This window comes from Dipteris shenzhenensis, chromosome 12, assembly GCF_047967505.1.
Source record: "Dipteris shenzhenensis isolate YYH24624 ecotype China chromosome 12, Dip_SZ_1.0, whole genome shotgun sequence".
In the NCBI taxonomy this organism is placed as follows: domain Eukaryota; kingdom Viridiplantae; phylum Streptophyta; class Polypodiopsida; order Gleicheniales; family Dipteridaceae; genus Dipteris; species Dipteris shenzhenensis.
The window spans coordinates 25,008,475-25,152,653 of record NC_141607.1 but is presented as its reverse complement, the minus strand read 5'-3'; the positions used below and the strand labels follow the sequence as shown (position 1 = coordinate 25,152,653).

The 144,179-nt window shown below is 41.2% G+C and overlaps 1 pseudogene; it reads right to left on the bottom strand.

Moving 5' to 3' along the window:
* Positions 1-42,827: 42,827 nt before the first annotated feature.
* Positions 42,828-43,780, bottom strand: LOC147896024 (cytochrome P450 76A1 pseudogene; annotated as a pseudogene).
* Between the last annotated feature and the right edge of the window lie 100,399 nt (positions 43,781-144,179).

Here is a 144,179-nt window from a genome sequence, read left to right as displayed (position 1 = left end):
TGGCACTTTTAGTTGCCATTTCAGACATAAAAATGGCAAAAATATATGGCACTTTTGGTTGCCATTTTGTATGTGAAAATGGCAAATATATATGGGACTTTTAGTTGCCATTTCATACATAAAAATGGCAATTCCACTTGCGATTATAAACATAAAGATAGCAAAAATATATGGCACTTTTGGTTGCCATTTCCAAAAAATGGCCCATGTGGAAATGACGGCAATAAAATGCCATTTAATAATGTACAAATGTCACTTTTGGGCTACCATTTCTACCTAGTTTTGTAGTAGTGTTGACTTCCCTCTACATATACCATTGTATGAACAATAACTATCAAAATATTTACTACAGAATTCACCTCCATTCTCAAATTTGAGAGCCTTCAACTTCTTTTAGATAAATCTTTCCATTTCTTGAAAGTTCTAAAGACATCGGATTTTCTTTAAATGCAATAAACCCAAGTTTTTCTGGTTGCAGCGTCAATAAAAGTAACATAATAGTGAGAACCACCAAGAGAGGATACATCAGTAGGACCCCATATAGCAGTATGCACAAGCTCTAACTTTTATCTCTTATTTTATTTCTTAACTCTGAGAAATCTAACTCTCTTCTATTTCCATAAACACAGTTCTCAGAAAAATCCAAATAAACCTGCTTCAAACCTGGCAGTAGCTTTCTTGAGTGAAGAATCTACATCCCCTTCTCACTCATGTGTCCAAGCCTATGATGCCATAGAGTTGTTTCTTAGAAGCTAAAGCAATAGATGAGTGAGCATTATCGGTACATTAATACAATGTACCTACCTTGGGTCCTTTCTTGATTCCCATGGACCCTTTTGTGACCTTCCACAAACTTCCTACAAATGAGGTTGTACATCCTTCATCATCTAGCTATCTTGTTGAAATCAAGTTTCATTTTAAATTAGGAACATGCCTTACCTCCTTCAATAACCATTGGTTTCCATTCTAGAATTTATCAACACCTTGCCCATTTCAACAACCTTCAATGCTTCATCATCACCTAAAGGAAAAACTCCAAAATCATTGTGAACATAGTATTGAAAGTATTTTGTATGAGGTGTAGCATGAAATGCAGCCCTTGAATCCACTATCCATGCATCAGTGATAGTATCCAATGAAAGAATTAAGGCATCTTACAACACACTACCTGCTATATTTGCTTCTTGGATATTCTCTTGCTGTCCATATCCTTCATTTTTCTTTCATGACCGGGATCTTTCCTTTGTCCGTTTGTCTTTTCATGATCTCAAGAGTCAAAGCATTACTTGATATTTCACCTATGATTTTTTGTCACATTTCCTTGCTTAGCTTAGAACACCACCAACATCATCAATCTTAAAAGTATTTGACCCAAAAATAGAGTTACTCATAACCATGACAAAGTTATCCCAACTTTCTAGCAATGAGCACAAAATTAAAAGGTCCTAAACCTCCTCATTAAAATTTACACCTATAGACCTTAGTTGGCTTGTATTTGTATTGAGCTAATTCAAATGATCAGCTATAGACCCACGTTCTAACATCTTTAGATTGAATAGATGCTTCATAATAAATACCTTGTTGTAAGCTGATGGTTATTCATACAATGTCTCCAATGTGCTCATCAAGTCATTTGTTGTCTTCTATTCAAGAACGTTGAGAGCCACTCTTGGGGCCCAAGGGGGTCACTATGTAGAAACCCTCTATATCACATGCATTTAAGGCCTATTTGTAAAATCCCTTATATGTAAATTTTTTCTTAATAAAATGTTTCCTTTTTCTATACAAATTTATATTTTTTTCCAAAATGACTTTAAGTATTCCTTTATGTAAATTAATTTTTATAACATTTAGGAATTAAAAATAACCTTCTGTTGAACTCACGTGATAGGGTTACATATGACGAGTGACCCCCCCCCCTGAGAAGCCATTGAGGTTCCCAAATAGAATCGTATCATTTCAAGAACCTTTCTATGAAAAACCTCCCAATCTTTAGCTGACATACTCGCTAGCTTCTTTCCAATCCCACCTAATAGAAAGAGAGGTTCTTTTGGTATAGATAATCCTCCATCTACATCTTCCAATGTTGGTATTTCATGCGATTGGAATTCTTGAATTATAGCTTGCCTTCTTTTGTCGTTGCTCCCACTTGGAACAAAAACCTCCTTTTGAATGAGTCAACATACATTGCTCTAACATACGCTTTGATACTAGTTAGGATCAATGTGATAATAGAGCAATAATGCAAGAAAGGAAATGCATAAAATACACATTACAGATGGCACAAAATGGAATAGACAAAGAGACACCGATTGTGGTTCACCTAGTGTGGGCTACATCCATGGAGAAACAAAATATCTTGTATCTTTATTATCCCACTAGTAAGTGAGAAGATATAAGAAAGGCAGTATATCCACTTCTTTCTTGCTATGTGAGCCACACCCTTACTTTACAATTTTGACCACAAAACTCATAAGCAACTCATAAACCAATTTTCATGTATTTTTGGCTTTGGGGGTGTTGCGCCCAAACCCTTGCCAAGGGGGTCCTAATGCATGTCTCCAGCCCCACTTGTAACCCCCTGGTGATATCCTAGAGTGGGCATTTTGTCCTCCTCTTATTCCCCCTTCATGGAATGGGTATAAACATGCATGGATCCAAAGCATAGTCAAAAACAATATCTGAAAAAATAATCAGGCTCCACATACAAACAAGCTATTTTAAGATTGCAACTAGCACGGTGTTAGCATAACATAAGATGTCTCACAATGTAGGATCGCAACCAACAAGGATTTAGTACATGATAAATGGTCACTAGCATGGTGCTTGGTTGCATGCAATATATGGGCCCTTAAGCAGTCCCCTTTAGGGGAAAGAGCCATATTGATATGCCCTATATGTCCAGTGGCATGTTGATATTTCCTTTTCCCATAAAGGAGACCCCTCAAGGGCCTTAACAATTGCATTTATACGAGCTGTTTTAGGGTCATGGTGGTTTCCTTCAAAATACAATACAAGAAAGTGCATTCTAAGGAAAATTTATTCCAAAAGTGCATTCTAAGGAAAATTTATTCCACCAATCATAGAAAAATGGACAAATATCAAACCCACTATACTTTTTATACAATCACTGTACTTGCTTTATGTAAATCCCAAATACTAAAGCCCCATTGCACTTGTTTTACAATCATTGCACTTGGTTTTTTACAATAAATCCCAAACCCACCATTCTTTTTTAGTAATCCCATATTATTGGATGTAATATAGTATTACAAAGGTATATATTAAAATAATAAAATTTATGTCACCTATCTTGTAAAACCACCAAGATGGTGACTACATTCATCTTGTAAGAATCTCCGTCGTCCTCCATCACTCTCGACCTCCTCATCCTCCTCTCCTTTCTCTCTTATCCCTCCATGTTCTCCATCTACGTTTCACCTCTCCTCTCTATCTCACCTCTTGCCACTCCCTCCTCTCTCTCTCTCTCTCTATCTCTTTCTCTATTGTACACATGTGTATGCCATTCCTCTCCCTCCCTCATCCCCTGTTTGTTAAATTACACAGTATAGTGGAATAGAAACCGAACAAAGAATAGAGGGTACACAGCAAACTGGAGATGAACAAAATTTTCCTTCAATACTGATGTAGTACAGATGATGGCTCCATCCACCCATGCACTCCCACAATGGAGCTTAGATGGCAATCTAGATAGATACTAGGTGAAGAGCTACTAGTTGGAATATCTGATGTGGTACAATGGATTGGGGTGGTCGCCTCTTTATAGCTATGAGGGCGGTAGTCAGATCAATCTAGTCGGTGGAACCGACCAGTCAACCTAGTTGGTGAAGCCAACTAGTCAATCTAGTAAGTGGAACCGACTAGTCATCCATAAAATATTGAGGGAATATTTCCAAACCCCAACAAGGGCAAGGGGCTCCTACACAATTACCTTTTTACCATTAATGGTCTCATTGATAGACCTCATCTGACATGCAAGCCAGGATCCATTGAGTGTCCCGGGCTCACACATGGCTTCTCCTCATATGGGGGCCTTACAACTTGAGCACCTTGGACCACTGGTGGATACCAGGAGGGTGGGGCATTGAGCATATCTAACACCCCCCCTCAATGTCCACCCGTAGGTGAACTACCTTCTTGGCCCAATGCCGAGTCTCTGAAGATGACCCTGAAGCTGATTCTTCTCGAGTGCCTTGGTGAAGATATATGCTCCATTAAATGCTCTGTTGGACAGTAGATCAATTCCACTATCCCATCCTTGATCAAATCACTCACATAGTGATACTAAATCTCTATATGTTTTGTGCACACATGAAACACTAGATTTTTAGCAATGGCCATGCAACTTTGATTGTCGCATCATAGCACAATTGCCTCATCCTCTTGCACTCCCATGTGCCATAAGATCCTCCTCCGCCACACTACTTCACAACAAGCAAAACATGTTGCCTTGTGCTCAGCCTCGATAGAAGACAATGCCACTGTTGGTTGTTTCTTACTGATCCAAGAGATTTACCTGAACCTAAAGAGAAACAATATCCAAAAATTGATTTCGTGGAATCAACATCTCCAGACCAACATGTGTCACAATGACCAGCCAAGGAAGTGCCCGTACCATAGATGATGCCATAATCAAGAGTGCCCTTCACATACCTGGGCACCCGCATCCCTGTATTCCAATGATTCTCTTGGGGCTTATTAGAGAACCTGCTCAAAACACCAATAGCAGCAAAACTAATGTCCGGTCTGGTGTTGCAGAGATAGATGAGATGGCCAACCAACTTCCTGTACCTCCTGATGTCTGCTAGTGGTGAGGCATCCTCCATAGACAACCTTGAATTTACCTCCATAGATGTAGCTATCTCCTTGCACTCGGACATACCAAATGCCTTCAAGATCTCCCTTGCATATTTCTACTAAGAGATGAAGATCTTGCCTGGCTCTTGCCAGACTTCAATCCCCAAACAGTAGTGCATCCATTTCAAACTCTATACTCAACGCCTTTCTAGCTTGCTGGATCATGTCTATATAGTCACCTGTAATAAGAAGATCATCCACATATAGAACAATAATAGCAGATTTTCCACCTTTCTTGTACACATACAAGTTAGCATCTGAGGCACATCTTTTGAAGTTTAATTTATGAAAGAATTTGTCTATCTGTTGGTACCATGCTCTTGGGGCCTATTTCAACCCGCTGTACAGAGCCTTCTTCAGCTTACATACCTTGTTCTTAGAATGGGGGGCCTCAAACCCAGGTGGCTAAGCCATGTACACCTCCTCCTTGAGGTCACCATTCAAGAATGTTGATTTAACATCCATTTGAGAAATTGGACACTTTTTATGAGTAGCCATCGATAGTACTGTGCAAATAGTGGTCATTCTGGTAGTCGGAGTGAAAGATTCTTGAAAATCAAACCCTTCAATTTTTGTGAAAAGCCTTTTGTGCAACCAATTTGGCTTTGTACTTTTCCAAAGTCCCATCGGCCTTGTACTTTACCTTCCAAACCCACTTGGTGCCAATAACCTTTCTGTTAGGTGGTCAATCTACTAGCTCCCAAGTTTCATTCTTCATGATGCTATCATATTCTACTTGCATAGTATTTTTCCAATCTCAGTCTACAAGTGCTTCCTCCAAACTCGCAGGCTCCCTTACTTCTGCAATAATATCAGCCATCAAGGCCATATTGACTATGTGAGCAGAAGCCCTCCTTTGCTCCTTGATTCTCTGAGACCGCCTTGGTCCATCTGCATGCTGCTCAATAGACATAGTCATCTGGTTATCATGGTCATAGAGCTACCTTACCCATTGCAACAATGGATTTTCCGGTGGTGTAACAACAAGTTGGTGACTTATACCTTCATCATCTAATATTTCCTCCTCCTTTATAGCTCTTGGGATAGGTCATAGTGAATTACCTCTTCGCTTGATGATAAAGTGGAAGAGCTCTTCTCTACCTCCACTACATGTGGCTGCTCTCTGAACACCACATTGCAGCTTGCTATGATCTTCTTTTCCTCTCAGTCATACAACTTATAGGCTTTCTTCTCATCACAATAGCTGAAGAAGATACATTTGGTGCTTTCTGGTTGTAGCTTGTTTCTCTCTTTGTCTGGTACATGCACATAGCATTCACACCCAAATGTTCTGAAGTGGGAGACAGATGGCTTCTTACTGCTGTAAGATTCATGTGGTGTTTTACCTTTGACTGCCTTTGTATAGCTATGATTAAGGATGTAAACCGCAGTATTGATATCCTCAGCCCAAAAGTGGTTTGGTGGCCGAGCACCTTTCAACATACACCTCCCCATCTCCACGGTGGTCTGCATTTGGCATTCAGCAACCAAATTTTGTTGAGGCATATGTGATGTTGTCATTTGTTGCTTGATCCCTTTGCTCTTGCAAAAATCTCTAAACGCTGTAGAAACAAATTCACCACCACCATCCGATCTAATTTTCTTCACTTTTCTCCCTGTTTCACTTTCAACAAACTGTAGCCATTCTTTCAATTTACTAAAAGCTTGAGCCTTTTCGCAAAGAAAGTACACCCACATCGTCCTACTATAGTCGTCGACAATTTAAAAAAAAGAGGCTGCATGGAATAATATAGACTCTTCTTGTAGGTCATGTGACGGGAGGCACCACTATCCAACACCCATGAATCAGTGGTTGAATCTTCTTGAACTGAGGAACACTCTTCCTCAATGGCCAGAAATAGATCCACCTCTGCTTTCACTATGTTAGCTGTCTCTTTTCCCTTATCTATCTTCTTGAGGGTACCATTCTTTTCATCTGTTCTTGACCCGGCAATTTGCAATCACATGGCCCTTCTTCTTGTAGTAGAAGCATTCTCCCTGAAGCTTCTTCTTGCCATCCTTCTTCTTTTTCTCACCACTAGTAGAGGACTCACCTTTGGTGGAGGAACCACCTTTCCTTTCGCAGTGGCCGAGAATGCAGCATCCCCATTGCCGCCTCCATCTTGAGCTTTAAGACTCAATTCCTCCTCCATAAGTAAAGCACAGAACTCCTCAAATGACAATGGTTGGGGTCTCACCTGAGTGTTAAGCACTGTTACTAGTCCATCAAACCTTGGTGGACATATCCAGAGACACTACTGAGAGCTAGCTCTTCGCTAGTCTTTTGTATCCTAGCACCAGCCATCTGGTCATGAAAATTTTTGATTTGGGTTATGAATGCCTCCGCTATCTCTCCTTAATTAAACTCCTCAGCTGTTGTGAGCTGATTCTCCAGGTTTTGGATCATTGTCTAATTCTGCGTCTCATACTGACTCTTCAATATGTTCCAGGCCACAATTGCCTTAGATGTATGGTGAATCAAGGTCAAAACACTATCAGTAGTACTTGTAACCAGGGCATATATAGCATTTGCTTTCCTACATTTCCAAGCTCATAGAAGGTCGGCATTAGGAGCTATCATACTCCCCAAATTTGCTGGGTCGGGGGTTCCTTGTGGTTGTGGGTCAGTCCCCAGTACTATCTCCAGAAGCTCATATGAACCCAAAATAGTAGTAGTTTTAAACTTTCATAGAGTGTAGTTTGTACCATCTAGCTTGCCTTTAGTGAAGGTTGGTGGGTGAATCCTCAGAGTGTAGTTTGTACCATCTAGCTGGTTCTACTCTTCGATCCTTAGAGCCGCCTGGGCCCTAATACCATGTTAAATTACACGGCGCAGTGGAACAAAAAGTGAACAAAGAATAGAGAGTACACAGCACATTGGAGATGAACAAAATTTTCCTTCAATACTGATGTAGTACAGATGATGGCTCCGTCCACCTGTGCAGTCCCAAATTGGAGCTTAGATGGTGATGTAGACAGATACGTGTGGAAGATTTGATCTAGTACAATGGATTGGGAAGGTCACCTCTTTATAGTTATGAGGTCAGTAGTTGGATCAACCTAGTTAGTGGAACTGACCAGTCAACCTATGTGGTGAAGCCGACTAGTCAACCTAGTCGGTGGAACCGACTAGTCGTCCATGGAATATTCAGGGAATATTCTCAGACTGCAGCAAGAGCAAGGGGCTCCCACACAATCACACATGGCTTCTCCTCATATGGGGGCCTTACAACTTGAGCACCAGGAGGGTGGGGAATCGAGCATATCTAACACTATCCCCTCCTATCTCACCTCCCATGTCTCTATCGGTCTCTCTCTTGCCCCCCTCTCTCTCTCTCTCTCACCTCTTTGACTCTTTCTCTTAACCTCTCTCTCCCCTCTCCTCTCCTCTCTCCCTCTCTCCCACCCTCCCCTCCTCTCATATCTCCCTCCATCCGTTCCACCCCCCCATTAGGTGAGAAATGGGGTCTCAAAATGACCTCATAAGGAATGGATTAAGAAATGGATTAGTCCTAATGAAAGGGCCAAGGTAGGTTCCAAAAAGTCCTAACCCCCCCTCACCTAGGTGGGTTAAGTGCAAAAATGTCCCCACCTCTTACACCTCTTACACAAGTCTTACTCCTAGGTGGGAACCAACAAATTCAAAATTCAAAATTCAAATTTTGAATTCCCTCCCTCCTTCTCTCTCCTCCCTCCCTCCCTCCCCCTTCTCACTCCCTCCTTCCCCTCCCTCCTCCTCCCCCTCCCCCTCCTCACTCCCTCCTTCCCCTCCCTCCCTCCTTCCCCTCCCTCCTCCTCCCCCTTCCCCTCCGTCCTCCCCCTTCCTCATCCTCCCCCTGTGGAGTGATCAAGCATCTTCACAAATAACAGTAGGCAACTAGATGTTGAATATGCCAAATATATTTTAATTACTTTGGTGGATAAAAAGAAGACAAAAAAATCAAATGTAGTGCTCTATCTATGGTATGTACAATATAGATAGAAGGGTATGGTCGTTCTCCATGGGCCTTTGGAGTTTCATAAATAGTTCACTATCTTTCTTGGAATAAGAGTTTCAACCATGGGACAAGGATTTGATATTGGGATACATGAGAAAATATTAAACGATGCAAGGAGATATTACCTCCTCCTATAATACGTAAAAATATGTGATGGAGCTATAACTCCAAGAAGCTTGCATTCTGGGTGATGATAAGTCGTTTGGAGGCCCCCCATTAGGTGAGAAATGGGGTCTCAAAAGGACGTCATAAGGAATGGATTAAGAAATGGATTACTCCTAATTAAAGGGCCAAGGTAGGTCCCAAAAAGTCCTAACCCCCCCCTCACCTAGGTGAGTTAAGCCCAAAAGTGACCCCACCTCTTACACCTCTTACACAAGTCTTACTCCTAGGTGGGAACCAACAAATTCAAAATTCAAAATTCAAATTTTGAATTCCCTCCCTCCTTCTCTCTCCTCCCTCCCTCCCTCCCCCTTCTCACTCCCTCCTTCCCCTCCCTCCTCCTCCCCCTCCCCCTCCTCACTCCCTCCTTCCCCTCCCTCCCTCCTTCCCCTCCCTCCTCCTTTCCCTTCCCCTCCACCATCCTCCCCCTTCCTCATCCTCCCCCTGTGGAGTGATCAAGCATCTTCATAAATAGTAGCAGGCAACTGGATGTTGACTATGCCAAATATATTTTAATTACTTTGATGGATCAAAAGAAGACAAAACAATCAAATGTAGTGCTTTATCTATGGTATCTACAATATAGATAGAAGGGTATGGTCGTTCTCCATGGGGCTTTAGAGTTTCATAAATAGTTCACTAGCTTTCTTGGAATAAGAGTTCCAACCATGGGACAAGGATTTGATATTGGGATACATGAGAAAATATTGAACGATGTAAGGAGATATTACCTCCTCCTATAATACATAAAAATAGGTGATGGAGCTATAACTCCAAGAACCTTGAATTTTGGGTGATGATAAGTCGTTTTGGGGCCCCCCATTAGGTGAGAAATGGGGTCTCAAAAGGACCTCATAAGGAATGGATTAGTCCTAATGAAAAGGCTAAGGTAGGTCCCAAAAAGTCCTAACCCCCCCTCACCTAGGTGGGTTAAGCCCAAAAGTGACCCCACCTTTTACACCTCTTACACAACTCTTACTCCTAGGTGGGAACCAACAAATTCAAAATTCAAAATTCAAAGTTTGAATTCCCTCCCTCCTTCTCTCTCCTCCCTGTGAAGATTGTGGGAGAGAGGGAAGGAGTCTCACTTGCGGCTTTCTCACAATCACAAATGGGGGAATACACACAAAGGTGGAGGCTGAAAACAGTTTTCCTCTTCTTAGTTGTGAAAGCCAAAAGAACTCTAGTACAAAGAAATAGAAGAACCCTATCTGTGGGTCTCAAACCAAACTCAACTAACTAAGGTGGCATACTAACTGAGCCACAAACTATAGTAGATAAGGATAGCTGTCATCCAGCTATTATTCGTGGGCGGTGTACCAACCGCATCTCCAGCTAACAAGTCGGTGACATAAGTACACAACGGTCACCCTGGAGCTCGATATCTCAACACTCCCTCTCTTCGTCCCCCTTCTCACTCCCTCCTTCCCCTCCCTCCTCCTCCCCCTCCCCCTCCTCACTCCCTCCTTCCCCTCCCTCCCTCCTTCCCCTCCCTCCTCCTCCCCCTTCCCCTTCCTCCTCCCCCTTCCTCCTCCTCCCCCTCTGGAGTGATCAAGCATCTTCACAAATAGCAATAGGCAACTGGATGTTGACAATGCCAAATATATTTTAATTACTTTGGTGGATCAAAAGAAGACAAAACAATCAAATTTAGTGCTCTATCTATGGTATCTACTGTTGAGATATCAAGCTCTACCCCCGATACATCTCCTGGATGACTATCATTTATGTCACCGCCTATGTTAGTTGTACTCGTGGTGTAGTTAGACTACCACGTATGTTTTTGGTTTGGGTTCACATATGAACCACGTATTCTAGGTTTTGACATATAGGGAATTTCCCTCTTCTATTGTATTGTTGTTGTGTGCAAAAGTGAAGAAAGGCTTCACCCTCCAACCTTGTGTCCTCTCTCTTTTGTGTGTTGTGAAGAAAGCTGAACTTGAGTCTCCTATCTCTCTCCCTCTTTCTTTACATGGTATCAGAGCCTTGTTCGTGGTAAGGAGCTCAAGAAAGCTAGCCAAGTTTGTGGTGTCTTGGTAAGAGGACCAGTGTAGCTTTCCTATTTCGAGTTTGGGAGCAAATCTCTGCAGGTAGCACAGCCAGAAGTGCAGGAGTGCACTGCTTCAGATTGAGAGGCCCTTCGCGGTGCGGCGAGAGCGCAGTATATGCTGCGGGTAAGTGACTTTATTTCTCTGATTTGAGACCGTTTCGGGGCCCGTTTTGAAGGCGGAAGTTCTTCGCAAGCACTCAGAAAAAGGCCCTGTTTTTGCTGTGCGACCACCGCGCGGCTAGTCGGTGGAAAGGTGCCACAGAAATTGCATCGTATGCCTATGTGCAGAGATATTGGGAGTTGCAGATTCATGCCTGTTGCCTGTTGATGCAAAATCGTCACGAGGAAGTGACTGTGTGGTGAAATACCACTTTCGTCAGTGTTGCAGATCTGCCCATGTGAGGCTCTTTCAGAAGTTTTGCTATTTGCCCTTCTGAGGCATTTGCTGTGTTTACAGGTTGCTGTTGCAATTCGTGATTTGTAAAATGTCTGAGAATCTGTCTACCATTGTCAGTGAGAAGCTTGACAAGAACAACTTCCAAGCATGGAAGTTCAGGATGACAAACTTCTTTATGGGAAAGGGAGTTTGGGATTACATCAGTGGTGAAACTGCAGAACCAGTTTTGGGTGCTGCTCCCACTCCTGCTGAATTGAAGGCCTTTAAAGAATGGCATGAAAAAGCCAGAAAATGCCTATATTGGCTGTCCGTTAGCATTTCAGATTCTATGATTGTGCATATACAGGATCTAGAGACGCCTAAGGAGGCATGGGATACATTGGTGAAGCTGTATAGCACAAATACCAAAGCACGAAAGATGCAGCTAAAGCAGGAGTTGCACAATGTGCAAAGGAAAAATCTGAATATAAATGAGTATTCCTTGAAGGTGAAAGGCCTTGTAGATTCTCTTGCCTCCATTGGAGCACCTGTTGATGATGAGGACTTAGTGTCCGTGACCTTGAATGGTCTTGGGAAAGATTATGCACAATTTCGGACATCCATTGGAGTCCGTGAAACATTTCCTGATTTTCAGGAACTTATTGCTCTCTTGCTGAGTGAAGAGCAAAGGAATGGTGGTTCAGCCACCTCAACTTCTCAAGAGACTGCTTTCTACTCGAATACAGGTAGAGGCAGGGGTAGAGGAAGAGGCCGTTCTGGTGGCCGTGCAGGAAATCAGAACCAACAGCAACAACAGGAAAACCAGTCCTATGGAGGAGGACGTGGTAGTTCTAGAGGCAGGGGGAGCCAAAGAGGCCGTGGTTCATGGCAAAGGAACCAGCAAGTAAATAGCAGCACAGAATGCTATTATTGTGGAAAGCCTGGACACAAGGAGAATACATGCTATAAAAAGCAGAATGACATCAAAAGTGGGAAGTTGCAGCAAAGCAACTATGCATCATCAAGTGGGCATGGTGACGACAGAAATGAGCACCTTTTTGTGATGCAGCATATGGTTAACTCCATGTCAGGAGATGCTGCAGCTTGCAATGATGTTTGGTATGTTGATTCAAGTGCCTCTAACCACATGACCAGTCATGGTGAGTGGTTTCATGATGTCAGAAATTTGGATAAGCCAGGTTATGTTGAAACAGGTGATGATACTACGCACCCAATTACGCAGGTTGGTAAAGTGCCATTGGCTATGCAGGATGGCAAAACAAAGTACTTAGCAGATGTACTTCATGTTCCAAAAATCACTAAGAACCTGGTTTCAGTTGGCCAGATGGTTGAGCAAGGTCTGCAGGTTAGATTTAATCCTGATGGATGCTTTGTTGAGGACTTGAAAAATAAATGCTGCTTGGTTGCAAAAGGCAACAAAAATGGAAGAATGTTCACCTTGGATGTTGATATGCCTGAGGTGAAAGCTGCTATGTTTGCGCATGGGAGAGGTGTCATTGCAGATATTGAGATATGGCACAAGCGCATTGGGCACGTGAATATACAAAGGCTGAAATCTATGCAAACGAAAAACATTGTTGCAGGTTTGCCTAAATTCAGAGTTGAGGGAATGCAAAAGGTATGTGAAGCATGCCAAATGGGTAAGCAGGCCAGACATGCATTTCCCAAAAATGCTAAGGTGAGCAGAAGACCTTTGGAAGTGATCCATTCAGATGTTTGGACAACCAAAGCTGCTTCTATTGGTGGATGCCATTATTATGTGACGTTTATTGATGACTACACTAGGAAGGTGTGGATTTATTTTATGAAGCACAAAAATGAAGTGTTCAGCTATTTCAAGGCTTTTAAGGCCATGGTTGAAAAAGAGAAAGGTGTGCATATTAAAGTGCTAAGATCTGATGGAGGGGGAGAGTACTTTTCAGAAGAATTTTGTGAATATCTGAAAGAACAGGGAATTCAAAGGAAGTACTCATGCAGGTCTACCCCTCAGCAGAATGGGGTTGCAGAAAGGAAGAACAGGCATATTGCAGAAGTAGGACGGGCGATCCTAAATGAGAAAAACATGCCTGATTATTTTTGGGCTGAAGCAGTAGCAACTGCTGTTTATATTATGAACAGAACCCCCACTGCAGCTGTCCATGGCATGACGCCTGAAGAAATGTATACAGGCCAAAAACCAGATATTTCTCACTTGAAGGTATTTGGTTGCATAGCTTATGTTCATGTTCCTGATGAGAAGAGAACAAAGCTGGATCCAAAGGCAGAAAAATGCATCTTTATTGGATATGCTCAGCACCAAAAAGGGTATCGCTGTTATAACCCTTCCACCCGCAAAATGCAAGTGAGCAGAGATGTTGTTTTTGATGAAATGAGCAGCTGGTATGCACCAACTGTTATGGTAGGAGATGCAGATGCAGGAAATGGGAATGCTGCAATAAATGCAGAGCAGCAATCTCAAGCCTTGAGTGGACCCAGAGAGTCCTCTACTAGTGGATCTAATGCATGGACAGGGAGATTGAGATCTAGTGAATCGTCACATGGCAGTCCTGATAGTGTTGTGCAGGTATCACATAAGGGAAAAGAAAAAGTGGACCATGCTCCAGTATTTGATGTGTCTGCTGGTAGCTCTCATGTTGATGGAGAGTCAAGCAGCTCTGAAATGAGCCTTGATGAGGAACTTGGGATTCCTTCTGTTGTTACACCTGGTGCAAGGAAAAGCAGGCATGATTTAAAGACGCCTGCAACTGATCCAGTTGTACGGAGGTCCACTCGTATTAAGTATCCAGTTGACAGGCTGAGATATGATGGGTATACAGCACATCACTATGCTTATATGGTCAAGGTTCTAGAGGAGCCAGAGCCCACATGTTTTGAGGATGCAGCAGGGCATAAAAATTGGGAAGCAGCTATGGATGAAGAGATGGCTGCCTTGGATGCAAACCACACTTGGGATCTGATGCCTTTGCCTCATGATAAGAAGGCTATTGGCTGCAAGTGGGTTTACAAAGTAAAGCACAATGCTGATGGGTTTGTTAGCAGGTACAAGGCAAGATTGGTTGCCAAAGGTTTTGCGCAGACATATGGAATTGACTATGAGGAAACTTTCAGCCCAGTTGCAAGGATGGCAACCGTGAGAGCAGTAATTGCTATGGCTGCTGCAAAGGGATGGTCTTTGCATCAGATGGATGTGAAAAATGCCTTCTTGCATGGTGACTTGCAGGAAGAGGTTTATATGATGCAGCCAGAAGGTTATGAGGATAAAGCACACCCCGATTTTGTATGCAGGTTGCGCAAAGCCTTGTATGGCTTAAAACAGGCGCCGAGGGCATGGTTAGACAAGATAGGGCAATATCTTGTCACTATTGGATTTCAGATTTCCAATTCAGATTTTTCACTTTATGTGAAAAGGACAAACAGAGGGATTGTGCTTATAGTCATCTATGTTGATGACTTGATTATTACAGGTGATAGTGATGCAGACATTAATGAAGTGAAGCTGTTGTTGAAGCAGAAATTTGAGATGAAGGATTTGGGAGAGCTGCGTTACTTCTTGGGCATTGAGGTTATTAGATCCCCGAGTGGGATATGGGTGTTGCAAAGGCAATACGGTTTGGACATGCTGTCCAAATATGGGATGACAGGCTGTAAGCCTATCTCTGTTCCATTGGAGCAGAATGTGAAGCTCAATGCAGAGTCAGGTGAGCTTCTTGAAGATATTACTATGTACAGGCGCATAGTAGGTAGCTTGATTTACATGACTATAACCCGACCAGATTTGAGCTATGCTGTGGGGCTGGTGAGTCAGTTTATGCAGGCACCGAGGAAGCCACATTTGGATGCGGCTAGGCGCATACTGCGGTATGTGAAGTCCACATTGCATTATGGACTGTTTTATGAAGCTGGGTGTGCATTACAGGTACATGGATACACAGATGCTGACTTGGCTGGTAGTGTCTCACACAGGAGATCTACTAGTGGTTTTATGTTTTCCCTTGGGAGTGGTGCCATCAGTTGGAGTAGCAAGAAGCAGCCAACAGTTGCCTTGTCGAGCACAGAGGCTGAGTACAGGGGTGCAGCAATGGCTGCATGTGAGGTAGCTTGGTTACGGAAGCTACTTGCAGATATGGGACAGTCAGTTCATGCAGCAGTTGTCATTCATTGTGACAACATTAGCAGCATCATGCTTGCTAATAACCCAGTTTATCATGCTAGAACGAAGCACATTGAGGTGCATTATCACTTTGTGAGAGAGAAGGTTCTAGCTGGTGAGATTGATCTTGTCTATGTCAGCACTGAGGAGTAGGTGGCTGATATTTTTACGAAGGCATTGGGTACCGAGAAGCTTCGCAGATTTAGGAGCTTGCTTGGTGTACGTGAGATGGATTTGAGCTTGAGGGGGAGTGTTGAGATATCAAGCTCTACCCCCGATACATCTCCTGGATGACTATCATTTATGTCACCGCCTATGTTAGTTGTACTCGTGGTGTAGTTAGACTACCACGTATGTTTTTGGTTTGGGTTCACATATGAACCACGTATTCTAGGTTTTGACATATAGGGTATTTCCCTCTTCTATTGTATTGTTGTTGTGTGCAAAAGTGAAGAAAGGCTTCACCCTCCAACCTTGTGTCCTCTCTCTTTTGTGTGTTGTGAAGAAAGCTGAACTTGAGTCTCCTATCTCTCTCCCTCTTTCTTTACATCTACAATATATATAGAAGCGTATGGTTGTTCTCCATGGGCCTTTGGAGTTTCATGAATAGTTCACTAGCTTTCTTGGAATAAGAGTTCCAACCATGGGACAAGGATTTGATATTGGGATACATGAGAAAATATTGAATTATGCAAGGAGATATTACCTCCTCCTGTAATACGTAAAAATAGGTGATGGAGCTATAACTCCAAGAACCTTGAATTCTGGGTGATGATAAGTCGTTTGGCCAAAGACTACACTAAGGCACGATGCTCAAAATGATAGATTTAGTGCGGCGGCCTCTCCAAGCCAACCTATGATTTGCATGGACTGCGGGCAAAGATGTGGCAAAAGGCTGCACAATGACAGGTTGTCAGCAAGCCAGAGGATGTGTTGCGGCGGTGTACAGAATGGTAGATTGCCTCTAATTATTATGCCAAGAACTGGCGCGGTGGTCTCTCCAAGCCAACCTTCAATTTTAATGATCTGCATGGGTGCGGTGCCCAATGACAGGTGGCAAGGATGCGGCAAAAGGGTGCACAATGATAAGTGGTTCGGTGGCTCAGGCCAAAGACTGCGCTGTACAAAGTAGTGTAAAGATGGCATGTGTCAAGCTATGCACTAATCAAAACAAATAGAATGCATCTCATTATTATGCTAGTGCGCCTTCATGACATCGAGAAAATTTTCGGCGAGAGCGCGGGTCTATGGAAAATTCAAATATTCACCTAGAAGTGCATCACGTTGCGGGCCGAAAATAGCCCCAAACATAATTTCGTGATTGGCTACACCTAAACAAACGTTGACCCAATATGTAGTAATGGTGATGATGTGGTTTAATGACTCATAAGGGAATGGAAGACACTTTCCCAATGAGTTCACATCACATATTTCTTACTCCATTGTTGGGAGGCAAAAAAACAAATCACCAACTAATTGCTTGTTAAATTGCAATCAAACAAGAAATCTTGAAATTCCAACTCAAAATTGACTAGTAGTGTAATAGAAAGGTGTAGAATTTTCACCAGCCTTCGACTAACAATCCAACCAGCCCATTTGAAATTTTATCCAGTTGGATGCAACACACTATTCAAAATTTTTGGACTTGTGTAAAGTCCAATTTGAGAAATGGACTAAAAAACAGTCCAAAAATTTTGAATATACTAGTAATGTTGTTTTTTGAACTAGATTTGACAACTCAAAACAAAAGATTTGATGATTCAATAGTAAGAACATCAATGCATAACCAAATCTCTTACAAAGGTGGTCTACATAAACATCTTCATAACTTCACAAAAATCTCTTACAAAGGTGGTCTGCATAAACATCTTCATAACTTCTTGTGAATTGAGCTACTATCACCTAAGAACATCAATAGATGACCAATAATAGATAATCAATTCTCTCAAAAAGGTGGTGTAGATAAACACCTTTATGTATAAGTGGCGTGCACACACCTTTATGACCATTTCTTTTAGAAAGGTGGTGTACATAAACCCCTTAGAAAGGTAGTGTAGATAAATCCTTTTATGTGTAAGTCATGTACATATATACCTCACTTGGTATTAAAAAACACCCTTAACTATAAAAATACATTTGACATAAAGTTTAAAAAATACACCATTAAGTATAAAATGGACCTCATAAACAATCTTTATACATAATAATGAGAGTAAAGAAATAAAAAAAGTAGTAAACTTTTTATTAGATATTCGCTTTACATAGAAGTTCAAAACTTGTGATTACAAAGCCGTCAACCATCATGTTACTCAGTACCAATGTCCTCAATGCTAGGCCCTTGACTACCAGGGTCCTAACTAATAGGCTGCTCTAAGACTGGAGTCTCAGTAGCAAGGTCCTCAATAGTTTGCTCTTCAGTTCCAAGCACCTGACTAGTAGGTTGCTCTAGAGTCTCATGACCAAGTTCTTGGTGAGTAGGGACCTGGCTACTAGGTTCTTGACTAGTCGGTTGCTCTGGAGTTTGTAAGTTCATGGTTGAAGAACCATCTATTCCTCCTCGTAACTCCTCCTGGTCATGCTTTGCCTCGTCCATACCTTCTTTGAGTAAGGCTTCCTTGCTTGATCCACTTGCATGTCCTTCACCCAAGATCAAGGGTGCCTTCCTCACTTTTAATTTCAAGGGAAGTGCTTCCACCTCTTTAGCCTTACCTTTTCCTGTGGTGTGTTGTACTACTCCTTCTTGCTGCCACGAGCCTTCCGTATGATGAGTGGAACCTCCTTGACTCTAGTTGACAATTGATCACCCTTATTCTTTGTGCGGATTTCTTCTTGGCGTAAATCATCGGATGTAGAGCTTTCATCCTCATCATCACCTAAGCTAGAATCATCACCCTCAGACTCACTACCCTCATCTTCGACAATTTTCTCACTAGAGCGGAGGGAGGAAGGGAGGGGGCCGACGGGAGGGGAGCAGGGAAGGGGGAGGGGGCGACGGGAGGGCAGGAGGAGAGGAGGGAGGGGGGGTTAATGGCTGGGGAAGGGGGAGGGGAGGCGGGGAAGGGAGGGTGGGGAGGGGGCAATAGGGTGGGAGGAGAGGAGGGAGGGGGGGTTTACCCCCACCTATTGTGCATGCAACAGTTGGGGTGGGGGGTATTATTACCCCCACCCCACCTGTTGCATGCGTAACAAGGGGGTTTAACCCTCCCCCTCCCTACTCTCATCCCCCCTCCCCCTGCCCTCCTGCCTCCCCTTCCCTTTCCCTGCCTGGCCCCCCCCACCCCACCTATTACGCACGCAACAGATGGGATGGGGGGGTATTATTAACCCCCCCACCCCACCTGTTGCATGCGGTGGGGTGGGGGGGGTTAACCCCCCTTCCTCCTCTCCTCCGTCAGCCCCCTCCCCGCCCCGGTGCCCTCCCGCCTCCCCTCCCCCTTCCCTGCCTCCCCCTCTCATCGGCCCCCTCCCCCTTCCCTGCCTCCCCTCCCCCTCCCCTTTGCCTGTGCCCTCCCTACCTCCCCTCCCTCTTCCCTGCCCTCCTGTCTGCCCACTCCCCTCCCCCTTCCCCGCCTCCCCCTCCCGTCAGCCCCTTCCCCTCCCTCCATCCCTTCTGCCTATGACAGGGAGGGGATGCAGAGGGGGAGGCGAGGAAGGGAGGGGGAGGGGGAGGGCAACGGAGGGACGGCGGGGAAGGGAAGGAAGGGACGGTGAGGAGGGAGGGGCTGGCGAGGAGGGGGAGGTGGGGAAGGGAGGGGTCCGCAGGGAGGGGGAGGGGGAGGGAGAGGAGGGGAAGGGAGGAGGAGGGGCTAACGGGGAGGGGGACAGGGAGGGAGAGGAGGGGATAAAATTATGTAGATTATATACTAATAACCTTTCAATTTTAAAAAGTAGTCAATCAATGAATTGAATTAATTAAAAAAATAAGAAAATATTAAAATTTACACACTTACTTTTAGCATTTATGCTTTTCTTCCATGTGTATAATACTCGTTAGTTAGTCGAAGAATGAAAAAATAGATAATGTATTTGTAAGGTAGGTATTTAAAACCATAGAATCTAGAAGAGGTTTAGCATACTTAGTTATCTTTGTTACTATGTGTAATACTTTGCAAAAGCCTTAAACTTTGTTTAAGGCTTTGCACAAAACTACAGTATCATTGCATCCATATTATTTTTTTACTTTAGCAACCACCAGATATCCATGGTATCCATGATATGGAATACATATTTCTTCTGAATATTTCTTATCACATACTTTTTCATTTCGTCTGATACACCATGCAGCATGAATGTAAGAAAATATGAATCGGTATGCTTTTAGCCTATGTACTTGTCCCTAATCAATAGGATACTTTGACTAGGTAGACTTATAATTACTTAAAGTAAAGCCTTTGCAAAGGATCGTACCTTCTGATACACCATGCAGCATGAATGTAAGAAAATATAAATCGGTATGCTTTTAGGCTATGTGCTTATCCCTAATCAGTAGGATACTTTAACTAGGTAGACTTATAATTACTTAAAGTAAAGCCTTTGCAAAGGATCGTACCTATAAACAAAACACTTTGGAAAGCATATAACATATAGTCTATATATATCTAAACTAAATACTTTGGAATGCATATTTTATATAGTCTATTTACCTTAAATCTTACACCCTAAATCTTAAATCCTAAAGTTTCCTAAATCTTAGGTTATACAATCTAAGCTCTTAAACTGAGATAAGAGTTATACTCCCTAGATCCTAAACCTTAAACCCTAACCCCTATAACTTAAATTCTAAAACCTAATTTTCAATTCTAAACCCTAGATTCTAGACTCTAAGCTCATGATCTTATATACTAAACCCTAAACCCTAAAACCTAAAACCTAAATCCTAAATCCTAAACCCTAAAATAATAATCATAAACCCTAAATGCTAAATCCTAAACCTTAAACCCTAGATTCTAAACCTTAAACCCTAAACCCTAAACCCTAGACCTTAAACCCTAAATCCTAAATCCTAAACCCTAAACCCTAAAAACATAATCATAAACCCAAAACCCTAAACACTAAATCTTAAATCCTAAGCCCTAAATCCTTAACCCTCAATAGTAAACCCTAAGCCCTAACCCTAAAATACAATCAAAATTTAATGATTTTTTTCAATTTGTGCAATAGGTTTGATATATCCCCTAAACTGTTGCAAGTGGAATAGGTTAATGGTGCACTCAACCTATTGCAAAAGTCAAGGAATTTTCTTGATTTGTGCAACAGGTTGGGCGGGTATATCTAACCCATTGCACAAATCAAGAATTTTCTTGATTTGTGCAAGAGATTGGATATACCCCCCAACCTGTTGCCCAAGCAACAGGTTGGGGGATATATCCAACAACAGGCATCGGTTGGGATGACCCCAAGCTATTGCTCGAGCAACAGGTTGGGGGATCTGTCACACAAATCAAGAAAATTCTTGATTTGTGCAATAGGTTGGATGTACCCCCCAACCTGTTGCTCGAGCAACAGTTTGGGGAGAAGTTTTAGCAATTGGCAACTTTAAGGGCTATGCTCAGAGTTTTCTTTGTATAGTGGAGATAATTAAGTTAACTAGTGCAGGTGTCATTCAAAATGCAATGGATAGTACTTCACATTTAGACGTCCATAATACTATGTGTCAACTACAAGTTCATAGTACTTGTAAATGGGGGTTAGCTTTCTTGAAATCAAGTTCGCCCAAGACAGTTTCCTTCAACGTCATGGAAGACACAACAAAATATTATTAGAAGAAAAAGACTATAACACAAATGGGATCCAAATTGATAAGAAGCTATGGTAGTAATCAAGAGTATCATAGTGGCATGCTCATAGGTATTGAGGACATTATAGTAATAGATGTTGATGTAGAAAAGGTTTCTTATGTTGCAAGTGACTCAAATATACTCACTGGTATAGAAGACTTGTCTTGTGTTACAAGTGACTCAAACAGGCTCACTGGTATAGAAGACTTGTTATGTGTTGCAAGTGACTCGAATAGGCTCACTGGTATAGACCTGTGTTGCAAGTGACTCAAATAGGCTCAGTGGTATAGAAGACTTGTCTTGTGTTGCAAGTGACTCAAACATGCTTATTGATATAGAAGACTTGTCTTGTGTTGAGAATAATAAGATGGGACCACAAAGAAAAATACATGCAAAGATCGATGGGATAAGTGATGCAATAATAGGAATTGATGATATTAGTGACAATGATCATGATGTTACCACTCGAACACAAGGCAAAAGGGGCAGAGAATCTGAGACTTGTCATGTTGTTCATAATATTGTTGCTAGCATGCTAGAGAATATAGATGGGAGAATCTTGAGTTATGAAGGAGAAACAGTTCAACCACAAAATTCAAGAGGCATTGTCAACAAATTGACATCAATGAACATGTCTACCAGATTGCCATTTCCAAGATATTATAAGGTATCAAATAATTCTCAAGCCCACATAGCATTTGATTATAAAGATGAAGATTCAAGGGAAATGGATTCGAGGTTTGATGTCTTACAACTAGAAAACGCAAGACACTATTTGCAAAAAGAAAGTACGTGAGTGTGAAGAGGCGAAGAATCATTGCATCAATTCCAGGACCAAAGAGACATGTAATACTATTCGAGGAGAATATGGAAAGGATGCTTATGCAAGTTTGTTGCAAGAGACTTTGCATTAGAAAAGTTGGGAAAGATGATTGTGTAGCCATACACCTTGGTATTTGGAGTAAGATAGTGCCTAATAGACATAACTATCTTCTTCAAGAGTTTTCATGCTTTCTTCATGAAGGCACTAATCAAGATTTGAGCATAAGACACTGTAAACCTAGATTGAAACCCATGGTTGATAGGAGACCCATTTGCAATTGAGGATAGCAATGGTTAAGTGGACTATCACATGGCACATACTTGACCATCTAGGCAGAGGTGAAAGAAAAAGTGGTTCATACAATTCATGGGAATACCTACAAGCTTAAATGCCATGGAAGCACTATAAATGCAACCGCAACATTAAAGCAAGTTCTCGAAGACCATGCATTACCACAGCCTCATCTTCAACAAACAATGCTAGATGGACGTGTTGAATGCCAACAACATCTTCCTTTGGGAATGATATAAGGAGCATTATTTCCTGCAACAGCTTTGTGCACAATAGTTTTTTGGAAATTTCCTACAACAGCTTTGTGCACAATAGTGTAGCCCATGACACCTTCTCCCCTTGCTCTACTGCTACTAGGTAGACATAATTTTCCTTTGCCATACAGTCATTTCAAACTAATAGAACCACTCGCTCTACGAACCAAGCTAATTGTTGTTTCTTGGACAGGATCCCATACTTTGCTTTTATCATATAGGAATTCTTAGATGAATAATGATTCCCAAACTCTGCCATCATCACATCATCCGAACACTTGTCTAGCTGAATCTCTTCCTCATAGTATGGTAGACAAAAACTGCAGCTACCAACTCTGGTGTGATTCTAACCCCCAAAGAAATCTCTTCCGCTGTGCACTGCAATATATGGAACTGACTCAAGACTTTGGGGTTATCCCTCCATAGCTCCCACGGCAAGCATGCAAACTCGTACAACTTGATCTTCTTCAACCATGCTTTGTTCAACATCAAATTCAAAAATACCTTGGATTGTTGAAAAACCGGCGGACTCTCAACCATCTGCTCCTTCTTTGACGTTTGCTTTTTCGATGGTTCATCCGACTCTGTTTTTGAATCTTCTAAAACATCTCACAATTCCTCCTCTGGTAGCTTCACCTCCATTTTTACCCTCTTGTTGTGTCGCACAAGTGCTACTTTCAATTTCAGGGCCAAATGTTCACTTGTTGTGGCTGACAGCAAATCAAGCTCTAGAAAAGACCTTGGGAGCTCTCCTTCATTATGAAGATCAACACTCACAATAGACATCCTCCAGTAAATACTAGCTTGAACACAACTTTGAATAGAAGTCAGAGCAAATTGATACTGGAAGGGACAAAAATAGCTGAACCCCACACACATCAACTCACATTGAAGACAATTCTTATAATGATGAGATGTTACCGATAGTAATCGGATTGGACGAACCAACCATGCCGACCGTCGCATCAATCTCTCGCCTTGGGCATGCAAAATCACCACCGACATGCTTGAAACGTCGCTAAGAGTATGAACATTACTACTAATGCATTCAAAACTTCAGAACTTCAAAACCTGAATCACAACTTTGCATTCGGATCTCACATCACTTTGAAACTTTGGATCTTCAAATCTGTAAGCAGTCACTGAATACAAATTTGCCACCATGCACTACACCACCAACACCTCTACCACAACCTCCATAGAAAGTGTTGGAGCATGATACAGTTTTAATCGATATCCATTGACGAGTTTTGGAATTGCATTCCCATACATATCCTCCAATTTAAATGCTCCCTCACCCAAGACCTCAACAATCTTGTAGGGACCATTATATCTCAACTTTAGCTTACCAAGATGAGGGCCTAGTTTAGAATTAAACATTAACATCACATCCCCCTTTCAGAACACCTTAAATTTGATATTCCTACTGACCCATGGTTGTCTTCGCTTCTGGATCACATCTAAAATGTATGAACTAACAACCCAATCTTCTTCCAACTTCAGCAACTGCTGGATCCTATGATGAACTGACTCTTCTAGAGATAATCTACATTCAGCTGCTATTCGAAGGCTTGGTACAATGAACTCCATCGGAACCATAGCTTCACACCCATACACCAAACAAAACGGTGTCATTCTAGTAGTTACCTTGTATGCTGTCTGGAATGCCCATAATGCCAAATGTAACTTCTGGTCCCAATCAGTTCTATTCTCTGAAATTGTTCTCCTAAGGATTTTCTTGAATGTCTTATTTGAATTTTGAGCTTGACCATTAGCTTGTGGATAATACGTAGTTGATTTCTTATGCATAATCATATGTAAACTTGTTAGCTTTTTCATTACTTTGTTTAGAAAATGAACTCCCTGATCAGATCCCTGATCAGATACTATCTCAATTGGACACCCAAATCTAGTCATGATATTATAATATAGAAACTTAGGTGTGCTTGCAGCTGTATTATCCCTCAAAGCAATTGCTTCCACCCACTTTGTATAGTAATCTGTAGCCACTAGGATATACTTGTTCCCAGTATACTTGGCAGGAGGTTTGATAGGACCCATAAAATCAAGGCCCCATTTCTAGAAAAGACCTAGATGTAGTACAGGTTGGTGTGGCATTTTGTCTACATCTATTGGTCTTCCATCTTGCTGAAAAGGTAAACAAGTCTTGGCAAATTCATGAGCATCCTTCAAGACTGTGGGCCACCACAAACCGGCCTGGAGTATCTTTTTCCCAGTGATGTCACGTGAATAGTGACCTCCCAAATCTGGGACACACCTTTGGATCACCTGATCAATGCCTCTCCTGTACAATAGTCCACCTATGACCAAAAATGGTTTATTTTGTATAACAAATTCTTTTCTCTAATCTCGGGACAATGACTGAGGTACCACCCCATCTGTCGAAAATAGAAACATCTGATCATACCAATCCTGCCCTTCCTCCGTACTAACAGAAATAAATGAGCATCAGGTAAATCATCTTGAGCCCCCAAAGGTTCTTCACCACTCAACAATCTTGTAGCTAGTCGGTCAGACAATTGTGGTTTATTCACCAAATAAATAAGCTTCTAATGATGCACATGTAGTACCACTTTATTTCCTAACAAATAATGTCAATGGAGAGCATACACCATCCCCAATGCTTTTCTCTGAGTCACACTATAATTTTGTTCTACTTTTGTCATTCTCTTGCTTGCATAGTATATGGGCTGAAACCAACCTTTGACAAATTGTTGCATCAACACTGCTCCAATAGCCACATTTGAGGCATCCACAAAAATATGGAATGGCAACTTCCAATTAGGTGGTTTAAAGATGGGTGCTACCACTAACATTTTCTTTAACAGAATGAAAGCCTTCTGTTGTGGTTCTTCCCATGTAAACAATTCTCCCTTCTTGGTAAGCTTTGTCAGCGGTACACAAACATGAGATAGATATCGTAAAAATGTGCTGTGCCACTTGATCTGTCCAACAAAGCATGATAACTGCTTCAATCAAAGTTCTGGGTGTAGGGGCTTCTGAATGACTTCCACTTTTCGTGGGTTAATTATCCCTTCTTTTGAAATTATATGTCCCAGAAAGACGGCGGCACATTTCTCCGGGTCTAAGCTTAGTCATGCAATTCTGCATCTCTCAAGGCATAGCCTCAGATGCTACAAATGATAATTCTTTTTTCCAAACACAAAAAATCATCCAGAAAATCTCTGATAAAAGTAGTCAAGTAAGGAGCAAAAACTTCCTAGATCCATTTCTGAAATGTGGAAGGTGCATTCTTAAGACCAAAAGTCATAACATAACTAGCAAAACTCCCCACTCTATGATGAAAGATGTATTATCTCTATCCTCCGAAGCCATCCTTATTTGATTGTAGCCACTAAAACCATCCAGGAAATTATATATTTTGTGACCAGCTACAACATCAAGCATTGTGTCACAAAAAGTTAATGGAAAAGGATATGTTATTGTTGCTACATTTAATTTTCTATAATCAACTCTCAGCTGAAATAAGCTTGTTGATGAGGATAAATACGCCCTTGAATAAAAGCACAGTTGGTAATAATGCAAAATGCCCTGTTGAGGGTACAGGTATGGTTTCATTTGTTTTTGTAAATGGAGATGTTAAGAAACTATCTAATGTGCTGTATGTTCCACAAATCAAGAGAATTTTTCTATTAGTTGCTTCCATACTCGGGGGGGTCACTATGTATAAACCCTCTATATCACGTGCGTTCAGAGCTTATATTTAAAATCCCTTATCTGGAAATTTTTTCATTAATAAAATGTACCCCTTTTCTATACAAATCTTTAAATTTTTTCCAAAACTTCTTTAAATAGTCCCTTATGTATATTTATTTCTGTAAATTTTAGGAATAAAAAATATCCTTTTGTTGAACTCACGTGATAAGGTTACATATGATGAGTGACCACCCTGAGCTTCCATATCTGACCTTGACCATGAGGTGAGGTTCAACAAGATAGGAGCAAAAATTCTGGATAGTGCAGGCAATCTTGTTGTTGGCACATGAGTAAGGAGGAACAACTTGTATGAGCTAAGTGCTCTTACAGCCATCGTTAGAGTGGGCACAAGTAGACTTTTGCACGAAAGATTCAGCCACATCGGATTTGTAGTGTCAAAGGAGATGCAGAAGTAAGATATGGTTGCTCACTTACCTGCAATCACAGAAATCAAAGAACCGTGTGAAACTTGCATGATGGGCAAGAAATAGAGAAAGGCATTCCCACAAGAAATCAAGAATAGAGAAAATGCTCCTCTAGAGTTGGTGCATGTTGACTTGTGTGGTAAGATGCCTACACAGGCCTTGGGGGAAAATGATCCCGCTCTCCAACTAAGCAAGATTGAACAAGTCCGTTGAGAAGATGTACGCGTGTATCTGAGCAAGATGAAAATATTAATTACCAAATGTGACCCACTCCCCGATGCAAAGTACCCCATGGCATGGTTCATTGCATGCCTAAGGAAGAAAATCTAGAAGGACATGAAAAAGATTAGGAGTTATGAAATGCTCAGTGCTGCTCATGTAGCAACCATTGACATCGAGGATGGCATGACTGACTTTGACACCAACAGTGATGATGGAAGATCCAACGCATGGGATAAGCACTCTAAAAAGGAAAAACCCAAGTCCATTGCCGAAATGTCAAATAAGGATCGCCATGAGCATGAAGCTAAAAAATGAAATGATGCATCCCATGGAAGAAAAGCTTCATTTTGTCTCAGTCGCCACCACCTCAGACTTATCCATGACAATAAAATGTCTGGTGTCCACACTGCATGGCCAATCCTATAGCAAATGAATGCCTAGTCCTAAGAGATAGGATCACTACACAAGCAAATCCACCACCAAGGTTGTGGTGCCATATCTGTGTAGTCGGTGGCCATGATATAGTTGCATTTTCAATATGTGCAACAACCCGCCTCGACCTCAACAATACCAACTGGCACCCATGCTAGTGTACAGGCAACCGGCACTTGCACAAGCACCTCCAGCTCTGAGGCTGAATCTTGTTCCCGTTCAGACACAAGTCCTACAACTACTCAGGAATCCAAATCCACGACCATATCGATGAGCACCAAATCCATCTCCTCAAGCATTTTCAATACATCAACTACAAACCGAGGAAGTAGACTACCATTCAAGTATGAAGCAAAGTACCCAGTGTACTATGTAAAAGGCGTAGAGGATCTAATACTAGTCTATGCAAATCAAGTTCAACCCAATACATATCGAGCACCAATCAAGTGCTACGGGTGTGGAGAAAATCACTGGATCATAGAGTACCGTCATCATGGTAGCCCCACTACTTTCCAACCACTCTATAGAGATTGTGGCATAAGAATTGCCTGTATGGATTGTCCCATGGAAAATAATGTCCCACAACAAAGAGAGGTTAATCTTCACGTCCCAATCGGCATCATTGGGGTGGACCATCAAAGTCAGGGGCCCTGGAAAGCACAATATCACAACCTGTGACTGTAATTACCTCAGGGAGGTCATTATGTATAAACCCTATATATCGTGTGCGTTCAAGGCCTATTTGTAAAACTCCTTATCTGTGAATTTATCATTAATAAAAGACACCCTTTTTCTATTCAATCTATGAATACCCCTTTAAATGATACCCTTATGTATGTGAGAAATGTGTAAAAAGTGGCTTCAAAAAACTCCTTTTGTTGAACCCATGTGCAGTGCTTACATATTTAGGACCCCCCTGAGGTAATTACACGCCAGTAGAAAGAGACACCAAGGACCCTAACATTCCAATCCAACCTAGACAACTTTTTAAAAAGAAAGCATGAGTGCCTCCACCTTCGCCAAGCAATGAGCAGCTGAACTCATCCACATCAACTTCCGAGGAACTCCATACTCAAATGCAGAGGTGGAGAAGGCTCGTTTTCAGGCACTTCAACAATGGGTACAAAAGGAACAAGCTCGATTTGAGATTAAGAAACAAGCTCAATTTGAGGCTGAGAAGCAAGCAGCAGATCCAATCCATGACTTGGCCTCACAAAGTATTGATATTTTACTCGAGCCTCTGTTCCAACAACAGACTCCACAACATAATGTACCACCACATCAACTTGAAGGAGTTGCACTCTCTAGCATCCTAAGTTGCCCTATGTTAATTCCCATCGGAATCCTCCTAGGGAATTGTCCCAATCTTTGGGAGAGTTTCAAAGGTTGGATTGAACTCTCAAATCCCCCCCAACCTATGGACAACATCAAAGATATCCCTCTGTAGATGGGTGAGAGAGATGACATGCGCAACATTACTGTGCCTTTGATCCACAAGGCATATAATGAAGTCCAAGCCATAGTGGATGGTGGAGTAAGTGTAAATGTCCTATCAAAGGAGCTCTATGATGAATGGGGTCTCCCACCAATGCAAAAGGCTAATTTTATCATATGCCTTACTGATGATTCACGGGCTAAACCATTGGAAATAGTGAATGGCATGTCAACAAAGGTTAGAGAAGTCTGCTTTTCCCTTCAATTCACAATCTTGGATCTCCCCCAAAAATCCTATGAAATCTTACTAGGACGTCCTTGGTTCTGAGAAGCATTATTCCTCCATGACTGGGGAACTGATAGACTGACAATCCACAATCGTGACACCGCAGTTAGGGTGAATGTGGGGATAGGAGCTATAACACCAATTGTGCCTAGAGCATTGGATGACACATCTTCAATGACAATCTCAAGCAAATCAACTCCCCTGCAATAGCATGCCATAACGGGCGATTCACAAAGCAATGTCAATAACTAGATACAAACATTGGCAACCATTGACAACTACCATTCATTAGACCCCATCTTCTCGCATATAGATGCTAAGGTGCTACAAGTAGATCCTCCACTCACACATGAAGAACCAATCAATCTAGAGGTGCCATTCTTTATGGCTGACCTCGAGCAGTGGATAATGAACCTGAAGAAGGTACTCATACCAATGATGACTCAGATTTCCCTTGGGACCTTGAAACTGAGGCTGAGAATGCTGAAATTCAAGATCAAGTCTATGACAATGACTTAGCCATTGTGCATGCTCTAATGGGCAATCGAGCTTCCAAAAATTGAACCTCCAAAGTTGAATAACAGCAAAAGATCCCACAAGAAAGCTGAAGGAGGAAATCATAGGAAAGCCAAGGCCAGACACTTCAATGAATATGAACGAGTCCAAACAAGGATCGTCGAATTGTATCTTGCAAAGCCAGCTCACTCAAAATTAGAACCACCGCCTCTTGAATGGCCCCCGAAGGAAGAAGTATGCGTAGCAAATGGACCCTTACTTGGGAACACCTTACGAGTGGAAAAGTTACCCCACAGTTCCCAATGTAAGAAGTTTTGGAAGTATAAGCCACATGTGTGGATGAAGCTCGATCAAGAGACTTCAGAAAAAGAAATTCAAAAAGAGCCCAACAAATAGGTAAATGAAACTATGCCACCTAGTACACATGGCACATGTTAGCTTAGTTCAACACCATCAAAGGCCGATCTTTGAGAAGTGTCGGAGTACTTCAATAATTACACAAGTGGTAGTGTCCCCATAGCAATGCCAAGGCTCTAGAAGAATGTAAAGTTTAAGAAACCGATAGCATTGGAGAAACTCCAATCTATGAGGGACCGGCAAAAACTCACACAATAAACCTCACCCTTGAAGGGGAGGAAAAAAATATGGTTTTCATTGGGAAATAGGTTCAACAAGGAGATGAAACCAAACTCAAAGCACTCCTAATGGAATACCGTGACTGCCTAGCATGGTCATACAAGGAAATGAAAGGAATTTCACCAGACATGGCAGTACACACGATACCTATAAGGGAAGGTGCCCACCCTAAGGTATGTGGACCTTATCACACAAATCCTAAGTATGGCACCATGGTTTATGAGATGAGTTGGAAAAACTCTTAGATGTCGGATTCATATACGAGATAGAGCACACTGCGCAAAGGTGCCCAACACTACATTGCTGATCACATGTCTCATGTCAAGCCAAGAGAAGCAGCCACTAGAGTAGAAGATGACTTGCCAGATGCCACACTATTTCAAATAGATGATGTTCTAGATTGGTGTGGAGATATCATTGGGTACTTAATGGCAGGAAGACCACCCCCTAAAATGAAAGCAGTGGATGCCAGAAAACTAATTTTAAAGGCTACACCATATAAACTCATTGCAGGACAATTGTACAAGATGGGCAAGGACCAAGTATTAAGAAGATGTGTAATGCCTCATGAGATCATGCCAATCCTGAGTGAAGTCCATGAAGGCATTGCAAGAGGACACTTCCATGGGGGAAGCCATAGCAAAAGAAAAGTCCTCCTCGCAGGCTAATGGTGGCCAACATGATGGGCAGATGCCTATGAATATGTCAAAGGTTGTAATGTATGCCAACAGACCACTAAGCCACAACACAAAGACTTCAATCCCCTAACAATAGTTGTTGCACAAAAACCATTTGAAAAATTAAGGATTGACTATGTGGGTCCCATCCATCTAGCAGCAAAGGGAACAAAAGCACGCTACATCATTGTGGCCACTGATTACTTTACAAAATGGGCTGAAGCTAAACCAATTAGAAAGGTAGACTCCAGAAGCACAACAAGATTCTTATATGAGAATGTGATCACCCGATTCAGATGCCCCATTGAAATTGTGTGGGATAGAGGCATACATTTAGGTAATCCAATAACTCTTGTCTAGCTTTATGGTAATCCATAGAAAAAGCACACCCTACTACCCGCAAGGGAATGGACAGGCCAATTCCACCAACAAAATATCATGCATTATCCTCACCAAGGTAGTAGGACCACAACATTCTGATTGGGCAGAAAAACTAAATGCAGCCTTATGGGCATACCGAACCACACTCAAGGTCAGTATAGGGAACACACCTTTTCAATTGGTGTATGACATTAAAGCTATGGTCCCACTAGAATTTGTAATACCAAGCCTACGCACAGCAGTATAAGAACGCATGGGAGATCATGAATCCTTGAAAGAAAGACTCTATCAATTGCAGAAGCATACAAAGACAAGACTAGTCGCCTACCATGCCATGACAATAGAAAAACACAAAAGAAAGGCATGGTTTGATAGAAATCTTAAGGCTAAAGACATCAAGGAAGGTGACTTGGTCTTGCTATAAAATGCCAAAGTACACAAGGGGAAACTGAAGTATCTAGGTCAAGGACCCTACCGAGTAAGAAAGATGAATCCCATCGGAGCTATCCCATCGGAGCTGTGTTGCTAGAAACATTGGATGGAGTCCAATTCAACACAACAATAAACGGGAGCCGTGACTGAGGTTCAACACGCAAGCCATCCCCGACAAAAACAAAGATTTGGGAAACCCAAGTCTTCCTTAGTTAGGATTAGATTGTATCACAAGCACTCACTTGCACAGTGTACGTTTTCGTACATATAGGTAGCATCAATTCTTTTCAACCTATGGGTCAGAAGTGATGCCTAAGTTCTAGCTTCCCTATGAAATCCCAGCAACAATAAAAAGGATATAGTTAGTCCCTACCTAGCTATACTAGGTCACGTGCACTCACATGCTTTTGCTTCGACACATACATGATTGCATGATCGCTTTCATTCAATAGGTATGCCTCCCCTCAAGGTTATTGCTGGTTTGTTGCCATTGCTACAAAAGCCATCACTATTATTTGCAAGGCATGACATAACCACCATCCCACCCATGCAACTGATGATCCCATTGCACCCGTAAAAAGAAGTGTCGGAAGATGGCAGTGCATATCTCACATCCAACTTCCCATATCCAACCACTCTCTCTGCGAACCTCATAACCTCACTTACCCTTGCTGCTACCGCCCTCTTAACCTTCCTTGAGATCCATCCTAACATCTATTCCCTCCATCGTCTCTTTGCTCATGCCTCTCACCATTTTCAACTAACCCAATAGTCACAGACTTACGAGCCTCTCACACCTAGCTTCTTCCCTTCTCTTGCTAATCCTACCCTGGAGGATTACCAATCTGCTCAAACCATTTGCCCAGTTCTTCCCCCCCTCCCCTTTGCTCCCCCTTCCACAACTAATACTCTTCCATATTTCTCCCCCATGTCCCCAAATTATCTCCCTGCCCTGTCATCACCTCCGACACTACTTATGTTGCCATCATCAGAAAATGACATAGTATTTGATTTCAATATTACGATCCGGATAATCCAATTTGTATTCCCATGCCAAGTTCCAATGATGCGTATGATTTTGATGAGATACCACTTCCCAATAACCCCATCAAGGAATTTCGAATCAAATATCTTGATATGAAAACTCAAGGTGGATGGACCCTAGACAACTTCCCTACCAACCTTCATTAGCATCAAATTAGTGAAGATTGGATAAGCAAGCTAGATCCACAAGTTGATTGGTGCCGTCCCAAGATCTTTGATGTAATCTTCTTGAAAGAGTACCTACATGCACCTCCATGTCTCAGAACTCATCCCAAGCTCTATGTAGTTACACGACGTAAAAGATGGGAAGCAACATACACACTTTGGATGAAGATCACACCATTAATTAGACAATGATCAAACCACACTCTGGTGTAGAATGGAATATCCCAGGCACAATGATCTGAGTACTTCAGCATCATGAGAAAATAATGCGCGGCAACATTGATCGCTTCCTTTGCCTAAGTGCTATCTTCTACAAAACATTGGAATACATTTTGAAGGTCCCATGTCACCTCGATAGCCATTTGCCTCCACTCAATTTCAATCCCAATGAATGGGTCGATGATCATATTACAAGCCGACTCTATCAAAGAGTCATCTTCTTAGAAGCCTGCCACATATCCCAATTTGAACAAATGGTGGATACAGGCTACCTGGAAACTAAGCAAAAATTGTATGGTGCCCAAGCTTTACAACATGATCGACTAGAACAACACAAGTTCCACATCCACTAGACGACATGCATGGCAACCTAGCTACATGCACACAATAAGCCATAACTCGATGACAAGTAATAAAATGGATCCAAGACTATGTTGTCTCTGTGTCAACATGGACTTAGGTAGTACAGAATGTGTGTGTAGAGTAGTAGCAAAGCTCTGCTTGTACTTGCATAAGGCTAGGAATAATCTCTTAGGAATCCTCAACATGCAAGTTCTACTTGTGATTCCTACATGCGAGTTCTACATGCAACTCCTACATGAGATTCCTACATGCAAGTTCTACAGGCAACTCCTACATGCAAGTCCTACATGCAATTCCTACATGCATGTTCTACTTGCAACTTCTACTTGCAACTCCTACATGCAAGTCCTACATGTGATTCCTACATGCATGTTCTACGTGCGAGTTCTACATGCAACTCCTACATGCAACTTCTATATGCAAGTTCTAGAGAGAGAATGTCTTACATTTCCTACATGCAAAGAGAGAAGCTCTCCAACTTGTATAAATTCCCCATAATGGAATGAAGCCCACACTCTTTGGGGTATTGTGTTTAGTTCTTCTTTGGTATTCCAAGCAATTTTCTCAAGTGTCCATGCCTCCTTGCACTCCATGTCCAAAAGCATGTCCTAACCTTGCAACTCCTCCTCCCCTCTCCTCTAAACCTTGCAACCCATCCTCTCCCTCTCCTCCTCCTTCCTCCTCCTCCTCCTCCATCTTCCTCCTCCCTTCTCCTCCTCCCTCCTCCTCCTCCCTCCTCTCTCTTCTTTCCCCCATGCTCTTACACCTTCTTTCTCTCCCACTCCTATGCTCCCCCTAAACCCTTAGCTCCTCAACCATTAACCTCCATGAACTATGAGGGAGACGAGATCTGCACCATGTACTCTACGCTGAACCTTGGATCCTCCTTCTAACCATTGAACCTCTTCTAAACTTTGAAACCTCTTTCTACACCGTGGAACCTTTCTAAATCTTAGAACCTCTTTCTAAACCCGGAACCTCCCCCTAACCCTTAAACTCCTTCTAAACCCTTCAACCCCCAATGAAGGAGAAAGCCTTCATGACCCCAATCATGATGATGCACGTTCCTTATGCACATGCATGCACTATGTTTGCTTACCACACTTAAGCCTATGTCTCTCACCAGAATATGACTCGAGGTCCTAAGCTACACGTATACTACAAATGACAACCCGGATATATCTGTAGGTGACAAAAAGCCTCAAAACCCTACATACTGAGAAAACCTTGTGAATCCTGTGAAAGCCATGGGAAAGATCCAACATACAAGTTGCGTGCACCAAATTCCAAAGAAAAAAATACACCTCTACCCCACATGCAAGTGTGGTTTAGTTCCAAATCTAGGAATAGAGAATGCAAACGTTCCTTTAGTGGAACGTATGCTCACATTGATGGAAGATATGACCAAGATCTACCAAGTATCAACACATTTGGCTATTACACATAAAATTTGAAATGTCTTGCTCAAGATGCAAGTTGTTGTTCTCCCCTCTCGGGATGGGGTGAAGGAGGACTAAAGAATCCAATTTACTTACCTTGATTTGCTTATTACCTAAAGATGCATGCTGTTGTGCCTCCCCTCTACAATCTAGCTTACTTGCCCTAGCTACATTCGCCTTAACCCTTGTTTTGCTCCTTTGAAAGGAGATTTACATAAAATGAAGTATTTTTTATTCTACAATAAAATAGCCCTCTTTTTTGTTCAGAAAATTATTGAACTTTCTATTGGCCATCTTCTAGAGTGGAGATCTGTGTATTAAAACTTTAAATTGTGGTGTTAGGGAATATGATATGCTCTCAATATGCTTTAATACATCTTGGGAATGGTGGGGAGTATTGTGGTTTGTTTTTTTTTTCTAAATGGGGAATGAATACGTATAATGATCTTAGAACAAATCCTTAGAATGAAAGACTCTCTTTGCTCCCACAATTGACTGGTATCCAAATTTTGAAATGATGCACACATAGATATGAGTGTAGCGACTCTATGATGGTTAAATGCAAGGATTGCAACTTCCTCAACATCAAGGATAGACATTGTTATGACTTGATCAATTCCTCTTTTGTAGAAAAAACTAGTAATCAATTGTAAACTCATACTAAATGAGTACTAAATCATGACAAAATACAGAGAGAGAGAGACAGAGGGAGGGAGAGAGAGAGATTATAATTTTGAGTTGTTATGTTTTTGAATTATTTGAGGCATTCTTTGAAGGAGTATACAAAGAAAGGGTGTTCCATCATTTTTGTTTCTTTCTCTGTGTTATTGGAGTATAGAGAATCAACTTCAAAAGAAACGACACATAGTTTCAAGGTAATGAAATTATTTCACTTTGAAAGTTGTCTCTTTGTCTTAGAAGTAGTCTATATGTTTGTTGCAAAAGGTAGAGAGGGAAAGGAGATAGAGGTTGATGATGTTTAGAGCCATCAGTATATTTCGACATTTGTTTCATCTCCAGTATAAGAGGGATAGAGAGAGAGAGAGAGAGAAAGAGAGAAAGAGAGAGAGAGAGAGATTATAATTTCAAGCTGCTATGTTTTTGAATTATTTGAAGGTATCTAGATACTAAGGAGAGAGAGAGGGGTGGGGAGAGGGATAATATTTTGAGCTACTATATTTTTGAATAATTTGAGGCAGATACTAGGGGGGGAGAGAGAGAGAGAGAGAGAGAGAGAGAGAGAGAGAGATGGTCCTAATAATGTTTTGTTTGTTTATGTGATCATTCTCATGCCTTAGCAGACCAAATTTACCCAATTTTTTGCAAGCCATGACTCGATCTCGAATATCACACTTGAGATCTTTCCTTCCTACCAATAATCCCTCTCTTAAGTTTATAGATAGACTCTCCATGGGCAATTTGTCATGATGGCTACCTCCCCTCACCAATGGGTCCCATTGAACATTCTGAGGTCTCTTGATGAAAGCCCTAACTTCAGGAAGAATCTTGCTAGGGCCATGGAGAATGTCCCTCTCTCTCTCTATGAGCATGCTATTCCCCTCAAGGATGCTTTAGATTCTCCCATTGATTTGATAGAGAGAGATGTAGCCATTACCATTCTCCTCACAACTTGCAAGTTTATGAGGATGTCGAACAACAGCCCGAGGGTCCTTATGCATCCACAAGTGGTGGAGCAGGTCCATTCACAAGTGGTGGAGTGGATGAGGTGAACTTAGACATAGAACCTAAGGACCATGCAATAGACCTAGTCGAAGAGCCAGGTCATACTATCAGCTTATCCACCCAGCCTCCACATATAATCCTGATGAGGTAGCAACTAAGCCACACCTCGCATCGGTCGATCCAATCTCTATTGAGGGTGAGGAATACCTTACCCTCTTATAATTGATGGAAGAAACCGGTCTTTGTGAGGATGAGGTGCTATGCCAACTTGCAAATAATGCCTCCGATGATTCCATTGACTTCATTGCTCCCATCGATCCAAGGGTCAATGAGATAGCACGCTATGACGACTCCAGCCTTAGCGATTTAGAGGCAATCTGCTTCACACAAAAAGCAATTGAGGATGCCGAGCTAGAGTACCAAATGTTCGACGAAGAATTCCTAGATTTGCAGAGAAAGTTGTTCGGGGACAAAAAGAATTTGGCACCTCAAGTCAATATGAAATGCAAAACAAACCACAAAAGGGATTCTAGCTCGACACTGTTGGCTAATACCCTTCGCGATGAGGTAGAAAAGGTATGTACTTTTAATAGCTTGAAGTTAGGGTTTATTTTCATTATTTGATTCATATCACTTATTCTCTTCTAGTTTTCCACAATAATATTCTTCCAGCATATAGAATGCATGAGTGTTTAGGGTATTTGTGCAATATTGATTAAAAACATGCAAAAAAATCAATGTTCATCAGGGAATCAAACAAGGGTTTAGAGTTTAGGGTTTAACAAAAATTAATTCTATTAAATCTATGTGATCATTCAAAACATCTAAAGCATATTGTGAGTTTTTAGGTCCAAAAATACAAGATAATATTCCCACGTGAAAATTTTAGGGTTTGAATAGATCATTTCTTTTTTGGATTTTATGGGACCCCATGTACTTCAAAAGATGGCCTTGGTCGCACGATGTCAAATTTTGTGCTTCCAAGGTCCTTGTGGGCATGTTCAGTCATATGGTGAAGTTTGGGGTCATTTGGAGTACATGGGATCCCCTAAAATCCAAAAAAGAAATGATCTGTTCAAACCCTATAATTTTCAGGTGATTTTCAGACTAGGATTTATCCTTGCTTTCATGTAATCACAAATTAAGGTTTAGGTATTGATGTGATATGTTTATTCCAGGATACTTTGTGGGTTGATGAATATGCAGGGCACAAGGGCAAAAGCAGAGGACCTTCTACAAGAGGATTGACTTCAATTGGTCACTATATTGACCAAGTTCAAAAGCACATTTTGATCTTTCATCGATAATTATCACCCAAAGGAAAATTGAATATTATGAAGTTTAGGGTCCTTAGTATGATGGTGAAGATGAAGCCTATCCATCACACAGCAGATCGTGTTGTTTTGATAAAGCATAGCATTGCTTTGTTTTTGTTCTCGGACACACCATCCGGACCACTCCATAGCATCATAGCCATTGCAGGAGTAACAGATGTCAGTGATCCCCAAGATATTGATAAAGAAATCGTTCAACTCACTCTTCTTAAGCAAGCCAAAGAGGGTGCAGAACCTAGCAAAAAGAAGCATAGGCTAGAGTGAAGGATGCCCTAAAGGGCTAATCCTTGTAAACTCTTTATGAATTAATAAAGACTACAATTTTTAATTGATTTCTCTCTTTGTTCTCATTTCCTTTTTTTGAATTGTATGTAAGTTAAATAGAGAAAGACAAAATATTATTATTATTTTCATATTGCATGTAAAGAAATTGGAGATTGTAATGAAAAATACATAGACTACAAAGAATATAAAAAAGGACACTTTATTATATTCATAGGAGCAAAATACAACATTGAGAATCTAATCGCCCAAGGCGCAATACATACAACATCTCTAGCCATCACCCAAGGTGTAGTAAATAAAACAACCCTAAGTACCCTTGGGTTTCCTAAGATGTATGATGAACTGCATATCTTTGTCAAGCATGGTGACCCTCTTCGTATGGATGGCAGCCAGCTGAGTATCATCCATGAGGTCTGTCAAGTAGGCCTCAGCTGCATGTTGTAAACTAAGAAGGGCATCTGTCGAAATACGCGAAGGGGCCTCCACTATCCCTACCCTATACCACCTAGAGATTGTGCTCTAGTTGAGGTCCTGTATGACCTCGTGCATTACCCTTGCAAAGCTCGCCTTTGGGATGAGGAGATCCATAGACTTTTGGTACTTCTATATCTCCCAAAGTGCAATGGTGCCTAGTTTTAAACCTATACCTCTTCACTCGAGGAGGACCTCTTTGGCTGGATGTACTGGTGGAAGTTGTCCTCTCCTTGGGGCTAGACAGTGCTGTGGCTATTGTGCTCTCCCTGGGACTGGACGGGCTGCTGCTCCACGTGCTTCTTCAACCTTTGCTCCTCATGTCTTTTTGGGGTCTCTTCATTCTCTGATTCTATCTCCTTTGTATCTTCTTGGGGCTTCTATGGCTTCCGCACTGGAAGCTTCTGACGGGGGTGTTCTAAGGGGGGGGTCGAATCGTCATTACTGGAGGAGATCTAATCAGAAGAGAAAACTACTGGAGTAGTGAGCTTCTTCACCTTCTGCTTTCTTCTACTTTGTCTTGGCCATGGGGGATGGACAAAGAGGGAGAGAGGGTGCGAGAGTGAGAGAGGGGGATGGGGGATCAGGGGCAAGTGGGAGGGGGTGTTGGAGTGTGGGAGGGGAGAACTCTTAAAACAATGAAATGAAAATGAGACCCGATTCCTTTATATAGGGCCCAAAACCTTGATTTTTGAAAATACTTGTTTTCAACATAAACTCATCGAACATGAACTTGGCGCAACCTTGAGCTTAACATAACCTCCAAAAGCATAGAATTGATGCAACCCAGATCTGATGCAACCTAGATTTGGAAACCTATAATTAACATCGAGCAACTTAAAATTTTTCTTTTTTTTTGCATTGATATGCTCGCTTTATTGCATATCACCTAACTAAAATTACAAATAAATAGAAGACGAAATAGTGAAGGGAATGGAGTAGTGGAGGCTTAAGTTTGTAGCCCTACTGCAACTAAGAAAGAAATGATTGAGATGGATATCCGATGAAACAATGAAGAAAATGGAATTGTCAAGGTGGGAGCGACCGCGATGGTTGGCTCGAATTTTGATTAATTCAAGGCGACAATACTACCTTTCATGGTGGTAATCAGTGATTAGGGGTGATTAAGCTTTGTGAATTCTATTTATGGTAATTACTACCACCTTCCATCACTAGTGGGGTCTGCCTTCATGATTACCAGCCATGTCTCTGGTGGCAGCTAAGATTCCACTAAGCTAGCCATTAATTACCAACCACCGTAGTGGCCTGCAATTACTCACCTACCAGTTACTACCACCAAGCTAGTTACCACCACTGGTCTTGCAAGATTATTAGATACTAGAGTGTAATTAATTACCAGTCATTGGGGTTGCATGCTCAATAGAGTGCAATTAATTACCAGGTCAGTGGCCTCTACTTCATGATTACTAGCCATGTCAGTGGTGGGTAATTAATTTCCCCATCCATTGATGGCGGCTAAGATTCCACCAAGGTGGTGGTGCCTAAGATTCCACCGAGGTCGTGGTGCCTAAGATTCCACTGGGCTAGTAGTTAGTTACTAGCCACCATGGTGGCTTGTAATTAAAATGGCTCATGATTATTTGGAATATGGCACCACTAGAAAGCCCCTTCCTTGTAAGATAGTGGTTTAAAATGGCTCATGATTATTCGGGCAGCACACATGTCTCTTTTCCTTTGGTTCTCCAATCACTGCGGTGGATTTAACTTTGATTAATATAACGTATGTGGAATTTTGCATTTGGCTACTTTGATCTCATCTACCCCTGCTCTGCTACTTTTCTCCATGCACCCTCCTCCAGCTCTCTTTTTTCCCTATTGTACTTTGCTCCATGCTCTCTTCTCTAACTCTCATCCACTCATCTGCTTCCCTGCTCATCCGCTCCACTACTCACTTACTCTTTTTGCCATGCCTGTTACTACTATCACCCCTTGATGCAATGTCATTCCAATCTTGTCTGCCTTCTCGTATAAGATCATTGTGTTGCACTCGTTGAGACTTGAAATGCTCGAACTTGTGCAATCTCTTTGTTCCCTCGATCAATTCCCCCCACATCTACAAATCACCACCTTGGATGGCATGCACACCTCTAGTCTCTATATGGTTGTGCTCAATGGATTCCCTGGAGATGTTGACCAAGGGCTAAGGATTTTTAGATCAGAGTTCTCTCATTTAACAGAGGGGCATATTCTTAGTCCTGCATTTGTGCAATGTGAATGGTCTTTAGCCTCTCCATCGTCTCCTCCATCGGCTCCCCAAAAAATTCGAATGCAACAAGTTGGAATGGCCTTTGTTAGTATCAGCAATTGACAATACTGAGTTGTATAAATATCCTCTTACTATCAACAATTGGCAATACTGAGTTGTAAAGATATATATCCTCTTGCTCAAGGAGGCTCATAACCACTTAGCAATGGTTGGATATAATCTTTTGGCTCGCTGGATGTAATCTTTTGGTGTCAACGAGGCCCATAACCACTCAACAATGGTTGGATGTAATCTTTTTGCCTCTAAGGCTCTCAACAATTAATGGGTTTTTATAAATGTAATCTCTTTTGTTCAATTTTTACTCCATGAGGCTCTTAGTACAAACTGTTGTTAGTTTTTATATAAACCACTCCGGCAATGGCTGAGTGGCTATCCTCACTGGATATAATCTTTTGGCCTCTAAGGCTCTTAGCAGTTGATGAGTTTTTATAAAAGTAATCTCTTTTGTTCTATTTTTTCTCCATGAGGCTCTCAGTACAAATCAATGGTGGGGAAAATCATCCAAATACAACTCACTGCCATGACTCATATGCTTGGGTTGCCCACCTCATTGTTGATTGTTCTAGACTGGTGTATGGTAATACATATAGAAATAAAGTCATTACAAAATTCTTTCTTGAGGCTACTAATGTGGTAGCCATGACAAGCTTCCTTGTCTTGGATGCCCCATGTGTCTTGCATCCACTCCTCCATGTCATGGTACGATTCTAGCCTAGCTTTAAGGAAAAACTTCTAGCTGGTCTTCACCCCGATTGGAATTGAAAGCATTTGAAGGGCCTTGCCCTATCCCTATTCCTTTGTTACAACTTTCTTTGTTGTAGAGAGGATCTAAGGATTTTTTAAGTATTTGTCGATCTCAATCATTCCTAATGATACGGTTGATCTCTAGTATTTCTCATAGACATGTTTACAAATAGCGTTATAGGGTGGAGAAGGTTGAGGGATGGCCTCCTCCAGTGATGGGTTGTCACCATCTACTCCCCCAAAGGTGCTGCTATTGTTTTCAAGTGGCAAAAGAATAATATATCTCTATGATGTAAACTAGTTGTGTTTGTAAAAGAAATACTACATGTGATATAATCAAAAAATATTTCTTAAGCCCACTATGATGATAGGATTCCTAAGAATATCTCTTAAGCCCACTATGATTGTGGATTGTACTTTCCATCTTTCCACACTATATATAGAGTGTAACTAGGCATAATAGTTATTTGTCTTTTTCGCCTTTAATTTTATACCTAGAGCAACGATCATGTAATGACCGTTATGGTCTTATCTTGCTTGAGGCACATTTGGGCCTTGGAAATTGTTCGCAAGCAACAAGAAGACCAAAGTCCTTGAAATCACAAATTGAGCATTAAGCGCATATGGTACAATAATGCAACATAAGCTACACAATCTCTTATGTATTCCACCCGATACCACGGGTAGATGATAAGATGGTTGAGATCGATGAGGGGAGCAGGATGCATAACGTTTTGTGGTGGTTGTTAGGAGGGGCGTATTGGTAGCGGTGATGGTGAAACTCAAGAGATGAGAGAGGGCGTGGGAGTGTCGAAAGGATGAGCACTCGAGAGATCAAAGAGGGCGTCGGAGTGTCGGGACGGGCTCGAAAGAATGTGCGAGTGTGACAGAAACACCAAGGTTCTCGTCCATCAGCACAGGCACAGACAAATTCCAGTCGAAGGTATGGACGAGGTTGGCGACTGCGAGGAAGGCGAGCGTCGCGCCGAGCTGGATGCCAGGGCACCCGCGGCGGCCACTGCCGAAGGGCAGCAACTCATAGTTACGGCCAATAAATCCCATGGGATTGTCAAGGAACCGTTCGGGGGTGAACTCGTTGGGATTAAACCAGGCCTGCTCATCCCTGCCGATTGCCCAGACATTAACCAGGAGGCGCGTGTTCTTGGGTATCTTGTATCCCGCCACCTCTGTCTCTCGCTTCGTGAAGTGCGGCAGCAGCAGGGGCAATGGCGGATGCATCCTCCAATTCTCCTTCATCACTGCTTGGAGATAGGGTAGCTTAGGGAAATCCGTCTCCTCCACTTGCCTGTCCCCTACCTCTCGATCCAGCTCCTCCCGCAGCTTCTGCATGGCCTTGGGATTGCGCATTAGCTCCGCCATCATGAACTCCACCGTTCCCGACGTCGTGTCCGTCCCTCCCGACAACAGTTCCTGCACAGAAATTCCAATGGGTGAGCTGCTTTTTAATCCTTCGAAGTCTCTATCATGAGAACACAAATCGGCAAAGACGAGTTGATCAGCGGATCGGAGTTTTTACTATAAGCTTTGATCTTTTCGTTGAATTCCAAGAGCCCTGAAAGCACATCCTGGTGCGCCTTTCCTTGCTTCGTCTCCTCTATTCTCTCATTCACAATTTTGTTCAAAAGCGTATCCCAGTTATTGGACAATGTATCCATTCTTTTGCGGTATCCGGCGGGATCGAACCACTTGAGATAAGGAAATAGATCGCCTACGATCTGTAGCACTAACAACTCGGACAACTCCCCGAGCAAGTTTAAGACCGCCATAAGGCGTCCGTCTGACTGTTGACTAAAGAGAACCCGCGACAGAATGCTTTGCCGCCAGCGTGAACATTATATTTCGGATTCTCACAGGTGTGCCCGACCGCTTTCCGATATCTCGAAGGAAAACCGAGACCTCTTCGTCTCTGGCTTGCTTGTACTGTTGAACGCTCTTTACCGAAAGGACACCTTGCGTATAGAGCTTGCGCATGTCACGCCAGCGAGAGTTGGCTTCCATCAGAGCGGCACCAGAGTTATTATACAAAACACGATCGGCGGCTTCGAGGTGAGGGCGATCGGAGAAGGATTCATCGTGGACGTTAAGAAAGAGCCGAGCAGAGGCAGGGGAGGAGATGACGACGGTTTTGACGCTGCCCATACGGAAGAACAAGATGGGGCCGTAGCGTTTGGAGAGGTCGAAGAACAAGCCATGGGGAGGGAGTTGTGGAGGAGGTGGAGGTGACCGATGAGGGGCAAGGAGGGAGGGCCGGGGGGGAGACGACGGTTCAAGAAGGAAGAGCAGAGGTAGAACCAGGCAATGGCTGCGAGCAATGCCAGAGGAAAAATTTGCAACGACGTAAACTGGGAGGAAGAGCTTGTGATAATCCATGCAGGATGGAAGAAGGAGGCCCAAGAAGAAGAAGCAAGCTTCGCTTCAATTGAAGAAGAAAGGTTTGCTTCAATTGAAGTATCCATGCAGCTCTTCCCTCGGAGCTCTCTTCTTCAACCTGATGGAGCTTGCATTCATTTGCTTGCCCATCAGCCCTCCCTTTATCCCAAGCTGGTTTTGAACCCCCCATTTTGGCCTCCATCTTCATAGTCAACGCCCTAAATAACTTCAAACAAGAAAGGTTAGATCAAAAATATATCGTTGCTTCCTAATTCGGATCTCGCTCCTCACCATCTTCCCACGTCTTCATCTTCTAATTGACTTTTGGGCTTAATTTCTTATCATTATAGAGGGGAATATGCCACCGTTGTGTTGCTTTTTGTTTTAGTATGCAAACAAACACATGAATAGACCAACACACATGCATGCACACGCATAATTTGTCTTAGTGTGCAAAGAAACAACATCAATAGACCAACACACACACCTTTTTTAGAAAAAAGGACCAAAACACACACACACATACACACAAAGCTACATACATGCATACATATAGTGAATAATTAAAATGCACAAATAATAGACATGTTATTATCATAACGTGTAAGAGAATGTAGCACTAGTAACATGAAACATGGATGTCTATGAGACACAATAACACAAAGCACCGCACCCACAGACGTGCACACAGACACGTCTCTTTAATTGAAAAAAAACTTACGGGCACATCTATTTGTGCGTCTATATGCACGTCTACAAACTCGCATCTATCAGTGCGTCTATATAACAGACAGATGCACCTATAGACATGCCTATAGATGCGCTTTTAGATGTTCTGTAGAAATTTTAAAAAAATAGATAGACACATACATAGACGCGGTTATAGACGCTCTACAGAATCTTTTTTTTAATAAAAGCAGAAATTTGTGTGGTTGAACAGAATGCTATGTATGTTGTGTATGCTATGTGGTTACAAGAATCCCATTTCCACATTGTGCAATTCAATTCTTATAGCCAACTGCATTTTAATTAGCACAACGATTCCAAGCACGTCTATAGCCGACGATTACAATTCCGAATAAAACGTTACAACTCCAAAACGTTTAGTTCACAAGGCATTTATTGATAGAACATTGCACAAGGAAATTGAAAGCTTAAAAAAATAAAAGGAGTGTATACTAATTCATAGCCCAAAAAGTGCCTATATGTACATATAGCACACGAAGCCAAGCCACATCCTGTGGCTTCAAGTACAAAAATAAGAGGAGTATATATACAAGAGAGGCACGAAGCCAAGCCAATGGCTTCAAGTACAAAAAAGAGTAGCTAGCACTACTTCTGTGACTAATCTAAGTTCTCTCCTTCTTCACTCCCTTCTTCCTCATCTTCTTCCTCCTCACCTAGGTTGAGGTATAGGAAAGGTATTGTGCCCATTGGATATGCTTTGCATGGTTGATCGAGCATTGAATACCATTTTTGCCTTGGTGTCATGCACATCTATTAAAAAACATACTGCTAGGTATGTTCTCCGATCAAGTACTTATGGGATGGGCATGCCACTTTGCATGTAAGTCAATTCCACCTCGTTTAAGGTGTGTGCAAAGTATTATGCCCATCGGATACGCTTTGCACTGTCGATGAAGCATAAAACACCATTTTTGCTCTAGTGTAATGCACAACCATTAAAAAACACAATCCTAGGTGTGTTATTCAAATAAGTACTTATCAGATGGGGGCTCCACTTTGCACGCAAGTATCTTTCAACTAGGTTGATATGCGTGCAAAGTATTGTCACCATCGGATATGCTCTGCATGGTCGATTACGCATTATACAACGTTTTTCCGGTAGTGATATGCACATCTGCAAAAAAACATGCCCTTAGGTATGTTATCTGACCAAGTACTTATCGGATGGGTGTGCCTCTTTGAGAACATTTCGATACCACCTAGGTTAAGGCGTAGGAAAAGTATTACGCTCATCGGATGTGCTTTGCATGGTCGATCAAGCATTAAATACCATTTTTGCCTTAGTGTCATGCACATTCGTAAAGAACACGCTACTAGGTGTGTTATCCGATCAAGTACTTATGCGATGGGAATGCCACTTTGCATGTAAGCTAACTCCACCTAGTTAAAGGTGTGTGCAAATTATTGTGCCCATCGGATATGCTTTGCATTGTCGATCAAGCATAAAACACTATTTTTGCCTTAGTGTCATGCACAACCATAAAAAAACATGGTCCTAGGTGTGTTAATCAAACAAGTACTTATCGGATGGGGGCTCCACTTTGCACGCAAGTCTCTTTCAACTAGGTTGAGATGCATGCAAAGTATTGTCATCATCGGATATGCTCTGCATGGTTGATTACGCATTATACAATGTGTTTCCCGTAGTGATATGCACATCCGCAAAAAAACACGCCCTTATGTATGTTATCTGACCAAGTACTTATCGGATGGGTGTGCCTCTTTGAGAACATACCAATACCACCTAGGTGAGACCTAGGTTAAGGCATAGGCAAAGTATTGTGCCCATCGGATATGCTTTTCAAGGTCAATCAAGCATTAAATACCATTTTTGCCTTAGTGTCAAGCACATCCGTAAAAAAACATACTGCTAGGTGTGTTATCCGATCAAGTACTTATGCGATGGGAATGGCACTTTGTATGTAATTCAATTCCACCTAGTTGAAGGTGTTGCAAAGTATTGTGCCCATCGGATATGCTTTGCATCGTGGATCAAGCATAAAACACCATTTTTGCCTTAGTGTAATGCACAACCATAAAAAAACGCGGTCCTAGTTGTGTTATTCAAACAAGTACTTATCAAATGGGGGCTCCACTTTGCATGCAGGTATCTTTCAACTAGGTTGAGGTGTGTGCAAAGTATTGTGACCATAGGATATTCTTTGCATGGCCAATCATGCATTATACACCGCTTTTCCCCTAGTGATATGCACATCCGTAAAAAAACACGCCCTTAGGTGTGTTATTTGACCAAGCACTTATCGTATGGGTGTGGCTCTTTGAGAGTGTTTTAATACCACCTAGATTGAGGCGTAGGAAAATTGTTGTGCCCATCGAATATCCTTTGCATGGTCGATCGAGCATTTAATACCATTTTCTCCTTAGTGTCATGCACATCCGTAAAAAAACACGCTGCTAGGTATGTTATCCGATCAAGCACTTATGGGATGGGCGTGCCACTTTGCATGTAAGTCAATTCCACCTAGTTGAAGGTGTGTGCAAAGTATTGTGTCCATCAAATATGCTTGCATTGTCGATCAGGCATAAAACACCATTTTTGCCTTTATGTGATGCACAACCATAAAAAAACACGGTCCTAGGTGTGTTATTCAAACAAGTACTTATCGGATCGGGGCTCCAATTTGTATGCAAGTCCTTTTCAAATAGGTTGAGGTGCGTGCAAATTATTATCACCATCAAATATGCTTTGTATTTTCGATCACGCATTATACAACGTTTTTCCTGTAGTGATATGCACATCCGCAAAAAAACATGCCCTTATGTATGTTATTTGACCAAGTACTTATTCGATGGGTGTGGCCCTTTGAGAACATTTCAATACCATCTAGGTTAGGGCGTAGGAAAAGTATTGTGCCCATCGGATATCCTTTGCATGGTCGATCGAGCATTAAATACCATTTTTGCCTTAGTGTCATGCACATCCATAAAAAAACACACTGCTAGGTGTGTTATCCGAACAAGTACTTATGCGATGGGAATGCCACTTTGCATGTAATTCAATTCCACCTAGTTGAAGGTGTGTGCAAAGTATTGTGCCCATCAGATATGCTTTGCATTGTCGATCAAGCATAAAACACCGTTTTTGCTTTAGTGTCATGCACAACCATAAAAAAACACGGTCCTAGGTGTGTTAATCAAACAAGTACTTATCGGATGGGGGCTCCACTTTGCACGCAAGTATGTTTCAACTAGGTTGAGATGCGTGCAAAGTATTGTCACCATTAGATATGCTTTGCATGGCCGATCACGCATTATACACCGTTTTTCCCCTAGTGATATGCACATCTGTAAAAAACATGCCCTTAGGTGTGTTATCTGACCAAGTACTTATCGGATGGGTGTGCCTCTTTGAGAACATTTCAATACCACCTAGGTTGAGGCGTAGGAAAAGTGTTGTGCCCATCGGATATCCTTTGCATGGTCGATCGAGCATTAAATACTATTTTTGCTCTAGTGTCTTGCACATCCGTAAAAAAACATGCTGCTAGGTATGTTATCTGATCGAACACTTATGGGATGGGAGTGCCACTTTGCATGTAAGTCAATTCCACCTAGTTGAAGGTGTGTGCAAATTATTGTTCCCATCGGATATGCTTTGCATTGTCGATCAAGCATAAAACACCATTTTTGCCTTAGTGTCATGCACAACCATAAAAAAACATGGTCCTAGGTGTGTTAATCAAACAAATACTTATCGCAACGGTGTTTTATGCTTGGTCCACAATGCAAAGCATATTCAATGGGCACGATACTTTGCACACACCTTCAACTAGGTGGAATTTAATTACATGAAAAGTGGCATTCCCATTGCACAAGTACTTGATCGAATAACACACCTAGCGGCATGCACAACCATAAAAAAACGGGTCCTAGGTGTGTTAATCAAACAAGTACTTATCGGATGGGGGCTCCACTTTGCACACAAGTCTCTTTCAACTAGATTGAGATGCGTGCAAAGTATTTTCACCATCGGATATGCTTTGCATGGTCAATCACGCATTATACAACGTTTTTCCCGTAGTGATATGCACATCCGCAAAGAAACACGCCCTTAGGTATGTTATTTGATGAAGTACTTATCGGGTGGGTGTGCCTCTATGAAAACATTTCAATACCACCTAGGTTAAGGCGTAGGAAAAGTATTGTGCCCATTGGATATGCTTTGCATGGTCGATAGAGCAATAAATACCATTTTTGCCTTAGTGTCATGCACATCAATAAAAAAACACACTGCTAGGTGTGTTATCCGATCAAGTACTTATGGGATGGGAATGCCACTTTGCATGTAATTCCATTCCACCTAGTTGAAGGTGTGTGCAAAGTATTGTGCCCATCGGATATGCTTTGAATTGTGGATCAAGCATAAAAGGCTGTTTTTGCCTTAGTGTAATGCACAACCATAAAAAAACTCGGTCCTAGGTGTGTTATTCAAACAGGTACTTATCAAATGGGGGATCCACTTTGCACGCAAGTATCTTTCAACTAGGTTGAGGTGCGTGCAAAGTATTATGACCATCAGATATTCTTTGCATGGCCAATCATGCATTATACATCGTTTTTCCCCTAGTGATATGCACATCCGCAAAAAAACACGCCGTTAGGTGTGTTATCTGACCAAGTACTTATCGGATGGGTGTGCCTCTTTGAGAACATTTCAATACCACCTAGGTTGACGCATAAGAAAAGTTTTGTGCCCATCGGATATCCTTTGCATGGTCGATCGAGCATTAAATACTATTTTTGCTCTAGTGCCATGCATATCCCTAAAAAAACACGCTGCTAGGTATGTTATCCGATCAAGCACTTATGGGATGGGCGTGCCACTTTGCATGTAAGTCAATTGCACCTAGTTGAAGGTGTGTGCAAAGTATTGTGCCCATCCGATATGCTTTGCATTGTCGATCAAGCATAAAAGGCTGTTTTTGCCTTAGTGCCATGCACAACCATGAAAAAACACGGTCCTAGGTGTGTTAATCAAACAAGTACTTATCAGATGGGGGCTCCAGTTTGCATGCAAGTCCATTTCAACTAAGTTGAGATGTGTACAAAGTATTTTCACCATCGGATATGCTCTACATGGTTGATTACGCATTATACAACATTTTTCCAGTAGTGATATGCACATCGGCAAAAAAACATGTCCTTAGGTATGTCATCTGACCAAGTACTTATCGGATGGGTGTGCCTCTTTGATAACATTTCAATACCACCTAGGTTAAAGTGTAGGAAAAGTATTATGCCCATCGGATATGCTTTGCATGGTCAATCGAGCATTAATTACCATTTTTGCCTTCGTGTCATGCAGATCCGTAAAAAAACACATTGCTAGGTGTGTTATCCGATCAAGTACTTATGCGATGGGAATGCCACTTTGCATGTAAGTCAATTCCACTTAGTTGAAGGTATGTGCAAAGTATTGTGCCCATTGAATATGCTTTGCATTGTCGATCAAGCATAAAACACCGTTTTTGCCTTAGTGTCATGCACAACCATATAAAAACACGGTCCTAGGTGTGTTGTTCAAACAAGTACTTATCGGATGGGGGTTATACTTTGCACGCAAGTATCTTTCAACTAGGTTGAGGTGTGTGCAAAGTATTATGACCATCGGATATGCTTTGCATGGCCAATCACGCATTATACATTGTTTTTCCCCTAGTGATATGCACATCCGCAAAAAAACACGCCCTTAGGTGTGTTATCTGACCAAGTACTCTAGAGGCTGCTCTACATGGTCCAAGCTCTCCGTATCATAATTTTTTGGAGAATCTATTTTCTACTGCTCCATCCTGTCCTGTACAATATCTTGGTGCTGCTCCATTGTCTCCTCTACTACCCCTGGAGCGTCTGTTTGTTGTTGCTCCATCTTCTCCTCAACAACATCAGTAGCAGGTCCTTATTCCTATGTCTTCTCCTCATCAGCACTAGGTCCTTGTTCTTGTGGCACCACATTAGCTTCATCTGTGTCATCAAGGTGTATGACACCTTCTCCGATTTTAGAGCTCTCACCCAACTCGACAGTAGCTGATACAATATGTTTGGGGGAGGCATAGCTCAAAAACTTCCAATATCAGCTCTGAAATTATATACATAATTTGAGCTGAAGCTATCTTCTCTCATCTGCAATGGCATATGATGATTTAGAACACTTTGTACCACTATCAATTATCTTGAAGCTAAATGAAAATTATTTTTTCTTACAAGTTCTGGCTGTCTATCAAAATAGCTTGAAAGTAGATATTTGGCACTGATCAACACTCTCCATACACAGCTACTTGAATCATCTTGTTGTGGTGTCTATACAGTTGGAAAGATATGTTAGAAACTGTTTACATCTGAACAAAACAAAATTATTCAATAAGTTCAAAGGCATAGCATGAAATAGACATCAGTAAAGGGAATGACTTTTTACCTCTAGATTTATTGGCTCTATTGAATCCAAAAGAGAGACATTAGGAGGACAGTGATCCAATGCATCTAGAAGCCTTCTAATACAACTGCAATACATATAATTTAGTTAGTATGAAATCAAAATAATGAAGTTTGAAGTTAAAAAAATCACACACACCACTTACAATTTCAACTCTTTGTGTGTGTTTTTAAGAGAGTTGAATATAAATCATTGCTTATGCTAGATGTCAATAGAAACAAAACTCCAGTGGTCATTGCATAAGGAAAAAAGCATTAAGAAATCAAAGCTATAAGAGTTCTCAATCTTAAAGAAGAATCCCAAAAGAAGCAGTCACCCACATACCTATTATGATATGGAAGTAGCAAACATCAATAACTTCAAAATTGTAGTGTCTGAACCAGTTGGAAATACTGATGGGAGTTTCCTTTGCATCTCTTAACTTGGAAGAAATGGCAGGATCAATAATATGAACTGTATGCTATACAGAGTGGTGAAGCCAGCTTCTCATCATGCTGCATGGGACCAAAAAATAATTAGGGTAGGGTATAAAGGAGGTACAAGGAGGATTGTTTTGCAGCCAAATGTAAAATAATAGACACTTACTAGAGCATTGGAAGAATAATAGTATCTGAGCAATACTTATTCTTATGATCCAATGCTGCCAAGCATGGTTTTGTCAAGTCAAAATCATTCACTGAAGTTTCATCCTCAATATGGACAACTATATTAGGGCCCAGATCCTGCAACCTTCTTTGTATCTACAGCTCCCTCTTTCCAGTCTCCACATCTATAATAGATTTTGATTCTTTTATTTGCTCCTTCAGTGACTCCTCATAAGCAGCCTTCCCTCTGGTGTTCTTTGAGTGGGTTACTTCAACAACCTGAACCTCATCTACCTTCGACTTCCTTGTAGGTGTAATTAATAATATGTCTCTCATCTTTATGTCCTGCCATTCCACAGGATGAACAAGCTTGTCATACCTCCATCTCACTCTGGACAAAGTGTTGAAGTCTTTGGCCATCAGAGTCACCCTGTGAGCATGGGTTGCTACCAGCATTGCATCTTCAAAACATTTTTCCAAGTAATCCTCTGCCATTTCTTGTAAGGAAAGAATGGCAGTCCTGTTCCACCTGAACCCAAGGTGCCAACTATCATATATGTCTTTCACCAGTCTTTGAAAAGGTGCCTTGGGGATTGCAAAGCCTATAGCTTTCTATTGCTTCCTCATCTCCCTTAGCACACCTGCACCATGTTTCAATCTCTTGGCCTTTTGTTGGAGCAGGCTCATTGGCTTACCCTTCCTGCCATGTGCACCTTTTCCCTTTGGAGGCACACTAAATTTCTTGGTACCTGCCCCAGCTGCTGTTGCTGCAAGCCCTGGCCCTTTGCCAGCTTTCCTTACAGTTGACTTGGTTCTTGCCATCACTTTGACAAAATGCATACAAAGCAATGGAAAGAGATTACAACCATGGAGAACATGGTATGACACAAAAAGACAATGATAGGGTTGATGAAGCGACATTGACAATTTTGCAATAAAACGCGATATGGACAATTTGAAATTTCTAACAGCTCGAAATCACGTTTTCCTGTAAATACCTGAAGTGACATGCTGGAGCATTCCTACAGTGATTTCTCTGTCTTTACAACTAAATACAATATGAATTGATTCTATGCAAGGAGAGTACAGCCATGGACAACTATGAAAGTCAGAAAACCAGAATGACAGGGGTGGATGAAGCAACAGTTCAATATTTGCAACAAAATGCGATTTCGGCTGTTTGAAATTCCTAAAGCCTTCTCCTTGCATTTTCCTACAAATTCATGAGGCAGCATGCTGGAATATGCCTTCAGTCATTTCAAAGTGTTTGCATGTCCATGCAGGATGGATTGAGTCTATAGAAGGCAAGAAGTGTGCATAGACTGAAGGAAGAACCCATAAGTACAGTTTTACCCTCACATGCAATTATCACACCTGAAGATCTGGATTCCTACAATGATTTCTCTGTCTTTACAACTAAATAAAATATGGATTAAGTCTATGCAAAGAGAGTACAGCCATGATGCAAAACCACAATGACAGGGGTGGATGAAGCAACAGTTCAATATTTGCAACAAAATGCGATTTCGGCTGTTTGAAATTCCTAAAGCCTTCTCCTCGCATTTTCCTGCAAATTCATGAGGCAGCATGCTGGAACATGTCTTCAGTCATTTCAATGTGTTTGCATGTCCATGTAGGATGGATTGTTTCTATGGAAGGCAAGAAGATTGTAGAGACTGAGGGAAGAACCCATAAATACTGACCTGAAAGCTATCTGCGGGTGTGTTGTGCTGCTGGTGAGTAACCTGTGCTGGGGATGAACCTGTGCTGCTAGTCAAGATGCTGATGTTGCAGAGTAGGGAGGTAGGGAGGCAAGAGAGTTGAGACTGGAGGGCCGAGACAGGATAGATTAAACAGGAGGGAAAAGATTAGTGAGAGCAAACATACCTTTTCCTTTTGTTGGACATTTTGCATCATTGCCGATTGCTACCATGCTGTCATTCCCTACCGACTGTAGAGAGGTATACCAATCCTTCTGACTCGTGATGTGGCACGATGCACCACTATCAATGATCCAAGGTTCATTCGCACGTACATGAACTGCCTCCATGCAAATCTCCTCAATTGCGACAAACAACTCTATTGGTACTGCTCGCGCACCGTTGTTGGACTCTTTCTTTACTCCGTTCTTCTCATCTACAATCTTCTTTCGACACTCATTCTGCTTGTGCCCTACCTTGTTGCAATAGAAGCACTTAATCTTCTTCTTTCTCCTTTTATCAATAGAAGAAGATGGGTTAGCAGAGTCCTTACCCTTACCTTTCTTTGATCCGGTCCAGAAAGCTGAATCATTCTCCAGTCCTCATCTTTTGACGCATCTCCTCCTCGAGAAGCATCGCACTGAAATCCTCAAAATTGAGGGGCAGATTTTTGTTCTGTGTATTTAGAACCATAACAAGACCGTCGTACTTTGGTGGGAGAATCCATATGCACCTTCGTGCTAGATTCTCGCTGGTGATGGTGATGCCAATCGCAGTCATCTGATCACGTAGATTCTTCACCCTGGTGATGAACTTCTCTGCTACTTCAGACTCGGACAACTTCTCGTTTGCAAGTTGAGTCTCCAGATTCTGATTCCGCATCTGATTCGTGGTCTCGTATTGAATTTTTCAAGACCGTCCATGCCTCCTTCGTTGTGGTGACATGTTGAATTAATGCCATGATGGAATCACTAACACTGCAGACAATAGAACACAGTGCATCTGCATTTCTTCTTGTCCATGTGAGAATCTCATCCGCAGTTGGTACTATCTATTCTCTTGCATTAGCTGGATCTGGCCTCGGAACCGGCCTCACGTCTACCCCATTAGCAGTGTCCCAAAGCTCATATGCACTTAGTATGGTCTTCATCTTGAACTTCTAGAGAGGATAGTTAGAGCCATCCAACTTTCTACTTTCACCGAACGGTGGGATTTGTAGTCTTGTGGGCTAGGCCATCTCTCACAATCTACTCGCAAACAAAAACACACTACCAAATCTTCTTGCTAGAGTCCAGGCTCTGATACCATGTAAGAAAATAATACGTCTATGCTCAACAGATAATAGGATCTTGTACGCAAGAGAGAAAACAAGATAGTATGGAGAATCAAAAATTTGATTATTGTAGAACTAATACAATAGATGGCGGTGCCTCCCAACCGTGCGCTCTTGTGAAAGAAGCTTCGATGGCATGCTGAAAATAGTAGAAGACGGAGGCTGGATGCTAAAGGAATCAGGGTTGCTGTAGCCAGTGATGAAATGGGCTTCATGGGCTTGCTCTTATATAGCCACCAGTCATAGTCGATTAGGCTCAATTAGGTGGCCGACCCAGTCTGCCCAAAACGGTCGACTGGGCGGTCTCAAAATAGGCCACCAACCATATGATAGAACCGGTGCACAAAACAGAGCAACCATTCGATATCATCTGAGGTTCATAGCCATCTGGGATCATCTAAGGCTGCTCCAAACGGGCCCCGCAACCCGAGAGTGGGCTGCCTCGGGAAATGCTCCATCTACCCTCAGTGCAGTCAGTCAAGGGATGCCTTCCCACACTTGCATGTAGCCTAGTTGGTGGTGTGCCAACTCTATCTAAAGCCGTCCAGCCATCAAGCCACACATGGCCCCCATCTGGTGTCCAAACCAGGACCTACCAGATAACCGAGCTACTCAAATGCCTTCTGCTCATATGGGGGGCTTACAAGTAGAGTTAGCTGGTTCCCGCATAGTTATGTGAGAGTGGAGCATTGATATCTAACAACACGCACACACCTTTTTTTTAAAAAGTGAAATCTTATATTTCTCTATGGGAAACCTCAAAAGAGGTGAAAACCCACCATGAAGTACAAAAGTTAAAAGATTACAAGTAGGCTGAGATGCTCCGAACCTTGAAATCAAGATTGATTCTATAGAGAGAAGGAGAAAACTGAAATAGAAGGAAACTTTCTGTTGAATCAAAATCATTCACAATCAATCCTAGAGTCACAATACTCCATGTACGGCACCCGACTACCCCCGAGCTATTCTCACTCTCACTCTCACTCGCATCAGATTTCTCATGACTCTCACTCACACCAAGGTGTTTCAATGAATCTCACTCTCACTCAAGATGATACAATCATAGATGAAAGAAGAATCTCACTCTCACTCGCACTCTCACTCTTAATTTCGGATCTTCTAAAATATGCTGCCTTGCTGCCTCTGTGTATTCTGAGTTTTTGACTTAATATATCATAGAATTAGTTCTCGACCTCTTCTGTAAAGTCGTACATCACGATCTCAGCTTTCCAAGACAAAACGATCTCCTCAATCCGAGTTCGGAATCAAAAGTCATGGTCAAAATAGTGACTGCTGGTCTTATCCAAGAAAGGTGTGACCTGTTTTTTTCCACTTTTAGATGGATTTTCCACTTTATCCTGCTTTTCTTGCCCTTCACAACCAATTTTCTCCATCCTTGGACCATTCTAGCAATAAATTTAGTTCCTTTTACATCAATCACTCCTTTCCAAGTTCACCTTTCGAATCAGCAAAGCTGGACCCTCCTTTAAACCTGCAAACTCTCGATACAACTCCTATGCATATATATATATATATATATATATATTTGGATTTGTTAAATCTCAAATCACTTATTAGTATTTCCAAAACTTAAATTGACATGAAAATAAATTTCACAAATAACTACTACTAATAAAACTAAAAAGAAAATTATACACAAAATATGGAGCATTACACAAGAATGTGAAGCGTCACAATCGCCACCTCTTTGAAAAACTCTATCCTCAGAGTTTAAAAGAATGAAACTCAACAATAAGTGAATCTAAATCTACCCAAGTAGCATCCTCTATAGGATATACATCCCATTTTACCAAAACTTCTACTATTGTTCTGCTTCTAAGTTACTTGGTTTGTCTTTCCAAAATAAGCTGGGGTTCAACCTTCAACATTGCATCTTGTTGAATTCTAGATGTGTCCTGCAAAACATAAGAAGGATTAGCAACATAACTTTTCAATAAGCTCACACGAAAAATAGAATGTACTTTGATATTCTGAGGCAATTCAAGTTGGTAAGCGAATGTTACCACTCACTTTAATATTTTGAAAGGTCCTGCGAAACGAGGTGAGAGCCTTCTATCTCTGCCAAGCATTTAATTACTTTTCTTAGGAATGATTTTCAAAAATACCATGTCACCCAACTTGAATTCTTGAAAACTATGGTTCTTGTCATAATAACATTTTTGTCTATCCTGTGCTCTTTTAATACAATGTCAGATGTGTTTGACTTCCTCATCCATCCTCTCAAGCATTTGTTTTGAAATCTCAACTTTGTTCTCAGAATCAGAGAAATTAACTGGTGAATGACAATTTTGGCCATATATAGCTTCAAAGGGAGTCATTTAAATTGAGCTTTGCCATGAACTATTATAAGCAAAATCAGCCAAAGATAAGAATTCAATCCAATTAGTTTGCTTCTCATTAACATACATTCTAAGAATGTCTTCCAGAAAATGATTTACTATTTCAGTTTCCCCGTTTGTTTGCGGATGAAATGTTGTGCTCATTTTAAGTTTAGTTCCTATGGCTTTAAATTTAGTGCGCCAAAAATTAGATTTGAACTTTGAATCCCTGTCAGAAACAATACTCTTCAGCAGACCGTGCAAGCGAAAGATTTCTCTTACAAATAATTTTGCTACCTCAAGAGCACCATCAGTCTTTTTCATTGGAAAGAAATGGGCCATTTTGGTCAAACAATCAACAACAACAATAATAGTATCATACCCCCCTCTAGTAGTAGGAAATTTAGTGATGAAGTCCATTGAAATAGATTCCCACTTTCGAAGAGGAATGTCTAGGGGTTCCATTAGACCTGGCATTATATGTTGTTCAATTTTGACTCGTTGACAATGTAAACATTCCCTAACATAGCAATGGGCATCATTCTTCAAATTAGGCCAAAATAAAGACTTTCTAACTTTGCTATATGTTTTGTTATATCCTGCATGTCCAGAGAATGGTGCATCATGACATTCATGCAAAATTTTAGCTTTAAAAAGAAGATTGTTTAGGCACACAAAGTCTATCATTACAATACAAATTTCCATTTACTAAGTGAAATCTTCCCTTGACTCTCTCATAATGATTCTTGACAAGCTTGTCAAGGATAGAAACATAAAAATGATCTTGTTCAATTTCAGCCTTAATGTTTTCCATTAAATCAGAATGAACAATGGTTAGGGCATTCACAAGATGACATCTACTCAAAGCATCAGCCACCTTATTCTCTTTGCCCTCAATGTATTTAATCTCAAAATCATATTCAAAAAGAAGATCCATTCATGACCTCTATCTAGTATTCAACAAAGATTGAGTAAGAATATATTTCAAACTTTGATGATCCATTCGAATTTCAAATTTCACACCAAGTAGAAAATGTCTCCAATGTTTCAATGCATGAACAACAACAAGCAATTTCACAATCATGGGTGGGGTATTTCACTTCATGTTTTCTAAGTTTTCTAGACTCGTATACCACTACTCTACCATCTTGAGAAAGAACACATCCAATTTGTGTCCCACTCGCATCACAAATCACAATAAAAGGTTTTCCTAACTCAGGTATCTTCAAGATGCAATTTTTTGCCACCTTTGCATTTAATGTATCAAAAGCTTCTTGACATTTCTCATTCCATACAAATTTGTTTTCTTGCTTTATCAGGTTTGTCAAAGGCGATTTTATTTTAGGAAAATCCTTGATATGTTTTCTATCATATTGTGCCAAACCAATAAAACTCCTCACATCTTGCACTGTTTTAAGCTTGGCCATTCTTGAATCACTTTTGCTTTGTCAGAATCTATATGGATGCATTATTTGGAAATAACTCATCCCAAATAAACAATTTTATCTTTAGCAAAGAAGCATTTACTCCTTTTTCCATATAATTTATATTCTATTAATTTTTCAAATGTTTTCCTAAGATGCATCTCATGCTCTTTCACCTTCTTTGAATATACCCAAATATCATCTAGGAAAACCAAATTAAAATCATCTAGAAATTCATGAAACACATGATTCATCAGAGACATTAAAGTTGTAGGTGCATTGGTGAGTCCAAAAGCAAGAACTGCGAATTCATTAATGACCATATCGAGTTCTAAAGGTAGTGTTTGGGATGTCCTCTTTCTTAATACATATTTGATGATATCCCAATCTTAAATCAAGCTTGGGGAAGATTTTTCTTCCACTCAATTGAGACAACAACTCATCTATGTGAGGTAGAGGATATTTATTCTTGATGGTCTGCCTATTTAATCCTTTATAGTCAATGCATAACCTATATGTTCCATCCTTTTTCTTTTGAAATAAAACTGGAGCACCCCAAGGAGAAACACTATGTTGAATAAACCCCTTCTTTTGTAAATCCTCTAATCTGTGGGCCAAACGATAACCGTAGGTTAGTTGCTCTATTTTGCACACCGGTTCTATCGTATGGTCGGTGGCCTATTTTGGGACTGACCCCCAGTCGACCGTTTTGGGTAGACTGGGTCGGCCACCCAATTGAGCCTAACTGACTATGACTGGTGGCTATATAAGAGCAAGCCCGTGAAGCCCATTTCATCATTGGCTATAGCAACCCTGATTCCTTAGCATCTAGCCTCTATCTTCTACTGTTTCTGGCATGCCATCGAAGCTTCTTTCACAGGAGCGCACGGTTGGGAGGTAGCACCATCTATTGTATCAGTTCTACAGTAATCAAATTTTTGATTCTCCATACTATCTTGTTTTCTCTCTTGCGTACGAGATCCTGTTATCTATTGAGCATAGACGTATTATTTTCTTACATGTGTGTGTTGTGATTTTAAAATGATTAGATCATATTTTTATAATAAAAAAACTCTTTAAAAAACCTTGGAATTCTCCACTTTTTTTGTATCAATAATTTTTTTGTTATAAATTTAGAAATCTTTTATTTATTCTATTTGCTTTGTATTTAAATCGTAGCTCCTTAAAATACACATCATTATGAATTATATAAAAACTGACATATCACCCTTATCCTACCTATTGCCTACCATGGGGACCCTACTTTAACATGGAAGTACATTCTCAAATGGAAAGGAATTTTTTACGTACTAGGAATGGCCGAATTTGTTTACTTTTAAACTAGTAAGATGAAAAGCCAAAATGTTCCACATAAAGAGCTGCAAGATAAAGTTTATAGAAATATAGGAACTGATTTGATAAAATCTAGAAAACAACATAAAATTTATTCCTCTTTGTTTGACCCTATTAGCAATGGAACTACTGATATAAATTTATCAATGGTTACTTTGATAGAATTTACACAAAATATTTCCAAGAAAGAACTACAAGATAAAGTTTGCACAAATATAGGGACTGAAGGAGAGAAAATCTAGAGAAACAACATCAACTTGATTCCTTATTGTTTAACACCATTACTAATGCTCTATCAATGGAATTAAAAATAAAAATATCTATAGGCCCTTTGCATAAATTTTTAATGCTTGCATAGTCATTTTCCCCTCACAATGTAAGATGAGAACCTGAAATGAACTCAACAAAGAACTACAATATAAAGTTTACCCAAATATCGAGACAATTGAGTTAGAATGTAGGCATTTTTCCAAAAGAGCATCAGAAAATCTCCACATATGTTACTAGTGTAGGATTTCAAAGAAAGATTTTAATGGATTTCAATGATCATATTATGAGACATACACAACATGTGCATTGGGAACCATACAACACCTAGTCAATGATAGGAGGCACCGCAGCTACTATCAAGCCATTGCAAACACTATGCATACGTTCATGCGGTTGGCTATTTGGATGAGTTAAACTATGGCCCCTTGTGATCGCTAGCTTACACATTTCTTCGTTAACATGTCACAATTTAGCACATGGATTCTTGGTGTATTCTTCCTTTCCATCAATCCGTCAAAGGTATCATTTAGCGGACTGATGTGCTAGCACAACCGTGCGAAGATGACTACATCCAAGTTTTAATGATCACACAACGAGTCAATGGACCACTTCTAAGGGCCACTAACCGATTCCTATGTCTCACCTCACTATCGTTCATGCGTTTTGCATGCAATCATATTCGATTCTAAAAGACTTTTTCAAAGCATTAGTGGCATGCGTGAGATAGCCCATCGAAACTTTCATCATCTTGCTGATAGGGAATTAGGTACCAAATACAATACCCACAAAGAAGTTCCATCTCCTCTTTTAGTGAATTCGGTCAAAGAGAAGGGTTTTGTTGCCTAAGTGTACAAACATTTTACATCATACAAGGAAATTTTAGATTTTTATGTATATGGAAAGATGGACTTGTTTAAAAGGCTATTTATACATAAAGGGGCTTTAATAGCACCCTATGAGTACACATGGTCCATAGGGTTTTCTATGGTGGACTCTTTGACTCTCATACAGTTTGCCTTTTGTTGATGAGCATCGTGACATTTTGGGCATTAAAAGGTATACCTTCCCTTATCCCTAAAAGCGCAATTATAAATAGAAGGACATCATGTATTTAAGGCATGACACTAGGATGTTGACATTAAATTCTTAACATCCAATTAAACATATAGGGTTAATATCTTGTATGGTTATTAGCAACTAGAGTAAGAATCACAATTGAATGGCATCAACAACAAATTCAAGCTACAAGACACAACGGCAAAGACTGTTGGTTATCTCATTAATGACATGTTACAAGCAATGAAAGCATATTTACAAAACAATTAAACCATTATAGTATCAACTTGCATAGCATCATGGCATTAAAAGTCTAAATGACATGAATAATAAAAAAGCATGCAAGCCACCTAGAATGAACAACAAATTCAAACTAGAGCCACATGATATCATCACTTTAGAGAATCCTAGGATCCTCTAGGAGTAAATGAATGTGATTCAAATTGGAAAACCATAGAAGGATGTTCTTTTCATAAATTAAGAAATGTAACCTAATAATGTACACTCATATCATATGTTTTTTTTTTCCCATGCAATTAATTTTTCTAATGCACTTACCCCTTTAACAAGAGAGAGAGAGAGAGAGAGAGAGAGAGAGAGAGAGAGAGAGAGAGAAAGAGAGAGAGAGAGAAAAGAGTAGGTCAGCATCTTGGGTGAGGTGTTTCATATAACAAGCAAAAATGTCCAATGTTCCTTGAAAGCAACCTCAAACAAATTGAAGAAAAGTGACTTAAAGTATTGAAACACCATAGTATAGCATCCTCATGTATGTCTTTACCTTCCCTTATATTTTTTTAATTGCAAAGACAATGTATCTCAAGTACCAAAATGATGAAAAAATAGTGATCTAGCAGGCTACAACAATGACCTACTATCTAAACTTCATTGGTTCTAATCATTTATGGACCTCAATGCTATTGCATATCTTCATGGTCTATCTTGACAATCATAATCTACCAATATATAGATGTCTTTAAGGCATAATGGCAATGTTCAACAAGAATGAAGCTTCAATGTTATGAATTTTATAGTAATCTTCATCATTGTAAAGCCAATCCTTAAATCTAATGTGATAATGTATCCACCTATATAATGGTATGATAAATTACACTTAATAATCTATGTTTTATTGACCAAAAGCTAAACTGAGACTTACTGGTATGCTACACTACACTTAATCAGCATTAAAGCGACAACAATATACACTAATGCTTACTTGGTACTTCTAATATAGATCTTTGCAATTTTTAATGGTGCTAATTTTAATAAATATAGAATCATGTACTAGACAAGATTAAGCTCTTAACTATTAATTGTTTCTACAAAATGAACTCTTGCATTTCATCTAAGGCATTAAAAACAATAATATCATAGTTTTATTTAACACATTGAACTTCCTCAAGTTTATGTCTGGGTCCAAATCTGGGTTAATTTTGTATAATTACCTATATATGGATGCAAGTACAAACCTATCAAAATTAAGTTGGCCTTCCATGCCCTACATGTAAAAGAATAAATGCTATGATGGTAAAGTGCACCGTGATAGCCCACTGCACTAGCTCCACCACATATGCTACTTGGATCACTTTTTCACTAATGTATGTGGGGCTACAATGTCTTAGTACTTTGTGGTTAATCATGCATCAGTATCAAAAAATGCACATTAGTGTGCTTCTATCCCACGTGCATGTCTTTGATGGGTATGATACTTTGCATGGGACATAATATTATCCAGTAATTTTGAGGTTCATGCAAAGTATTACATGCATGGAATATAATTTTCATGGCTCAATATGCATATTTTCTTATTTCTAATGATGCATCATGTATGAGTGTCAAATAATATGCATCGGAGTACTTCTACCCTATGTGGGTCATTGTTTGCTTGGGTGTAGCCACTTTTGGTTAGGTCAGGGACTTTTCTATGTATAGGTACCTTGCAAGTGTGATTTTTTGGTGAGCTTTTTGTCACAAGCTTTTTCTCAAATTTCATGGATATTGCGAGCTTTTCATTCACTTGAGAGAGAGAGAGGGGGGGGGTCATGGAGTGGGGTGGGTTGAAAGTTTGGGTTGTGGTTGTGGTTAAGAGGAGAGAGGGGGGGAAGGGGCGATAAAGGAAAGGGGGTGGGATGGGTGCATGGGTAAGGTGGCATGGAGAAGGGAGGCGAGGGGAGTTGAAACATATATTCATTATCATAGTGGAGAACGCGAGGTCAAAAGTTTCAAATTATACACTTTTAAAATGAACATATCTCCCATAGTTCCTCCCTTCTACTTTGAATATGGACATATCTTCCACACATGCTATGAAAATGAACATATTCTATATCCTCTCCCCCTCTTTCTCACCTCCCCATCTTTCTTATAACAAAAACACGTATGGATTTCTAAAAAAAGCTCGCAAAAACAAAGGAAATGGTAAAAAAGCTCACATTAAAAAGCTCGCCAAAAGATTTTCCCCATACCTTGCATGACCCATAACTTATGCATTGCTCAATGGAATTTGGCATAATTTGTCTTTAAGGTATAGTACACATTCCAAATTGAACATAAGAGTAAAAATTTATGAAATAAGTATTTGGAATGAGACTGTTAAAGCATTACAAGTGCTATGTTGCATTTGAAGCATGCATCCTAAAGAATATAGGGTATAGAAATTTATTCAAAAAAATCAAAATTTTATTCTATACATACATGCAACCAAGTAATCATTCAAAAGTACACTACACGAGCTTCTCGTTGCACCTAAATGAGAACATTAGGCATGGGTTAACGGGCCTCCAATGTTGTGCTAAAGTAATGCATACCCATTTGAGAGCACGCTCCATAAATTTTTTTTTATTTGTTGAAAACCAAAATGGATTAAAAATTTGGAATCCAAACTAGTGGGAGTACTACATGGTGGTCTCAAAACATTGATAGTTGTTTGTATTGGTATCTAGATTCACCCTAAAATGGAAGAAGTTGGAAAAGTGTAATTTGTGCATGTGAAAACGTATTTTACTAAATCCAACACTATTTACAATTCTTTTTCCATCCACTTGCTTGCTATATGGCTCATAAGCATGCCAAAGGTTATTGCATTTAATAATACACAGCATCAAACCCGATAGTGTTCCCTTTGGTCTATTTGTGTTTTCAAGCATTTTAGGCCACATTGCACTTGTTTGAGACACTTGTTTGAGATATCCAATTCTGTTGACGTGTATTGCTAGAGGGGGGAAAACCGTCGGCTAAAATTTTGGTACACAACAAGATAAAGAAACTATAGACGTGCTTGATAGATGCGCAAAATAGCGAGCGCGTCTATAGGCGCTACTAGAATAGCAAAAATACGGGCATGTTTAACAGTGCATCTATTTGCGTGTCTATTAGCACGTCTGCACTTTGAGTTAGATGTGGATTTAGATGCAAAACAAAGAATACAAAAAGTGAGATTTTGGTGCAGGCTGATAAATGTACATCACTACTTTCTAAACACAGCCCATGATTACCAAAGCACGTAATCTTAATTAAAATATCAATGGTTTTTGGCAAACTCACATATACAAAAATTAAGTGAGGTGAGGAGAATGAGACAATATGTAGAATAGTTTTACCAATATCAATGATGGGCTATGGTTCAATCTCATCCTCAATGAGATCAACCCTTGCCAAACTATCTACCTCAAAATCCAAACCAATGTTCAGATCTACAAATACATTCAACCCACTACTACTTGTGCTACTCATGTGCTCATCGAAATCAACATCACCAATGGTAGGCTCGTCCTCATGGGTAGTGGCCTCAATATCTATATCTCCTATCTCATGATCATCCTCCTCTCTTGTATCATGATCATCATCACCTCCATGGCCATGATCATCCTCCATACGCTCCATATTAGTAAATGTACTATACATTACTCTGGAACGTGGCATAATAGGTATGACATGCCACCACCTATTATTACCCACCATTGGTTGATAGAAAACCTAATTCAAACACAAATACAATCACGTTATTTTCCTTGCATCGAAGGTATCAAATATTTAAATGTGAGTATTTTTATATGTGTGTACAATACCTATTCACATTGTTGTGGTAGTACTAGTGTATCCTTCTTACTTTGCCAAAACTAATTTGTGGAGTCAATAGGTACAAAGCCACTTGCATGGCATTTGATTATTACATTAGGGCCTCTTTCCACCATGTCCTTAAGCCATTTTACATCCAAAACATACACAAAGAAGCGTCAAAAGTCAAGCTTATAATATCTTGGATTATGCCACAATAATCATCCATGGCTCCATTGGCTCCCTCAAAGATAGCAATGACGCCACAATCTTGTGTGTTTCTCTTATCATCAATCCGTTTTGTTCGAAAATTCTTGCCCTCACACCGTATAGTATTGAACATAGTATACTACACCAAGACAAAATCAATTAAATAAGCAATCTAAATTGTTAAAAGCTCCTAACTTATGCATAACATTCTATATACCGACCTTGCTCATGGATCCGCTAGCATACTCCCATTCTTCCATTGTGATATGCATCCCCTGGTCTCTCTCTACTCTTTCCATTTCATCAAGTAGCCAATCCATATGAATATCCTTTGGAAGTGCTCTTAGATGCTACACCAAGACAAAATCAATTAAATAAGCAATCTAAATTGTTAAAAGCTCCTAACTTATGCATAACATTCTATATACTGACCTTGCTCATGCATCCCCTAGCATACTCCCATTCTTCCATTGTGATATGCATCCCCTCGTCTCTCTCTGCTCTTTCCATTTCATCAAGTAGCCAATCCATATGAATATCCTTTGGAAGTGATCTTAGATGCTGAGGGTATGGCACATGAGATCCGTGGTGTGTATGAAAGAGGGCCCTTTCTCCTTGTCTTCTTGCCTTTGCATCCTCGTATCTTATCACCCATCTTTTCATCACACTACTATTAAGCATGCAATAGAGGTTGATATTATTAAGCAACTCCGTGTCTATTAGTTTGCTACATCCTTTCCCTTGAGGCACAATAGAGGTCATCCTTAGGTCTTCATCATCTCTCCATAGTCATGGGAGAGAGCTATTCATATCAACAAGAAACTCAAAAATATATACAAGTGACTCTTGTACCAACCAACCCTTGGCCATGCTACCTTCAAGTCTTGCATTTTGTCTCACGAAACCCTTCAAGGTCTTCATGAAGTTCTCGAGGAAGAACAACCATCGTGCATGTATAGTACCGCATATAGCAATCTCATCCACCAAATTCACTATGAGATGTAGTTGGCTTGTGAGAATAGAACATGAAAATGTCTCCTCCACCAAACAAACCACCTCCACTGACATAACTTGAGCATTCTCAAGCATGGTGTGATATATTTCCTTTGAAATATTTGCAATATGAACACCTTGCATCCTGTAAAGTACCTCACAAGCTCGCCCATCTTGTAAATATAATCTTTCACGTCCTTCGATGCACTACGAGAAATGCTAGTAGGTAGTATGAACTAAACACATGAGGGATGGTTGATTAGTTGCTTCTAATTCACTCACAAATTTGGAAGGAAAAAGATTTTATACACATAAAATACTTACTTGGAGCATCTTGTGTCAACCATGAGATTTCAAGCTATATAATTGCTCTACACCTCTTTTCTTGCTCTTTATGAAGGCCCCCTTCAAACACCTCATGCATCCAGTGGGAGTACAAATTGTAGTAGTGATAGCTCGCTTCACCACCACCATCTCTAGCTTTGATGACCTCCACAGTGCACGAGGTAAAAAGACATGCCCATTTGGCCTCTCTTGTGGCCAAGCTTCACGCCTCCTCCCTATGGTGCATAGATCCTCCCTTATGCCTATAAAATCTCGTGTCCCATTCAAATGTTTCCAAATGGTAGATGGCACATTCTTGAAGATATGCATGGGATCAAGCAAGTGATTGATCTTGAGGTGGGACCAATATGGTAAACGATAAAAGATGGAGCATCTAAATAAAAGCTGTTGCTAACAGGCAATCTTTATTTCCAACCAATATAGCATACAATAGTTACAAGGCTCATGCCAAGTGGTGGAGGAGTCGTGGATCTGTCCCAAATTCTCATCCAATCTCCCCTAGTGACTGTGGGGGGACTTCATTCCAAGGGGTGACATATCTAGGATGATTAGGTGGGAGAAATCGATGGTGATTCTCATAGATGACCTTATTCAATGCGGTTGCCCCCATGAGGCAACTAACAAAGGACCACAAATAGGACATGCATGGTAACCCGATGTAGTGAGACCTAAACAATAGATGCAATTAAGAGTTGAAGGTGGGTTTAAAGTGCACATGAATTGCCTACTCATAATTAAAAATACAATGCTTACCTGAACACTCACCATAGCCTGGGAAGTCATGCATCATCCACATCGAGACTGCTTTGCAGTTGAAGTCTCATGAGAGATGAGGGAGGCCTGCTCACATGATGCACCTCGATACCTCTCCAAAGTATCTCTAGCTCATCAATCAAAGGCTCCAAATAAACATCAGGATTTTTGACTTTATGTTTCCCTGGAATTAGAAGGGATAACATAATATGTCCTTTCTTAATCGCCATAGAGGGTGGAAGATTATAATTCACTAATATCATTGGCCATAGACTATAAGAGATGCTTTTGAGACCAAATGGGTTCACACCATCCATACCCAATCCAATTCTCAAGTTCCTAGGTTCTTCCTTGAAGCTTGGCCATGTGTCTTCAATATACTTCCATGTAGGAGTGTTTGCGGGAGTTCTCTGCTTGCCATTGGTTGATCGATGGGAGGACACTACTACACACGCATCCTATTGCGATGTTTACGTACCGACGATTAGCGCCCGCTTAGCGTTAATCGTACGTATAAAAATCGGGTTTCGTAAATCGTCGCTATATAGCGACTTTTGGCAAAAGTCGCTATATAGCGACGTTATTAAAAGTCGCTATATAGCGACACTGAGACAAAATATTATAGCGACGTTTTACAGAGAGGTTTTTTTTTTTTTTAGGCCTTAAAAATTAATTTTTTCCAATGACAAAATTTTTTAAATTTTCATACATGTTTGAGCTCATAGAGAATTAAAAAATGAGAGCATGTACATCAAGCCTTTGAAGCTCATATATTCATGTCCAAGTTTGAGATGAGAAAAATCAAATAAGAGCATTTACATCAACTGTTTCATCTTGAGCCAAGTCTAAGGCACCAAGCAAGTCTATCTCCAACTCTATACCAAGTTGATCTCCTATATCATCATCGTACTCTAGTATCGTACGTTCACCTAAATGTATTTGATCATCTTCTTCAATAAAGCTTAAGTGTGGTGATTGATCTTGATGATTGTTGTCTTCCTCATCAATATCGTGATCTCCATCCTCCTCCCGTGCGATGTCATTATGCGCATCTTCCTCTTGCCTCATATGGCGATCTACATCTTCTTCGCTAGATTCATCAATTGGATCCGGCATTGGTAGTGGCATCTCCATATCCACATCTCGATCTTCAAAAATCTGCTTACTTTGTGGTGCAACTTGGATCACGTACCACCATCTTGGATCAGAACGATCCGGATGAAAAACCACCTATATTGAAGATGAAAAATCACGTGCCAAATGTCATCAATTATATATATATCAATGGACTTTAAAAACGAAAGCTTCGACTAATTAAATCATTAGTATGCACCTACTCACAGTGCTCGGGAAGAACAAAAGTATCACTTTCATCGGTCCAATGTTTGGTGGAGTCTATTGCAAAGAGACCGCTACTATCTTTTCTCACTGTCGCATGGGGACCGTTGTAAGTAGTTCTAAACCATTTTACATCAAGAATGAAAATAGTAAATCGTCTGAAATCAATTTCATAGATGTCGCGTATGGTTCCACAATAATCCAACTGTGAGGAGAGAAGATTGGTATCCGAAGCACTTGCTCGGCTATCTTGTGTGAAGTTAGCCATGACTCCATAATCATACGTGACTCTCTTTGAATCGATGCGTTCCACGTGAAAATGTCGTCCATATGACCATAATGCACTGTACTTTTTGTACTGTAAAAGAGCATCATTAAAACAATGAAGATGCACCTATTTTATAGCATATATTGCCACAAATAATTACTTAATTACGTCAAGAGATAAGAAACTTACATGCACCATACATCCAGATGATAACTCCCGCTCGCGCTCGTTTATTGTCTCTCCATCACGTTCGGCTTTACGTACAGCCAGTTGTAGCCAATCAAGTGACATGTGAGTAGGGAGAAGAGCCAGATCTCGTGGATATGGTTGTGATCGCCTGTACATTACTCTGAATATCGTCCTTGCATTTAATCTTTCTACTTTGGCCACTTCATATCTCTCAATCCACTTCTGCATCTCAGGGCTATTGAGGATACAAAATTTATTGAATTTCTCCATTTTCTCTTCGCTCATCTTTCTTTCAATCCCTTTTCCTTGGGGGACCTCGCCAATGATGCGATCATCATCCTTGTTGTGCCAAGCTTGCGGCATATCAAGATCCGTGGATGCAAGAAACTATGTGATATATACTAATGACTCTTGCACAAGCCATCCCTCTGCCATGCTTGCTTCTAGTCTTGCTCTTTGTCTTACAAACCCCTTTAAAGTTTTCATAAACCGCTCGAGAAAAAACATCCATCGATTATGAACGGTACCTGCTATAGCCACCTCATCAACTATGTGCACAAGCAAGTGGACTTGAGTTGTCATAATGCTTGAGGGAAAGTGCTTCTCAAGCAAGCATACGGCTTCGATGGATTCCACCCTAGCCTTCTCGATGCTCGATATAGAGATCTCTTTTTGAGATATCCACCTATTTCACATGTCCATGCATATGTAAGATATTTGAGATATCCACCTATTTCACATGTCCATGAAGAATATACATAATGCGAATTGATAGTAAGCATACCTCAAAATACCACAGATCTTGAATATAGCATTTCTAACATCTTCTTTTAAGCACCCTTTTATTGTAATTGGAAGGATGAACTATCAAAGCAACAATGAAATCATGTCAACAATATAACATAATAATAATTACGCTAATGCATCACTATTATCGGTACACTAATTCTACTTAGAATACCTGTAAGACCTTGTGCCAATCATGGGACTTGAGGCCACTAAGCTTATTGTCCTTTGAAAATGCTTCTTTCAAGCAACGCATGTACCCTGTCGGTGTTTGAAAAGAGGCAATGTCTGCCTTGATCGCTGCCTCCTCCCTCGTAGAGAGGATCCACGTTGCTTTCGGGAGGACAACTTTTCTTGAAGCATGCACTTGGGGCCACAAACGAGACATCCTATTCATAGCACGCAAGTCTTCTCGTACTCCTCTCAAGTCCTTGGAACCAACCAAGTGTGCCCAAATGGTAGCCCCCACATTCTTAAAGATATGCATGGGATCCAAGAGATGATTGAGTTGTAATTGACCCCAATAAGGAAGCTCGTGAAAGATCGATAGCCTCTTCATACCAGGAGGAGGTTCCTCTCCATTCTCCCTCCAAGCTTGAATCCAATCACTTGCTTTCAAATATGATGGTGGTGGATCAAGCTGACCTCCACGTGCGAGATGGTCAAGCGGAAGGTATCGAGCATGACCTTCATAAACATTTTTCCTCATATGTTTGGAGTAGCGTGCAAGCGATTTCAGAGCGGGTCCACAAACAGGACAAGCATGGTACCCACTTGTAACAAGTCCTACACGCGTGCATGAATATGTTAGTACAAGACATGCGTGCAAAAGAGAGTAAAAAAATCATAATCCCTCATTGTACATGTAAAGACATATCCACGTACCTGCGCACTCTCCATATCCTGGGTAGTCATGCATGGTCCACATCAAGATACCCCTGACCAAAATATCATTGGTATGCCTAGGAGCTCTAGAAATATCAAAGACCTGCACTCCTCTCCATAATATCTGTAACTCCTCTATCAAAGGTGCCATGTACACGTCCATGTTTTTTGCCTTGTACTTTCCTGGCACAAGTAGTGCAAGCATGAGGTGTCCCTTTTTTATTGTTAGCCATGGTGGGATATTGTAATTCACCATGACTATGGGCCATGTCGACCAAGATGTCGAGCGTAACCCGAAAGGATTCACGCCGTCCATGGCTAGCCCAAGATGTAAGTTGCGTGGCTCTCTCGCAAAGTCCGGCCACTGATTATCTATGTGCTTCCAAGCTACACAATCTGCGGGAATCCTCAATGTGTGATCAGTGGACCGATGAGATGCATGCCATGTCATCAACTCCGCTATGGATTTGCATCGAAACATGTGTTGTATTCTTGCAATGATGGGAAAATGTCTTAAGACCTTTACCGGTATCCTCTCACCCTGCAAGTCATCTCTATATCGTTGTTCCCCACACTTTGGACAACTAGCCAAATCTCCATGCTCACGACGAAAGAGAATACAATCATTACGGCAAGCATGGATGGTATCATAATCCATACCCACCATTGTTAGCATCTTTTTTGCTTCATCTCTTGATGCGGGCATGGTATTTGGTGCAGGCAACATCTTCTGGAGCAACCTATGACAAAGACACTATCCAAATGATGATTCTCAAAACAAATAATATCCAAATAATGAGTCAAATTAATGCAAGGGCTAACCTCATTAAGGCCGAGACACTTGTATCCGACCACCCATACTATACTTGTAGATTCAAGATTGAGAGACAAGCACGTAGTTTAGACATCCTAGCACCCTCGTACAATTGTGTTGATTGCAACTCTCGCATTTTGACCTCAGACTCTGACATCACGTGTACGTGGGATGTAGTGCCCCTAAAAATGGAATCCATCATGTCGACCATACCCTCGTCGTCATCCGGGAGACTATAGTCTTGTTGAAAGTGAGAAGGTATATGTGTACCCTCGTCACCCTCCTCATCCTGTCATAAGCTCATTCGTGTAAATATAAGATCTTCTATTTCCGGGTATACAATAAGATTGCGAACTTAAATAGCTTTGACTTACCGATGATCCATCAACATGTGCAACACCAACGGGGGGTATTGGTTCCGGCTCCTCCCCATACATACGCAAGTGGCGCATGATAATATGACGTTGATGTCGTACTTCTCGCTTGTAATGAGTGCAATGATAATATAACCTCTCCGTAATCCACTTCGTGCTCCCGGGCGTTGGCACATCATCGGATGAGCTTCCACTCGTCCCTTCCAACTACACTTATAAAACCACAACATAAGCACGAAGAGGAGATATTGACAATTATAAGCATAGCATGTTTAATTTGAGATTCTCTTGAGGCCATATAAAAAGAATGATGTCGCTATATAGTAAGGATTGAAACAAAAAATCCTATATAGTAAGGCTATATAGTAAGAGGAGATATTGACAATTATAAGCATAGCATGTTTGAGCTTCATTGGAGGCCATATTAAAAAAATAAACAGTAAGCGTCGCTATATAGCGACGCTCTCTTCCGTCGCTCATCGCTATATAGCGACGTTTTTAATTTAAAACATCGCTATATAGCGACGTTTTAAATTAAAAACGTCGCTATATAGTGACGAATAAGCGTCGCTATATAGCGACGCTGTGGGTTAAAACCCGAAACGCCGAAACGCGCGGCGTTTTGCTCAATCCATTCCTAATCTCTCAAGTAAGCAACCCAAAATCTCCTCCCACCTATTTTCGACGACCTCCCATCTATTCCAAGCAACCTCCCACTCTATTTTCCACTCCTCACCCTTCTCTACCTCTTGTACTCCCTCTCTCTCCTTTTTCGCTCTTTGGTTTCCAAAAAGAAAGTTCTTTAAGAGGTGAGTTTGTTTCAACAATGTAGGTTGTTTGTTTGTTAGCTTTGGTTTTGTGAGTGTTTCTACTTGTATTGTTAAAGCTGTAAACTAGTTTTCATGCTTGATTTGAAAGGATTGAAACAAAAAACGAGATTTCAAGAAAGAAAGAAAGAAAACTCACCTCTTCTTTCTGTATTTCTCTTCCTTCTCTTTCTCCTTGTCTCCTCAATCTCCTCCTTTCCTTGTCTCCTCAATCTTCTCTTTCCTTGTCTCCTGTCAAGAAGTTGCTTTTGTAATCTCCTCTTTCCACTAACATCTTATTTGAAAAAATGGGTTGTTTTCTCTCTTTCGTAGGGCCAGTCCACTACACCGAGCGGGACATACTCTCTCTTTTGTGGGGCCAGTCCACTACACCGAGCGGGACATACTTTTATAGGTAAGTGCTTCCTCTTCTTTCCATTTAATATTTTTGTTATTTGCATTGGCCTACAGCTAGCGCCTTAAGCGCTAGCTGCAGTGATGGGCATAGGAACCCTCTCTTCCCCTCTCTCTCTTTCCTTCTTCCCCCTTCTCTTTTTCTCCTTTTTCCCCCTTCTCTTTTTCCCCTCTTCTCTTATTCTCTCTTTCCCCCTTCTCTCTTTCCCCCTCTCTCTTTTCCCTTCTCTCTTTCCTTTCCCTCTTATTCTCTATTTCCTTTCCCTCTTATTCTCTTATGCATGAGCATAAGCTCCTTCTCTATTTCCGCATGAGCATAAGCAGGAAGAGTAGGATGGGCGGCTCATGTTGTGCTGACTCAGGAGATGTAGACGAGTCAGCACACTCACGCTCCTTTAGGTCTCCACTTGGTCCGGAGACACAATATCAGTCAGGTCCCTTTCCCTCTCCTACTCCCACTGCTACTCCTCGATTCGGAAGCGGTCGCATAGCTTTCACTCCTTCAGACTCTGCTACCGTCAGTCCCCCTTACTCATCAGGGGATCTCTCCTATCAAATCACATCTGCCGGAGAGATAATAGAAGACAAAAAGGGCAAAGCAGTGATGGCCGCCATGAGGAGGTTGATGAGTCATCACTTCAAGAGCGGCATAAATATCGATTGGCGGTATCAAGATGCCCAAAAGAAGCAGGCGGTGATCGATGAGTTAAAACAAAGATACCCTAATCCGCCAAATGTGGAGTTTAATAACAATTATATGCTCGAGCGCATGGGTTTGGTCCTAAAGCATCGCAGATCAACCTTGCATACTTCCATTACAAAGGGGTTGGCTAAACCCAGCTGGGCAGACAAAGCTGATTGGAAGTACTTCAAGAAGCAACATAGGGACCATTCCGAAATGTTCGAGGGTTAGAGGAGGGCTGCGAAGAGACGACTGGACGTCGTAGGTACTTCGCACTTTGGTGCAGGCGGACGGTATCATGCGTTCGAGGCAACCTGGTAAGTCTACTTCTTCCCATTTAATGTATTGTTCTATTTGTTTTACTTACATATTACATGCACTTTAGCTAACTCTAACTCTCGTAAATTGGATCCACAGCAAGATGCGATGGGTCGTCTTCGTACGGATGTAGAGACACGGCGCACATTTCAGATAGGAACAAAGCCGTGGTTCATTGAGCAAGAGGCAATGGGAGCGACAGTCGATTAGGCTGAGGTGGCTGCTCGCACGGTATAAGTTTACTCCTACTTGTAATCTCACTTTTTAATTTAAGTTCCAATCTAATTTTCAATTTATATGGTTCACTCTTAGGGTCAAAGCTCAAGCGTCCCATCATCGGAGACGAGCGATCAACAGGGGCAAGGATCGGACGCAAATGCCGAGGACAAGGGAGAAGACGCAGGTGTCGGGGACGAGGGAGAAGACACAGGTGTCGAGGACCAAGGAACAGGCCAACAAGACGAAGATGATTCGGATTCGGATGAGTAGTGGTAGTAGCATTTTGTATATCCGCTCATTTGAGAAATTTTGTATCGCCCTTTCACAGGGTAATTTTGTTACAAACATAGTTGTATATGTATATGCATTTCTTCCTCATCGTTCACAAGAACAATTTTGTATCACCCTGCAAGCAAGGGAAATTTTGTTATAAAAAACCTTTCTTTTGTAATTACAAAAAAAAAAAAGGATTAGTGGGGCTAAACAGGGCCAAAAGGAAGCCCTGTTTAGCCCCACTAACCCTTTTTTTTTACTTCTGTTAATCATCGCTATATAGCGACGTTTACCAGTGTCGCTATATAGCGACGATTAACAGAGTCGCTATATAGCGACATTTTAATCGTCGCTATATAGCGACGATTATCAACGTTGCTATATAGCGACGGTTTATAGCGACGCTTCTTTTCCGACGATTTTGAAGACTTTTATAGCGACCTTTGCGCCCGTGAAAAAAAAAAATTTTAATGTAAAAAGCGTCGGTTTTTCCGTCGAAAAATGGTCTATGCCTTGTAGTGGGAATGCCATGACATGAGCTCCTTCGTCGATTTGCACTTGAACATATGTTGGATGCAAGGGATTATGGGAAAATATCATAGAACCTTACGAGGCACATCCAAAGTTTTGAGATATGCTCTATATCTTGCCTCTCGACAAGTAGGACACTCTCTTGTATCCTTATGTGGTCCACAAAACAGAACACAGTCGTTGACGCATGCATGGATGCGCTTGTAATCTAATCCTCCAAGAGAGGTCACATGTTGCTTTGCCATATCTCTTGGGGTCGATAATTTATTCTCCCTTGGAAGAATTTTACACAATAGCTTGCATGTGAAGACCATAAATGAGGAAAAGCATTCGAGTAATTGACCCACTAGCATAATTCACCATGTTTGCAAAATAGACTTTAAAGCTTACTTGAGTAATGCATTCAAACTTGCACTGCTCCATCCATAGATGGTCTGCAAGTTTAGTAAGTCGAGGGAGGCACGTAGAATAGAGAATGTGCACCCCTCAAATAGTGGAGTCGATGCTGCAGTAAAAAGATTGTCCTGCTCCATGCTATCATCCCTACCTGAGAGTTAATGGACATATAAATCCTACACCATATCATTAAACACCTCCTCCTCCATGGCCTCGTGAGGTAATGATGGAGGGCTACTATCACCACCACTCCATGCATCCGTATCAGTCCCTCTTGAAGATCCCACCTCATATCGCCGATGCTTTGCCTCCTCATGACGAGCATAGGGCAACATATGTAGGTGTGGCACTGCATCCTGTATCAAACTAAAATGGGATCATAACTCAAACACATGAACACCCATAGGTATCTCAATCAGCCTTAACTTTTTAACAATTACCATGTTTATAGTCACATCCCATTCTCCATACTTTGAGACATGATTGAGTGTAATTCTACATGCATGATGCATGTTTCCTCGACATCAATCACACATACATTTGATTTTTTGCTCCAACCACATTTCGCGATGGTCGATACAGAGGGATTCATCCTCACCGGAGCTACTTGTTGAAGATGAAGACATCCTACATATAAACAACACAAAATATTTATTCTTGCATGAATTGTAAATGCCAAAACTCTATGGAGCATCTAAAAGTGCATCTAACACTGCGTCTATACTGTGGAATGCATCTATAGGTGCATCTAAAACGTACTTTAGATGCATTGATAGATGCGCTTTTAGACGCAAAGATAGACGTGTAGATAGATGCGCAGACTGCGAGCTGATTTTTGAACCTACTTTTAGCACGCTTGCTTTTCTTCACATACTTTTAGCATCGTGCGGCTTGCTTTCCTATTAACAAACATAGCTTTGGGCATCCACACTTATCTCAAAGCACCCATACTCATCTCCAAGCTTACACAATCATCCCCAAGAACACAAGAGAAGAGGGTGTTCAAACAAGGAAGAGAAGAAAGAGAAGTAGCTTTGGGAAAGGACAAGAAGCTTCCATACCTCTATCCAAGGTAATTCTCTCGATGGTTGATCTTCTTTGAAAGTTGCTCTCTTTGTCCTTTGTTGTATGCAGGGAGTGAATGCTTTTGGTACTAGTGTTCTTCTTTTCGGGGTTGGGTGCATGTCCTTTTCAATTTCTTAGAAGAAGGCATCTATTGGAGCGCGCCTAACAGTGCATCTATAGACACGTCTATCTTTTGGGAAAATAGATAGCCATGCCTATAGATGTGTTGTTAGATGCATCTATAGATGCGCTCTGACAGTCTTATATCTTCTTCCCTTTCCCCTTCCTTTTCCTTCTCTTTTCCTTTCCCTTTCCCTTCCCCTTTCCCTTCCCCTTCCACTTCCACTTCCAAGAAACGGATTACATATTGAATGATGGAAATAAGTGATTGCATGAATGAAGAAAGGGATTTCATGATTGAATAAAGGGATTGCATGAATGATGGAAAGAGAAAGCATGATTGAACAAAGGGATTGCGTTCTCTTTTTTTGTCCTTTCTCCTCTCTTTCCTTCTCTTTTCTCCTCTCTTTTTTTCTCTTATCTCCTTTCTTTATTCTTGTCTCTTTTCCTCTGTTTTTGTCTCTTTTATCATCTCTTTCCTTCTCTCTATTTTCCTCTCTTTTCTCCTCTCTTTCCTTCACCTTGTCTCTCTTTTTCCTTCTCTCTTTTATCCTCTCTTTCCTTCTCTTTTCATCTCTTATTTTTTCTCTTATCTCCTCTCTTTCCTTCTCTTTTCGTCTCTTTTCTCATCTCTTTCCTTCTCTCTTTTTATCTCTTTTCCTCCTCTCTTTTCTCCTCTCTTTCCTTCTCTCTTTTTCTCTCTTTTATCCTCACCTTTTCTCTCTTTTTCCTTCTCTCTTTTATCATCTCTTTCCTTCTCTTTTCGTGGTAATTTTCCTCTCTTATCTCCTCTCTTTTTCTCTCTTTTTTTCTCCTCTCTTTTCCTCTATTTTCCTCTCCTTTCTCCTCTTTTTCCTTCTCTCTTTTTCTCTCTTTTTCTCCTCTCTTTTCCTCTCCTTTACTTCTCTCTTTTCTCCTCTCTTTCCTTCTCTCTTTTTCTCTCTTTTCTCCCCACTTTTTCTCTCTTTTTCTCCTCTCTTTTCCTCCTTTCTCCTCTCTTTCCTTCTCTTTTCTCCTCTCTTTTTCCCTCTTATCTCCTTTCTTTTCCTCTCTTTTCCTTTCTTTCCTTCTCTCTTTTTCCCCATGTGAAGCTTCAATAGCTTGACATTGAGCAAGTAGATACAGACTTCTATCACTCTAATTCAAATAATGTAGGAGTCTATAAATGCTTACTCAATGTCAGGTTGTCACTCTATTTTTTCTTTTGCATCTCGTGACAAGGGCATGCTCGATGGTAATCTTCTTCTTTTCTTTTCTTCAGTTCATCATGTGGCCAAGAAGCTCTTTAGCCTCACCTGATCTTCGGGATGCCATCTTTTGGGAGTTATATAACATTTTGGGACACGCTCCCACTCTTGCAGAGTTATACACATACATGATGGGTACTACAAACACCCCCCAGGAGTTGGCAGTACACAGACTCCAAACCACCCCAATCCCACACCAGCTGAGATTACCCCAGGAGAGTCGAGATTGCCTAGCCGGATATAGAGCCGATCCCCTTCTCCCCCCCGTGGTCAGGAGGTCCTTCTACTTACAGAGCCGTCGGCATACTCCTATGCCATCAAGAGCTGCTTCTCTAGCTACGAGTGGCCAGCATACTCCCACACAGTCAAGAGTCACTTCTCTAGCTACTACGAGCGGCCAACACACTAGATCAACACGACAGGGCAGCAAGTGTAGTACCAGGGAGAGTAATGGGGGATGCATGGCACAGTGCTTTTGGGGGGGTAGTGGTGGGGACGGGGATGATTCAGATGATGTAGACATGCTAGAGGGTGATGGTATGATTTTCTATGACATCACTCAGACAGGAGACATCTTGATGGATGCACGAGGGAAGGACATCATGGCCTTCATGCGCTCTGTAATTGCTAACAACTATAGAGATTGCTTTATTCACTACAAAGACCATCCAAAAAAGTTGGGTGATGAGACCATCGCTGTTGTTTGCTCTAGGTATCCCAATCCCCCCAATGTTCAGTTCACATATAAATGGGCCAAGTCAAAGATTGTTACGATACTTGGCAATAAAAGATCTTCGCTTAAGAGGCAGTCACTAGTCGAGATTGCCAGGCTCGAGGGAGGTCAACCACCAAAGGGCCAACCCCACACCACTCACAAGCATGAGTGGAAGAAAGCAATGAAGGCAGTGAAGATGGACCCCAGTCTGCAGCACGTGGAGGCATGAAGGATCCAAATGGAGCAATATGAAAGCGTGCATTTTGGAGTAGGGGGTGTTGAATCATGGGAGGCCCAATTTGTAAGTATCGATCTCAAATTATATTGTTTATGTAGTTTACTAGGAGGTTTTTTCTTTGTACTAACCCCTCCACAAATTGTGTCATCTTGTAGCTTGATACCGTGGGTAGGTACCCTACTCTTGTTGAGACAGCCTACCACTGCCACCATCACAGAGAAGATACATGGAGGCACTTCTATGATGATGGGTTGATTACTGAGGAGCAGTATATCCAGGCTACTAGAGCACCCCCCCCAAGTATTTGAAAGTAATTAAGTAATGTCAATATCCTAAGTAACGATTTGATTTTTCATGCATTGATACATGTGCCTCATTTACAAGGCCTTGCAGTTGATTAGGAGGAAGAAGGGGGCGAAGAAGGGAGCAAGGACACGGAGAACTTAGATTAGTCATAGAAGTAGTGCTAGCTACTCTTTTTTGTACTTAAAGATATTGGCTTGGCTTCGTGCCTCTCTTGTATATACACTCCTCTTAGTTTTTGTACTTGAAGCCATGAGATGTGGCTTGGCTTCGTGCTATATGTACATACAAGCACTTTTTGAGCTATAAATTAATATACACTCCTTTTATTTTTTTGGCTTTCAATTTCCTTGTGCAACATTCTATCAATTAATGCCTTGTGAACTAAACGTTTTGGAGTTGTAATGTTTTATTCGGAATCGTAATCGTCGGCTATAGATGTGCTTGCAATCATGCTAATTAAAATGCAGTTGGCTGTAAGAATTGAATTACACAATGTGGAACTGGGATTCTTGTAACTACATAGCCTACATAACATACACAACATTTTGTTCAACCACACAAAATTTTGCTTTTATTAACAAAAAATATTGTGCAAAGCATCTATAAGCATGTCTATAAGTGCGTCTATGTACGTGTCTCTCTATTTTTTTTAAATTTCTAGAAGGGTGTCTATTTGCATGTCCATAGGCACATTTATAAACGCTTCTATGTACGCATCTATCTATTTTTCTAAATTTCTAGCAGGGCGTCTATTTGCACGTCTATAGGCACATCTGTCTATTATATAGATGTGCCTTTAGATGTGGGTCTATAGACGTGCCAATAGACACGCCTGTAAGTTTCTTTTTAAGGTAATGTATCTGTGTGCATATCTGTAGGTGCTTTGTTTTGTTGTGGTACTCTTGCAAATTTTGAATTTTAACACCTCTTTCCCATCAAATCTTGGAAGATTAAGTACCTGCAACCTGGCCCCATCTTGCAAATGCCCTACAACCTACATGCATCTCGATGTGACCTTGTGCGGTGGACTTTGGTTTGCCATTGTCTTCTTTTGCATAAGTTGTCTTCTATTCTTTGCTTGCCTCACCACTCGGGGGGTTCACCTAAGAAATTTTAGTGTACCACGTGCATTCAAAAGGAGGAGTATTTTTATTCAACATTTGGAAAAAATTTAATAGGATTACAATAACAGAAGGGGTTTTTTAATTCAAATTTAGAAAAAAATATGTTAGTTCATAAGTAAGGAGGGGTGGTTTTATTTTAAGAAAAAATTTTAGTAGAGGGGTTTTGTAAATACCCTTTGAACGCATGTGATACATAGAGTTTGTTAGTAGTGCACCCCCCAAGCCTCACCAGTTAGGTTCTCTAGGTCTATTCTGGACTGATCGTGGCCATGGCATCAATGGAATTATGCAGCTCGCCATATCTTATAAGAGAAGCAAACAGAGGCTGCGAGACAAGAAAGCTGAAAAGCCAGGTCAAGGCACAAGGAATAGAGTGCGGGTCGAGGAAAGTGCTGGCATGGTATTGAATCGGCAACAAAAGACAATTTTGCAACATATGTGAAGGGAGAAACAATGAGAGAAAAGAAGACTCCTTGCAAAGTACCAGCAAGAAGCAGTTTTTGCAGATGCATGCATTTGATCATTGCCATCGGAGCGAAGAACATGAGTTGTGGTGTCACAATTGGTGGGAGCATTCGAGGTAGCAACATTAGGCCATTTAGGTGATTACCAATCTCCAGTCTTCACCCTAAAGTTTTTAGAGTAACAACCCTACCAACACCTCAGGAGATGCACGCCCAAGAGGCGATGCTCTCTAACCTAAGAAATGGCCGACAGAAAGTGAAAGGGATACACAACTTAGATCAACTGGCTGCAAAGAGGGTGGCATTAGCTATGTTGGTGTTCCCTGAAATAAAGGAGAAATGGCTTGGTGCACAATGTTGAAGATGTTTTCAATGAGAAGGACCAACGTGGCTGCAACGGTTGAGCATAGAGCAACCGTAGGCTGGTGCAGCTCAATCACTAGTTATGTAATTGTCATGAACCAACGTGGTTGAATAGACATTAGTTGTTGTCTAGCCTCGTGGCTTGGTTGAGCCAAAATTAACAGCAATATATTTTGCAATATAGTGTTATTTTACTAAACCAGCCCAGTGGTTGGAACATCATGCGACCATGGCTGCTTCAACTCAATCACCAGTTATGTGATTGTCTTGAATCAACTTGGTGATTGAATAAACATTAGTTATTGACCAGCCCCATGGTTGAAATTATTGTGTTTCTTAGTAGTTAAATTCGTTAAATTTAATTTCCCGCTATTCGGGTCATATACCACTATTTCTAGACCGGGATGGCTTGGACTTAAGATGATTGTCCTAAACCAACCCAATGCTGGTTCACAACAAACAGCAAGCAAATTGTGATTGAAATTGTAAAATTTAGAAATGAAAAGCAATACATTGTTATTTTCTAATGGTGAAATTCAGAAATGAAAAGCAATATAAATGGTATTGTCTAATATGTGAAGTTTAGACCATCATGATAAACCAGCCCAGTGGTTGAAATTGTAACAGTGTCCTAAACCATCCCGATGGTTGAAATTGTGACTCTCCTAAACCAACCTGGTGGTTGACTGTCCTAAACATGTCCTAAACATGTCGTAAACCAGCCCAGTGGTTGATTGTCCTAAACATGTCCTAAACTAGCCCAATCATTGAAATTGTGATTGCCCTAATCCAGCGCGGTGGTTGAAATTTGTTTTGCTTTATTATATACTTTAATTAGATTGTGTTTTATCTTCTTTTAGTAGCAAAAAGGGGGCTCACTGTTCTATTGCTCCCACATGTTGGGTCACCAAACGGAGTTGTATCTCAAGTTTATGGACCAGACAGAGTCGTATCTCAAGTTTATGGATCAGAATCTAGACATTTTAATTGGGCAGAGGAGCTTTGAGCATTGTACGCCTTGGTACGTCAGGAAAACAAAAGACAGGAACATTTGTTGTTGCAAAAAACACATAGACTTTGACCTGGCCCGCCACCGGCAAGCTGTGAATGACTTGAGATCTGGTTGTGTTGGAGCATTGCTCCATGGGGATCTATGCCCATGTATCCCTGATGAATGCGCAGTCTGTAGGCCACTTGGATCCTCATCGTGTAATGCAAGGGAGGGCAGGTTTTGTAGCCTAAGGTCTCTGTGGGAGCCAGTGGTTTGTCCAAAGGGAGACCATGAGTGGCACAAGATTGAATGCATTTGTGGCACATGCAAGCATTGTAGTTTGAAGCTGAAGAAGAAGACATTCAATGTTTGTGCAAATGAAATGAGGGAAGACAACCATGTTGTTCTAAAATGGAGGAGATTTGAAAATGTCAATGTTGAAGGATCCGATAAAAAGAGATGGCTACTGTCATATAAGAGCACCCAGCCAAGGGAGCTTGTAGGTCACGTGGTTCATTCAATCCCAAAATATGTGCTTCATAATTTCTCTACTAGTTGGTAGGATAAGCAATTCAAGACATGCCTTGCCAATTTTCCCCGTGACACTATTGTATCTATCATAGATTTTGCTGAAAATTATTCATTTCAAGAACAAGATGAGATACAAAGTGCTCACTAGTGCAACAAGAAGGTAACAATTCTTGTGCATATCACGTATAGTCATTTGCTTGATTCTTCCATGCCTGATGCCAATCTGCTTGTTGACTCACAAGAGTCTAGCTCAGTGCAACACACGTAGCATTTCTACATTTTAGATGGTAGGGAACATCACACCTTATTTGCGCAACATGCTTTTCTATTGCATTGAGAATGGTTGAAAAAGGAAAATCCCCAAAGGTTGTAATCCCTGATCGGTCTAGACATGATGTAGAATTTCTTTGGGTCTAGCCACGGCAAGGGTGGGAGTGGGTTCAAGTTTTCCCTCTACATTCAAATGGAGTGACAAACTATGGAGAGACAAACGACACACCACAGTTTGGGGAGATTTTTGATGACCTCACTGACTATTTGGAAGAGGGGGATAACTTTGCAGTTGTCGCAGCATCTAGGGGGAATGAGGAAGATGACCCATACTATCTGTTGTAGTGCACAAAATCTAAGCACAAGGTTGAGGAAACATTTAAGGATAATTAGGGAACAAATACATCACACTTGTCCATGTCTTATATGGCATAAAAAGTTCCCTTACACTTTCTATGTGCTAAGGTAAACTATAAATTTTCAATAAGACCTTGGGTATAGTGTATTTTCCCATTAGCTAAGTGGACAGGTTTTCTTGTCTTATTCCCAACTTCTAAGTGTTGTATTCGTATGAGTTTAGGAGAGATAAAATAATTTGTTCTACCTGAATCAATTAGGAAATTTATGTCATGAGCACCAATCCTCAAATTTCTCACTCTCACTCACATCAAGGTGTTTCAATGAATCTCACTCTCACTCAAGATGATACAATCATAGATGAAAGAAGAATCTCACTCTCGCTTGCACTGTCACTCAATCTCGGAGCTTTTGAAATATGCTACATTGCTGCCTCGCATATTCTGCATTTTTGACTTAATAGATTATAGAATTAGATCTTCACCTCTTCTCTAAAGTTGTAGATTGCAATCTCAGCTTTCCAACAAAAAAGAGCTCTTCAATGCAAGTTTGGAATCAAAAGTTATGGTCAAAATAGTGACTGTTGTTTTTTATCCAACAAAGGTGTGACCTGCTTTTCCCCACTTTTAGCTAGCTTTTCCACTTTATCTTGCCTTTCTTGCCCTTCACGACCAATTTGCTCCATCCCTAGACCATTCTAGCAATAAATTTAGTTCTTTGTACATCAATCACTCCTTTCCAAGTTCACCTTTAAAATCCACAAAGCTGGGCCCTCCTTTAAACCTGCAAACTCTTGATACAACTCCCATGCACATATATATATATATATGGATTTGTTAAATCTCAAATCACTTATCAGTATTTTCAAAACTTAAAATTGACATGAAAATATATTTCACAAATAACTACTACTAATAAAACTAAAAGAAATTTATACACAAAATATGGAGCATCACACAAAAATGTGGAGCGTCACAATGGCCCCTGGAAAAAGCCAGGAGGCTAAGTGAAAACTAGAAAATGGAAAAATATCACAAGTCACCAAGGGATTATCAAAAAGGATATCCTCCACGATGAGATTGTTTGCATGCAAAAACTGTTGTAAAGGAACCACACCACCATCAATAAAGTGAAGGTACTATTTGCCCTTGTGATTCTTCTTGAGATAAGGGGGCACCTGAAATTGATGAAAGGGTCAAAAACCTGCTTCAATCAGGGATGGAAAGTGTCTAGTGAAAAAGGAGAGGCAGACCTTGCAAGATTTGGCTCAGCATTCAGTCCAGTAAAAGCATCCATAATCTCAACCCTAGTCTGAGTATCCTTGTCTACATTTATTGCCAGTACACTACTAAGAACTGTATCCAAAGGAAAAAGATCCACTTGTAGCTCAATAGAATGTGTCTCAATAACTGGAGAAGCCCGCTGAATGTCAATTCTAGCCAAAGAGGGCTGTTGAGTTGAAGAAGGCTCTTGAAAATCAGAAGCAGTGACACCAGAAGATTGAGAAGTTTCAAGGATAGGTGTATCCGACATTGACAAGACCTGAAAAGGATTTGACAAGGAAACCGAAGGACAAGGTGAGATGATCTCTTTTTCCGAAGGGTGTACCCATATCCATTCTTTTCTTGTGGTCTTCAACTGTTGCATCTTGTCTAACTAAAGGGTCATAGAAGCATGAGGAACAGAGAACGAGCAGTTTACATTAGCAGATTGACCTAATTGCAAAGGGTAGCTCCGAGCAAAATGACCAATTAATCTACACCTGTAGCACGCATTTGCGAAGGAAGAAAAAGATAAGGGAATGCAAAGTGGATGTGCAAGACCATAACCTATATCCAAGCATGAAGGAACCGGCTGCTCCATATCCCATAAAATGCAAATTCGGATAAATAACTCTTCCAAGAAGAGCTGCAAGAGATGAAATAAGTGGGAGAAGAGGTACCGGCAAGGCCTTCAAAGTGACCCAAATAGAACAAAAGTGAAGGAGATTTTTGGTAGGGTCAAAAAGAGGATCCCATGGCATAATCTATTCTATCTCTTAAGGAGGGAGGGATTGCCACGTGTCGTGCCATCACGTTGCCACATGGCGATGAGCTGGGAGGCGAGGTCACATTGCCATGTCTCATGCTATCATGCCTTCAATCAAGGATTGCGTTGTCATACCTTCAATCAAGAAGAATGCCGTCATGCCTTCAATCGATGCTGCTCCATCACTCTATCACCACCCTCTAGCTCCACCTCTTGCGGCTCGACCTCCTCGGCTCCCGTCGCCACCTCCAAATCCCAGCTCCTGTGGCTCCTCCAACCTCCACCACCCTCCATCACTCCACCTCCAACTCCACCTCCTGTGCCACCTCCACCACCCTCCATCGCTCCACCTCCAGCTCCACCTCCTGCACCACCTCTAACTCCATCCAGCGCCACCTCTAGCTCCCAGCTCCTATGGCTCCTCCAGCCTCCACCACCCTCCATCGCTCCACCTCCAGCTCCACCTCCTGCACCACCTCTAGCTCCATCCAGTGCCACCTCCAGCTCCCAGCTCTCGCGGCTCCTCCAGCCTCCACCACCCTCCATTGCTCCACCTCCAGCTCCACCTCCTACGCCACCTCTAGCTCCATCTAGCACCACCTCCAGCTCCACCTCCTATGGCTGGCGTCTGTTCCTCAAGCCTCCACCAGCCTTGATTCTCCTCCTCAATCCTCGGCTCCCATTGCCACCTCCAGCTCTAGCCAGCTGTGTTGCTGTCTGCTCCTCTAGCCTCCATCACTCCACCTCCTCCTCCTGTTGTTTCAGTGAGATATGCACAGACAAAGCAAGCATTGACGTATGAGACTCTACACGTAGAGCAGCACAACAAGATCCACATAATGATCACTTCAACGTGAGGTATGAGACTCTAAAAGTCCACAATAGAAGAGATCATGCTGCTAGACAATACATGTTGAGCCAATAGAAAAGGATTGTAGGAAAGAGATCGTTTTGTTTATGAAGGCTGGTAGTTTAGCATGCAACTATGTTGTAGGTTGGGCTACTGTAGGTTGGGCGAGAGAGAGAGAGAGAGAGAGAGAGAGAGAGAGATGTACAGTTCGCTTAGCTTTACTTTTTTTTTTGGTTGTTTTTCTTACAGGTGCTTCATTTTATTGTTGGACTAGCACTAGCTTCTCTCCACAACTTTTGTTTATCTAGGTAGGTGATTACTTTTTTTCCAATTGACATTGTGTGTGTGTGTGTTTGCATCTTAAACATTTTCAAAATCATTGAAACCATTCCGATCTGATAATTCATGAATTCTTTGCTACATTCATTGAAACCATTCTGATCGTAATTCGTGGATGCTTAGATTCTTGGGAGGGGAAAAGTGAACTAAGAACCATCTTTTTTCAAAAAGGTAATGGAGGCGAGAGAGAGAGAGAGAGAGAGAGAGAGAGAGAGAGAGAGTATTGATGGATTTATCTGTCCATATGTTAAAACTAAGCTATATTTACATCGTTTTAAGACAAGCTACATTTTTAAAATCATGCAAACCATTATGATCTTATGGTTTCTAGATGATTATATTATTGAGACAGAAGAACTAAAAGATAATGGAGGCGAGAGAGAGAGAGAGAGAGAGAGAGAGAGAGAGAGAGAGAGAGAGAGAGGGGGAACAGATGCAGCATGGGGCAACTCTTAGGTTGGCAGGATCTGGGGAAGAGATGCCCTATAGGTCGGGGAAAGGAGTTGAGAAAGCTTGGGCCAATGGCACAATTCCACATGGCCATGCGAGCAAAAAGAGGTAGCAAAAAGGCTACCTATTGGTGTGCTAGATAGACCAACAAGGTTAGCCAAGTAGGCCTCCTGGGTCGGCCAGTAGGGCTTCGGCCAACCAACCCAATGGGTCAGCTAGCAAGAGGGGGCATCCTGCCCTATAAAGAGGGAGCCCCTTGGGCTCAATACTCAGTTAGATTGGGGCTTAGACCCTAGCCCATAGCAGCAGGAGAAGCACCAAGGAATCCAAAGTAGATTGGAGCTGATGTTGCATGCCTCGAAGTCTCTTCAGGAGCACAGCAGGTGCAGTAAGGGAGCTGGCTAACAAAGAGCTCACAAGGGTGTCATTTTTGCTGTCTTTTAAGGGCAGCAAGGTGACCGGTACATATCCTAATAAATGAACATACTGGAGCAGCTTTTGGGCAGCAAAGAGAGTGCTCACAAGAGATCACCTCAGGAATAGATTGAAGTTGTAGGACAGCATGAGTGGGGCCATACTTCAGGCAGTTTGGGTGCTGTAGACATATCTCAGAGGGTGATTGGATCCTAGGCCGACATTCAGAGCAGTAAGGATCAGGGATCATCAGGAGAAGCTTGGGCCTCACCATTTGCTACACATCAGGGCAGCAAGGAGGTCCAGATTAAAGGTCAGACACTGCCTTACCTATGCTTTCTGAAAGGATAGCTTAAAGGTGTGTTTGTAGGGCACAACAAAAGGGAGCACACAAGCTGAGTTTTTGGAGAGTGCCACGGATGTAGGAGGCCAACACTGTTTTGTGTATTCATGAGACACATCTAGCCAAGCATTTTACTAGTAGAGGGTGGCACATTGAAGACATCCATTTTGATATTGTATCTATCTTTGGATGAAAATATAAAGCTTTGTTGGTTCTATATCTCCCCTGTGCATCTGCTCATTCACTCACTACACATGTATATTAAATACACAAAGTAAAGAAGTTTTAGATTCCACTTACACAACCTCTTTTGTGTGAATTTCCTAGGCTCTATAAGTCTTTCTACTGCATATCTTTTTATTAACATGGTATCAGAGCTCTGATGATAAAAACTAAGAACCATCTTGGAGTTATCCAAGTGCTTAGCTGGTATTGCTAACATAGAGGAGGATTCTTCGGCAGGACCTATAGATTTAGAGTCATATGAATACTTTCAATTAGAAGGGGGCATGACAAGACACTCAGTGGGAGCTCATGGTCCAAGTAATCTAGATTTATTCCTCGGATTTGATTTCTCAAGTATGTTGTTTAGTTGTAGACCCTACCAGAACGATGAGTTGAAACAAACCCTGATAGCATGGTGTCTTAATAACCTCAGGTGGTTCACCTTTTATGAGGGGAACATCTGGTCGGTGCTTGGGGTGCTCAAGCTTGGATGTGGGTATGCGTTTGAAGGAGGGGGTGCAATCTGGTGCTACCAAAGATGGACTTGTGTACCAAGGTGGTGTGCTCGCACGAGACTGGACATGGTGGAGCAGGAGCCACTGGTTGAATGACCTGGAAGTGACATAGACAACCGCATTATTCTAGGTGGCTACAACACAAGAGCTGCTTGAGAATCTTCATCGATGAGTTGGGATCAAGACGAGATGTGTCGGTGAGAGGGTGTCACCTCTCCATCTGTAAGCCCCCATATGAGGAGAGCTTAAGGGAGGTGGACTCAAGGTTAGGGCTACCACATGAGCAGCTTATTGGCTCCCATGTGGGTAGCAAACTCAGAGAAAACAAAGAAGAGGGGGCTGCCACATGGGCAATATCATCACTACCATAGGGGCAGCATACAAGCAATCAATAACAGTAACATGGGGCTGCCCAATGGGTAGCACATAGGCTGCCATGTGGACAGCACAATTAGAGACTTACCTAGCCATGAGTGGAGGTCCTAGTGGAGAGATTGTGTACGGAGTAGATGTGTGACAACGGTGGAATAGTTTGCAGTAGTTTTGGGCAGGATCTAGAGCTTGGAACATGTCGACTAGAACATGGAGACCTATGCAAGACTGTGTAGACATCGTGGAGCCGTTAGGTTGAGATTGGATGCCTTGGAAGAGCTAGTACACCCTAGAAGTGCATGTATCTGGAGGCACCTTCATGATAGAGGTCTGAAGCAACATATATGAGGCTGGTATGATAGATCTAAGGCTGGTCCAGATGCAAAGCAATAGGCAGAGTGGAGCTCCTGATGGAGAGATTTTATACGGAGCACACACATGACAAGGTGGAACAATTCAGAATAGTTCTAGGTGATTTGGAGCCTGGAACATGTCGATTGGAGCATGGAGGCCTATGCAAGACTGCATGGACATCTGATACCAATCAGGCTGAGATTGGATGGATTGGAAGAGCTGGTACAGCCCAGGAGTGCATGGTTCTATAGGTACCTGTAGCAACATGTGTGAGGCTGGTATGTTGGATCTAGGGCAAGATCTAGGGCTGGTATAGATACGAAACAGTAGGCAAAAGGTTGGAGTTGATTGGCGCCTGGTAGGAGAATACCATGGGGCATAGAGCAGGGCTACAACAGGCCTAAGCAAATGGCGCATATATTAAATACACAAAGTAAATAAGTTTTAGATTCCACTTACACAACCTCTTTTGTGTGAATTTCCTAGGCTTTATAAGTTTTTTTGCTGAATATCTTTTTACTAACATGGTATCAGAGCTCTGATGACAGAAGCTCACAAGAAGTGAAGCTTGAAGGCAATGACCTTGCTGAAGCACGACCTTGATTCAAAGTTTGGGGGAATCTACTTTGATATTTGAAGGATGGTACCCTTTGAAGGGAGGCCGAGGTTTAGACAAGTGTACAACTTTGTACTCTTATCTCATGGCTAATGTGGTGGTCATAGCTGAACTCTTCTTGGTGACATCAGGAGATGTTGTTGAGGAGAGATATGTAGACCCTGGTGTCTTGGTAAGGATGTCTGATATTGAGATGTGATCGGATGAGGAGTCAAACACTTTTGTAAAAGTGAAGGAGAGTGATGAGAGCTTGGAGTTATCCAAGTGCTTAGCTGGTATTGCTAACATAGAGGAGGATTCTTCGGTAGGACATATAGATTCAGAGTCATATGAATGCTTTCAGTTAGAAGGGGGCATGACAAGATGCTCAGTGGGAGCTCATGGTCCAAGTAATCTGGATTTATTCCTCGGATTTGATTTCTCGAGTATGTTGTTTAGTTGTAGACCCTGCCAGAACGACAAGTTGAAACAAACCTTGATAGCATGGTGTCTTAATAACCTCAGGTGGTTCACCTTTTATGAGGGGAACATCTGGTCGGTGCTCGAGGTGCTCAAGCTTGGAGGTGGGTATGTGTTTGAAGGAGGGGGTGCAATCTGGCGCTACCAAAGATGGACCTGTGTACCAAGGTGGTGTGCTCGCACGAGACCAGACATGGTGGAGTAGGAGCCACTGGTTGAATGACTAGGAACTGACATAGACACCGCATTATTCCAGGTGGCTATGACACAGGAGCTGCTTGAGAATCTTCATCGATGAGTTGGGATCAAGACAAGATGTGTCGGTGAGAGGGTGTCGCCTCTCAATCTATAATCCCCCATATGAGGAGAGCTTGGGGGAGGTGGACTCAAGGTTAGGGCTACCACATGACCTCGGGGGGGTCACTATGTATAAACCCTCTATACCACATGCGTTCAAGGCATATTTCTAAAATCCCTTATCTGTGTAAATTTTTCATTAATAAAATGTACCCCTTTTCTATACAAATCTGTAAATTTTTTCCAAAACTGTTTTAAATATTCCCTTATGTATATTTATTTCTGTAAATTTTAGAAATATAAAATATCCTTTTGTTGAACTCACGTGATAGGGTTACATATGATGAGTGACCCCCCCGAGCACATGACCAGCTTATTGATTTATTCCTTGGATTTGATTTCTCGAGTATGTTGTTTAGTTGTAGAGCCTGCCAGAATGACGAGTTGAAACAAACTCTGATAGCATGGTGTCTTAATAACCTCAGGTGGTTCACCTTTTATGAGGGGAACATATGGTCTGTGCTTGGGGCGCTCAAGATTGGAGGTGGGTATGTGTTTGAAGGAGGGGGTGCAATCTAGTGCTACCAGAGATGGACCTGTGTACCAAGATGGTGTGCTCGCGCGAGACCAGACATGGTGGAGTAGGAGCCACTGGTTGAATGACCAGGAAGTGACATAGACACCGCATTATTCTAGGCGGCTACGACACAGGAGCTACTTGAGAATCTTCATCGATGAGTTGGGATCAAGATGAGATGTGTCGGTGAGAGGGTGTCACCTCTCCATCTATAAGCCCCCATATGAGGAGAGCTTGGGGGAGGTGGACTCAAGGTTAGGGCTGCCACATGAGGAGCTCATTGGCTCCCATGTGGGTAGCAAACTCAGGGAAAACAAAGAAGAGTGGGCTACCACATGGGCAATATTGTCACTACCATATGGGCAGCATACAAGCAATCAAGAAAAGTAACATGGGGTTGCCCCATGGGTAGCACATAGGCTGCCATGTGGACAGCACAATTCTCAAGGGGGTCACTATGTATAAACCCTCTATATCACGTGCGTTCAAGGCCTATATTTAAAATCCCTTATCTGTAAATTTTTTCACTAATAAAATGTACCCCTTTTTTATACAAATCTGTAAATTTTTTCCAAAACTAATTTAAATAGTCCCTTATGTATATTTATTTCTGTAAATTTTAGAAATAAAAAATATCCTTTTGTTGAACTCACATGATAGGGTTACATATGATGAGTGACCCCCCCGAGGCACAATTAGAGAATTACCTGGCCATGAGTGGAGGTCCTAGTGGAGAGATTGCGTATGGAGTAGATGTGTGACAACAGTGGAATACTTTGAAGTAGTTTTGGGTAGGATTTGGATCTTGGAACATGTCGACTAGAACATGGAGGCCTGTGCAAGACTGCATAGACATCTTGGAGCAGTCAGGTTGAGATTGGATGCCTTGGAGCAGTCAGGTTGAGATTGGATGCCTTGGAAGAGCTGGTACACCCTAGGAGTGCATGTATCTAGAGGCACCTTCATGATAGAGGTCTGCAGCAACATGTATGAGGCTGGTACGATAGATCTAGGGCTGGTCCAGATGCAAAACAATAGGCAGAGCGGAGCTCCTGATGGAGAGATTTTATACAGAGCAGACACATGACAAGGTGGAACAGTTCAGAATAGTTCTGGGCAATTTGGAGCCTGGAACATGTTGACTGGAGCATGGATGCCTGTGCAAGACTGCGTGGACATCACATAGCAGTCAGGCTGAGATTGGATGGCTTGGAAGAGCTGGTACAGCCCAGGAGTGCATGGTTCTATAGGTACCTATAGCAACATGTATGAGGCTAGTATCTTGGATCTAGGGCAAGATCTAGGGCTGGTATAGATGCAAAAGAGTAGACAGAAGGTTGGAGTTGATTGGCGCCTGGTAGGAGAAGACCAAGGGCCATAGATCAGGGCTACAACAGGCCGAGTTAGATGGCAAATAGGATGGGGGTAACTATCAAGTCGGTAGGATGCAGCATGGGGGTAACTATCAAGTCGGTAGGATGTGGGGCAAAAATGCCCTACAATAGGTCATTGGTAATTATAGATAGACGTGCAAGAAAGTAATTGTGGTAAAGTAGAACTTTAGTTCAATTATACTGTATAGATGGTCTTACAGACAAAGAACGAGTACTGCATGGTCATAGGTGAATACATGGTTTATTTTCTATGTCCCTTTGCCATAGGTAGTCTTTCTCTGTATACATTTGAGGGTTGCCTCATGGGTAGCACATAGGCTGCCATGTGGACAGCACAATTAGAGACTTAACTGGCCATGAGTGGAGTTCATGGTGGAGAGATTGTGTACAGAGCAAATGTGTGATGTCCAAAAACAATAGGCAGAGCGGAGCTCCTGATGGATAGATTTTATACAGAGCAGACACATGACATGGTGGAACAATTCAGAATAGTTCTGGGAGATTTGGAGCCTGGAACATGTTGACTGGAGCATGGAGGCCTGTTCAAGACTGCGTGAACATCCGTTACCAGTCAGGCTGAGACTGGATGGCTTGGAAGAGTTGGTATAGCCCAGGAGTGCATGGTTCTATAGGTACTTGCAGCAACATGTATGAGGCTGGTATGGTGGATCTAGGGCAAGATCTAGGGCTGGTATGGATGCGAAACAGTAGAAGAAGGTTGGAGCTGATTGGCACCTAGCAAGAGAAGACCATGGGCCATAGATCAGGGCTACAACAGGCCCAGACAGATGGCGAATAGATGCAGCATGGGGGTAACTATCAGGTCGGTAAGATGTGGGGCAAAAATGCCCTACAACAGGTCATTGGTGAATTATAGATAGACGTGCAAGAAAGTAATTGTGGTAAAGTAGAACTTCAAGTCAATTATATTGTATAGATGGTCTTACAAACAAAGAACCAGTACTGCATGGTCATAGGTGAATACATGGTTTATTTTCTATGTGCCTTTGCCATAGGTAGTCTTTCTCTGTATACATTTGAGGGTTGAATAAGACTGCATTATAATATTGTTAATGGTGTATAGTTTTACATTTGTAGCTTCTACACCTTGACGTTATCTCCTCTCCCTTTAAGGTCACATTAAACGTATGGGCCTAGGAGTATATTCACTCTAGAGCTAGGACTACATACCAATTTTGTATAGACCCCCACGAGTTTATTGACTTTGTATAGACCCAGGAGCTAAGGGTTTATATGCTGTGTAGACTGGGGAGTATATTCATTTTGTACAGCCTTTGGAGTAAATTTGTTTTGTATAGACTCAAAGCCAGTTTTTCTTTTTTGTATGGAGTCAAGAGCTAGAAGTATACTCCTTTTTTATAGACCTAAGACAGGGAGTATATTCATTCCAAGAGGCTCATTTTTTTGTATAGATTCATGAGGATATTATTTTCATATAGATCCATAGTATGTTTTATTTGGTTCAGCAAGTCAGTCATTGGAGTAGCCTGACCAGCTTGGTCAGACAAATTTGGCCAGTGGGTCGGTCCATAGACTACCCTGGTTGGTCATTTCTAGGGTCCAAGGGGGCCTATAAAAGGCAGCCTCCCTTGCCTCATTTCTCATTCACATCAAGGGCTGAACAGTGCAGCCAATAGCAATGTTTGGTAGCTGAGGTCAGGCTAGATTAGGATAGCAAATCCACTTCATCCTTGGCACCTACAGGACAGCTTCCAAGCCCGGCAAGCAGCCCTCTTCTACTCATGTAGGGTGAGGGTTTATCCCTTCATACAATACTTATTCTTTCAGTTGTATTCAGCCCTATTGGGCATACATTTATGTTGGAAATGGGCAGGTCACATCCCCATCTGTAAACCCTCAAATGAGGAGAGCATGGGGGATGTGGACCTAGGGCTAGGGATGCCACATGGGCATCTGATTGGATGCCATGTGGGCAGCATGCCCAAAGAGAAAAGGAAAGAGAGGGGGTTGTCACATGGGCAGCACCTCACAGCAACGGGGCTACCACATGGGCAGCACATGGGCTACCATGTGGGCAGCATAAGAAATGAGTACCTAGCACCAAGGTGGATAGCAATATGGCTATGCAAAGGGACTAAAGAAGACCACAATGATGTCAGCATGGGTACGGCTTGGTACAGATGCTTGGAGAAGACTACACGGAGGTCCACATGGCATGAAAAAAGATGATCCAAGGCAAAATGGAGGAGTAGATGTGGTACAGATCTACAAGTGTTTGGCAAAGGCTTAGGGCTTTCCATTGGACCAAGGTTCAGGGCATGAAAAGACTTGGACAAATGGCAGGGAAAATGGAGCAGATAGGTGAGGGCTATGGGTTGGTGGTAGGCCTGCCATAGGCCCTGGGATAGGGCAGATATACAGGGCACCCAGGTTGCAAGGAGTAGCAGTAAAAGGGCTAACTTTAGGGCCTTAAATAGAGCCCTACTAGATTGGCCAGTAGGGGTTGCGGTCAGTAGGGGGGCAGCTCAGTGGGCCCCTTCTAGGGCTCATAAGGCATCACTTGGAGCAACAATCCAAGTGCAGGAAGTAGCAGCAGTAGTCCTTGGGCCTATACACAAGAGGTGAAGGAGACCTACATGGACTGTAGACTTAGCTCAAGGTGTTGCCCATGTAGGCTAACTACTTGGACAGCAAGGTGGAAGGGATCACAGATAGAGAATCTACATAAGCTCAGTGGAGCACACAGTCTTAAGAATCTGGAGGTGATAGTCAGATAATAGTACAACATTTTGGTAACGTCAGAGGACCACATATTAGTGGGGCTCTGAGCCTCATTTCTCATTCACTTCAAGGGCTGAACAGTACAGCCAACAACAATGTTTGGTAGTCGAGGTCAGGCTAGGATTAGGAGTAACAAATCCACTTCATCCTTGGTACCTATAGGATAGCTTTCAGGCCCAGTTCATTTTCGACAGTAGTAGCATTAGGGTCTGCATCAAAGCAGCCCTCTTCTGCTCATCTAGGGTGAGGGTTTATCCCTTCTTACAATACTTATTCTTTCAGTTGTATTCAGCCCTATTGGGCATACATTTATGTTGGAAATGGGCAGGTCACATCCCCATCTATAAACCCCCAAATGAGGAGAGCATGGGGGAGGTGGACCTAGGGCTAGGGATGCCACATGGGTATCTGATTGGATGCCATGTGGGCAGCATGCCCAAAGAGAAAAGGAAAGAGAGGGGGTTGTCACATGGGCAGCACCTCATAGCAAGGGGGCTAGCACATGGGCAGCACATGGGCTACCATGTGGGCAGCATAAGAAATGAGTACCTGGCACCAAGGTGGATAGCAATAGGTTGTGCAAAGGGACTGAAGAAGACCACAATGATGTCAGCATGGGTACGGCTTGGTATGGTTGCTTGGAGCAGACTGTATGGAGGTCCATGTGGCATGACAAAAGATGATCCAAGGTAAAATGGAGGTGTAGATGTGGTACAGATCTACAGGTGTTTGGCAAAGGCTTAGGGCTTTCCATTAGACCAAGGTTCGGGGCATGAAAAGACCTGGACAAATGGCACAGAAGATGGAGCAGATAGGTGAGGGCTATGGGTTGGTGGTAGGCCTGCCATAGGCCCTGGGATAGGGTAGATATGCAGAGCACCCAAGTTGCCAAGAGTAGCAGTAAAAGGGCTGGCTTTAGGGCCTTAAACAGAGCCCTACTAGATCGGCCAGTAGGGGTTGCGGTCAGTAGGGGGCTGCTAGGTGGGCCCCTTTTGGGGCTCATAAGGCATCACTTGGAGCAACAATCCAAGTGCAGGAAGCAGCAGCAGTAGTCCTTGGGCCTATACACAGGACGTGAAGGACACCTACAAGGACTGTAGACTTAGCTCAAGGTGCTGCCCATCTAGGCTGACTACCTGGACAGCAAGGTGGAAGGGATCATGGACATAGAGTCTACAGAAGCTCAGTGGAGCATACGGTCTCAGGAATCTGGAGGTGATAGTTAGATAATAGTACAACATTTTGGTAAGGTCAGAGGACCACATATTAGTGAAATAAGTTAGTGTATTAGTTAGAGACAAGACCATGATGTGCTTGGACCAGTAATCATTAAATGTAATTATCTCTTTCCTAAGAGCATCTTGATGAGCTGCCAAGCCAGAAGTGAAATAAGTTAGTGTACTGTTAGAGATAAGGCCATGATGTGCTTGGACCACCAGTAATCATTAAATGTAATTGTATCTTTCCTAAGAGCATGTTGATGAGCTGACTATATGTTTAGAGATAAGCCAACACCTCTACCCTAAGTGATCTAATCTAACCTTCGTTTTGAGAAGCTAGCCTTGCTTCTCAATGAGAGTAAAGCATCAAGTATGTTTCATGTCATGTGAATTATAGCCATGAGAACTAAGCTCGAGACATGAGGCAATTGGATGATAGGTGGGGCTACACACACAAAGAGAGAGAGAGAGAGAGAGAGAAAGAGAGAGAGAGAGAGAGAGAGAGAGAGAGAGAGAGAGAGAGAGAGAGAGAGAGAGGGGATGAAAAAATATAATGGTAGGCCAAAAGTGAAATAAGACAAGGCCATGATGTGTTTGGACCAGTAATCATTAAAGGTATTTGTATTTTTCTTTGGAGCATCAAGCTGACAGTATGTCTAGAGATAAGCCAGCATCCTCTACCCTAAGTGATCTAATGTAACCTCTTTGAGAAGTTAGCCTTGCTTCTCAAGGAGAGTAAAGGATTAAGTGTGTTTCATGTCATGTGCACTATAGCCATGAGAACTAATCTCGAGAGGTGAGGCGATTGGATGATAGATGAGACTACACACACACACACACACACACACACACACACACACAGCAAGAGAGAGAGAGAGAGAGAGCAAAATATAATGGTGGACAAAAGTGAAATAAGTTTAGAGACAAGCCTGCACCCTTTCCCTAAGTGATCTAATCAACCTCTCAATGAGAGTAAAGGATTATGTACGTTTCATGTCATTGAGCTGGCAGTATGTGCACTATAGCCATGAGAACTAAGCTCGAGAGGTGAGGCGACTGGATGATAGATGGGACTACACACACACACACACAGCGAGAGAGAGAGAGAGAGAGAGAGAGAGAGAGAGAGAGAGAGAGAGAGAGAAATATAATGGTGGATAGAAGTGAAATAAGTCCATGATGTGGTTGGAAACGAAAGCTCCAAAGTTAATTGTATCTTTCCAGGAGCACCTTGATGAGCAGACAGTAAGTTTAGAGACAAGCCGGCACCCTTGCCCTAAGTGATCTAATCAACCTCTCAACAAGAGTAAAGGATTATGTATGTTTCATGTCATGTGCACTATATCCATGAGAACTAAGCTCCAGAGGTGAGGCGATTGGATATTAGGTGAAGATACATCTCGAGAGGGTTTCCTCTACTTTTGAATCAAAGGCTTGCTTCGCAATTGGATTTTCCATTCTGACACACCCCATGATGTCTACCTACTTCTGCCACATCCTTAGGTACTCTAAGCCAATTGGATGATGATGAACCTACCACCTGTGAACTTTAGAAGGTATCTAAGAATTGTGTTTTAATAGGTTGGCTTAGGTTGATTCACAAGGATCTAAAGCCATTAAACATATTGCTTGGTGATGATTATAGGACTAAGGTCTCAGATTTAGGGTTGGGAAAGCTCGCATCTAAAGGTAACAAATGCCATGGGGTGGGTAGAGGAGGCTAATGCTTCAGTAATAGTAGGTAGAGTGCATCAACATGCTTCAGTGATAGGTACACCTACTCAAATGGATTCAATGCGGGCGGCCCATCATAGTTATGCTATACAAAGAACAAGGTCGAAAACACAAGGAGTTAGAAGCGTGAGGGTGGCTGTGGAATCTATGGATGTAGAAGATGGCCTTTGCAGACAACAGAATCAAATGCATGGGCATAGTAATGTAGCGTGCATTATTGAAAATACAATGGACGTCAATACTTTACCAACTGTAGATAATGAGCATGAACATGCTCCAGTAATAGGTACAACTACTCAAATGAATTCAATGCGGGCGGCCCGTCGCGTTTATGCTATACAAAGAACAAGGTCGAGAAGACAAGTTACTAGAAGCATGAGGGTGGCAGTGGAATCTATGGATATAGAAGTTGGCCTATCCAGACAATAGAATCAAATGCATGGGCACAGTAATGTAGCGTGCATTGCTAAAAATACAATGGACCTCCATACTTCACCAATAGTAGGTAATGAGCATGAACCTGCTCCAGTAGTATGTACAACTACTCAAATGGATGCAACCAAGAATGCTACTCATTTAAGAGCCCAAAGGCATGTTGTTCACAAAAAGGCTGTCATTTTGGGTGCAGGGGGGAGCCCCTCTAGCTTGCATACTTTTCCGTTAAGGGAAAATGTAGAGCATCCATCTTTGTATCCACTAGTCTTCAATGCTCCTTCTCTTCATGCACTCGAATCCATGGATCATATATGCAGTTTTTGCCAGGCTCAACTGTGGAAAAAAGAGACACAAATGCATATGCATCACGTTGTGGGCAAGCACTGTTGCAAAGTTGGTCGTGTGTCATTGTTGCCGTTAGAAGAACCACTAGAGATTTTGAGAGTTCTACTGCACAGACATGATACTAGAATAGACTATTTAAGAAAAACATTAGGGCTTATAATAGTGCCATGGCATTTGTTTCATTGGGAGCCCATGTTGATCAAATGTTTTGTGGGAATGGGGGTATACAAAACTTTCGGGTCCATGGTAGTGTGTATCATCGGGTTGGAAATTTGTTGCCTGATGAGGCTAGGCAAGAGATGCCACGTTTTGCACAGTTGTACATGTATGACACTAATCATGAACTAGAACACCATTTGCATGGGATGCTTGGTTTGGATCTAGGCATTTTGAAGTTGTTGCAGAGGATGACGCACGAGTGCAATCCATATGCCAGTGCATTGATGGCTATTGGGCAAGTGCTAAGAACAAATCCACATACAAACCTGAGGATGGTTATTTGTGAGAGCCGCTCCACCTCAAGGTAGTACTTGGCTCCTATGGCTAGCGAGGTTGCTGTAATCATGCCAGGACAAGGGGATGACTTCGATATTGGAAATCAGGATATTCAGATTTTTAGCTGCAATGGGTTTGTGCATAGCATATCTAATTTGCACCGATCATACATGCCTCTCATGTACTTTTGTTCCCTCGGGGGGAAGATGGTTGGCCTCCATATATCCCATATAGTGATGTTCCTAATCACATACCATTGCGCGAGATACGTGGACAGAGTTGTCTCACCCAGAGACAATACTATGCATATTGTTTGCAAGTGAGATGTGATACAAATGCATTTCTTTTGCATGGGGGTAGATTGCTATAGAAATATATGGTTGATGCCTATAGTAGCATGGAAGAGTCCAGGTTGATGTGGATACGAAACAACCAAGCTTCCCTATGCACTAAAGTCTATCAAGGGTTAATGGACATGGTGAATACAGCTGATGGGACACGTACTATGCTTGGCAATGCTGCAGGGCGTAGGGTGGTGTTGCCTTCTTCTTTTACGGGAGGGCCTCGGTATATGTGCTAGCTATACCAAGATGCTATGGCAATTGTCAGGAAAAGGGGCAAACCTGATTTATTCAAAACATTCACCTGTAATCCCAAATGGCCTAAAATATCTATAGCATTGTTGCTAGGGCCAACTACGCAAGACCGCCGTCCAGATTTGACAGCCGTGTGTTTTTCCAAAAGCATAAGGACATGATGCAGTCAATTACAAAACATAATTTGTTTGGGAAGGTGGCTGGATATGTGAGTGTGATAGAGTTTCAAAAGAGATGTCTTCCACACTCACACATATTGTTGATATTAGAAGGTGGTTTCAAACCTGTGGAGATCGGTCACTATGACCAATTAGTGTGTGCAGAGTTTCCAGATAAGGCAATGTTCCCAGAGTTGCATGATATTATTAGGCAATGTAATGTCCATGGTTTATGTGGTGCACTAAATCCATATGTAGCTTGCATGGTTGATGGAAAATGCATTCGTCATTATTCACATGGATTCTCACAGACTACTATTGTTGGCAACGATGGCTATCCAATTTACATGCGTCGTGATGATGGTAGAAAGATACAAGTGAAAGGGGTTGTGATTGATAATCTTTGGATTGTGCCATTTAATCCTTTCCTCTCCGTGAAGTACAAGGCACACATAAATGTTGAAATATGCTCCATAATCACTGCAGTTAAGTATTTGTATAAATATGTGTACAAAGGTCATGACAGAGCCATTATCAGGATGCAGCTAAATAATGTAGGAGAGCAAGGGCATTTGCACAACATAGTCGACGGTGGCATTGATGAGATTAGTAGTTACTTAGATGCATGTTACGTGTCAGCATCAGAAGCATGTTGGCGGATTTACGAGTATGCCATGCATGATGAAAAACCCGATGTGCAAAGATTGCAGGTTCATCTTCCGATGCACAATAATGTCATCTTTCGAGATGATGATGATTTGCAAAATATTGTAGGTAGGAAACAAAATCAAATGACCACCCTCACAGAATGGTTCACTTACAATCAGTTGCAATATGATGCAAGCAACTTGCTGTATGGTGACTTGCCAGGCAAGTTTGTTTGGAACAAAACCAGTAAGCGGTGGACTAGAAGACAAAAGAGGAATACCATCGGTCAGATGTACAATATTTCCCCCTTAGCTGGTGAGCTCTACTTCATGTGTATGCTTCTTAATGTGTGCACGGGATGCAAGTCCTTTGATGACCTACGTACTTTTGACAATCAAGTGTACCCTACTTTCAAGGCAGCCTGCATAGCATGGGGATTGTTGGAGAGTGATGATGATTGGTTTGTGTGTATGTAAGAGGCTGTGTTTTATCAAAATAGTGCACAACTGAGACACCTATTTGTCACAATATTGGTTTTCTGTGAGCCAACATCTCCTCGACTTTTGTGGGAAAAATTTTCCGCTGAGCTTTCGGATGATTTTTTTTATATATTGGAATCAAGTATGGGGAATTTAATTGGTCGTTGTGAACTAGCCATAAAGAAGGCTGTATTGCACTTGGAGCACATTCTTCAACGACATGGGTGAAGGTTGGCTGAGTTTAACAGAATGCCTGTTGTAGATAGAACATCTTTGTCAGAAGCTGGAAATGGCTTATTGCAAGAAGAAAGAATGTTTGATTGTGTGAAAGAAGCACATACTGCCCAGCAAATGGAAATGTCCTTGAATCACTGTCAACGTGCTGCATTCGATTGGATTTTGGCAAGGGTCTATGGAGATGGTGGTGAGGTCTTTTTTCTCAATGGTATAGGAGGGTCTAGAAAGAACTTTCTCTACAATTGCTTGCTCTCTCGATTGCATGGGGAGGGGCTCATCGCTTTGGCATGTGCATCTTCTGGGATTGCTGCATTGCTACTAGCCAATGGACACATGGCACACCCATGATTCAAGACACCATTGGAGCTGGATGGTACTAGCAGTTGTAATATTAAGGTTAATAGTCAACTTGCAGATGTTTTGAAGATGGCTAGGCTGATAATATGGGATGAGGCACCCATGACTCACCGGTTTGCTTTCGAGGCACTAGACAAAACATTGCGAGATATCATGTCCAATGAGTAATTTTTTGGTGGGAAGATGGTATTGTTGGGGGGGGATTTGAGACAAGTCTTGCCAATTCTTCCAAAGGCAGGACGAGAGGACATTGTCAATGCTACCTTATGCCACTCAAGGATTTGGGGTCGCACTACAGTATTGAAGTTGATGAAGAATATGTATGTCCTTTGGAATGGTGGTAATTGTGCTGAGGAAGAATTCATGCAATGGGTTCTAGACATTGGCAATGGGATAAATAGATGTACAAAAGAAGATACTGTTGTGATTCCATCATAGATGCTTTTAGAGACAAAGTCCATCGAAAGCCTCATTGGATGGGTGTATCGAGGGCCTGCAACTCTTTTGGACTATGCACCATACTTTCAAGAGCGTGCTATTCTTGCACCTCAAAACATTGAGCTTGATGCAATTAATGCTACAACATTGAAGGCAATGCCCGGTGAGGAAAGGGAGTACCTAAGTGCTGACTCAATGGACAACTTAGGGGGAGATTCCTTTTTGTTTACAATCGAGTATTTGAACAATCTTAATCTTGGTGGTGGATATCCCCCGCATTGGTTGGTTTCGCAAAAGAATGCTCCTATAATTTTGTTGCACAATTTGAATCCTCGCCAGGATTTGTGCAATGGGACACGGTTGATATGCAAAGAGTTTCACACGAAAGTGTTAGAAGTTGAAATCATTACTGGTACCAATGCTGGTGATAGAACGTTTATTCCAAGGATAACATTCATTCCGACCAACCTTAAACTTCCATTCGACATGAGGAGATGGCAATTTCCTCTCCGATTGGCATTTGGCATGATAATCAATAAGTCACAGGGCCAAACATTGTCTGTTTTGGGACTGTACTTAGTGACACCGGTATTCAACTATACATGGCATTTTCATGTATCCGAGCATCAAACGATGTAAGGTTTTCATTTCGTAGAGTGCATCTAATGCCAGGGGTGAGGAGATGGATAACAATTCTACCACAAATGTTGTGTACAAGGAAGTTTTGCAATTGGCAACAGCAAGAGCCTAGGAGTATGATATTGCTCTTTCAATCCCTCCTCAGACTTTCTTGGGTGGCAAATCTTCATTTCGATAATCTTTGTATAGCTTTTTTTAAGTCCTTTCAATATTCCAACTCTCATAGGTCTTCGAGAATGTTGGCTATTTATACAAATATGAAGTGAGACGTAATATTTCATGATTGTGTCCTTGATAATGTTTGGATTTCATTTTTCATTTGAGTCATGGGTTTGCAATACACTATAGGCTATTTTCTCTTCAAAGCCTATTGTTTTTTCCAGTATATGTAGATTGACACGTGCATTCTTTTGTGCAATGCAATAGGATGTCTAGGCAGTTCACGTTTGTCACCGAAACAGGAGCATAGATGCAAGGTACATAGTTGCTTGACAACCACATTTTATGTTGACATGTGTAATAGTATAGTCACTCACTTTTAGAAAATTGCAGATCCTGCAGGCTGGGGATCTCTGGAGAGCGTGCAATTGTTGTTGGATTTGCTTGAGCTAGAGAGCTACCTTGGGTAAGAACCGTGTACATTGTTTGTTGCTTTATTTTTGTTAAAACAAAAAGTCTTTTTGGATTATATGTGAGTGGAAAAACATGCTATTGTTTGTCTTGTGGGACTATTCCTGATTCAAGGTTTCTAATGAATCTCCACGTCCACAATCCTTTGGATGGATGAGTCCATTTGGGATATTACGCTGTCTTGGCTTGTCGGCTTCATAGGGATGATGGACCAAATACCATCACTGTTCGCTGGCTGGGATACTATGAATGTGTGCGGACACTAATTTTCTATTGAGGGAAAATGGGGACTACACGTACACCTTTGTGAGGGTTGTTGACAGCCCTTTGCGTCTGAGTAAGTACTCTAAAGAATGAGTTGGGTTTTACCAACGTACATGTATAAAAGTTTTATGGCTCAATAATTATAGTTCCTAAATTATCTTTTTATGTGATGCTGGTCTAGATACAATTGTTGGTACTCCGTTGTATGTTTGTAGTCACGATAGAGGCGGCAGATGTGGTGGACATGGAGTGAATGGCCGTCGCAGGCTTTTCCCTGCAGTACATGGCCGCAGACTTTTCCCTTAGGGATGTTTGTGTGCCTATTGTAGATTTTGTATGTTCAGTTATGACTTTATTTGCAGTTGTGTATTTGGATATATTAATCAGTTCTTTGATGTAGCTATTGCATGTTCAGACATGTGACTGCACTTTTGGATGTGATATTTTAAAGTACTCTATCATCGAGAAATTTTTTTGGACATGGCAGATGTGGAGTACATGGTCGCATACTTTTTCCTTTAGGGATGTTTGTGTGTCTATTGTAGATTTTGTATGTTCAGTTATGACTTTGTTTGCGGATGTGTATTTGCAAAGAGTTTCACACGAAAGTGTTAGAAGCTGAAATCATTACTGGTACCAATGCTGGTGATAGAATGTTTATTCCAAGGATAACATTCATTCCGACCAACCTTAAACTTCCATTCGACATGAGGAGATGGCAATTTCCTATCCGATTGGCATTTGGCATGACAATCAATAAGTCACAGGGCCAAACGTTGTCTGTTTTGGGGCTGTACTTGGTGACAGTGGTATTCAATCATGGCCAACTATATGTGGCATTTTCACGTATCCGAGCATCAAACGCTGTTAAGGTTTTCATTTCGTAGAGTGCATCTGATGCCAGGGGTGAGGAGATGGATAACACTTCTACCACAAATGTTGTGTACAAGGAAGTTTTGCAATTGGCAACAACAAGAGCCTAGGAGTATGACATTGATCTTTCAAGCCCTCCTCAGACTTTCTTGGGTGGCAAATCTTCATTTCGGTAATATTTGTACCAACTCTCATAGGTCTTCAAGAATGTTGGCTATTTATACAAATATGAAGTGAGACGTAATATTTCATGACTGTGTCCTTGATAATGTTTGGATTTCATTTTTCATTTGAGTCAAGGGTTTGCAATACACTATAGTCTATTTTCTCTTCAAAGCCTATTGTTTTTTCTAGTATATGTAGATTGACACGTGCATTCTTTTTTGCAATGTGATAGGATGTCTAGGTAGCTCACGTTTATAGGTGCAAGGTACATAGTTGCTTGACAACCACATTTTATCTTGACATGTGTAATAGTATAGTCACTCACTTTTAGCAAATTGCAAATCCTGCAGGCTGGGGATCTTTGGAGAGCATGCAACTGTTGTTGGATTTGCTTGAGCTGGAGAGCTACCTTGGGTAAGAACCGTGTACATTGTTTGTTGCTTTATTTTTGTTAAAACAAAAAATTTTTTTTGATTATATATGAGTTAGAAAACATGCTATTGTTTGTCTTTTAGGACTATTCCTGATTCAAGGTTTCTAATGAATCTCCACATCCACAATCCTTCGGATGGACGAGTCTATTTGGGATATTACATTGTCCTGGCTTCGGCTTCATAGGGATGATGGACCACAGACCATCACTATTCACTGGTTGGGATACTATGAATGTGTGCGGACATGAATTTTCTATCGAGGGCAAAATGGGGACTACACATACACCTTTGTGAGCGTTGTTGATATCCCTTTGCATCTGATTAAGTACTCTAAAGAATGAGTTGGGTTTTACCAACATACATGTATAAAAGTTTTATGGCTCAATAATTATAGTTCCTAAATTATCTTTCTATGTGATGCTGGTCCAGATACGATTGTTGGTACTCCATTGTATGTTCGTAGCCGTGGTAGATGCAGCGGATGTGGTGGACATGGAGTGAATGGCCGTTGTAGGCTTTTCCCTGTAGTACATGGCCGCAGACTTTTCCCTTAGGGATGTTTGTGTGTCTATTGTAGATTTTGTATGTTCAGTTATGAATTTATTTGTAGCTGTGTATTTGGATATATCAATCAATTCTTTGATGTAGCTATTGCATGTTCAGACATGTGACTGCACTTTTGGATGTGATATTTTGAAGTACTCTATCATAGAGAAATTTTTTTGGATGTGGCGGATGTGGACTACATGGCCGGCGCAGTCTTTTCCCTATAGTACATGGCCGCAGACTTTTCTCTTTAGGGATGTTTGTGTGTCTATTGTAGATTTGGTACGTTCAGTTATGACTTTGTTTGCGGATGTGTATTTGGAAAGAGTTTCACATGAAAGTGTTAGAAGCTGAAATCATTACTGGTACCAATGCTGGTGATAGAACGTTTATTCGAATTTTCTATCGAGGGAAAAATGGAAACTACACGTACACCTTTGTGAGCATTGTTGACAGCCCTTTGCATCTAAGTAAGTACTCTAAAGAATGAGTTAGGTTTTACCAACATACATGTATAAAAGTTTTATGGCTCAATAATTATAGTTGTATGTTTGTAGCCGCGATGGATGCAGCGGACGTGGTGGACGCGGAGTGAATGGCCGTGGCAAGCTTTTCCCTGCAGTACATGGCTGCAGACTTTCCCCTTTGGGATGTTTGTGTGTCTATTGTAGATTTTGTATGTTCAGTTATGACTTTATTTGCGGCTGTGTATTTAAATATATCAATCAATTCTTTGATGTAACTATTGCATGTTCAGACATGTGACTGCACTTTTGGATGTGATATTTTGAAGTACTCTGTCATAGAGAATTTTTTTTGGACGTGGCGGATGTGGAGTACATGGCTGGCACAGGCTTTTCTTGACAGTACATGGCCGCAGACTTTTCCCTTTAGGGATGTTTGTTTGTCTATTGCATTTTGTATGTATTTGGACATATCAATAAATTCTCTGGCTTCACTTTTGGATGTAATATTTTGAAGTACATAGAGATTTTTTTTGGTTAGAGTATGTTACTTGCATTTAAATGTTTCTTTTATTATACTGTTGGTTTAAGACATTTTAGCATCTTGAGACCCGACGGAGCGGGTCGCCAGCCCATCATAGACGGGTCAGGTTACTCGTATAAGCAAAGATCCTAGCACCATGGACCCCTACCTTGCTGACCAAATTATTAACACAAGGAAAATAAAAACCCTTGCCAAGGAAGACAAAGGAGTCGATTTTATCCATTCCCACAACCGCTGTCGACCAAGCTCGAAGCATGGAGGCAGTCATAACTCGCCCCATGAAATAAAGGCAAATACCATGCTTTGCACCTGAGAGATACTTTGAAGGAGTGAATCCAAAGGCATAGCCTGATACAATGAAGTAGATTTTTGAGGCTGAGCGATAGGATCTTTACATAGACGAGCACGTACATCTAATTGCATGGATGACGAAGACGGAAAGCTTCCAGAAGCCAAATTTTGTGTCTTATTAGGCTAAGCAGAATCTAAAAATGAGCAACGCACTTGCTTTTGCTGGAACGAGGGAAAAGGCCAGATGAATGCAAAATAGCAGAATGATAAGCAAAAGGAGATGCTGTGACCAACGAAGTGGGAGAGGACTGAAAAGCAAAAGGAGAGGTTGTGACCAACAAAGAAGGAGAGGAAAAAGGCATAGGCGATGAGGAGCTGAGAGGCATTGATAAGGAACTGAGAGGCGGAACTATTGGAACAGAGGTAAGGAAACAGAACTGTTGGGAAACAAAACAAAACTGCTAGGACAGGTAAGGAGCTGAGAGGCAAAACTGCAGGGAAAAAAAACGGGACAAGTAAGAAGCTGAGAGGTGGAACTGCAGGGAAACAAAACGGCAGGCATGGAGGGAAATGAAATGGCAGGCGAGAAGGGGAGAAAAATTGTAACAGGAAAGACCTCCATTGCGAAGCTCCCACCACCACACACACCACCCACATGACACACACACACACACACACACACATGTATGTATGCATATATATGTATGTATGTATGTATGTATGTATGTATGTATTTATGTATGTATGTATTGTTTAAACACACACACACATGTATCTATACATATCTAAGTATGTATTTATGTATGTATGTATGTGTTTAAGACCTATATGTCCACTAGCCTCTGTCATTTTTTAGACTTAATGATTTATAAGCGCTGCACACATGACCACAGCTCATGAAAGTTTTTGTGAATGAATCGTAAATAGAAAGACTGGGCTAGAAAGCATGTGCAAAGTAATGCTGAAAAGAATTTGAAAGGTCTAGACAAGAAAGTATTCAAATTTAAACAATATGTCCAAGAATATCCAATATAATCAAGTGTTACTTGAAAAACATCTCCAAGCATTGAGGTGCCCTCTTCTATATGACGTCTTTCGGAGGGGTTCCAATAACCAGCGCGGTGGTTGCAAGGAAACTATACTAAATTGGAAATATATACATTTTCCTTAGCTTGGAACTAAAATAGCTCCAAGAACATGTGTATTGGTTGAGAAACTATTGCACAAGGAGTAACACGACTAAATTATTTTCAAAATAACACTATTTTACTTGTTTTAAAACTAAAATAGCTCCAACATCTAGTGTAATGGTTGCGGATATGGACCTTGAGGGGTCCTCTTTAGAGATTGACAAGACATGGTGGTCTTCATGCCAATGTGGTGGTCTCTCCATGCCAACATAACTGCTTGAACCAGCACGGTGGTCAGCACAGTAAAAGATAGTGTTGCACAGCGATAGATGGCAAAGCTATGCAATGATCGGTGGCAAGGCAAACGTTTTGTGTTATAGTTAGGCCAACGTGGTTGTGCTCAAACCAGCATGGTGGTTAGTGCAACAAAAGATGGGTTGCATAGTGATAGATGGCAAAGCTGCACAAACAACATGGCAAGGCAAAGGCTATGTGATGTAGTCAGGCTAGAGGCAAAGCAACAATCTCTGTGAACAAGAGTAAATGCATATAGTGCCATGTGTTGGGCTCTACGCTATTGACCACAATAAGATTGCATATCATTATTATGCCAGTGCACCTTCATGACGTCAAGAAAATTTCCAACGAGAGCACGGGTCCGTGAAAAATACAAATATTTACCCAAAAGTGCTGCGTGTCATAGCCCCAAAATGGCCCCGAAAAATACTTTCGCGATGGCTACACCCAAGCAAACGTTGACCCAACACAAGTGATAATTTACTTTGAATTTGAGAATGACACCTCATCCGTGATTCAAATTTAAATGTTAAACTTTAGCCATGGCATTTTAGCTCCCATCCAAGATTGATTTTGAAATCGATCTTGACTAAGAATATAGGGCAAAGGTTAGGCCCTTCATCACCCATCCAAGATCAGCTTTGAGATCAAACTTCATGAAAGGCAATGGCTAGGCTCTTTATCCCCCCAACCAAGATCTTGTTGGGACATGAAAGGCCTAGCATTTTTCCTTCATCCCCCAAGATTGATTTTGAAACTGATCTTGTTGGTCCTTGACTTTGCTGAGAGGACGAGAAAGAGGAGAGAGATGGACATGTTCAGAGGAAGAGAAAGAGAAGAGACACGGACACAAGAGTTGCTCCCAATAAGGAAGTGATTCTATTCATAGATCATAGGCATATATATAGTTGAGGACTAGGTTGGAGGACTAGGCTGAGTTAGGGCGAGCTATATACAGCTCTAACATGCCCACTCAAACTAGGCCCTCTAACTAAGAAAGTTATGGTTATTTGTGGAAGAGTGTTTTGTGCAGGAAGATGAACACCCATAACCAGAAAGGACTTGATCTAGGACATGAGGATGGAAAAGGTTCATACTTTTATAGAATTAACAATATTTGAAGCAAAAGCAAAATCAATGAAAAATTAGACTTAATGATAAGAAGCTTCCCGATACGACGTCGCCCTCCCGCTTCCAGTTGATCACACCATCTTGCACTCAGTATTTGCGTTCCCTTGGATTTAACACACTGGTATATCATGCTTTCATGTTCCCACATTGAGCAATAAGAAGCTCAATCACGTAAAGCAAACTTCTTTAGCTACATGACTCCACAAAAATTTAGATGAAGGGAAGACCCAACGCTCGCCAATCATATGGACCATAAAAATCAAGAGCATAGGATCATTGTTACAAGCAGAGTCAATCTTTAAGGATGAAGATCTTATCTAATCGATGTCAAGTAGCATTGCAATCTTGTTGTTAAGAGTAAGGCAACCCAATCTACATGCTTTTCAGTCATATTTATATGCGTTCAACAAACCAAAAAGTTGATTGGGAAAATCATTTGGACAAAAGGTTATCTACCATATGAAAGAATTCTTTTCTTTCTATTAGGTCAGTAGTGAAAACAAGAGTTTAGTGCTTCAACACTTGTGGTTTCATGCCGCTTTTGCAAAAGTAAAAGCCAATGATGGTTCACATCTATAAATCTAGTTTTTTTTTAGTGCATCCTTTATTAACCAGCTTCTTATTTAATGCATCACTTGCTGAGTCGTTGTGTATGTGCTTTGCTACTTAGCATTCATAGAATGTCCTTCAACCAAAGAGCTCTATCAATATCTATACTCGAGTATCTCACAAAACTTGATTGCTTTTCAGCGAGATGACGATGGTTAATTCCAAGATCACCAACCAATATGACATACATCTATATGTTGGAGCTTTTCTTTGCATGTTGGTCTCGGGGGGATGACTATGTATAAACCCTCTATATCACATGCGTTCAAGGACTATTTCTAAAATCCCTTATTTGTAAAATTTTCATTGATAAAATGTACCCTTTTTCTATACAAATCTGTAAATTTTTCCCAAAATTGTTTTAAATACTCCCTTATGTAGATTAACTTTTGTAAAAATTAGATATTAAAAATGTCCTTCTATTGAACTCAGGTGATAGGGTTACATATGATGAGTGACCTCCCCGAGATGTTGGTATAGAGATAAACCAACTTCCTTTAATGTTGTACATAATTTGGAACCATGATATCATTGTAGTTCAGTACAATGCTTTGTCCTTAATATTTCACTTGAAAGGTTAACAAGTTTAGTTGCAGCTTCAACTTTCCATGAATCTTGGTTAAAGACACTTGCCAAATATTCTATATCAAGCTTTACTTTTAGCTTCAGCTGATTGATACATGATGAGCAAGTCAAGCAAGATGTAATCTTATAAGAGAGAAAGAAACATTAGATTCACATTTTGTTTTACATATCAAGCACACTTACATAATTAGCAAATCAGCCCAAAATGACAAGAAAGTGTTTAGGATGAGGAACCTCAAGTAATAATAAATGAAAAGCTCAATATCAAATCTTTACCCTACTCCAAATCAAATACAACGGATGGTTTACAGGCATGCTTGACTGAAAAAAGATGAAAGATAACCTGCTTTCAAAATCATAAAATGATTGAAAGTAACTCTCACCTTCAATATAACACAAAACCTTTAGGAAATCAAAAGTAAATGACAAGATAATCGAAGAAAATCTAGCCTTCAAAACAATACAAAACATTACAAGCTGGTCCATCCTAGGAAGAAAAGGACTTGCCGAATGTTTTGTGTTGTCAACATGCTAACATATTTAATTTAAATGTTTTTTTTCTATTTAGCTTTGATATCATTGCTTCTTGTATGTGTTAGTTTATATATGTGAAGGTGCTTCTCACATGTTTCCTTGTTGTTATCAAAGTACTCGTTTGTTTCTAGGCTGAGCTCACATGTTCTCTTTCATCAAACTCAGTTGTGTCTCCAAGTACATGTAGGTTTCATAGGTTCCTAGATACAATCGAATGTACTAAATGCACATTGCATACCTCCAGGATGAGTACATCTGCTTTCTTTTTCATACTCATCTATATTTACGAATGCATGCAAGGTCTTGCTAGACCAGTGGTTTGTTCCTTCTTTGTCGATTAACTTATGATGACTTATGGTATGTATTTACTTATTGGTTCACCTTATATCTTCAAGCAAGGCATACTTTTATTTCGCCCTTTTATTTTTCCCTTCATGTTATGAGGTATACTTATATGTCTTTCACGATGAACACATATGGTTGACTTATTGGGTACTCGTTTGGTCATGGCACCTATGGACTACTTATTGCATACTGGTTATGATGTGACAAGGTTCAACGTCTTTCAGGAGACATTATTTATGAGCATATACATGGCTAACTGCTTGAGTACTCATTTGGATGTGGCATATGGCTAACTACTTGAGTACTTGTCTCAACGTGGAACATGGATTATTCTTAAGTCCTCGTTTAGATGTGACACATATTTATATAGCTTTCGCGATGAACACAAATGGATTATTTATTGAGTACTTGTTTAGAAATGGTCATATTTCATACTCACTTGGATGTGGCGAGGTTCACGTCTTCCAGATGAACACATATGGATTACTTATTGAGTACTCATTTGGACATGGCACATATGGATTACTTATTGATTACTCATTTGGACATGACACATACTTATATGGCTTTCACGATGAATACATATGGATTACTTATTGAGTACTCGTTTCAATGTGGCACCTATGGATTACTTATTGTGTACTTGTTTGGATGTGGCAAGGTTCAAGGTCTTTAAGGTGACAATATCTATGAAAACATATGGATTACTTCTTCAGTACTCGTTTGGACATGACACACATGCATTATTTATTAAGTACTTGTTTGGACTTGGCACATATGGATTACTTAGATGCCCATTTTCTCGGTTACTTCTGGATGTTCTTTTTAATCTCAGATGCTCGTCTTCCCATTTGTTCGGTACTTTCGGATGCGAAGAGGTGGTTATTTCATTCCCTTTATGATTATGTAAGCAATGTCTAATCCACACCATATTGCCTCTTGTCATACATGTGTGGCTTATGCTTGTTGTATTTCTGGTTGTTCAGTACTTTTAGATGTGAAGAGGTTGTTATTTCATTCCCTCTATGATTATGTACACTGTGTCTAATCCACACCAGCTTGCCTCTTGTCATATGTTTGTGGCTTGTGCTCATTGTATTTCTGGTTGTTTGGTACTTCCGGATGTGAAGAGGTTGCTATTTCATTCCCGCTAGGATTGTGTAAGCTGTGTCTAATCCACACCATCTTGCCTCTTGTCATATGTGTGTGGCTTATGCTCGTATTTTTGGTACTTTCGATGACTGCCCAATTGTTCGGTACTTCCCAAGTGTTCGGTACTTTCGGATGCCCAGATGCTCATTGTGTTTCTCGATTATTGGTTCTTAATTGGTAGAATATTTATGGGCCTTCCTATTGTGTTGCTATGGCTTTCTTACACTATGCAAGCAACATTTCATCCCTGGCTTTGTGGACATCTCAAATTGCCCCTGCATACTCATCTTTGGACTGGCCTAAGAAATCTCCTCATATATTCATCCTTGGTATAATAGAAAAGGAAACTTGAATAATTATTGTGTTCGTATACACCACATGAAACCGATCATTTTAGGTGGATGAATTGTGCAAAACATAAAGGCATGATTATAAAGCTTTGAGGAGATTTGACAAGATTGAACTTGGAGATGACAAGTTCTCCTATTTAGATGAAGAGCTCAAACATCAAACTTGAAGATCTCAAGACTTGATTATGCATCATCATTATGTCAAACAAGTTGACATTTCCAGTCAGAGTTTTCCATTTTCCACACAACATAGCACCTATGCTTTGCACCAAACATAGCACCTATATTTTGCATTGTACTATGGATAAGTGCTTGTATTATGTCTTTGTACTATCTACATGCAATTTGCATTGTATCATCCAACATCACACGATATCATTTAAATTGACCTATGGCCATCCTTTGTATATATATTTTCACATAACTATATATATAGTGGCTCGGGTTTTTCCCTTGTACTCCCCAAGGGTTGTTTCATCCATAGCTTGAGGACCTAGTTTAAGTGGGGGTGTTAGAGCTATATATAGCTCTAATAGACTTTTCCCTTCATGTATCCATCAAATATCAGTTTTAAAACCGATCTTACTAGGCCTTTTATCCTCCAACCAAGGTTTCAAACTCAATCTAGGTGAATTGAACTTGGATTGGGGGATGAAGGTGAAAGCCTTTTCCCTTCATCCCCTCAACCAAGAGTAGTTTCAAAACCAATCCTGGTTGAGAGGATGAAGGGAAAATAATTTTACCTTCATAATTCAATCTCAATCAGTTTTAAAACTGATCTTAGATTGGGGAATAAATGACAAAGATTTTGGCCTTTATTCCCCAATCCCAGATCGGTTTCAAATCTAAACTCGGTTTAGGGGGGGATGAAGGGCAGGTGAAGAGCAAACACTTTCACCTTCATCCACCAATTCAAGATTGGTTTAAAAAGATTTTGGATTGGGAGGTAAAAGGAGAAAGACTTTTGCCTTTACTCACCAATTCAAGATAAAATTTTAAATCGATCTTGGGTCAGGAGATGAAGGGAAAAGGCTTTCACCTTCATCCCCCAATCCAAGATTGGTTGACCTTGGAATGGGGAATGAAGGTGAAATCCTTTGCCCTTCATCCCCTCAATGAGGATTGGTTTTGAAACTATGAGTAGGTGAAGGAAAGATATTGGCTACTTAAGGGAAACAAGAAATCTCACTGTTTTATGGAGTTGTGATTTAAAGTAGACTTACTAGTACCTTATCACAGGAAAAGTCCATATCATGATGAACCATACCATGTACCAATAATCCGTATTCTTTAATCCCCAAACCAAGATTTGTTTCAAAACGATCTCGGATGGGGGATGAAAGGTCACATGCTCAATCTTTTAAGATCGGTTTTAGAACCAATTGTGGATGAGGACGAAAGGCTAGATGAAAAAGGCTAAGCTGAAGATTAACTTAAAACCAATCTAGGAGAAAGAAAAAGCCTAAGCCCTTCATACCCTCTTGGTTAGGGATGAAAGGCCAAGGATTTTCCTTATACCAAGATCGGTTTTAAAACCTATCTTGGTAGAAAGTGTGTAGGAGTTTCAAATTTCAAATAAGTGAATTACAAATCTGGCTTTCATTTAAAACAAATTTTGACACATTTTAATATGACATGAGGTACTTTTGGAGAGGAAATATGAATTATTATTCTAAATGAAATTATATAAATTGGGAAATTTAAAGAAATACAAATAAAGCTACACACATAATTGCAAGGGGGAAAAAAGTATTTAAAACACCATATTAGAGAATTTGGGAAAATCCTGATAATTTGGGAACTTTTGAGGGGTTGTAATTATGTAACATTCAATGTTTTTCATTGATTTTTCCCACAGATTTGGCAGTCCATCCAAATCTCACAAATGTGCATGCTTTGCATCAACATAAATAAAATGTCAAATGTTGAGGTTTCGACCAATGCATGGTATTTTTTGAGGGGTTACAATTACAATGCATTGACTGCACTCCATTGACTTTCTCTCTGGATTTGGCCGTGTATATGAAACTCACAATTTGGAGTGTGCCTATTCTGCATTAGCTGAGAAAAAAACATCATATGTTTGAGTTTAACGAAGCATTTTTTGCCTCTTCTCGAAAAAAGGTGGTGTTCAAAAACACCATTTTAGTTTAGTTAGAGAAAAAGTAAGAATGCAACACTAGTCCTTGATATTTTGTCGAGTGTGCAGAACTTGCAACCACAAAGCAATGGTCTGCAAAAAAAAAGATAAAGAAAAAAGATCAATGTCATACCTTCCAAATATTTGTCAGTATTCAATTAAATTATTGTTGTGCAAGGAAAAAAAAGTCATGCTTTTCAAGTACCTTCACTCCATTGTGGAGTCAGCATCAGAGTCAGAATCTGTTCTATGAGACAAATTGGATAAAGCTCGCTTGTGTGCAATGGTTGGTATCTTCACCTTGATGGGGAGGTTGTTGCTCTTCGAGGAAACCTTCTTTCAGAGGTTACATTTTGGAACCCATGACCATATGATAGCATCAACAGATTCCCAATGTGGAGGATCATTTTTATTGCACATCCAAATCTTGTTCCGCATACACCTCCTCAATTTGTGTATTGTGTCTTTTGCATGTAGGTGCCCAATATTGTATGAAAACCTTCTTGAAAATTTTAGATTTATTATCCTTCTATACATCAGTTTGAGCAATGCCTAGCCAAATTGGGTAAATTTTTCCTGCTGGTCGGACCAAAAGAAAGTGTCCTTTTTGTACATCAACCATTGGATCAAATGATTGTTTTGGCTTTTTCCTTTGAGGTCCACAGTAATGATCATTCAACTCTTCAATTCCTTGAAACTCATCGTTTTCATCATCAACTACTTGCACACAATCAATATGTTGCGTCTTTGGCCAAAATCTCTCGTACATGCCCTCTACATTGTTGTTTGGTTTATCAAGCTCATCAATTATGCTCTTCCAGTACTTCACTATTGGCTTGTAAAACTTTGTGAAAGATGCTTTTGGACCTTGCAAGTGTGCCCATTTTTCCCAAAAGCGTACATACTCCTTGATACCAACTATCACATCTAAGTGATCCTTCACATACTTGAACATGGTTACATAAGGTGGCTCTCCACTTGGTAGCATTGGATGACCATCTAGATGTCTCTTCCACAACTCAATGCCACCTTTACTTGGTTGCCAATCTAATGATCATGGATGCACTTTATATTGCATGATAGGAGCTTCATTTCGCATAAAGAACCGAAATTGGAGAGGCTTTGAGTGTCCCACTAAAGAATCTTTCCCATCGCATAGGCATCCATCAACATAGCTCTTGAAATCAGGGACTTCTGTTACCAAAAATGGCATTGGAGAAGACTCCTCACATTGTCTAAAAGTATCCATGAGATGTGCAAATGTCAATGTTTGGCTAGTTCTTAACCTGTCTGAAAACCTGCTAAAAATTGCATCAATATCCTCATGTGTATGCCCAACCATCAAGAATCCCAATTGAATTGACTTGAAAATCCCTCGAGCAACAAGTAATGATAGGTATGCAAACAAGTACCTATTCTTGTTTTTAGAACCACAAGTATCCAACTGCAACAATAGGTGTTTGGGTAGTTTCTTATAAGGATTTTATTGATGGGAACTTCCAAGTCCAAGGTCTTTGAATGTTCCACCCACTGCTCCAAGATGAAGTTGTTGCTTGCTATTAGAAACATAGTGAGAATCCAATGCTTCTCTTGAGGTTAGTGCATTTAGCAGAGCGTTGTCAGACCTTGGCATCCCATCATGTACCAAATCTCCAAGTGCATGGTTATCAAATCTTTCAAGATTTCTCAAACACAAAGCCAATGAACCAATTGTGAAGTTAGGATCTGATGGCCACAAGGATAAAGAAAAGTGACCATAACGTCCTTGACCATGTCCATGTGTTATCATGCCAGTCAAAGCCACTGGGAGCTGAAAGGATTTGTCTGTGTCCTTTGAACAATTGCATAATCTAGGGATGGCTGTATTCTTTTGGTCCATCTTATCATGGATAATGCACAAGTGTGTCTGAGGATACATTTCAAAAAATCTGCGCCAAGTGTAGTACACATTTCTACAACTTTTTTGTTGTAACATGTGCTTTCTTCTATCTTCCATCAACTTATTACATTCATTTTGGCATTTTGTCACTACAAGCTAAGCCTTGATTGCACTACATAAACCACACTTAGAGAATTCACTTGTTTTTGACAAAGTTACATGCTTGAATCTAGAGTTCCATATGCAGTTGAATGTGGAAGTTGACATCTCCTTACAACCCAAACTATTCTTTAATTGCATGTTAACTTCATAGAGAATATCAACCTGCTTGTATACATCCGGTATCACCAACTGTCTTTCCCTTGATCCATCCTCAAGTGTTCTACTTTTGTGTGGCATACGCTCAGAATTGTTATCCACAAAATCTTGGATTATGGCTCTACCCAGTTCTGTGTGGTCCCAACCTCTCCGCACGATTCCTTTATTACCATGTATGCACATTCGTATACCAATTTCAAATTGCTCCCTGTATCGATAAAATGTTATTTTTGGAATACCATGCATTTCATACCATGCTCTACAACAAACTTGAATACCATTCAATGAAAAGACATATTTGAACTGCCCATTGTCATCTTTTCGACAAGCAGCCCCAAGAGTGTCATATACATAATTGGTGCGAGCCTCCAAACTTTGGCCCCAATACTCTATGTGTAATTTGGATATCATTTGACAATCGGCAAATTGACAACATTTTTGTTTACAACAATCAATCATAGATGCTTTTATGACTGCATCCCTTGTGAGTCTAGATGATGCTAATGGCATGCCATGTTTTTTAGCTTTTCTCTTTATCATGTAGTAACACCTCTTTTTTGTGGATTTTTCCATTGGGTCCTCATCTTCCATGTGCTTTTTCCCAGAACCACTTGAAGAATTCATGATGTCATCGATTCTTAATGAAGTTCCATCTAAAAATGTTATTTGTGCAATGGGCCATTTTATTAAGTGGATGGTATCGATGCCTGATACATCACTATGATACTTTTCAATTCCCACACCTAGATTACATTCACCAAGCATCTCAAAATTTATAGGTTCAAATGGGTAGACATATAAAACAACACCCTCTGCAATGCTCTTGGTTTTTTGCTCATCCCATATTAAGACTTTCTTGTCCTTCCATTATATCGAATGGAAAACTCATCATATTCACATAGAGGTTCAGCGTCAATGGTATCTGATGTTATATCATTCATTGGTACAATAGCTCCATTGACATTGTCCACACAACTCATTGATCATGCTTTCCAATGAACAACACTACCCAAAGCCTCATAGACTAAGAATGCATCCATTGTAGGAAATGGAAGAAGTGCACTTTCATCCATACAAATATCGATCGCCACGGATACATTGTTTTCTCCCAAGGGCACACCTTGGGACATGTCATCATGTGATGTAGAGAATATTGTCCCAATGGCAACAATCTTTCCACTAACAAGCAAGTTGACTTTAACCCCCACTTTCAATATGGCACCTGCATAGTACATAGCATTTGTTATAGTTCAATATTGATATCTGATGGTGTGACTTAGGATGAAAATGCTTTACAAGATTTTATTGCAACCAAATCTTTCTAAGCCTTGGTGCTTTGAATTTTAGGTAGCAAAATTTGGCTACATGGCCAAATCTTCACAGACCATGGTGATTTGAAAGGGAGATAGCAAGATTTGTCCACACAACCAAATCTCCCGAGACGCTGGTGCTTTCAAGAAGCCATCAAGATTTATCCACACATCCAAATCTACTTAGACCTTGGTGCTTTGAAAGAAGCCCACAAGATTTGGCCACATGGTCAAATCTCCCTAGACCCTGGTGCTTTGAAAGGAGCCAACAAGATTTGGCCTGCATGCCAGATCTCCTAGACACTAGTGCTTTGAAAGAAGCAATAAGATTTGGCCACACGGCCAAATCTGCTCAGATCTTGGTGCTTTCAAAGACGCTAGCAAGATTTGGATGCATGTCCAAATCCTTCGAGACCTTGGTGACTTCTTTCAAAGCACTGAGAAGATTTGGTTGTGGCGTTCTTTCAAACTTGGGGAGATTTGGTCATGTGGCCAAATCTTGTAGGCTTCTTTCAAAGCACTAGGGTATGGAGAGTTTTGGCCGTGCAACCTCCTCTTACATGCTTCTTTCAAATCACCAGGTTCTAGGAGATTTGGCCGTGTGGCCAAATCTTTCAAAGCATTAGGGTTTGGAAAGAGTTTGCCGTGCTGCCAAATGTTGCTAGCTTCTTTCAAATCACTAGGAAGATTTGGCCACATGGCCAAATCTTCTTTCAAATCATTAGGAAGATTTGGCCACATGGACAAATCTTCAAACGTTAATTTTAAAAATTGAAAATCCAGATTTTAAAATTTAAAATTTAAAGTTCAAAATTCAAAATTCAAAATTTAAAATAAAAAATTCAAATTTCAAGTTTCAAGTTTCAAATTTTGAAATTCAAATGTAGAGATCCTACTTTCAAAAAAATCGTACATGCTTTTCATGATTCACACTATTACACTTTAAAATCATACTATTACTTTAAAAGCAAACTAGAAAATCTAAAACTATTAAAAAACCAAAACTTTAAAAGGCAAAGCTAAACAAACCTTTTAAACCAAGCATAAAAAGTAAACCTATGAGAAGGAATTGAATTCGTCTTCATGGGGGATCAAGTGCTAGGCTCACCTTGTTCTCTCCCTACCTAGATCTCCAATGTGTACCTAGGGTGGTTTGAGAGCTTTAGGACAACGTCTTAGATGGGGTAGTTCTTGGAAAACACTCCTCCACCCTTGCTTAGCTAATTGCAAGCAAAAAAGTTCAAAACTATGTCAAAATAAGAAGTCCCAGGAGGCTCCCCATCCCAGTTTTGTCCTAATAATGTGTACTTAACTATGTAGGTTTTAAACTTCCATTACCAAGTCAACTCTCCATAGATTCCACACAATAGTTGGATTAGAAAGAGTTTTTTTTTTTTTTTTTTTTTTTTTGCTCTTCATGCTTTTGGGATTGCTCCTTCCCCCCCAAAGCTTATTTTTGGGGGGATTGCTTCTTCCCCCCAAAGCTTATTTTTAACACCTATTTCATTAATTTTGGACTTTTTGTGTTGTTTTTGGATGAAGCCCAAAAATCCTTCCCAAATGAAAACTTTACTTTATGAAAATATCCTTTCCAAATCAAAATTTTACTTTCTAAAAAGTTTCTTCCCAAATCAAAAGTTCACTTTGTGGCACTATCATATTCACATAAAAATATTATTTTTTCAATCTATACTTTTGCACCAACATGCAAGAATTTGAAATAATCCTATATTAGAAATTCTAGCTATATCTAAGTTATTTGTTAATTTAATTATTTTTAATATTTTTCCTTGACGTTTTTCCCTCCCAAATCAAAAGTTCACTTTGTGGCTCTATCATATTCACATAAAAATATTGTTTTTTCAATCTATACTTTTGCACCAACATGCAAGAATTTGAAATAATCCTATATTAGGAGTATATTAGAAATTCTAGCTATATCTAAGTTGTTTGTTAATTTAATTATTTTTAATATTTTTCCTTGACGTTTTTCGTTGACGTGATAAATTTATAAATCCATGAAAGGAGACTTAAATATTTCATGAAAATAACATTGTCACTTGGCAATATGCACAAAATTTAACAAAACTTTTAATAAATAGAAAGAAGACATGATGCCATAAGACCCAAGTTTTGTATTGATCCAAAGAGGTATAATAGCAATTATAGCGTTATGTCTATGATTACATTGAGAGACGTTGCTCTTAGCTAGAGTCTTTATATCCAAAATGATATAGATTGAACATATGTTTACAATTTAAATTGTTGCTTTTAAAGAGCCTCAATTCATGCCATCTGCATAATTTGACACCCCATTGTCTTATTGCTCAATGTCACGACAGTCCCTTGCCAATTGCCATCTGCATAATTTGACCTAGGCTTGTCTTGCCAAGCCTTGCCCCTTGGGTGCATTGACTCCCCATTGTCTTATTACTCAATGCGATAGTCCCTTGCCAGGTGCCATCTGCATTAACTCCGTATTGTCTTGCCAAGCCTTGACCCTTGGGTGACATCCAGTGCAAAATACAGGTGCCATCTGCATTAACTCCCACAAGTTATCTTGCCAAGCCTTGCCCCTTGGGTGCATTGACTCCCCATTGTCTTGTTGCTCAATGTGATAGTCCCTTGCCAGGTGCCATCTGCATTAACTCCCTATTGTCTTGGCAAGCCTTGACCCTTGGGTGACATCCAGTGCATATTTTGACTCTCATTTGACATAGGAGGTGATGACTCTGATTATAATTGTCCTGGATTGGCTCCTTGCCTAGTACCCAAATAAAATCCTTCAATGGACTTCAATACAAAGCTTTAATCATGGACATTCTTCATTTGCGTTGTCTCCTTCTACTTCCTCCATGGCGAGCATCCTTAAAAATTCGTGTATATGCAAAATAGTTTGCTGTGGTATTTTTATTTTTCCTTCTACCTCATATCCCATGTGCTTCTTTGATTTCTTTGCCCTTGAATGCCAAGACACTATGATTGTCTCCGTCGAAACTTGAGAGACTGCTTCATCATTTGGGACCCACTCCTTCATTATAAAATTAGTATATAATGTGTTGTTTGTTGAGATATCGAGCTCCACTCGTGATATGCCAGGGTGACCATTGTGTATTTATGTCACCGACTTGTTAGCTGGAGATGCGGTTGGTACACCACCCACGAATAATAGCTGGATGATAGCTATCCTTATCTACTCTGGTTTGTGGCTCAGTTAGTATGCCACCTTAGTTAGTTGAGTTTGGTTTGAGACCCACATATAGGATTCTTCTATTTCTTTGTACTAGAGTTCTTTTGGCTTTCACAACTAAGAAGAGGAAAACTGTTTTCAGCCTCCACCTTTGTGTGTATTCCCCCATTTGTGCATGTGAGAAAGCCGCAAGTGAGACTCCTTCCCTCTCTCCCACTATCTTCACACGGTATCAGAGCCTTGTTCATGGTAAGGAGCTCAAGAAAGCAAGCCAAGTTCGTGGTGTCTTGGTAAGAGGACCAGTGCTGCTTTCCTATTTCGAGTTTGGGAGCAAATCTGTGCAGGTAGCACAGCCAAAAGTGCAAGAGTGCACTGTCTCAGATTGAGACGCCCTTCGCAGTGTGGTGAGAGCGCAGTATTTTTCTGATTCAAGGTCGTTTCGGGGCCCGTTTTGGAGACAGAAGTTCTCCGCAGGCACTCAGAAAAAGGCCCTGTTTTTGCTGTGCGACCACTGTTTTGCGGGTCGGTGAAAAGTTGCCGCAGAAATTGCATCGTATGCCTATGTGCAGAGATATTGGGAGTTGCAAATTCATGCATGTTTCCTGTTGATGCAAAATCGTCACTAGGAAGTGACTGTGTGGTGAAATACAACTTTCGTCAGTTTTGCAGATCTACCCGTGTGAGGCAAAAAGCTATGTTTTTGCAGTGACAGAATATTTTGCAGTGTTCTGTAATGGCATCTGATTCTCTTTCACAGATTGTCACTGAAAAGCTTGACAAGAACAACTTCCAGGCATGGAAGTTTAGAATGATGAATTTCTTGATGGGAAAAGGCTATTGGGAATTCATTACAGGAAATGAAGAAGAACCTGTTCTTCCTAATGTTCCCAGTCAACAGGAAATGCAGGCATTTAAAGGATGGCATGAGAGAGCCAGGAAAGTTATGTACTAGCTGTCTATCAGTATTTCGGACTCCATGATTGTGCATATTCAGGATGCAAATACGCCAAAGGAGGCATGGGATACTTTGAAAATGTACAGCACAAATACGCAAGCTAGGAAAATGCAACTCAAACAGGAGTTGCACAATGTGCAGAGAGAAAATTTGAGCATAAATGACTACCCCATGAAAGTGAAGAAAATTGCAGATGCACTTGCTTCCATTGGGTCGCCAGTGGATGATGACGATTTGGTCTCTGTGACCTTGAATGGTCTAGGAAAGGATTATGCACAGTTCCGGACATCCATTGCCGTCCGTGAAAAATTTCCTGATTTTGAGGAGCTGATTGCTCTTCTAATTTCTGAAGAGCAGAGAAATGGTGGTGCATCTTCTTCAGCAGGAACTTCAAAAGAAACTGTCTTCTACTCAAATGCTGGCAAAGGTAGAGGCAGAGGTAGAGGAGGCCGATCTGCAGGCCATGGTAGAAATCAGAATATGCAGCAAACGCAAGAAAACCAGTCCTATGCAGGAGGACGTGGTAACTCTAGAGGCAGGGGGAGCCAAAGAGGCTGTGGTGGACGGCAGAGAGGCCAAAATGCAAATAGCAATATTGAATGCTACTATTGTGGCAAAATGGGTCATATGGCTAAGGACTGCTAGAAAAAGCAGAATGACATTATGAATGGAAAATTGTAGCAAGGCAATTATGCATCCTCTAGTAGACAGGGTGATGACAGAAATGAGCATTTGTTTATGGTGCAGCATATGACAAATTCTGTAACAAGTGCAGAAGAAAGCAATGATGTGTGGTATGTTGACTCGGGTGCATCAAACCACATGACAGGTCATGCTGAATGGATGCAGGATGCAAGAAAAATGGAAAAACCAGGATTTGTGGAGACTGGTGATGATACTGCACATCCTATTGTGCAGATTGGCAAAATTCCTTTGTCTATGCAGGATGGGAAAAAGAAATACTTATCTGATGTATTTCATGTCCCAAACATCACCAAGAACTTGGTTTTTGTTGGTCAAATGGTTGAGCAGGGCTTGCAGGTTAGATTTAATCCTCATGGATGCTTTGTTGAGGATATGAAAAATAACGGTCGCTTGATAGCAAAAGGAAAGAAGAAGGGTAGGATGTTTACGTTGGATGCAGACATGCCTAAATTGAGTGCAGCAATGTTTGCACATGGGACCGGTGTAGTTGCAGATATTGATATCTGGCACAAACGCATTGGTCATGTTAATATACAGTGACTTAAATCAATGCAAGCCCAAAATATTGTTGCAGGATTGCCTAAATTCAAGGTTGCAGAAATGCACAAGGTTTGTGAAGCCTGTCAATTTGGGAAACAGGCAAGGAAACCTTTTCCTAGGCATGTTCAAGAGAGTAAAAAGCCATTGGAATTAATCCACTCTGATGTGTGGACTACAAAAGCTGCATCTATTGGAGGCTGTCACTATTTTGTCACATTTATTGATGACTTCAGCAGAAAACTGTGGGTGTATTTTATGAAAAAGAAAAGTGAAGTGTTTGGGCACTTCAAAGCTTTCAAAGCTATGGTGGAAAAAGAAATAGGCCTGCAAATAAAATGCCTAAGGTCAGATGGAGGGGGAGAGTACCTCTCAAATGAGTTTGCAAGGTTCTTGCAGGAGCATGGTATAAAGCAGCAATATTCATGCAGTCATACCCCACAGCAAAATGGAATTGCAGAAAGGAAAAAAAGGCATATTGGAGAGGTATCTCGGGCTATGCTAAATGAAAAAGATCTACCAGATTATTATTGGGCTGAAGCAATTGCTACAGCAGTTTATATAATGAACAGGACTCCCACTGCAGCAATACATGGCATGACACTAGAGGAGATGTATACTGGTAGGAAACCAGATATTTCTCATTTGAAAATTTTTGGTTGCATTGCCTATGTCCATATGCCAGATGAGTTGAGGTCCAAGTTGGATCCAAAAGCTAAGAAGTGCGTCTTTATTGGTTATTCTCTGCAGCAAAAAGGGTATAGATGCTATAACCCTTCTACACGAAAGTTCACGATGAGATGAGCAGCTGGTATAAACCAGTAAATGTGATGATTGATGTAAATGCACAAAATGGTAATGCTGCACAGAATTCACAGCAGCAATCACAAAATATCAGTGGACCTGAAGTGTCCTCTAGCAGTGGTTCACATACTTCGCCATGGACGGGCAGATTGAGATCAGGAGAATCTCCTCAAAGCAATGCAGAGAGTGGTACGCAGGTATCACGAAAAGGAAGAGAGAAGGTAGATCAGCCCATGTTTGATGTGAATGCAGGTCACTCTTGTGTGGATGGTGAATCCAGTGGCTCAGAACAGAGCATTGATGATGAGTTGGGTATTCCTTCTGTTGTTACACCTGGAGTAAGGAAGACCAGGGATGTCTTGAGAGCACTTGGAAGTGAGCCTATTTTGCGCAAGTCTACCAGGGTTAGGTATCCTGTGGATAGGCTTAAATATGATGGATTTACAGCCATTCACTATGCCTATATGGTCAAAGTGATATAGGAACCAGAACCCACTTCTTTTGAGCAAGCCATGGGAAATGAAAAATGGGAGAAAGCCATGGATGAAGAAATGGATGCCTTGGATGCTAATGCTACATGGGAATTGGTGCCTTTGCCTAAAGGCAAGAATGCAATTGGCTGTAAATGGGTTTATAAGATCAAGCACAATGCAGATGGTTCTGTGAATAGATACAAGGCAAGATTAGTTGTCAAGGGGTATGCACAGACATATGGCATTGATTATGAAGAAACTTTCAGCCTGGTTGCAAGGATGGCAACCGTAAGAGCAGCCATTGCTATGGCTGCATCAAAGGGATGGTCTTTACATCAGATGGATGTAAATAATGCCTTCTTGCATGGTGATTTGCAAGAAGAGGTCTTTATGGAGCAGCCAGCAGGTTATGTTCATGCTATTCATCCTGAGTTTGTTTGCAGGTTGAAGAAAGCCTTGTATGGCTTGAAGCAAGCACCTAGAGCATGGTCTGACAAGATAGGACAATATCTTGTCACTATTGGCTTTCAGATTTCCAAGGCAGATTTCTCACTCTATGTGAGAAAAACAGAGAAAGGGATTATGCTGCTGGTCATTTATGTTGATGATTTGATCATCACAGGTGATAGTGATGAAGATATCCTACATGTGAAAATGCTATTGAGGCAGAAGTTTGAGATGAAGGATTTGGGAGAGCTGCGTTATTTCTTGGGCATTGAGGTGATTAGATTACCAAGTGGGATACAGCTCTTGCAGAGGCAGTATGGATTGGACATGCTGTCCAAATATGGGATGACAGGTTGTAAGCCTATTTCAGTTCCTTTGGAGTAGAATGTGAAGCTGAGCGCAGATGCAGGTGAGCTTCTGGAAGACCCTACTATGTACAGACGCATAGTAGGAAGTTTGATTTACATGACTATTACCAGGCCAAATTTGAGCTATGCTGTTGGGTTGGTAAGTCAGTTTATGCAGGCTCCAAGGAAATCGCATTTGGATGCGGCTAGACGCATACTCAAGTATGTGAAGTCCACATTGCAGTATGGACTATTTTATGAGGCTGGGGTTCAGATACAGTTGCATGGATACACTGATGCTGATTGGGCTGGTAGTATTTCTGATAGACGATCTACCAGTGGGTATGTGTTCTCTTTTGGGAGTGTTGCAGTCACTCGGAGCAACAAGAAACAGCCTACAGTTGTCTTGTCGGGCACAGAGGCTAAGTACAGGGGTGCAGCAATGGCTGCATGTGAGGTAGCTTGGTTGCATAAGCTACTCTATGATATGCATCAGTCTACAGATGGGCCAGTTGTCATTTATTGTGACAACATGAGTAGCATACACTTGGCAAAGAACCCAGTCTTTCATGCTAGAACAAAGCACATTGAGGTGCATTATCACTATGTGCGGGAGAAGGTTTTACTAGGTCTTATTGATCTAGTTTATGTCAGCACAGAGAATCAGGTAGCTGACATATTCACGAAAGCATTGGGCGCAGAGAAGCTGCGCAAGTTCAGAGACCTGCTTGGTGTGCAGGAATTGGGATTGAGCTCGAGGGGGAGTGTTGAGATATCGAGCTCCACTCGCGATATGCCAGGGTGACCATTGTGTATTTATGTCATCGACTTGTTAGCTGGAGATGCGGTTGGTACACCGCCCACGAATAATAGCTGGATGATAGCTATCCTTATCTACTCTAGTTTGTGGCTCAGTTAGTATGCCACCTTAGTTAGTTGAGTTTGGTTTGAGACCCACATATAGGGTTCTTCTATTTCTTTGTACTAGAGTTCTTTTGGCTTTCACAACTAAGAAGAGGAAAACTGTTTTCAGCCTCCACCTTTGTGTGTATTCCCCCATTTGTGCATGTGAGAAAGCCACAAGTGAGACTCCTTCCCTCTCTCCCACTATCGTCACATTGTTATCCACATTCTCCTTCCTGCCCTTTGGCTCATACCATACCACTATAAATGTTGTAGCTCTCCCTTGGTCATCTCTTTGCACATCAACTACTTTTGCAACCCAAAACTTCACATTCTCATATTCATCATCCGATGGCCGAACCACAACAAAACAATCGACCTCTATATCTACTTGTGGCATAAACTCTCTCTTCTTCGGTCCACAATATGGATGTGGGAGTAATGATACAAATTCATTTTCAAAGACTGGAGCTGGGCGCAAATCGTTATGAACATTTGGCCAAAACATATTGCATTCTTCCTTGACATCCTTTGAGCCTCGCATTCTCTCAAGGTCCTTTATTAAATTTCGTGTCTTGTTAATTACAGTGGTAGTGTGTTCTCTCCAAGTAGGCTTCGAATCAGGATATCTCCGGAGCATTTCCTCTGTGTATGTAATAAATGCTTTTAATCCATCTATTTCACAATTAGACCTCTCATTAAATTCTTGTATAGGAGCTCATGTTGGATACCTTTCCTTGCTGGGAATTGAAGTTAAGAGACTGTAAGGTTCTTCAGGTTCCCATTTTGTATCATGAGAATACTGTTGCCATTGCATTACGGGTTTTTCATCTTTTTAAAAAAAACGAAAGTAGTGTGGATTGATATGACCTGTCAATGCATCACCACCCGCTTGTATGAAAGGTAGAATGAAGCTCTTCCAATCATACATTCTTTTGAGCCTCTCACATACTGTACTTTCCTTACGACCACCAACTTGCCTACCACATCTTCTTACCAAGTCATCTATTGTCTCCACATCCTTGCATTTAAGCTCCCTTGAGACTGTGCTAAAAACCTGATCGATATCCTCATGTGTATGCCCAACATACAAAAATCCACATTCGACCTCATTGAAGATTCGATGAGCAACTAGCATGGAGCAGAATGCAAACATGAGTACATTCTTATTTTCTCGCCAGCAATTATCAGCTTGTATTCTCAAAGTCGGTGGCAAGCGACCTTTTTCTGCACGTACATTGCGAATTGCCTTCATAATAGATGTTACAACTTGATTGCTATCATGTAGATGCAAGGAATCAATCCATATATCTGCAAAGAACTTAATTCCATGCACTAACACTCCACATAGATGTGTCTTTAGAAAGTGCTTTCCTTGTAATTTAGGTGGAGTGGCAACAAAACGAGGCAATGTTGTTGTATTCTGATCCATGCCATCTACAATAAAGCACATGTAGTCATCGGGATGCGAAATAGCTTGCTCCTTCCAAAATGCATATTTTTGTCTGGAATGTCGAATAAGGTCATGATGAGATTTTTGGTTTTTTTTGTATAATTCCCTTTGATTTGGACATGTTGCACTCTCAATCACTCGCTTTAAATCATCACAGACATTGCACTTTGACATTTTTTGCCTCCTTGGGATTTTAACATATCCAAAGTTCTTCTTCCAAAGAGTATACAAAGTATGAGAAGAAGCTACGGCATCCCCTCTTTGCCTTTGCTTTTCTGCAATAGAGTCAAATACTTCGAGCATTGTCAAGCCCACTGGAAGGTGCATTTCAGTGATCGCGTCACCGTTAGGGAGTTTGGTAGATATATGGGGTTGAGGCAAAGCATTTTCATGTATGAAGTCTTCCAAAATTGATGCTGCCCTGACAGTTGAGATTTTTGATTTGGACCTTCCTCTATTACCGTGAATGCTAAATTTGTTGCTGCCCTTTGCCTTGGTGACTAAATCCCAATATGTACCATGGGATAATCCAATAATATTGCGATATGCCTTATTGCAAATCCTTTTTCCATTTACGAGAGGTTTTACCTTTTGTCTTGAACTTAGCCTTTTATTGCCATTCTGAAGAAAGCAAGAGAGACTTGCGAGAAGGTATTCATTTCTTTCGCTTCCCCTTCTTTGCCACACGTGTCCTCTACATTCCCTGATGTCTGCAAGATCAATGAAGCGCATACATCTTCACTTGCAACATAGATATCCCAATGCATTTAACATGTTCTCCTCCTTCATTACTCTCTTCCTCTTTGGTTGCTTTTGTGGATCTGCCTGGATTCTCTTTCTCTTCATGCATATGTATGACCATTTTCGTTCCTCGTGCACGTTGTTATCTGTATTTATGCACTTCTTCTCCTCACATTTGTTTGTAACCAAGCATCCATGATTGGTCGTTGCATCCTTGTTCATATCACAATCAAAGTTAAATACTGAATAATCCTCTGTTGATCTCATCCTCGTTTTTAACATACTCTTAGGACCATTCAATGAATTCAATATTCTACGAGAGTATTGAGAACCTTGAAACTCTTCCACTCCTGAGAGAACATCACTCATTGGGACATCTTGCATGGCTTTCACAAATCCACAACCTTGATTGACACCAGGTTTGTTAATATCCATGAACTCATCCACACTTGACAAGACATCGCTATTGAAACCTTTGCCCTTCTCACTGTGCAAGAATTCATCCACCCCAGATAAGGCTTCGCTTCTAAAATCATTTTGTTTCTTGGAACCAATGAACTCATCCACTCCAGATAAGATGTCACTTCTATAATTGAGTATATTGAAATCATCCACATTTGAAGTGATAGAGCCTGGCACATGGGCACGCTTTTTAGGTCCTTTGATATTGTAGTATACGTTGTCTTTATCATTGAAAACCACGTGCCTCTTTCTCATGTTTAAAAATTGCATGCTCCATCTCATATTCTTGCCTACCTCATAGTAGGAATCACATAAGGATGTTATGTTATCAACCATACCATCATCACTGACTTTTAGAATCCTCATCCACACAAATGACCATTGCTCCACTTGTTCAAATCCCAATACTTCACCTTCTGCTACAATCTTATTTGCAAATGATCTCATTTGTAAAATGTCCCCTATAGTAAAATCCAAGGTGGTGCACTTTGTATTCTTGATAATGTCTGTTGCATAAGTCTCATCTTTGTCCCATGCTATAAATGATTTGTTGGATGTATTGTAGGGCATAACATCTCCAAGTGTTTCCATATCTCCACATTTATACTTTAGCTCAACATGTGCGCTAAGAATCTTTGATACAGTAACTACCACCTTATCTTCGCCAAGTCTTCAAAAGTGGCAAAGTGAATTGGGATCACTATCATGGATTGTAGCAAATGCAACTACTTCTCTTTGGCTACATAAAATCACATCCATCCCTGGAACAAAATCTATAGCCATCTCCTTTGCGAGAGTCCTTTGCAAGCAAGCTTTCGCAAGCAAGCTGCAGTAGCAACAATTACATAAATATTAGTCTCTTTTTAATAATCTACTCATTTATTATAATTTTTAATTAGTACTTAATTTATTGGTGGGAGAAGTTATCCGATCAAGTACTCATCAGATGCACATGCCAAGTTATCCTTTGCATGGTCAATCAAGCATTAAATACTATTTTTTCTCTAGTGTCATGCACATCCGTAAAAAAACATGAGCCTACTAGGTATGTTATCCAATCAAGCACTAATGGGATGCGCGTGCCACTTTGCATGTAAGTCAATTCCACCTAGTTGAGGTGTACAAAAAGTGTTGTGCCCATCGGATATGCTTTGCATGGTCCATTGAGCATTAAATACTATTTTTGCTCGTGTCATGCACATCCGTAAAAAAAACACGCTGCTAGATGTGTTATCCGATCAAGTACTTATGCGATGGGAATGCCACTTTGCATGTAAGTCAATTCCACCTGGTTGAAGGTGTGTGCAAAGTATTGTGCCCATCCTATATGCTTTGCATTGTCGATCAAGCATAACACACTGTTTCTGCCTTATTGTCATGCACAACCATATAAAAACACGGCCATAGGTGTGTTATTCAAATAAGTACTTATCAAATGGGGGCTCCACTTTGCACGCAAGTCTGTTTTAACTACGTTGAGGTGCGTGCAAAGTATTGTCACCATCGGATATGATTTGCATGGTCGATCACGCATTATACACCATTTTTTCCCTAATGATATGCACATCCGCAAAAAAACACGCCATTAGGTGTGTTATCTGACCAAGTACTTATCGGATGGGTGTGCCTCATTGAGAACATTTGAATACCACCTAGGTTGAGGCATATGAAAAGTTTTGTGCCCATCGGATATCCTTTGCATGGTCGATCGAGCATTAAATACTATTTCTACTCTAGTGTCATGCACATCCGTCAAACACGCTGCTAGGTATGTTATACGATCAAGCACTTATGGGATGGGAGTGCCACTTTGCATGTAAGTCGATTCTACCTAGTTGAAGGTGTGTGCAAAGTTTTTGTGCCCATCGGATATTCTTTGCATGGTCGATCGAATGTGCATGACACTAAGACAAAAACGGTGTTTTATGCTTGATCGACAATGCAAAGCATATCCGATGGGCACAATACTTTGCACACACCTTCAACTAGGTAGAATCAACTTACATGCAAAGTGGCACGCCCATCCCATAAGTGCTTGATCATATAACATACCTAGCAGCGTGTTTGACGGATGTGCATGACACTAGAGTAGAAATAGTATTTAATGCTCGATCGACCATGCAAAGGATATCCGATGGGCACAAAACTTTTCATATGCCTCAACCTAGGTGGTATTGAAATGTTCTCAATGAGGCACACCCATCCGATAAGTACTTGGTCATATAACACACCTAATGGCGTGTTTTTTTGCGGATGTGCATATCATTAGGGAAAAAATGGTGTATAATGCGTGATCGACCATGCAAATCATATCCGATGGTGACAATACTTTGCACGCACCTCAACGTAGTTAAAACAGACTTGCGTGCAAAGTGGAGCCCCCATCTGATAAGTACTTATTTGAATAACACACCTATGGCCGTGTTTTTATATGGTTGTGCATGATAATAAGGCAGAAACAGTGTGTTATGCTTGATCTGTTGAGATATCAAGCTCTATCCCCGACATATCTCCTGGATGACTATCATTTATGTCACCGCCTATGTTAGTTGTACTCGTGGTGTAGTTAGACTACCACGTATGTTTTCGGTTTGGGTTCACATATGAACCACGTATTCTAGGTTTTGACATATAGGGTATTTCCCTCTTCTATTGTATAGTTGTTGTGTGCAAAAGTGAAGAAAGGCTTCACCCTCCAATTGTGTGTCCTCTCTCTTTTGTGTGTTGTGAAGAAAGCTGAACTTGAGTCTCCTATCTCTCTCCCTTATTCTTTACATGGTATCAGAGCCTTGTTCGTGGTAAGGAGCTCAAGAAAGCTAGCCAAGTTTGTGGTGTCCTGGTAAGAGGACCAGTGTAGCTTTCCTATTTCGAGTTTGGGAGCAAATCTCTGCAGGTAGCACAGCCAGAAGTGCAGGAGTGCACTGCTTCAGATTGAGAGGCCCTTCGCGGTGCGGCGAGAGCGCAGTATATTTGAGGCTTTATTTTTTTGATTTGAGGCCGTTTCGGGGCCCGTTTTGAAGGCGGAAGTTCTTCGCAGGCACTCAGGAAAAGGCCCTGTTCTTGCTGTGCGACCACCGCGCGGCTAGTCGGTGGAAAGGTGCCATAGAAATTGCATCGTATGCCTATGTGCAGAGATATTGGGAGTTGCAGATTCATGCCTGTTGCCTATTGATGCAAAATCATCACGAGGAAGTGACTGTGTGGTGAAATACCACTTTCGTCAGTGTTGCAGATCTGCCCCTGTGAGGCTCTTTGCAGAAGTTTTGCTATTTGCCCTTCTGAGGCATTTGTTGTGTTTACAGGTTGCTGTTGCAATTCGTGATTTGTAAAATGTCTGATAATCTTTCTACCATTGTTAGTGAGAAGCTTGACAAGAACAACTTCCAAGCATGGAAGTTCAGGATGACAAACTTCTTTATGGGAAAGGGAGTTTGGGATTACATCAGTGGTGAAATTGCAGAACCAGTTTTGGGTGCTACTCCCACTCCTGCTGAATTGAAGGCCTTTAAAGAATGGCATGAAAAAGCTAGAAAATGCCTGTATTGGCTGTCCGTTAGCATTTCAGATTCTATGATTGTGCATATACAGGATCTAGAGACGCCTAAGGAGGCATGGGATACATTGGTGAAGCTGTATAGCACAAATACCAAAGCACGAAAGATGCAGCTAAAGCAGGAGTTGCACAATGTGCAAAGGAAAAATCTGAATATAAATGAGTATTCCTTGAAGGTGAAAGGCCTTGCAGATTCTCTTGCCTCCATTGGAGCACCTGTTGATGATGAGGACTTAGTGTCCGTGACCTTGAATGGTCTTGGGAAAGATTATGCACAATTTCGGACATCCATTGGAGTCCGTGAAACATTTCCTGATTTTCAGGAACTTATTGCTCTCTTGCTGAGTGAAGAGCAAAGGAATGGTGGTTCAGCCACCTCAACTTCTCAAGAGACTGCTTTCTACTCGAATACAGGTAGAGGCAGGGGTAGAGGAAGAGGCCGTTCTGGTGGCCGTGCAGGAAATCAGAACCAACAGCAACAACAGCAAAACCAGTCCTATGGAGGAGGACGTGGTAGTTCTAGAGGCAGGGGGAGCCAAAGAGGCCGTGGCTCATGGCAAAGGAACCAGCAAGTAAATAGCAGCATAGAATGCTATTATTGTGGAAAGCCTGGACACAAGGAGAATACATGCTATAAAAAGCAGAATGACATCAAAAGTGGAAAGTTGTAGCAAAGCAACTATGCATCATCAAGTGTGCATGGTGACGACAGAAATGAGCACCTTTTTGTGATGCAGCATATGGTTAACTCCATGTCAGGAGATGCTGCAGCTTGCAATGATGTTTGGTATGTTGATTCAGGTGCCTCTAACCACATGACCAGTCATGGTGAGTGGTTTCATGATGTCAGAAATTTGGATAAGCCAGGTTATGTTGAAACAGGTGATGATACTGCGCACCCAATTACGCAGGTTGGTAAAGTGCCATTGGCTATGCAGGATGGCAAAACAAAGTACTTGGCAGATGTACTTCATGTTCCAAAAATCACTAAGAACCTGGTTTCAGTTGGCCAGATGGTTGAGCAAGGTCTGCAGGTTAGATTTAATCCTGATGGATGTTTTGTTGAGGACTTGAAAAATAAGTGCCGCTTGGTTGCGAAAGGCAATAAAAATGGCAGAATGTTCACCTTGGATGTTGATATGCCTGAGGTAAAAGCTGCTATGTTTGCGCATGGGAGAGGTGTCATTGCAGATATTGAGATATGGCACAAGCGCATTGGGCACGTGAATATACAAAGGCTGAAATCTATGCAAACGAAAAACATTGTTGCAGGTTTGCCTAAATTCAGAGTTGAGGGAATGCAAAAGGTATGTGAAGCATGCCAAATGGGTAAGCAGGCCAGACATGCATTTCCTAAAAATGCTAAGGTGAGCAGAAGACCTTTGGAAGTGATCCATTCAGATGTTTGGACAACCAAAGCTGCTTCTATTGGTGGATGCCATTATTATGTGACGTTTATTGATGACTACACTAGGAAGGTGTGGATTTATTTTATGAAGCACAAAAGTGAAGTGTTCAGCCATTTCAAGGCTTTTAAGGCCATGGTTGAAAAAGAGAAAGGTGTGCATATTAAAGTGCTAAGATCTGATGGAGGGGGAGAGTACTTTTCAGAAGAATTTTGTGAATATCTGAAAGAACAGGGAATTCAAAGGAAGTACTCATGCAGGTCTACCCCTCAGCAGAATGGGGTTGCAGAAAGGAAGAACAGGCATATTGCAGAAGTAGGACGGGCGATCCTAAATGAGAAAAACATGCCTGATTATTTTTGGGCTGAAGCAGTAGCAACTGCTGTTTATATTATGAACAGAACCCCCACTGCAGCTGTCCATGGCATGACGCCTGAAGAAATGTATACAGGCCAAAAACCAGATATTTCTCACTTGAAGGTATTTGGTTGCATAGCGTATGTTCATGTTCCTGATGAGAAGAGAACCAAGCTGGATCCAAAGGCACAAAAATGCATCTTTATTGGATATGCTCAGCACCAGAAAGGGTATCGCTGTTATAACCCTTCCACTCGCAAAATGCAAGTGAGCAGAGATGTTGTTTTTGATGAAATGAGCAGCTGGTATGCACCAACTGTTATGGTAGGAGATGCAGATGCAGGAAATGGGAATGCTGCAATAAATGCAGAGCAGCAATCTCAAGCCTTGAGTGGACCCAGAGAGTCCTCTACTAGTGGATCTAATGCATGGACAGGGAGATTGAGATCTAGTGAATCGTCACATGGCAGTCCTGATAGTGTTGTGCAGGTATCACATAAGGGAAAAGAAAAAGTGGACCATGCTCCAGTGTTTGATGTGTCTGCTGGTAGCTCTCATGTTGATGGAGAGTCAAGTGGCTCTGAAATGAGCCTTGATGAGGAACTTGGGATTCCTTCTATTGTTACACCTGGTGCAAGGAAAAGCAGGCATGATTTAAAGACTCCTGTAACTGATCCAGTTGTACGGAGGTCCACTCGTATTAAGTATCCAGTTGACAGGCTGAGATATGATGGGTATACAGCACATCACTATGCTTATATGGTCAAGGTTCTAGAGGAGCCAGAGCCCACATGTTTTGAGGATGCAGCAGGGCATAAAAATTGGGAAGCAGCTATGGATGAAGAGATGGCTGCCTTGGATGCAAACCACACTTGGGATTTGATGCCTTTGCCTCATGATAAGAAGGCTATTGGCTGCAAGTGGGTTTACAAAGTAAAGCACAATGCTGATGGGTCTGTTAGCAGGTACAAGGCAAGATTGGTTGCCAAAGGTTTTGCACAGACATATGGAATTGACTATGAGGAAACTTTCAGCCCAGTTGCAAGGATGGCAACCGTGAGAGCAGTAATTGCTATGGCTGCTGCAAAGGGATGGTCTTTGCATCAGATGGATGTGAAAAATGCCTTCTTGCATGGTGACTTGCAGGAAGAGGTTTATATGATGCAGCCAGAAGGTTATGAGGATAAAGCACACCCCGATTTTGTATGCAGGTTGCGCAAAGCCTTGTATGGCTTAAAACAGGCGCCGAGGGCATGGTCAGACAAGATAGGGCAATATCTTGTCACTATTGGATTTCAGATTTCCAATTCAGATTTTTCACTTTATGTGAAAAGGACAAACAGAGGGATTGTGCTTATAGTCATCTATGTTGATGACTTGATTATTACAGGTGATAGTGATGCAGACATTAATGAAGTGAAGCTGCTGTTGAAGCAGAAATTTGAGATGAAGGATTTGGGAGAGCTGCGTTACTTCTTGGGCATTGAGGTTATTAGATCCCCGAGTGGGATATGGCTGTTGCAAAGGCAATACGGTTTGGACATGCTGTCCAAATATGGGATGACAGGCTGTAAGCCTATCTCTGTTCCATTGGAGCAGAATGTGAAGCTCAATGCAGAGTCAGGTGAGCTTCTTGAAGATATTACTATGTACAGGCGCATAGTAGGTAGCTTGATTTACATGACTATAACCCGACCAGATTTGAGCTATGCTGTGGGGCTGGTGAGTCAGTTTATGCAGGCACCGAGGAAGCCACATTTGGATGCGGCTAGGCGCATACTGCGATATGTGAAGTCCACATTGCATTATGGACTGTTTTATGAAGCTGGGTGTGCATTACAGGTACATGGATACACAGATGCTGACTGGGCTGCTGGTAGTGTCTCAGACAGGAGATCTACTAGTGGTTTTATGTTTTCCCTTGGGAGTGGTGCCATCAGTTGGAGCAGCAAGAAGCAGCCAACAGTTGCCTTGTCGAGCACAGAGGCTGAGTACAGGGGTGCAGCAATGGCTGCATGTGAGGTAGCTTGGTTACGGAAGCTACTTGCAGATATGGGACAGTCAGTTCATGCAGCAGTTGTCATTCATTGTGACAACATTAGCAGCATCATGCTTGCTAATAACCCAGTTTATCATGCTAGAACGAAGCACATTGAGGTGCATTATCACTTTGTGAGAGAGAAGGTTCTAGCTGGTGAGATTGATCTTGTCTATATCAGCACTGAGGAGCAGGTGGCTGATATCTTTACGAAGGCATTGGGTACCGAGAAGCTTCGCAGATTTAGGAGCTTGCTTGGTGTACGTGAGATGGATTTGAGCTTGAGGGGGAGTGTTGAGATATCAAGCTCTATCCCCGACATATCTCCTGGATGACTATCATTTATGTCACCGCCTATGTTAGTTGTACTCGTGGTGTAGTTAGACTACCACGTATGTTTTCGGTTTGGGTTCACATATGAACCACGTATTCTAGGTTTTGACATATAGGGTATTTCCCTCTTCTATTGTATAGTTGTTGTGTGCAAAAGTGAAGAAAGGCTTCACCCTCCAACTGTGTGTCCTCTCTCTTTTGTGTGTTGTGAAGAAAGCTGAACTTGAGTCTCCTATCTCTCTCCCTTATTCTTTACATGATCGACAATGCAAAGCATATAGGATGGGCACAATACTTTGCACACACCTTCAACCAGGTGGAATTGACTTACATGCAAAGTGGCATTCCCATCGCATAAGTACTTGATCGGATAACACACCTAGCAGCGTGTTTTTTTTACGGATGTGCATGACACGAGCAAAAATAGTATTTAATGCTCGATGGACCATGCAAAGCATATCTGATGGGCACAACACTTTTTGTACACCTCAACTAGGTGGAATTGACTTACATGCAAAGTGGCACACACATCCCATTAGTGCTTGATTGGATAACATACCTAGTAGGCTCATGTTTTTTTACAGATATGCATGACACTAGAGCAAAAATAGTATTTAATGCTTGATTGACCATGCAAAGGATAACTTGGCATGTCCATCTGATGAGTACTTGATCGGATAACTTCTCCCACCAATAAATTAAGTACTAATTAAAAATTATAATAAATGAGTAGATTATTAAAAAGAGACTAATTTGTTGCTACTGCAGCTTGCTTGCGAAGGACTCTCACAAAGGAGATGGCTATAGATTTTGTTCCAGGGATGGATGTGATTTTATGTAGCCAAAGAGAAGTAGTTTCATTTGCTACCACCTAGGTTGAGGCGTACAAAAAGTTTTGTTCCCATCGGATATCCTTTGCATGGTCGATCGAGCATTAAATACTATTTTTACTCTAGTGTCATGCACATCCATCAAAAAACACGCTGCTAGGTATGTTATCTGATCAAGCACTTATGGGATGGGCATGCCACTTTGCATTTAAGTTGATTCTACGTAGTTGAAGGTGTGTGCAAAGTATTGTGCCCATCGGATATGCTTTGCATTGTCGATCAAGCATAAAACACCGTTTTTGTCTTAGTGTCATGCACATTCGTCAAAAAACGGAGTCCTAGATGTGTTATTCAAACTAGTACTTATCGGATGGGGGCTCTAGTTTACACACAAGTCTGTTTCAACTAGTTTGAGGTGTGTGCAAAGTATTGTCACCATCGAATATGATTTGCATGGTCGATCACGCATTATACACCGTTTTTTCCCTAGTGGTATGCACATCCGCAAAAAAACACGCCCTTAGGTATGTTATCTGACCAAGTACTTATCAGATGGGTGTGCCTCTTTCACAACATTTTAATACCACCTAGGTTGAGGTATAGGAAAAGTATTATGCCCATCAGATATGCTTTGCATGGTCGATCGAGCATTAAATACCATTTTTGCCTTAGTGCCATGCACATCCGAAAAAAAACATGCTGCTAGGTGTGTTATCCAATCAAGAACTTATGCGATGGGAATGCCACTTTGCATGTAAGTCAATTCCACCTAGTTGAAGGTTTGTGCAAGGTATCGTGCCCATCCGATATGCTTTGCATGGTTGATCGAGCATTAAATACCATTTTTGCCTTAGTGCCATGCACATCCGTAAAAAAACACGCTGCTAGGTGTGTTATCTAATCAAGCACTTATGCGATGGGCGTGCCACTTTGCATGTAAGTCAATTACACCTAGTTGAAGGTGTGTGAAAAGTATTGTGTTCATCGGATATGCTTTGCATTGTCGATCAAGCATAACACACCGTTTATGCCTTAGTGTCATGCACAACCATATAAAAACACGGCCTAGGGGTGTTATTCAAATAAGTACTTATCAGATGGGGGCTCCACTTTGCACGCAAGTTTGTTTCAACTACATTGAGGTGCATGCAATGTATTTCACCATCAGATATGATTTGCATGGTCGATCACGCATTATACACCATTTTTTCCCTAATGATATGCACATCCGCAAAAAAACACGCCATTAGGTGTGTTATCTGACCAAGTACTTATCGGATGGGTGTGCCTCATTGAGAACATTGCAATACCACCTAGGTTGAGGTGTACAAAAATTTTTGTGCCCATCGGATATAATTTGCATGGTCGATCGAGCATTAAATGCTTTTTTTACTCTAGTGTCATGCACATCCGTCAGAAAACACGCTGCTAGGTATAATATCCGATCAAGCACTTATGGGATGGCCATGCCACTTTGCATGTAAGTCTATTCCACTAGTTGAAGGTGTGTGCAAAGTATCATGCCCATCGGATATGCTTTGCATGGTCGATCGAGCATTAAATACCATTTTTGCCTTAGTGCCATGCACATCCGTAAAAAAACACGCTGCTAGGTGTGTTATCCGGTCAAGCACTTATGTGATGGGCATGCCACTTTGCATGTAAGTCAATTCCACCTGGTTTAAGGTGTTTGCAAAGTATCATGCCCATCGAATATTCTTTGCATGGTCGATCGAGCATTAAATACCATTTGCGCCTTAGTGCCATGCACATCCATAAAAAAACATGCTGCTAGGTGTGTTATCCGATCAAGCATTTATGCGATGGGAATGCCACTTTGCATGTAAGTCAATTCCACCTAGTTGAAGGTGTGTGCAAAGTATCGTGCCCATCGGATATGCTTTGCATGGTTGATCGAGCATTAAATACCATTTTTGCCTTAGTGCCATGCACATCCATAAAAAAACACGCTGCTAGCTGTGTTATCTAATCAAGCACTTATGCGATGGGTGTGCCACTTTGCATGTAAGTCAATTCAACCTAGTTGAAGGTGTGTGCAAAGTATCCTAGTTGAAGCGATTATGGGATGCGTGTGCCGCTTTGCATATAAGTCTATTCCACCTAGTTGAAGGTGTGTGCAAAGTATCGTGCCCATCGGATATGCTTTGCATGGTTGATCGAGCATTAAATACCATTTTTGCCTTAGTGCCATGCACATCCGTAAAAAAACACGCTGCTAGGTGTGTTATCTGATCAACTACTTATCGGATGGGTGTGCCTCATTGCAAACATTTTAATACCACCTAGGTTGAGGCGTACAAAAAGTTTTGTGCCCATCGGATATGCTTTGCATGGTCGATCGAGCATTAAATACTATTTTTGCTCTAGTGTCATGCACATCCGTCAAAAAACACGTTGCTAGGTATGTTATCTGATCAAGCACTTATGGGATGGGTGTGCCACTTTGCATGTAAGTCTATTCCACCTAGTTGAAGGTGTGCGCAAAGTATTGTGCCCATCGGATATGCTTTGCATTGTTGATCAAGCATAAAATGCTGTTTTTGCCTTGGTGTCATGCACAACCATGAAAAAACACGGTCCTAGGTGTGTTATTCGAACTAGTACTTATCGGATGGGGGATCCAGCTTGCACGCAAGTCTGTTTCAACTAGGTTGATGTGTGTGCAAAGTATTGTCACCATCGGATATGATTTGCATGGTCGATCATGCATTATACACCGTTTTTTCCTTAGTGGTATGCATATCCGCAAAAAAACACGCCCTTAGGAATGTTATCTGACCAAGTACTTATCGGATGGGTGTGCCTCTTTGACAACATTTTAATACCACCTATTCCCATCGGATATGCTTTGCATGGTCGATCAAGCATTAAATACCATTTTTGCCTTAGTGCCATGCACATCCGTAAAAAAACACGATGCTAGGTGTGTTATCCGATCAAGCACTTATGCGATGGGAATACCACTGTGCATGTAAGTCAATTCCATCTGGTTGAAGGTGTGTGCAAAGTAGCGTGCCCATCGAATATTCTTTGCATGGTCGATCGAGCATTAAATACCATTTTTGCCTTAGTGCCATGCACATCCGTAAAAAAACACACTGCTACGTGTGTTATCTGATCAAGCACTTATGCGACGGTCGTGCCACTTTGCATGTAAGTCAATTCCAACTAGTTGAAGGTGTGTGCAAAGTATTGTGCCCATCGGATATGCTTTGCATTGTCGATCAAGCATAACACACCATTTTTGCCTTAGTGTCATGCACAACCATATAAAAACATAGCCATAGGTGTGTTATTCAAATAAGTACTTATCAAATGGGGGCTCTAATTTGCACGCAAGTCTCTTTTAACTACTTTGAGGTGCGTGCAAAGTATTGTCACCATCAGATATGATTTGCATGGTCGATCACGCATTATACACCATTTTTTCCCTAATGATATGTACATCCGCAAAAAAACACGCCATTAGGTGTGTTATCTGACCAAGTACTTATCGGATGGGTGTGCCTCATTGAGAACATTTCAATATCACCTAGGTTAAGGCGTATGAAAAGTTTTGTGCCCATCAGATATCATTTGCATGGTCGATCGAGCATTAAATACTATTTTTGCTATAGTGTCATGCACATCCGTCAAAAAACACGCTACTAGGTATGTTATCCGATCCAGCACTTATGGGATGGGCGTGCCGCTTTGCATATAAGTCTATTCCACCTATTTGAAGGTGTGTGCAAAGTATCGTGCCCATTGGATATGCTTTGCATGGTGGATCGAGCATTAAATACCATTTTTGCCTTAGTGCCATGCACATCCGTAAAAAAACACGCTGCTAGGTGTGTTATCTGACCAATTACTTATCCGATGGGTGTGCCTCATTGCGAACATTTCAATAACACCTAGGTTGAGGTGTAGGAAAAGTTTTGTGCCCATCGGAGATGCTTTGCATGGTCGATCGAGCATTAAATACTATTTTTGCTCTAGTGTCATGCACATCCGTCAAAAAACACGCTCCTAGGTATGTTATCCGATCAAGAACTTATGGGATGGGTGTGCCACTTTGTATGTAAGTCGATTCCACCTAGTTGAAGGTGTGTGCAAAGTATTTTGCCCATCGGATATGCTTTGCATTGTCGATCAAGCATAAAACACCGTTTTTGCCTTGGTGTCATGCACAACCATGAAAAAACACGGTCCTAGGTGTATTATTCAAACTAGTACTTATCCGATGCGGGCTCCAGTTTGCACGCAAGTCCGTTTCCACTAGGTTGAGGTGTGTGCAAAGTATTGTCACCATCGGATATGATTTGCATGGTCGATCACGCATTATACACCGTTTTTTTCCTAGTGGTATGCACATCCGCAAAAAAACACGCCCTTAGGTATGTTATCTGATCAAGTACTTATCGGATGGGTGTGCCTCTTTGAAAACATTTTAATACCACCTAGGTTGAGGTATAGGAAAAGTATTATGCCCATCGGATATGCTTTGCATGGTCGATCAAGCATTAAATACCATTTTTGCCTTAGTGCCATGCACATCCGTAAAAAAACACTCTGCTAGGTGTGTTATCCGATCAAGCACTTATGCGATGGGAATGCCACTTTGCATGTAAGTCAATTCCACCTAGTTGAAAGTTTGTGCAAAGTATGGTGCCCATCGGATATGCTTTGCATGGTCGATCGAGCATTAAATACCATTTTTTCCTTAGTGCCATGCACATCCGTAAAAAAACGCACTTCTATGTGTGTTATCTGATCAAGCACTTATGCGATG